The sequence below is a fragment of the Herpailurus yagouaroundi genome, unplaced genomic scaffold (genome assembly GCF_014898765.1).
Source record: "Herpailurus yagouaroundi ecotype Mexico unplaced genomic scaffold, PumYag 29, whole genome shotgun sequence".
Taxonomy (NCBI): domain Eukaryota; kingdom Metazoa; phylum Chordata; class Mammalia; order Carnivora; family Felidae; genus Herpailurus; species Herpailurus yagouaroundi.
The window spans coordinates 88,939,846-89,084,024 of record NW_024412377.1 but is presented as its reverse complement, the minus strand read 5'-3'; the positions used below and the strand labels follow the sequence as shown (position 1 = coordinate 89,084,024).

The 144,179-nt window shown below is 36.3% G+C and overlaps 1 protein-coding gene and 2 long non-coding RNA genes across 11 annotated transcripts; 2 read left to right on the top strand and 1 right to left on the bottom strand.

The window, feature by feature from the left end:
• Positions 1-42,840: 42,840 nt before the first annotated feature.
• Positions 42,841-115,868, bottom strand: TMEM161B (transmembrane protein 161B). Of its 4 annotated transcripts, none has more exons than XM_040449225.1 (12): positions 115,722-115,868; positions 93,128-93,231; positions 81,657-81,740; positions 79,416-79,513; positions 75,342-75,498; positions 55,899-56,050; positions 55,331-55,391; positions 54,702-54,842; positions 51,892-52,005; positions 49,667-49,760; positions 48,501-48,597; positions 42,841-46,840 (listed from the first exon to the last, which is right to left on the bottom strand). In XM_040449225.1, exons 1-12 carry the CDS (start codon positions 115,722-115,724, stop codon positions 46,563-46,565), a joined length of 1,383 nt encoding a protein of 460 aa, XP_040305159.1. In that variant the 5' UTR covers positions 115,725-115,868; the 3' UTR covers positions 42,841-46,562. The 4 variants fall into 4 exon arrangements, with proteins under 4 accessions (XP_040305159.1, XP_040305150.1, XP_040305176.1 ...); XM_040449216.1 differs by having other exon boundaries at positions 49,667-49,841; positions 115,722-115,865; XM_040449242.1 differs by lacking the exons at positions 93,128-93,231; positions 115,722-115,868 and adding an exon at positions 84,409-84,427 and having other exon boundaries at positions 49,667-49,841.
• Positions 115,869-115,940: 72 nt separating this feature from the next.
• On the top strand, positions 115,941-135,748 carry LOC121013487 (uncharacterized). 6 transcript variants are annotated; one of them, XR_005782751.1, is made up of 4 exons: positions 115,941-116,031; positions 116,269-117,513; positions 131,236-131,344; positions 135,647-135,748. It is a non-coding gene; the product is annotated as an uncharacterized LOC121013487 (long non-coding RNA). The 6 variants fall into 6 exon arrangements; XR_005782734.1 differs by having other exon boundaries at positions 131,236-131,396; XR_005782739.1 differs by having other exon boundaries at positions 131,233-131,396.
• Positions 135,749-140,408: 4,660 nt separating this feature from the next.
• LOC121013469 (uncharacterized) lies at positions 140,409-141,607 on the top strand. The gene is made up of 2 exons (XR_005782727.1): positions 140,409-140,491; positions 140,718-141,607. It is a non-coding gene; the product is annotated as an uncharacterized LOC121013469 (long non-coding RNA).
• The last annotated feature ends 2,572 nt before the right edge of the window (positions 141,608-144,179 follow it).

Genomic DNA, 144,179 nt, shown 5'->3' with positions numbered 1-144,179 from the left:
TCAGCAAGTTCATGTGACTCAGCCTAATATTTTCTTCTTAAAAACTTATTATATTTGTTTGACTAGTTTCCATTAGATGAATTTTTAACTGATCATTTATTTGGGGGTCAAACTCTACCTAAACATAAAACATGCAAGGGACTTACCAACCTTTCCCCAGAAGCCCTTATTATCTGGGGCAATTCTTGTAGACATTTCAGTATAACACTGCCTAGTGTGTTGATCCTACCAGTATGGAATAAGTGACTTAGTCTATTAGCTTACTTTGTTACATTGGTCCAGCAGATGAAGAGAATGAATGAATGAATGAATGAATGGGAGGGACGGAAGGAAGGAGGGAAGGAGAGAGAGAGGAAGGAAGAAGGAGAGAAAGAAAGAAAGAAAGAAAGAAAGAAAGAAAGAAAGAAAGAAAGAAACCCAAGTACCTGAATAAACTTCAGTTTTAATCTTGCTCCCAAATCATCTGACCCTCAGAAAGTGATTTTTTTTTAATATTTTCTAAATGAAAAGGATTTGGTACATTTCCATTCTCTGTGATAGCATCAGAGTAATTAATGCCATGACAACAAGAAAAAGGCTAAAAGGAATAAATAAAAAGAGAAGTTAATTTTTCTATTTGTTGCTGATATAAGATGCTTCAGTTTCTCTTAAAAATTAAATTATTTTCAATAATCTTTTAAATCTTCTATTTACTTCAGAAAGAAAACCTCAATTCAGTTCCAATCATCTCAAACAACTGATAATTTCCCATCAAGTTAACAGTTTTAAGGCTCTCTGGAGCAGAGAACAGGAGTCTTTCTGTCCAGTGAAGGAGTTAGAAATCAGAGGAAGGGGCTCCCTAATCACTCAGGCTGGGTGGCCCTTTGCTGGTGGTCTGCAAATGGACAGATTGGTACTCATTAAGATTCCAAGTGATATTCGTTCCAGTACCCTTTCGCCAAAATGATACAAACTAGACTCTAATGGATATTTTAGCATTCTTTTACCAAAGGCTCACGGGATGTCCAAAAGCATCACAGGATCCAAAACTTCAAGGTCATTAAAGTCTACACTTATGTACACTTTTTGCAGTACCTGAGGGGGCAAGTTCTCTCCATTTAGGCCTCTGGAGGAGGTTCCCAGTGGACACACTCTCCCTCCCTTTCTCTCACCTTCTCCCAAGGCTCTTTAGGTCCCTTCAACTGTCTTCGCTTCAGCCCCTCTCAAAACAGGACATATCACTCTTTCCCTTAGGCAACCTGAGTCCTGGGCCTGGTCTCATCTTCTGCTTTGCAAACTCTGCCATCTCAGACTTCGTTGGGAATTCGGAGAGGTCTGTCTCTGCTTAAGCTTCCTCCACGTCCAGGGTCTGTGGGAAAGGTGGGTATTTCAAGGTCAGTTAAGACACTCTTTACCAGTTATGTTGCAACTCACTTCTCCGCTAAATACTTGAAGGTTTGTTTACACCCCTGATCACAGAGCTGGTTCATTTTCTTCCAAAGGCTTGAGCAAGGCCCTGTCTAATCTTCGTGAGGAATGTGTACATCAACTATGAACATGACTTTGGCTCCTATTCCTTGTGAAATAATACCTCTAACCTTATGATATTAAAAGCTCATGGCTTTCCTGCCCTGCGTTTTATTACAAAGGGTCCCCACATTAATTGGAAATGCTTCTGCCTGAGTCGTTCAAGATGAAGCTTGCCAGGCTCAAAGAATGCCACTCTGACACTCTAGTTTCTGTCATGACAACAGATGTGACATTTACCTGATGCAGATCTAGCTGACCTCTAGAAATCAAGCCCAAGTAAATTCCATTTAGGAAAAAGCCCTTTTTTAAAAACCAGGACTTGGTTTATATGACCCAGTCATGCCTTCCACATCCATACCTCCTGCTATTGTTACTATGATATAACACTTGTTCATACTCAGTCAAAGTATCTGAAGAAAAACATACTTATTGATCCAGAAGATCATTAATCTAGATCGGAGATCAACAAGTTTTTTCCTATGACAATTCAGGTAGTAAACACAGTCTCTAACGCAACTACTCAACTCCACCTTCATAGCTTGAAAGCAGTCATAGACAATACATGACTGAATAGGTACAGCTGTATTCCAATAAAATTTTATTTACAAAAATAGGCATTGGATCAGATTCAGCCTGGGTGCAGTAATTTGCCAAGCTCTATTCTAGGTTATTTTTCCAAATTATAGATTTTAAAAGACACTTTAGGTTTACATTGATTCAGATTACTATCAAAAGTATCTGAAGGTATCTACGAGGATAGATCTATTTACATGCAAGATATGAATAAAGAAAATAGCTATAGAATTTCACATTTCAAGACATCAAGACAACTGAGGATTTGTAGTAATGTACCTTATTTTACAGATGATAAAAATGTGCAACAGATTTTAGTAAAGTACTAGGTCCCCTGACTCCCAATCCAAAATTATCACAATCCAAGAAATTGATCACAAAATTGAGAAAGCAAAACACAATGTGCACATGAGTAACTCTGGGAATTTAAACCTTTTTAATTATATCATAAAGGGTCTCTAGCCTACTAGTATCTACAGAGTTAGATGGAATTGAAACTACCTACCCAGTCCGTAGTTATTCCCCACCCTAACACACATGTAAACAGACACACACATCTGATACACTATTACTGTGGGTTTCCAACATTCAGCCCAGGCCAACATTGGCACAAAAATTCAACTGAAATATACCTTGACACTGACCAGCAAGAGTTATTTCCACAGTTAAAAAAGAAAAGTATGTCAAGAAGCCATAAATAAGAATACTTAGAACTAGGTCAATGGAAATTTAAAACACAACATAAAAATGTTAACAGTGGTAGGACTTTTAATAATGTATATTTTACCTTTTATAATTTTTTCTGTATTTTCTAATATTTTTCCAATTCACATGTACTGGTTTTATAACCTGGGGGAAAAAAAACTCAAAACTATTATTTGACACAGGTCTTATTATGTAACACAAAATAGCTCCTTGAAAGAATGACTTGTCAGATTCAACTCTATATCACTAGTTCCCAGCAAGATACAAATATTAGACATTCAATAGATGCAAATGTAACAGGTAACTTGAGCACATTCTCAGTTAAACAAGTAACATTAGTGAAGGTATTTAAACACTAAAAAATTCTAACAAAGTCATTCTCATCTTTATTTGTAATATCCATTATTAGCATGCAAAACTATTTGGCTTTATTATATTCTAAAGTTATGTTTCACAGCTGTGTTTTTGTAGCTGTGAAAATTTAGTCCTCCGATTACATCTTAGCTGTTTACATTTTAGCTGTGAAATAGGATTTTGTTTTTAGCTAGCTAGCAAAAGAACTTTTGTTACATCAGTTTCAAAAATTGTCAAATCAGAAATAACAACTTTAAATATATCAAAATGTACCTTGCATTTTCTCATGTGATAATATCTGCTATATAATAATTAATGAGGTTGAGGTTGAACAGTTAAATTACTTTATCACTTTTTTCCATAGAAATTTCTGTTACGTTCTGAATAAAGAAACTGTCCAATCTAAGGAAAATGGCACAGTGTCATTGCTGCTTCTTCACTGATAAACTACACAGCAAATTCTCTGTTCCGATGCAAAGTTCCTATATATGAACACAAAACTATTTTGCTAAGGAACAAAACAACTCATCAGTAGTTTAACATGGTTACCAATATCAAAGTGCAAACCAAGATTCAACTTGCTTAAGAGAGCTATTTAGAAAGTCTAGGGCACTGATACTCAAAGAGAGGTTCCGGGACCGTTACCTGGGAGCTGTTTAGAAGTAGAAATTCTGAATCCTAGGCCCACACCAGATCTCTTGAATCAGAATGTGCATTTTAACAACCTTAGAGGACTTGTGTTTACGTCAAATTTGAGAAGCCAGTCTACTGCTATTTTCAGCAAGAATTCTGGACATAACATGTACGTTGTACCTTCACAGACACCAATGAGACTAGTTGGTCACAAACATACCAGAATATTTGTATTCAGATTTGGGCCATTAGTTTAGTCACATTTGGAACCATTTTATACTTATTTCCCTGACACTCCATCCCTGACACTCTATTTGGAAATTCCCTTTTGTACTTGGTAAGACTCACAAAATCAGTGGCATTACCTTATAGTTTCACCTCCTTTTGGATCAAAAGCAGCTTTTCACACTGATTTTATTCACAAAACTAAGCCAAATAACATTGGGCTCTTTCCAAAATCAAATCCATTTTCAAATATAAATATTTGTTCTCTTTGGGAGTAATAAAAGAAAATTGGGCTACAGGCTCTGAAAACCAGAGGGTAGGTTCAAAAACCTGTTTAAATGACATTGGCAAATTACAATAATGTATATAGCAAGTGACTCCTTTAAAAAGGGCAACTCTAAAAAACATAAAAATAAAAAGGACAACTCTCACTTAGGTGTACCATTAAGTTTTGGAATTTTTGTGTTTTAAACTGGGGACCCTGCTAAGATTTAACTGCTTAAAAAAAAAATGACCCGGTGAAGATCTAAGGGATGCTTTTGTTACAGCCCCTTTAGCAAGAAGATACCATGAGGTCTTCCAATTTGTCCTTGGAGGAAGGAATTCTCATAAAGGAAGGGAAATGCTACCAGATTGTGGAAGTAAATAGACATTTGTGTCTTTGTGGTCCAGACCCTTCAATTAACAAACGAGCTCTATCGTCAGATAGAGCGGATACCATCTAGCATGGTATGTGGGTGGGTCCTTGGATGGTGTGCAAACCCAAAGGATGGGCCCTAAGATCTGTGTCCTGGGGAAATGTTCTTATTCAGAGGAGCATCCTGGCCTGGAGGTCCATGCAGCACTGTGTGGTAACAGGAAGCCAGAGCCACAATGGCCCCAGGCAATGAGAGCTCTCCTGGGGCCAGAGTAGCCAAGGGGCTTCTTTGGTACCTCTGTAAACCCCCAGAATTCTTAAATATTTCAGAATGGGGGAAGGAGGACTCTAAGGGTATGATACTGATGTTTATGTCAATCACAAAGATAAGAGTCAAGCCAGTTCTGATTCAAATCAAAAACATGAAACAAAAAAGACAGTGCCTACAGCCCAAGCATCATAGAGCAGATCACACCTTGCCCTTATTTTCCGGCCATACCATAAAGAAGGCAAATAAAGACTCTCACAGGCAATATTGTCAAGATGGTCAATTTTGTGGCTAGCCACTTTAGAAGCCAGTAACGTGGGAGAATTGAGTGAAGTAGCGAGATCTTAATGTGTAGTGTGGGATACAATGAGCCAGGTGAGGGAAATACAGCTCAGAGAATACGGAGCAAATGATATCCATTCAGTCTTTTAGCTATGTTCCTGGAGCTTCTTCTATAGCACAGACACTGTGCTAGGCAGAAAGGATGTGTAGCAAATGACTGGTTTTCTGGAATTCATATTATTGACGAGAAAGTGATACACAAACATGTAATCTAATATGTGGTATCAATGGAGGAGGCAAAACAAAGCAGTTAAGTTAATAGGTTTTGGGGTCAGACATATCTGTTGGAAAATTTACTACCCAACTGAAATTGGACAAGTTATGTAAAGCCTCTGAATCTCTGAATCTTCATCAATAATAGAATTATAGCACTTAAGCGTTCAGTAGACGTTAGCTGTCATTCTTAAATCGGAGTATATATTAGTAGAATGATGTATTAATTCTATCTGTAGGATCATGAAAAGCTTCATCAAGAAAAACGTTTGGGGGTACCTGGGTGGCTCAGTCGGTTAAGTGTCCCAACTCTTGATTTCGGCTCAGGTCATGATCACATACATGGTCCTGAGATGGAGTCCTGTGTCAAGCCTGGCATCAACCTCTACACTGGGCCTGGAGCTTCAGATTCTCTCTCTTCCTCACCCTCTGCCTGTCTCCTGTGCCTTCTCTCTCCTTCTCTCCCTCTCTCTCTCTTTCTCTCCCTCTCAAAAATAGAAAAAAAAAATGCATTTGAACTTCATCCTACAGGAGGAGTAAAATTCACCAGATAAAGAGTGGGGGAACAGCATTCCAGCAGAAAGGACAGTATGAATAAAGTCACAAAGAGGTTTAGAACAAATCTCCCCAAATGTTGCCACTTGGGCATGTGAACTATTTTGAGCTGAAAAGATAAACTTTTGCCCCTCTCTTAACTTCCTAGAAAAATTAAAAATGGGGGTCTTTTTCAAATGAAAGTTTCTCCTGGAGGTAAATTTTATCTGAATGACCTATCAGTATGCCAAAGCAAACATCTAATTTCCAATCACCTCTTCCTCTTCTTACTGCCCTGTGAACTGCCATCCTCCCTTTTGCATGTAGGTTGCCCAGCTGTACAAAATTAAATATGATTTTTCCCTGTTTATCTGTCTCATGTCAGTTTAATTCTCAGACAAACCGGGAGAACCTCTGAGAGGTAAAGAAAAATTTTTCTTTCCCAGCAGTCACAGGAGAGCAAAAGTACCTGGTCCATCCAGGGATTAAAAAGGGTTTAAATACAACTGTCATAAAAGGCCTGGGAAAGGAGGCTGAAATGATGACTAAAGAGTAAAACAGGGCTGTGATGTAGCTGGCTACATAACCTCTTAGCAATGAGGAACCAGCAAATGTTTTAATTCAAGTAGCAAAATCAGATATATATCTTAGAAAGGTAATTGTGGTACTATGCAGACACTAGACTAGAGGAGGAAAAGTCAGTAGTATAGGGCATCTAGAACAGAAAATATCTGATAAAAATCAAAAACTATGCCAGGAAAACCTTTGGGAATTGTTGGTGTGGGAGATGGGGAGATGGGCAACAATGTATATATGACTGTCTTTCTCCTTCTTTTATATACATACACACCCACAAACACATCTGTTTATGTGTTAGTCATATAACCTCTGTGCCTCATTCTCCCCCATTCACAAAAAGGAGGTAATAATAGAATGCTGTAAGAATCAAATGGTTGATACATAAAAAGTGTCTGGCACATAATAAGGATTATATAAACATTGTTATCACACTTTTTCTCATCATATAAACTCCTTCCCTTTATTCCCTGGTTTAATCACTGCCCCCTTCCCACTGTCAACCACTTCTATGTCACCAAAGCTCCAACTGCAAATTTTCAGGCCTAAAGTGGTCTAGGAGTTTCACAAGTTCAATTCAATTCAGAACATTTTAAGTGGCTCCCTCTTAGGTTAGAAGAATTTCCAGACATGGTAGGGGAGAGTCCATGTATAAAAGGAATCATCCCTTTTCTCTGCACTAAGGAAGCTCACATTCCATTAGGGGGAATATGAGAAGTACATAAATTTGTAAAATGTGATACACAATAAAGCAAAGACCAGGAGAGAAGCTACAACCAAATGGAAAAGCACTTCTCTGGGTATCACGTTCTAAGCTATGATTCCACACCTAGTGGCCAAATTTCCTGGGCAAGCTGCTGAACTCTGGTTAGAGAGTGTGAGGGGTAAGCACTTTGGTCTGGAACCAGACTGGATGGATTCTCATTTGACTCCACTATTGACTCACTCTGTAGCTTTTGGACAGGTTACTCTATTTCTCTGAAACTCTGTGGTTCAATCTATAAAAGGAAAATGAGAAGAAGAAGATTAAGTATTTCCTACAGCTGCGATCTAGATAGACCACATGAATTAAAACATGGAAAGTTCTTAGAACACTGCCTGGCACAAAGAAAGAAGTCCATTAAAAAGCGAGCTATTTTCAGTAATGTCTGAACCTCCGTATCCTTTACTATAAAATAAGGATAGTCACTGCTTTCACTAATCTATTCTAGAAGGTTATTGTGAGATAATTTACATGAAATGAGATCATTTATGTGAAAGTGTTTGGTCAATTGTTGAGTGTATAATATACAAAAGCATAATATCTATAATACAAAGTGAATAGTAATACCATTAGATAATAAATTATTTCTTCTCAGAGAATTATTTCTCCAACCTTGTATATGGTAACCCCACTTGAAGTCCTTCCTAAATGCATCAGAACTAGATCTCTCATCAGTGAGAATTCAGGACAATATGGAAAACAACAAACAGTGTTGTTGGATGCTTTTTAATAATCATTTGAATGGGTTGTTTTAACCAATGAACCTGTAGGCATTAATGACCATATTTTTGAAATGATAGTAGAGTAAATATAAGAAATTCAATCTTTTTTAAATGTTATCCACTTGGGATGTCTGTTGACATTTTGCAAAGCAAACCAGAAATGTACTTAAACCGATGAGTTAAAACATTAAAATTAAAAATCAGCCTATCTTTTCTCTGAGTACCTTTTTCAAATGGCACAGGGAACTTTACACAAGCTCCAAGCACCTCTATATTTAATTCCTAGGGGCAATGGTATTCATCACTGCATTAAACATACTGGTCAGGTACTGCTGAGTCAACCCCGTTCTGGGACTTTTCTTGATTGTGAATGCAGCATACAAGCCTTGAGATGTCATTATTCCAACGTTATGATAAGGCACTCACTTATGCTGCAAAGGGGAGCAGATTCTGCCACCCCAAAATACATTTCTTTGCCATAAGGATTATTTGGAGCTAAAGGCAATCAAAACCTAGTAGACTCAGGAAAAACTCTCTATCTCGACCTCCTCAACTGCCTAAATTTACATTGGAAAGAGGCTATTATCAGAGATACCCTTTTACCCGAAAAAGTTACCTGCATAACACGGCAACGTTTGTTTTCCAAACTTCTCTGCCTCCCTATAAATGGCCTTCCTTCCTTTTGTATCCCCAGATCCCAATCCCTTTCCTTCGCGCAGGATGTTATATAAGCCTCAATTACCTGGCTGCCTTTGAGCCTCATATTTTTGCGGGGCTCCCATCTTACATCAATTTAATTATTAGACCAGCCAAAGAACTTAGAAGAGAAGCAGGGCTCATAAAGTTCTCTTATGAAAGATCACGATTTTCTTGCTTTCTCAAAGCACTACACAACCAGCGATTTTCTCCAGTGACATTTGTCCCCTCAATGTGCCTCAAGGTCAGTTCAGAGCAGTATTCAAAGCTTGAATACCCTTCATGGGTTGCTGCAAAAGGCCAGAAACCAGAGTTTGGATGTAAGTAACAATAGCAACCAACTACCCCCAGGTCTTTCTTCTTCGAGGATTTGCTTCTCTTTCATGGGTCTGCGTATGTGCTCTAAGTCTGCTCACCTGTGCGGTTTAAGGCTTTGACATTAAAATGTGCGCCTTTTAGCAGGTCTTAAGCCACCACTTGCCCTTTACCCCCACGGCCCCACTCTCTCTCCTACTACTAAGTAGATCTAATGCTGTTTGATCTCATCTCCAATTCTTTGCAGTTTAAGAAGCTGTGTAGCCTTGATGTACAAGACAAATACACACTGTAGCTCTGGGCTTACAAAATCATCTATCATCATCCTGCCTTTGGACGTGACCAGTACATTGTGTGTTTCAGAGAAATTAATCTGGTGTTTAGGAGGAGAAAGGCATTTCAAAATCATTCTGCGTGCAGAACCTTCCCGCAGACCTGCAGAGGCATTTTCGACGCCTTTTCGCCCCTGCTCAGCAAGCCTCAAACTTGACCTTCGAGAGGATTTCAAGGATAGTACCTTCCTCCCTTTCCCTCTCCTGTTCCACTAGCGCGCGCAGGCCTCCTTCTGGGAAACAGCTGCCCGGGACCAGAGCTCGGAGGAGTACACGTCTAGGCGCGCGGACGCGGCTGGGAAACCTCAGGAGGCACAGGAGGCAGGCGGGGGGCGGGTGGGTCGGGGTTTGAGGCGGGGGAAGAGAGGGCGGGGGGTGTTGGAGAAACAGGAGGGAGGAGGAAGATTATCTGCATATGCATGAGGCACCCAGCACTGCCCTCTTCCCCGGCAGCTGCTCGGGCGGGAGCGAAGGGAGGGGGTGTGGAGGGGAGGAAGGAGACGCCGGCGAGGCGGCAAGAGCAACTGCTAAGGCGGACGAGGGTTTGGAGAACGGAAAAGGTGATTTGCATGGCGCCTGGTGATTGGATGACGGCCGGAGGCTGGGTCTGAGAGGAGGCTGCTGAATGGTTTAACGGAGGAAATTACAGGATTCATTTGGCTAAAGAAAGCCCGAGAGGGCCCGGTCTGCGCAATACGAAGCCTGGCCGCGAGGGGGCGCGATGTCCCATCTTTGTTCCTGTTAAAGGCGCCTTTTCTCTTCTCCCCACCCCCTCCGTCCCTGCCCCCACCCCCCACACACAGACACACGCAGAAAGTGCAGAGAAACCCTGTGATCCAGTCAACTGGCTCTGCCCCGTCTATTAAGAAAGATGAACACTCCTTTCTCTTCCATCTCCTTCATGGGAGACCACTTTTCATTTCAGATTATCACATCAATAAATATTCTTCCAGGAATAAAAAAAGGCACTTTGCCAAAAGATAAGAGAATATATATGAAATGTGTGGATTATAGAGAAAGACAATACATGTAGGCAGGGGAATAGGTACACATATGTAAATACGCACATAATCACCCTGAGGACACAAAACATGGGTGGGGGGGGAGCATAGCCAGACAGGACACCCGGAGAGAACACGCATCACTCACAAGGTGCTCACAGGCTGTACACACTCGCCCAAACGCTGAGGCACACACCCACTGACCAGCACACCACCACAACCACCACCGCTACAAACACATACACACACACACACACACACACACACCTCGGAGAAGCTATCCAAGTAAATTCACACGCAATGGAAACATTGCCGAGAAAATAAGAGAGAATAATTTAAGTGGTTCATCCCCTCCCCCTGCAAAAAATACTCAAGCAGAATGATTCTATTTGCATAATACTAATGTACGCAGGACGCCGACAGGGGCAAAAAAAATGGCTCTATTTGAGGCACACACAAGAGAATGCGGGTATGCACACACAGACACGCACACGCACGCACGACAGTGGGCGGGACACACCCACAGCCTGTGTCCTCCGCCCACGGGCACGAGCAGACGACAGATGCCATCAGCTGCCATCAGTACAGTTTTCCAGAAAATACTAACGTGAGAAAAACGTAAAGAAACCCACCCTGCTAAGCCACAGGAGAACCGTTAGCGGACCCAGGTTTTCTAAACACACACACACACACACACACACACACGCACGCGCACTTGTCAGACAGGAGAGTTAGGTTCAAAGAAATAATGGATGCACAATAGATAACTGAGAGCTAGACTATGTCATCAGCTTAAACAATACTTTGAAATTACTTCAGCCTGAAGATGGCTTTCTGGGATGCTCCTGAAAAATCATACCTAAGAAAAATAAAACATTTTCATTTATTCTGCTTTTCTCTTCTTTTTTTCCTTTTCCACCTTGTTTTTTAAGACAGGGTAGAGGGAGAATCCCCCTTTCCCAAAGGAGGGTAGCCCTGTTTTTGTTTTGCGAGCTCATGAGCTTTCCAGTTGATTTCCCTGGGAGGAAGGTGCTAGGGAGAAGTCTTTCCCCGCAGCCTCCCAGCCAGACGCATCACAAAAGGCATTATTACACATTCCAAATAACAAGGGCTGTCTATATATTTACAAATCTGTTCAAATATTTAACCTCTTAACTTGCTAAATATGCCCCTCTTCTCCCTTTCTTTCTCTCTTGCACTCTCCCCTCTCCCCATTTCGGCCCTCTCTCTTCCTTTTCCCTTCTCCTTCCAAAAGAGTTGGGGACAAGAAGTGCCCTTCTGGAGTCCAAAATGTGGCTAGGGGCTCTGGGCTTTACCTGACCCTATTTGAATGCCAATTTCGTTTCAGGCAATTGCTTCTTCGCCAGCCAAAGATCGGTTTTGAATTATCACGGCTACCCCTTTTAAAGGGGAAGCTTTGATGTTGCCTCTCAGTTTTTAAACTGCCACCGGAAGGCATCTCCTAAATGGGAGGGATTGTCCTGACCCTTTGGAGTTCCAGGTGCCCCCAATCAGCGGTGTTTTCCTGCGCGTTGCACCTTCTGCCCATCAAGGGACTAATAGAGGGGCAGCTGCATGAGTGAGGACCTTTTAAAGACAGCCAGGGAGTTTCGGCAGCATTTTGGCAACCCAACCAAGGCCAGAGGTGAGGTACAAGCCTACTGCAGTAACCAATTTGGAATGCCACCGTTGAAAATCTCTCACTGCCCAAATCTTTCTTCATCAGGGTAATAAATTCAATCTGAGGGCCAATGTAGAATGTAAAGATACATAGCAGTGGGCCTTTAATGCAGTAATAGCGCTACATTAATCCAAAATCAAGTTATACTCGCTCTGATGCATAAAGGGAAAAGAAAACTTGTGCTTGGGTTTTGCGGGAAAGGCAAACAGGCTAACCCCTAAGGACACTGCTCACTCCCTACTCTCCAGGCAGGTGACGTGGGTAGGACTTCACTTTGAAGGACCCATAAGCACCCTCACCCTGGTGTGTCCCAGCTTCACCCGGGACTGTGCTTGTGACACAACCTAAAGTGCCCTGAAGGAGCTTCCCACGCCATTCTGGGGTTTTTCTTTCCGGGAAGAATTACAAGGAAAATCCAGTGCCTCTACAGTTGACACAGAAAAGTGTACTTCCTCTCGTCCCGTTTCCTCTGGCCTCAGGTAATACCTTTGGCTATGTATTTGTGTCGGGGTAATGCAAACAGTGAAACTGCAGTTTGGCAAGATAGTGTGTCTGCATGTCATGTTTGTCCAGTTGACCATAACATTTCATCTTCCACCATCTTCAGATGTCTGTGCTTCTCTGAGGCGAACTACCCACCAATGGCCAGAGAGCACTTTAGGAAAACCAGCGCTCTCCTCAGACCCTAGCCCTTAGCACACTCAATTTGGTGTGCAAGAACCCCTCGCCCCCAGGTATCTGCCAGGCTCTGACTTTCCCCGAGGTGCTGAAACGCTCCTTTCTGGGCGATAATGGCATTTGCTCAGCTGTCGGGGCTGGCATGCCGCGCCACGAGTGCTTAGAGCCGCCCATACCTTGGGCAAGGGGAAGTAGGGAAGAGGGAGTAGCTAACATGTATGTTGAAAGAGGTTTCCTAAAAACTTTTACAGATGCCAAGTTAGAGAAGGAAGACGAAGTAAGTTAAAAAAATAATAATAATAAAAGTATGTTTACTCTTGGTGCTCACGCCAGACCCGGAGGAAAACGTTGGCACTGGATTGTTATGCGATGTATTCTGTAAAATGCCATCTATTTGCATGACTGCGTGATGGTCAGGACATTTCTCTTCTATTGCACAAACCCCTTAGGAAAACTGCGGGCAGTTTAAGAGTTTTCTAGTTTTTCCTGATCGGAAAAGATATTCATCCGGAGACATTATCTAAATTTGCGCAAGAATGAAGGCTGCTTGTCATGCGTCCTCCGTCTCCAGTAATACGTGCCACCCAATTAGAAGCAATTTAAGCAATCAAGGCCGTTATAAGGGAAGGGGGTGTTAAAAATAGGTTTTCTATAGCCTCAGAACTCTAATTCGGAAGAAAATCTAAAATTACACATGTATCATTTCTTTATATAAAATAAATATATAATCCAAGTGTCTCCTGTTTGCTCTTCTTTTTTCCTCCACGCTCCCTCCCCCATCGCCTGCCTTCCTTCTGGGAATTTATAACAGAAGTGAAATGTAAAGCTCTGATAAAGCAGAGACTAGAGTCCCTAAAAAGTCTTTGAGACCAACGCGAGGATGAGGGTGGGGCTTGGCCCAGCTCTTCCTGGGCTTCCCGCTCCTGTATTAAGAGCCCTTGACAGTGATTGCTATCTGATTTCCATCCGTGATAAACGGGAAAATCTCAGAAGTAATGCCCAGATATCGAAGGACCCCCATTCCTGGAATCTAGTTGTATGACCTCCCCGGGCCCCTAGCGGGGGAGGGAGGGAGAGGTCAAGGATGGCCGACTAAGGCGGTGGACTCTGGTCCCTCGAGGGAAGTCAGGATAGCTGCCGACATATACGTTCACCTTGGAGGTTAGGGGTACAGAAAAAGGGCAAAGAGACTATGTTGGAGGCGAAAGAGGTAAATAAAAGCAGGTGCATGTTTCCAAACAGAACGGGAAAAGAAGAAATCAAAAAAAAAAAAAAAACTAAAGCACAGCAAAAAATAGACCCCAAGCAATGTTCTCTAGCAAAAAACAAGAATGCAAAACTCGGGGGCGCCACTTCTCACCCATTTCCTACGTTCCCACTGGGCAAGCGGCAGCGGGGCAGGCCTGGAAAAGAGGCGGAGGGCCAAAACGACGGACTCCCCAGCTTCTTCCCTTACCCACCGAGCCTGCCCCTTCCAGCACAGCTATTTAAGAAAGAATTTTATCCTCCCCAGCTTTCCTCGGAAAGCAAAGCAAGCCGGTCCGGAAATGGACGGAAGTAAAGTTGGCAGAACTTTTAGGAAGCGAAAGGCCAGTCCCTCTGCTTCCTGCAGGCGCCAGATCCTGAGCCTTCAATGCGTTTGGCCACGAGGGCCAAAGTTCTCTGAAAGTGAGTTTGTGCTTAAAGCTCACCTGAACCCTGTAAGCCCTGGCAGACAGGGACAGGGGGGAGGAGTCTGCACTGACCCGAGCTCCGGGCCCAGAGTGGCAGAGCGCACATCGAGGGAGGCCAGGAAGTCGTCCCTGCGCTCCAGGAACAGACACCAGCTGACTCCAGGGGACTCACAGCCTCCAGAATGGGAATTAATCACCTGGCAGTAACCCCCTTCAGAACTCGGTCTTCTGGAAGGAGCTTAAGGTCAAAACAACATTCCTTTCCCAAAGCTTCTGAGGGTAGACCATGAGTGCATGAGTACGGAAGTGGGGACAGGTCTTGTCTCAGATGTACCACTGGGTTTAAAGACAATAGCATTTCCAGAGGAGACCGCAATGCCTCCACAGGGCAAGCTGACTATCAACATCTGGGTGTCTCAGAATGTGAGCCCCAGACCAACTGCCAGGCAAGGAGAGCAGACGCCAGGGCCCCTCTCCACCCTCCGGTGATTCTTTACAGAAGGTTCTCATACACAGCTACAGTAATATTCCCATGTTAAAATCCTTCCTAATAGCACCTAATTTATTTCCTATTTGTTCTGCTTGTTTGTGTCTGATTCGTGAACTGAAACCATTTGATTTTTAACAAATTGATCGATTTAACAATTCAAGAAGTATTTATTTTCAAATAATCTTCCCTGGAAAACAGTGTTCAATTTCTTCTTGATTTTAAAGCTTCATGAAAAGTAATTGCTTCCAGAATTCTTTGAAAAAATATACTGTATTTTTACACAACTGTGCTAAAAATAGATGACATTTAAAACACAAATAGATATTAAAAACATTTATCCTAATAAGGTTTTGATTTAATAAATACAGATGTAAGCATTTCTGAATTTAATTCTTCCTTTTGCTACATAATGCCCTAATATGTTGGAGTACAAATCAGAATAGATATTATTGACAAACAACAGTACACTTTTATTTTTGTTTTAATTTTTTTTAATGTTATTTATTTTTGAGAGAGAGAGAGAGAGCCTGAGCAGGGTAAGGGCAGAGGGAGAGGGAGAAAGAGGATCTGAAGCAGGCTCGGTGCTCGAGAGCAGAGGCCTGAAGAAGGGCTTGAACTCAAGAACCGTGAGAACATGACCTGAACTGAAGAAGGACGTCTAACCGGCTGAGCCACACAGGAGCCCCAACAATACACTTTTAAAAGTTAAATTTGTTCTTTAAATCTACTCTCCTCAGGGGCGCCTGGGTGGTGCAGTCGGTTAAGCGTCCGACTTCAGCCAGGTCACGATCTCGCGGTCCGTGAGTTCGAGCCCCGCTTCAGGCTCTGGGCTGATGGCTCGGAGCCTGGAGCCTGTTTCCGATTCTGTGTCTCCCTCTCTCTCTGCCCCTCCCCCGTTCATGCTCTGTCTCTCTCTGTCCCAAAAATAAGTAAATGTTGAAAAAAAAATTTAAAAAAAAATCTACTCTCTTCATATTGCAGTTTGAAAGTTTAGTACACACAGATAGTCTTTTCTCCTTCCTGGGTCTTTTCTCCTTCTTGGGTCTCAGCTTTGTTAATTTTGGGGATTGAACTAAATAATCTACAGTTCAAAAATTATAGTTTTATAAAATATTTGACTTCCATGTATTTTGCAGTTACATAAAGACAGTATTAATATAAAAATAAACATTTTCCTGGCTACTTTGTACAAGTAGTCTGTATTTTAACTGTCTATATAATACTCTGTTTTAACTCTCTGGGAGGATTCCTGATCTGATCTATTGCCCCATAACAATCCAAGGGAATGCAGGAAGGATTATAAAGAATTGTGTATCTTGATGCATAGATCCACTTTTCTGTAAATGGGGTCATATCTCACTAGATTCCCAAAGAGATTCATGATTCAAAAGAGTTTATGAACCAAAGATCTATCCTGGAAGCATTCATAGTCAAAAACACACAAACCCAGCAATCCTTGCATTGGCATTCCTTTGCATGGATGAAAGGTTTAGTTCTTAAAGTAATTTAAGGGCACTGAATGCTATGTGAACTTCTACAATAGCACTCCATCTAGTTGTAGAAAATGAAAATCTCAGGAATGGTGTTATCCATAAGAATTTTATGACCCTAAAAAGAGCTTAAATTTTTCCTCCAGCCATTATTGAAGTTGTTGAATTAATACCTTGGATAATTTTATAACTTTCTCTGGAAGACAGCTAGTTCATTTCAGTGATTATAAGAATCAAGAACTATGTGGAGAATATGCTCTCTGATAGTGTCCTTGAAGTTGTCTTTTTCTCCAGTAATAATCTTTTCTCAGTTCTCTTCTTCCTCTCCCCTCAGTTCCTCTTCTATTCCCAATACCCAGTCCCCACTTAGGCCCATTCTTCCAGGCTGACCTGAGTTTATTTAGGCTAAGCAACATTTTCAACAATCAGCAGCAGCAGATTACAATGAACATTTTTTTTTTTTCCAGTTTGGCCCAAGTCTATGAAATTAATTTCCATTTCAACAATCACAAGACTTCCCTTGGAAATATCAGTGACTGCACAAGCCATAGACAGATCAAGTGGAGGTGCTCAATCATCTGAATGGGGGTGGGTTATGTTTTCAATTGGAACAAGGTATTAAGTGATTAAATTGTGCCAGCAGTCATAGCACTTTTATCAAGCCCTTTTCTATCCAAGCAGGCACAAGGATAGTCAATCCCTGGTTCTGAAAGTCTCCAAGGAAAACTTGGAATGCTTTAAGAAACCATGTTTGCAATTAAAGCACTGGCATTTTTCTTCCCATCACAGAATAAAGGCTAAATACCATTTTGGAAACTTTACCTTTCTTTTTATTTCAATAAGCTGCTTAAGATCCTCTTGCATTCATTGACAGGATTTTTGGCCCCATTCTGCTGCAGTAGCCCACAACCATTTAATTATTAAATGTTAACAGATTACAAGTGACTTAACAGAGACACATTCAGAATTCCAGATATCATTATCTTAATTCCTACCGCAGCTAGCCCTCATACAATATAGAAGATCAAATACCAATATGGGCACCATATTTTGCCCGCCTGTTTGTAGACAGAGTTAGAACACTGGCATGTCTTTACCTTATTCCTATCAGCGTAACTGGCACAAAGATGGGAGAATGAGTTAATTAATAAATGAATGAACAAATATGCAGGCTGCTCAGTGTCTATTTGACTATTTGAATCACTGGAGAAGTGGCAGCTTTTTAGTGGTTCCTAGGATAGTTCCTAGAAGTGCTTTTAAATGAAAAATACAAAATGAACATAATAAAATACTAAATACATATCATAAATCTGAAATAAAATTAAGCAGTCCATTATCATAAAATTCTTTTTAAAACTCTTCCAACTGATGGAAATAGGAGAAGTAAAAATGAAACTTCCTCGGTAAGGCCAAGAGATTATTGTGTCAGGCATCGTTCCGAGTGTTTTGTGTGAATTCTCTCATTCAATCTCCCAGGAAAACTCTGAGACATGGACTAGTATGACCATTTTACAGGTGAGGAGACAGAGGCAAGAGATGCCGATAACTGAGTGTATATGGCGGAGCCAAAGTTCAAATAGAGACAGTCTGGTTCTAGACAGAGCTCTTAGCCACTTGGGTATTTCACACAAAACAGTGTTCAGTTGATGGTCACATAATTTGTTGAAAGAAGTGTAGGAACAAGGGAATTAAAGAAATATTCAGAAAAATAACAGGTGCTTCAGAGAATCCAAAGATCCCACTCCTATTTCTCATGGCAAATAAACAGGCAGCACAGCATGAACTGCAGAGTCAGCTGAGCTGGGTTAACATCTCCAAGTCCTCATTTTTGGGCTGGGAGACCTTGGGCCAGTTACCTAACCTCTCTGAGCCTCAGTTCTTCAACTGTAAATTGGCAATAAAAATACTAACCTCAGGGAATTGTAATGATTAAATATAATGGATACACAGTACTTCATATAAAATAAATATCAGTTATTATGTGTGACATAGATTACAGGATTGAATTGGATACTAATTGAAGCATTGCCTCTATTTTCAAGTGAAATGCCAATATTCAGTTGGGTTAGGCTATTCTAGCTACTTCCACAACATTCCTACCATTTTTCCCAATCTGATGTCTTCAGACATTGTATCTGCCACACTTAATATGAAATCAAAGTTATATTCTTTGTATTTCAGAGATAAACTTGCAAACAATCTCCCTGCACCCACTACAAGTACTGTCTCGGAAGCATTAAGACATCTTCATCTTCCTTCATCTGGACAAGGCCTGGAATATGAGGAAGGTGTGTACAAGGGCATAAGGGAGCTTGAAATGAGGAAACAAGACTTTTATTTATTTATTTGTTTGTTTTTCATTCATTCATTCATTCATTCATTCATTCATTTTGTGGGCTTCATGCCCAGCACAGAGCCCAATGTGGGGCTTGAACTCACAACCTTGAGGTCAAGACCTAAGCTGAGATCAAAAGCTGGACACTTAACTGACTGAACTACCCAGGTGCCTCAAGGACACAGTCTGTTTAATCCGGTCATTAATTTCCCTGTAAGAAGAGCTCTCTCTGCTCTTAATATATATATATATATATATATATATATATATATATATATATATATTGTTTTTCAACGTTTTTTAATTTATTTTTGGGACAGAGACAGAGCATGAACGGGGAAGGGGCAGAGAGAGAGGGAGACACAGAATCGGAAACAGGCTCCAGGCTCTGAGCCATCAGGCCAGAGCCCGACGCGGGGCTCGAACTCACGGACCGCGAGATCGTGACCTGGCTGAAGTCGGACACTTAACCGACTGCGCCACCCAGGCGCCCCACTTAATATATATTTTTAAATTATATATTAGTTATATATGTTTAATTATATGTTTAAAAAAATTTTTTTAATGTTTATTTATTTTTGAGACAATACAAGAGACAGAGTGCAAGCAGCAGAGGCGCAGAGAGAGGGAGACACAGAATCCGAAGCGGGCTTCAGGCTCTGAGATGTCAGCCCGGAACCCGACCCAGGGCTGGAACTCACGAACCATGAGATCATGACCTGAGCTGAAGTCAGACGCTTAACTGACTGAGCCACTCAGGCGCCCCAGTTATATAATTATTTTTAATTTTTATCAAGGTAAAGGATATATATGGTTTAAAAAAATAACAGAGGGGCCCCTGGGTGGCTCAGTCGGTTGAGCGTCCAACTTCAGCTCAGGTCATGATCTCACAGTTCGTGGGTTCGAGTCCCGCATTGGGCTCTGTGCTGACAGCTCAGAGCCTGGAGCCTGCTTCAGATTCTGTGTCTCCTTCTCTCTCTGCCCCTCCCCACTCACGCTTTGTCTCACTCTGTTTCTCAAAAATAAATAAATGTAAAAAAATAACATAGATTGACTTACAATGAAAAGGCACAGAGTCCTGTCCTTTCTTCACTTCCATTATAGCCCCTCATGAAGAATCATTTTAAATGTTTTCAATTGTTTCTAATTTTTTTCCGGTGATTACTATCATATTGCTAAATATTATATTTATACATCTACTTTTTTATTAATTTTGGCCACTGTCATTAATTTCCTTCCATTGGAAATGCAGATATAGGTTACCTGTACCACTTCCCATACATTTTCCCAATAGAGTTGCATCACCATTTTTTACTTTCTACATTGTCTTTTTAATTTTAAATAATATATTTCACATGTATTTCTTGATGAAACAACCTCAGATACTATCTTTTGATATCACATTTTAGCTCTCCTCTCATCTCTCACCACTGAAATTGTATTTTCTGTATTTTGTGTTTACCTTAGCAAATTTGATGACATTACATTTTCCTTTTAAAATTCATAAAATTAAGTTTATGTATTTTTATAAATATAAAATTGAAAATCAATAAAGTTTTACAATTATAACAATGTAAATATATATATACAGAGAGAGAGAGGGAGACACAGAATCCTAAGCAGGCTCCAGGCTCCAAGCTGTTACCAAAGAGCCTGACACAGGGCTCAAACTCACAACCCTGAGATCATGACCTGAGCTGAAGTCAGACACTTAACCAACTAAGCCACGCAGGTGCTCCATGACAATTTAAATATTATTTATTGAACAACCATAATATTTTCTCTTGTACAGCCTTTTGTTTTTCCTGGAGTTTCCTATTGCCTTCTTTCCTTGAATTCTCTGCCTTTGTTGCTTCCGTAAGTTTTGATGGTATCAACCATTGAAATCTATTTGTCTAAAACCTCCCCCCATGAGCTTTTTCCTTTTCTGCTTCAATCTTGACAGATTTCTCTTCAAGGTGTGTCTACAACTGATAGGCTGAGACATGCCTTCATTACTTTCCTGGGTTGTAGACAATATTTTCTGCATGGAACTCATATCATTCTTTTTTGTGTCACTTTCCCTACTTACCCCATTTGGCTCATGTAAACTTTTATACTGGTCACAGAGGAGACAATTTTTCTGAGTCCTTTCTTGTTTAAATAGTATTTATTCAATTGCACATATTATTGATAATTTGGCTGGGTAAAGAATTCTAGGTTTAAAATATTTTCCTTCAGAAAATTTAAGACATTGATCCACTATCTTTTGCTATGGCTGATGTAAAAACTGATTATATCTGATTCTTTTCCTGTTGTAAAAGTTCAAGTGCCCCTCCCCACCCAGGAAACATTTAGTCTTCTCTTTATTCTTACTGTTCTGTACATGTAAATGATGTATCGAAAGTGGGTCTGCATTTATTCATTGTTCTGAGCATTGAATGAATACTTTCAAGCAAATTACTCATGGCCTTCAACCCTAGTTGCTCTCTTTAGTTGTCTTTTTCTTTTTCTCTTCTTTTAGAGAGATTGTGTGTGTAGGTTGGCGGGGGGAGGTGCAGGGAGAAAGAGAGAGGGTGAGAGAGAGAGAGAGTGCTCAGTGCAGAGCCTGACACATGGCTCAACTGAACGAGCCTGGAGCCTACTTTGGATTCTGTATCTCCCTCTCTGCCCTCCCCTGCTCGCTCTCTCTCAAAAATAAATAAGCATTAAAAAAAATTTTTTTAAGACTAATTCTTTCTCTTTTACATGTCCATTATATTTTCCATTTATTTTTCCACTTGTTTTACTTCTTTAGAAATTTACTTAATTTGATTCTTCAATCATTCAATTGTATTTTTAGTATGATAATCATATTTTTAAATGCAAGGAGCACCTACTTCATACATAATCTTTTTTTTCCATAGCATTTCATCCTTTTTTTTTTTTTTTTTTTTTTTACTGATGTACTATGCTTTCTAATCTTTCTGTGGTATGGATTAGAACTTTTAAGGATTTTTTTCTGTTGTTGTTCCTCAACTATTTCCTTCAAGGTTCTGTCATCTCTATTTCTCTTTTTTTTATGACATTTTTGGGGCCTTTCTCATTCATAGTGCTGAATCTCCTCAAATGATTAAGATGCTTAGTATCTGTTTATAAATAGGAAATAGTAAAATGGCTGTTTGCTCTCTGAACATGGGTAGGGTTTTATTTACAGGCAGTTCAATTAATAAAATGTGACTAGGAAGCTGGTCATTTTATTGAAGGACACACACTTGCCATAATTCACAGGTCTTTGTTCTGGAATATCAATGCCTGCACAAACTTCCCTGGACCCACTTTGACAATTTCTCTAGAGAAGGCCTTTCATTATGTTGGAAAATGATACAATTGTCTATACTCTATACACTGGAGTGGGGCACTGAAAGTTTCACATATAATCAACTAAATGCCTGTTTTTAGTCACACATCTTACCCCCATCCTCTTTCACACCTACTTCTGAGTTTTCCAGGGTTCTACAGGGCAGTCTGGATCCCTCTCTGCTTGTAGTCACCTCTGCATATACTCTGGGTTGTGACTGCTTCCTACCTGGCTCATTAGTTGCCTCTCCTCCATCTATTTTTCAACTTCCAGAACTTTTACAAAATCTCTCTTTTGTAGTTAGATTCTCCTTATGTTCTTTTATGTTATTTAAAGATGGTTTTCTATAACTTATTAATGTTTTAGGGTCAGACTGTCATGTTGAATCAGAAGCTTATGTTTAAAAAAATTTAAAAACCTTTTTATATTGTTCATACTTTACTTATTTCATACATCTGATTTATTGCTTTTTATTGGCATTTTGTAATCAATCATGAACCTGAGTTTAATTGACAGTATAAATTAGATAGTTGGTAGGAAGGCACTATCTTTGATGATTTGAATGACCAAACATAACTCTTTCTTTTGCAAGTGTGTTTCAAATTGTGAAATGGATTTAAAATGTTTATTTCCAGGGGGTCCTATGTTAGCGTTAACAGCAATCTTGGATTTTTTTTAAGTTTATTTATTTATTTTGAGAGACAGAGACAGCATGAGTGGGGGAACAGCAGAGAGAGAGAGTATCCCAAGTAGGCTCTGTGCTGCCAGCACAGAGCCTGATGAGGGGCTCAAACTCACAAACCATAAAATCATGATCTCAGTTGATACCAAGAGTTGGACCTGAGCTACTGAGGTGCCCCAAGACAATCTTGGATTTTTTTATATTTATTTATACCACATATTTTTTAAAAAGCTACTTCAATAAAGTAGAAAATCCTATTTGTAGCAAAAGCATACACACCAACAGTTGGCATTCCATTAGTTGTAAGTTTGCTTACCAACACAGATCTTTCCTCAAAAGTACCTTCAGTATCATCACAGTGGTCACAGCGTTGAACTTAATACTGTAAATGATACACCTTCTTTGACCCTCATTTATCTATTCATCCTACAGTTCATCTCCAAAGGGTCTGTGGCCAGGTCTTTAACCACTGTACCTCCAGTGCCTAGCACAGCTCTTGCACCTTGTGGTCAGTTGATAAACATGCACTGAGTAAACACTGAATGAACTGTGTCCAAGCAAGGTTCTGAAACTGACAATCAGGTTTGAGAAATTAGATGTAGTAAGATGTATTAGGAATAAGAGTCTGCAGTGTGTGATAAATGTCGCAGGGGTCACCTGTGCAAGTGCTATAATAGATACTTAAAGGAGGGAAAGATTGCTTTAAGCCAGGATGATTATAATATCCAGCGGAAAATGAGGAATAGGATTTTGATAGGGAGAAATGAGAAGGGCAGAGCTTTCCAGGGCATTAAAGGGTTTAAGTCAAAATAATATCCAGCTTATAAAATGTTTGTACTCATTCAATGTATTTAACTTAAAAACAAAGCCTGACTTACAGAATGAAAAAGTAACAGTTTCATAAGCACTGAAGGCAAATCAGGCTTTGTTTCTTACACGAACTGTATACCGATAATGAATGGATATTTAGATATCATCATCTTGGTATACAAAACCACATTCTTTTTTTAAAATTTTTTTTAGTTTATTATTATTATGCTTAATTTAATTTTATTTTAATTTACATCCAAATTAGTCAGCATATAGTGAAACAATGATTTCAGGAGTAGATTCCTTAGTGCCTCTTACCCATTTAGCCCATCCCCCCACCCACAACCCCTCCAGCCACGATGTTTGTTCTCCGTATTTATGAGTCTCTTCTGTTTTGTCCCCCTCCCTGTTTTTATATTATTTTTGTTTCCCTTCCCTTATGTTCATCTGTTTTGTATCTTAAAGTTCTTATATGACTGAAGTCATGATTTTTGTCTTTCTCTAATTTCACTTAGCATAATACCCTCCAGTTCTATCCATGTAGTTGCAAATGGCAAGATTTCATTCTTTTGATTGCCGAGTAATACTCCATTGTGTGTGTGTGTGTGTGTGTATATATATATATATACATATATATATATATATATATATATATATATATATATATACCACATCTTCTTTATCCATTCATCCATCGATGGACATTTGGGCTCTTTCCATACTTTGGCTATTGTTAGTGCTGCTGTAAACATGGGGGTGCATGTGTCCCTTCAAAACAGCACACTTGTATCCCTTGGATAAATGCCTAGTAGTGCAATTGCTGGGTCTAGGGTAGTTCTATTTTTAGTTTTTTTTTGGAACTTCATACTGTTTTCCAGAGTGGCTGCACCAGCTTGCATTCCCATGTTTGTTTTTTAATGTTTATTTTTGAGAGAGAGAGAGACAGAGACAGAGACAGAGCATGAGTGGGCAAGGCATAGAGAGAGAGGGAGCCACAGAATCTGAAGCAGGCTTCAGGCTCTGAGTTGTCAGCACAGAGACTGATGTGGGGCTCAAAACCGGAAACTGAGAGATCATGACCTGAGCTGAAGTCAGACGCTTAACCAACTGAATCACCCAAGAGCCCTACAAAACCACATTCTTGAGCCAATGTTAAAGAGTTTCACACCAGGTGTCCGGGGTAGTTCAGTTGGTTAAGTGTTCCACTCTTGATTTAGTTCAGGTCATGATCTGTTTATGGGTTCGAGCCCCATGTCAGGCTCTGCCCTGTCAGCGTGGAGCCTGCTTGGGGTTCTCTCTCTCCTTCCCTCTCCCTGCCCTTCCCCTGCTTGTGCTCACTCTCTCAAAAATAAATTTAAAAAACAAGCAAAAGCCCAAAAAGCATGCATTACAAAAAAAAAAAAAGAGTTTCATGCCACATCTTCTTGGCTTTGGAGCTGAATTAAAATATAATACTAATTCACTATGCAAATGTCCCTTACTTGGGTTGATTGTCGCCTAGTTAATAAGAATAAATATCTTTCATTCTTGATTATGTTACTAAGTTTTGGCAATTTCCATCTGCAGTTCTTAGATCTTCTTGATGAAAACAGAATGTCTGAATATTTTAATGTTCTGTTTACAAATATCCAGGTGCTCACACTTTAATCAAAAAAACCACAAAGTGGATCAGGTAGACCTAAATGAATTTGGCTGAAATTCCCCAGCAGAGCACAACTAGGGACAGACAGGTTCTGACACTAAGGGTGGGCTGGGGCACATCCTTGGAAGAGTTTTATCTGGGGCACCCTCTAAACAGAGTTGGGAGTCGTCATCGATTCCAATTTTCCTGATAAGAGAAAACAATACCTCAAAAAAGACAATGATACACATGACTATTTAGAGAAAAAAATGTAATTGAGTAAAGAAAAGGAGGAAATAATGATAACAGATGATAAAATGGTAATAATAGTCAAACACTCTAAGTTCTTTACATGTATTAGGTCACTTAGGAGAAAAGAGAAGAAGGAAGGTGGGGGAATAAGTTTATTTTTCTAGAAAGTTCTGATCTAAAAATGACATACAATCTTTCCACTGTGGTCCTTGAGGAAGTATGATGAATTGGAACCTCTACCTTAACATACTGTGGCTCTAACATCTTGGATCTTGTCAGAAATCAGTTTTGCTTCATTATTTTAGTTGATAAAAGAGGGATTCACAGAGGTACTCACTGGAAATACCACCAAGACAGCCAGATGAAGAGAAATGCTTAGTGCCTTTAAATTTGGGGATGATGGGCACTCAAATGAACTATTTAAATCTCAATGCAAATTCTAGATTTCTCATGCATAAAAACTAGAGTATCATGTTGTTTTTAAAATTTATTTATAAGCTATATTCTAACAAGTCCTCTTCTAAAAGGACACATCATGCTTTTAAATAGGAATGATCTAAAGCACAGTGCTAAAAACACACTGGTTAGAAACGAGTCTTGCAAACGTGGCTTCTAACCTCATCTCTGGCAAGAATCATCTGTGTGTGAGGTAACAAAATAGACCATGGTTTTCTGGACACCTAATGTTGCCAGAAACTCACAAACTAGAGACCTGCTGAATGCCACCACCACCTACAGCCCACCAACGCAACTGGTTGTGTGTTTGAACTGACTTTTATGCATTTAGCTTTGTTCTGATTTAAGATTTCCTTCTCCTTAATGAACTAGCTAAGCTCTACAACTCTAGTTCTAAAGAACTGAAATGTGCCATTTACAGCCAACACATGGGGGAGGCATGTACTATTCAGGACATCTTAGGGGTGTAAATCAATTTTAAAAGGTAGAATTATACATGTGCTTTAGTGGAACCCCACATTACAAATCAATATTTAAAGCACATGGTCATTTTAAATTTCAATGACTGTGCCTTATTTTTCTTATTTTACACAAGCAGGACTTACTGGTGCTTTAAAACATGCAAATCAAAGTCCAACAAAATAATGCAAGCTAATGGCAAAGCAGAAAGAAATCTTTAAAACCCACTTTTACAAAGTTTTGGCCTCTCTTAAAAGCACCGACTTTTTAAACATTAGTCTCTGTGTGTCTCAAAGGGACTAAAAGGTCACTTTCTAATTTTGCACTCTCTAAGCCACCTTGCCTACACCTATGCCACTTATTTTCCACTCCCTGTAGGCCTACACCCATCCGGACACTAAATCAAGTGACCAAAAGTCTAGTAGTTTTTTAGACCTACAGTCTTTAAATTCTGGTAAAGCCAAATAACAACAGAAGGCTGCTTTGGAGTTAGCAGCATTGCTAAAACCACACCCACGTGTGAGCACTGCTTTTGTGGCACGCAGGTCTCCAGAACAGAAGGAGAGCTGTCTCTGGGCAGGAACACAGAGCCCCTGCGTGTAAAGGAGCAACACCTGGAAAGATTATGAGAGAGTCTGCAGACTGTGCACAGTACTAAAAGCTCGGCTGAATCCTTCCACTGCTGCTCTAGTCAGTAACAAATTGAAGCACTTTATAAAATTTGTAGCTCTTCAATAATTTTGAATCATTTTAAAGTGCTCATGCTCCAAACCATAACGTCTTTCTTAACCACTGCAAACGTATAAAAGGCGCATCATCAAAATGACGGTAATCAACTCCTTCAATTTGAGGTGTGAAATTGTTCTGTTTTTTCTCCTTGTTTCTGTTGTTCACCAAATACCAAAAAAAAAAAAAAAAAAAATGGTCATAAGGACACAGTGTGCAAAATCTTCATTTTTCAAAAGCATCAAGTGATCAAAATCCTAAAAAAATTCTCAGATGAAGAAATATTTGATTTTAGATAAGATACCCCAAGGTAGGTGTGTATGTTACATCTGTCCAGGATCCTAAATGAGCTGAAAGAAGCCACTCATAGGTATAAAAATTGCTGATGCAAGTCTTTGGAAATGCCCTTGAAATAATATGTACCAGGTTCCCAAGAAAAGGAAGGGAAGGGAAGGCAAAGGAGGAGAACTATGTACTTTACAGTGTGTGAGTTTCCTTTTGAGTTAACATAAATTTCCTATGGCTTAAACTATTAACTGAAGAGCAATGAAATATTGTCATGTTGACACAATTTTCTAATCTGCTTTTTTCTTTAAATTACTGAAGCAATCCCACTCAGATTAGGTCCTTTCAGGTAATGAATATCAACCCTGGTTCAAACTTGTTTACAACCAAACCAAATAAAACTACACATTAGGTTCTAAATGGAGGTATTCAATGATGTAATGATATCTCTCATTTCCTGGGATGGCTGGAAATTATCTCAGAAATCTCTGTCCAGTTTTAGTACAACTCAAATTTAGTTCACTTGAAAGCATTCATAAAAATGAATATATCCTTATAAATTTGAGGCTGGGTGACACACAACTCTTCTCACAGCCCTAGCTCACCTTAGTTGGTAGAACCAGTCAACACAGCCCCACCTAACTGCAAAAGAACTGAGTGTTATGAGGGAACATACACATATTTGGTAAGCAGTAAATATCTTTCTCATGGGTTCTACCCAAAACAGAGCAGTGCACCCCACTAAGTTTTAAAATCCTATCATGTATTCATACAAAGCTTACTCTCAAGTCTAAAGTAATTTTTCAAGCATAGCATGAGTTGAAACTTATTTATTTCCCCTTCCTATATTTGATGGTAGAACTAGGAGATTTTTTCTCCTCTAAACTCAGGGCAGAACAGGGCACAAGGAAACTCTTATGGAGTCCCATTGTGCAGTGGACTGAATGTTTGTCCCCATGAAATTCATATGTTGAAATCCCAAACTCCAACATGATAATATTAGAAGGTGGGGCCATTAGGAGATTAAGTCAGAGATGGGATGGAGCCCGCCTAAATGGATTTGTGCCCTTTTAAAAGAGACCCCAGAGATCTCCCCCCCGCCCCTCTTTCCATCACAAGAGGGCACAGTCAGAAGATAGCTATCGGCAACCGAAAAGAGGGCCCTCACTGAGGGCCATCATCAGAGCTCAACCAGGCTGGCACTCTGACCTTAAACTTTTAGCCTCTAGAAGGATGAGGAATAAATTTCTGTTGTTTATATATAAGTCACCTACTCATGATATTGTTATAGCAGCCTAAAAGGACTGAGACACAGAGGGAAAGAAACAACTCTAGCTGAAGACTGTGCTATCTTCCCAGTGCAGGTAGGCCGCTGTACAAACCACCAGTGAAGGAGGATGGACCTGTTCTTGTAGCCTGTTGGCCTGGAGAAAATGTGGCCCTTCCTTGTCCATCAGGGAGAGACAGCACTGAATCCCTCTGTTTACGAGCCTGCTGAGTATAGCCCTGACTGTTAGCTAGAAGCTAACTTGCCTAAGCCCAAACAATCTACCATTCCTATGAAAACATATAGCTAAAAAGCTAATAACACACATTTCATATATGGCATTGGGGCCTTAATTTAAATACTGAGAGTCCAATTGCTTCAGACAGCTTTGTATTTAAGGCTTACATACTTCAATTAATTCAAGGGACATTTCAATGACAGAAGAAAGTCTCCTTACAAAGCAGCATTTGGTTTTGGGTCTCAGTACCCAAAATAGGATCAACAGGGGACATTTACCAAGTCAAAAATTTGTGTAATTTTTCTTGATCAAAAAGAAAGCATTGATTTTACAAGGCTAACCCACTCGATGGAGAATAGAGTGAGGTAGTCAAACTGTTCTCTGTGAGTTTCCATGTGAATTAGCGTGAACCTAAGAATGTATCAGAAAACAACTATTTAACAAACTGCTAAGAGCTCCAGGGGTTCTCAACTAGGGGAAGGTGGCCTTCCTACAAGGCAGCTGGAAACGTGTAAAAGTGCTTTGTTTTTGCTTTTTAGTTATCCCATTTTTAAGTGGGGGGCCTCAGGTGGCAATAGTGAATGTAGAGTGAGGGATACAAAATACCTTGGTGTATGTGACAATCCCAAAATAAAGCATTTCTTTCCTGCCAAAAAGACCAAGTGAGAAATACTGAGCTAAACAAATACAAAAAAAACTTACGATAAAGGTAAAAAAGCTTTGACTCTTTATATTCCTCTTCCAATGAGGCAGAGCCCTCCCTATCGTACACCCAGAGAAATGCAGATTAGCCTTGGAAAGGAGATAAAACACATCAAGAGGCTGGATGAACTTGAAACACAGGTGAGTAACATGTCAAGTGCGTTTTTATTCAGACATTTAAAAGGTACTCTTTGATCCCCTCCCCTTCCTGAACAATGCTGAACTTAAAGGCTTTAGGTGGCCATCCATGGTGGGGAAGGTGGCACTGCTATGGTTATCAACAAACATAGATGGAATGTGAAATAAACATCACTGTCAATGAGTGTCTGCATGTTCACACAAGTGTGTGTGCGTGTGTACGTGCACTTACACTCCTCTATCCCATGGCTCTGTCCTCTGAGAAAGTCTGGGAACAAGAACGATCCAACAGCCATATACACCTGAATGCTAAATTCATGGTTTCTAAATACCATTCTTCACTACAAGAAACTCAAGTTTCTTAGAGAAATAATTGATTCCAGAAGAGGGAAAGTGCAAGATGAGTCTGGAATGCCTGGCTGTGCCAGAAAGTAAGGAAGATCTCAGAGAACAATGGAGACATGTTCAAAGGTCATAAAAGCCAGCTTGAAGGAACTTGCACTGGCAGTGGGACAATGTGAGCATCAAAATAAATGATGATAGTAACAGGGGCACCTGGGTGGCTCAGTCAGTTGAGTGTCAGACTCTTGACTTTGGCTCAGGTCATGATCTCACAGTTTGGTTGGTGGGTTCGAGCCCCACATCAGGCTTTGCACTGACAGTGCAGAACCTGCTTGAGATTCTCTCTCTCTGCCCCTCCCCAACGTGTGCACACACGATCTCTCTCTCTCTTTCAAAATAAATAAACTTTAAAAAATGATAGTAACAGATAATGACTCATTAATAAACAGTAGTCCATATGATTTAAATGAATTCTAAGTTTGGTGAGGACCAAGATACTTACATTTTTTCAAAGTACCTCTCCACAAAATACTTATTACAAAGGGATAAGAAGACATCTTTATAGTGGCAGACACCCCCTTAACCAAGGGGCTAAAGTGAACATCATCAACTGTGTGCCAGCCAATAGGCTACAATGAGAAAAGCAAGACATCACTTCTGTGATAATTCTAAAGTTGAATAACCTGAATTTACTCATAAAGGAGCATCAGAGAAATCCAAACTAAGGGTCATCCTATAAAATAACTGGCCTAAAATCTTCAAAATGGTTAAGGCCATGAAAACCAAGATAAGATTAAAAAACTACTTCAGACTGAAGGGCCTAACAACTAAATTCAGGGAGTCAAATTCTAGATTACATAAAGGATATTACTGAGAAAATTGGCAAAACCTGACTATGGTTTAAAAGTTAGATGGAAGTCGTATCAATATCAAATTTCTGGTTTTGCTGGTTGTACTGTGATTATACAGAAGAATGTCTTTGGCAAGAAAACACCATAGGATTTGGGATAGAAAAGGCATTTTGTGAGCAACTTACTATCAAATAGTTGAGCAAATTTAAAAAGTCCTTTGTATTATCCTTGAAACTTTGGTGTAAATTTAAGACAGTTTCAAAATAACTAAAGTAATAATAATCATCTTTTTTAAGGGCTTGTTATAGATCAGGCCGTTTGCTAAGTCCTAGAGACAAAGTAGTAGGAAAAACTCAACTCCTGCCACCTGGTGCTTATAGTCTGGCAGAGAAAACAAAGTTGAACAAGTTAAGTATTAAGGGCAAGTTAAGTATTAAGTTCTGTTCAACTGCAGAAATTGAAGAAAGCCCCCACCCTCCAGCCCTGCCAAGGTGATCTTTACGCTAAGTATATAACGATGCATACAGTTGTGTTGGGTGATGGGTGAATGAGGGTGTGTGAGTCTGTGTGCTGTGGGACATAGCGATTTTGGACTTTGGCAATAGGATATCACTGGTATGATTTAGCTGTGTAAAAACTACACATGCAAAGTAACTGATTATTTATGATATCCACTATCAATATGATAGGACTGTAAAGTGCAGATACCAAGTTAAAGCTCCTCGACAAATGATTACAATGAATTGGGATGTCATTATTGCTAAAATTTGTAAAGAGATTGAATTTTGAAAGAAAAATATGTTATAACATCTTGATTTTAAGTAGCTCGTTCCTCAAAAAAAAGTTAATATATTTTCATTTATTAGTCAATTTTTGAGACATAGTGTTAAAAAGAAATGGTTTCCCACTACTACTTTACACTTGGGGAAACTGAGGCAAATGACTTGCACAAAAATCGCATAATTTTTCAGGTGGTAGGGCCAGGACTACATTATTAATTTTTAAACTCTCACTCCAATGCTTTTGAAAATTACTGCATTGAAAATATATCAACCATGTTCTCATGGCAGAAAAAAGAGGAAAATGTTTTATATTCTTTTCATTATAGAAACAGAAATATACTTACAAAGACTAGTACTGAGTACAAATATAGAATTACTTTATCTAATCAGTGTCAACTTGATCATTTTCCTCACTATAACCTATTTCTCTTCTGTCCCAGCTGTTTTACTTTTTGGTGACTATTCTACTTCGGGAGAATTTCAAACCTTTTTCTTTGCAATTCATTCTCAAACATAAATGAGATCCTACTTCAATGACACTTAATCTTTTTAGTCACAAATCTCTTTGAGAATTTGATGAAAGTTATGAACCACTTTCTCCTCAAAGTGTTCACACAGAGAAATATTTGAATGAAATTTTGAGTTTGTGGAGCTGAAATTTTAAGATTTACTTTCCTTTTTCAAGGCCATTTGTATACCCCAGATTATGAACCCCTGGCCTATGTGTCAGTTACGGATTTATTTTTATTTTTATGACAACCCTGAATACCCTGGAGGGTTGCTGTTATCTTCAAAATACAGCAGAAGGAACTAGGCCATATCAAGTAGTATAAAGTAGGATTTGAATCCAGGTCTTTCCCTGCATCTTCCACTTACATATTCTTACCTACAAAATAGCGCTTAAAACTCACCCAACTAAATCTAGAGTCCTACATTCAGCCTTTATCTGCCCAATCAGCTTCCTCCACATGCCAAATCTTTTGACCATTCTCCCACTCACCTGAGAAAAATCAAGTCTACCAAAGCTGCCAAACCTCTCAGGAGGTTTAAAGAATTATTATTTTAATAGTTATCCTCTTGCTAAGTGGTCTCTGGAGGCAGCTTCCTAAAAAACAGTCCAGCTTTTAGGGTCACTGAAAACTTTTTAAAAGTTCCCCAGTGAGGAATGGTTCCTTTGTCCAAAGCTTCTGTTTGTAACTCTACCAGGATAAATAGGGATGTGGCTGGTCTTGGCTTTCTAAATTCTCAGCCTCCTTCCTCTGCCCTGTTTACCTCTCTGTTGATAATGTATCCTCATCTCTAGAATCAACCGTGTGCCTTCATTTTCTCGCAGTTAAAAGAAGTAGGAACTATATGGGAGTCAGAGTTTTGGACTAACCGATTACACATAACCGAAACTCAACCAGGTGAAATACTACCTCAAATAGGCACGTCCTTTTTAAAGATTTGTATATCTAAATGGGAAATAAAATTTTACCTTCTCGTACTTACATGCATCAGCAGGCAGATGGACAAATTATTGTTGTCACTTGTTTGTTTGATTGATTGGTTATTGGAGCAGAAGGGAGAATGAGCTGAGGTCCTATTAGATGAGTTAAACATGGGCAGATTCAGGTTTTGTGGGTTTTGAAGCATAAACAATTTGGGGAACTCTCTTGAAGAAAAATATATAATTATGTATATAGAATTAGGTTAAAAAGTGAATAGCTACTTACAATGAAAAAAATCACATCACAATTATTCTAACATTGAAAATAACAACTATGTCACAAAATACAGTGAAACAACATATTCGTTGTGTTTTTTTGTTTTTTTTTTTTTTTAAGTTTATTTATTTTGAGAAAGACAGAATCCTGTGCAGGTTCTGTGCTGTCAGCGTAGAGCCCGCCATGAGGCTCAAACTCACAAACCATGAGATCATGACCCAAGACAAAACCAAGAGTCAGATGCTTAACCAACTTAGCCAACAATAACCACACATGGAAGTGACAGAAAACCACATAAATATACCCCACTAAATTTGAATAACATATATCGGCAATTCAACTTCCCCTTAGCTCGATGTACTTTACACTTCAACACCATCCAACATCAGGAGCAGCACAACCAGGGATTCGTGTGAGTTTGAGTCAGTCACCTTAAACTGTAAATTTTTCAGAGAAGGTCAAAATTGAAGAGATCCAGGAAAACAGCTGATAGAACTTTCTTCATTTTGCCTAGTAGCATATAATGATCTTCATTTGAGATAACATGGTCTTTGCCTTGGCACTGAATGTGGAAGGATTCCACATTCCAGCCATTAGACCACCTCTCCCCTCTCTGCAGTACAAAACTCATTCCTTCTTCCACTGTCCCTAATCTTTAAAAAAAATTTTTTTTTAATTTTTTTTTTTTATTTTAGAGAAAGAGAGAGACACTGCACTCAAGGAGAGAGGGGTAGGGGGAGAGTGAGGGAATCTCAAGCAGGCTCCACACTGTGTGGAGCCCAATGCAGGGCTCGATCCCAAGACCCCAGAATCATGACCTGGGCTGAAATCAAGAGTCAGACACTGAACTGAGCTACCTAGGTGTCCCATCACTGTCTCTAATCTAAATTCCACCTCTCTTTGTCTCAGTCTCTGGACAAATGTCTGCTTTATACATTTAATGTTTTCTACTTTGTGTCCCATTAGTAACTACAAGGAGTTGTAGACTCTGACACAGACCATCTCTTTTTTTCCTTGACAGACTATCTTTTTTCTTCATCGTAATTACAAATACGGAATCCTACTAAGAGCAAGTTTATAATTCAATTCCCAGACTTCTTAAACAGTGGCTTAAATAAGGTTTCAGACAGCTGCCACCATATCAGTGATTGGTGAATATATCTTTTATTTCAATATTATTCCAACTATTAAGTTTGAAATTTCTGCCTTGATTACTCTTAACATTAAGAGTATTGATAACTCTTAACATCTTGATTTTCTTAACATTCAGCCAATTCAACTACATAAACTCCAACTTTCAATGCAGCCTTTGTCTTTCATAAAGTTTCCCCTAAAAATCAAATTTACACTAATCTCTAACAAAGTACTTACCATACTGTATGGCAATCATGTCTCTCAACTAGATTAGGAGCCACTTCAAGGCAAAGACTGTCTTGTTCACATTTATATGCATAGCACACATTATAGTGGCTGAGAGGAACCATTAAACGTGTGCTGGGCAAACTAACGCACATTTGAATGGAGGATATACTCACTACAACATACACTTAGGGTACAGAGGTATGGCTATCAATGAGAACACCTGAAATTTCACTGTGCTTTTTAACTGCAAATGTCTACCCAGGGGCACCTAGGTGGCTCAGTGGGTTCAGCGGTCCAACTTCAGCTGAAGTCATAATCTCATGTCATGGTTTGAGAGTTCGAGCCCCACACTGGGTTTGGGCTCTCTGCTGTCAGTGCAGTCTGCACAGGATCCTCAGTCTCTCTTTTGCTCTACCACTCCCCCATTTGCACTCTCTCCCTCTCAAAAACAAACTTTAAAATACATAGATGTATTTAAGTTAAAAAGGGGAGGGCACCTGGGTGGGTTGGTTGGTTAAGCATCCAACTCTTGATTTCAGCTCAGGTTGTGTGTGATCTCATGGTTCGTGAGATGGAGCCCCACCTCAGGTTCTGTGCTGACAGTGCGTAACCTGCTTAGAATTCTCTCTCCCTCCCTCTCTCTCTGTTCCTCCGCCCCCCCGACTCCGCCTTGTGCTCTCTCAAAATAAATACAAATAAAAATCAAAAAAATAAAATAAAATAAAAAATAAATGCATTACCACACAAGGTAATAGCAGTTGTAGAAGGTGAAGGTTTAAATTATTTTCAGGTAGCTTCAAAAGATCAGTGGAGCTTACAAATCTTGTAACAAGAAAAAAACTTACCTCACTCCACCCTAAAACACAAAACCCATGATTAACCTTTTGGGGTTCCATTATAGGCAGATTTCTACCACTTTCTGAATCCATTGACCTGGGCTGCCCTATTTTCCAGGGCCTTCATTTTCTACCTAATGAGTTGATAATCTGACTTTGGAAGATCCTGGCATTTCCTTTCTCCACTGCATGGATGTGAGATGAGATTGTGGGAACTCTTTCATTGGTTCTTCTGCTTTTATTTCCTCTGCTCAAGGGTGCCAGAAAGTATCAGATATGTATCTAGACTCTTCAAATATGTAAAGGTAGATGTAAGAGAAATACTATAAAGCAACAGTATTTGGCTCTACACAGCAGGGAAATTTTCTGAAAGATTTCAGAAAATGAACTGAAAAGGGCGGTGGCTCAGATTTTTTTAATTTCAGGGTCTAATAATGAACTCTTACTGAGATTGTATAGGAGTAGACCAAATTTGCTATTAGCATCAATTCAAAGCAAAAGATACTGTAACATCACAAACTCTAGAAACAAACTTAGGATAAAGAACAAATCTTTAAATTATATCAACTTAGCTTCATGAAGAATATATTATATTGTCCTATTCTCCTTATCTTGCTGCATTAAGAATAAGCACTCCATTGCATTTAGAAACCTATGACCTCTATTCTTCCTCAGTATTCCTGGAGTCTAATATTTATGTAACTTTAATAAAACTGTAGGTAAACTTCACATATATTTTAAAATAAACTTTTTATTGTAGAACAACTTCGGATTTACAGAAAAACTGCAAAGGTAGTACAGAGAGCTCTATACACTTCATACCTGGTTGCTCCTATTATTAACATCTTGATATTATTATGGTACATTTATCACAACTAATGAACCAATATCAATATACTGTTATTATCTAACGTCCATACTTGGCTCAGATTTCCTTAGTTTTTACCTAATGCCCTTTTTCTCTTTCAGGATCCTATCTAGGATACATTAGATTTAGTCATTATGTCTCCTTAATCTCCTCTTGGCTCTAAGAGTTTCTCAGAATTTCCTTCTCTTTGACATTCTTGAAAAGTTCTGAGAAGTACTGGTCAGGTATTTTATAATATGTCCTTCAATTGGGACCTCTTTCTGGTGCTTTTCTCATGATTATACTGGTGTTATGGGTTTGGGGGAGGGAAACCATAGCAGTAAATCATCATTCTCATTATATCACATTATTAAGGGTACATACTACTAACATAATTTACTGATGTTAACAACTTGATCACTTTGTTAAGGTGAGGTTTATTAGGTTTCTCCACTGTAAAATTAGCTTTTCCCCCCCCTTTCCATACCGTACCCTTTGTAAGGAAGTCACTAGGCAGGTATTACTATGCACTACTATGCTGAGTATTCCACTGAACACATGTACCAATATGTTTGTTTATTCTACTATTGATGAACATGTTATCTGTTTCAGTCTGGGGCTCTTATGAATAAAGTTGCTATGCGTATCTTATATCTTTTTGTGGATTTATTTTTACTTATCTTAGGTAAACATTTAAGGGTAGAATTGTGGGGTTGTTGGGCAGCTGTATTCTTAGCTTTATTAAAAGAAAAAAAAAAACTACCAGAAATACACCTGGCTGGCTCAGTTGGTAGAGCATGTGACTCTTGATCGTGATGTCGTGAGTTCGAACCCCATGTTGGGCACGGAGCCTAACTAAAAACAAAAATACTAGAGCTTTTAATAAAGCGATTGTATCATTTCCAATGTAGTTATAGCACAGAGTATGAGAGTTCCAGTTGCTTCATATCCTTGTCATCATTTAGCAGTGTCAGTTTTTAAATTTTAGCCATTCCAGCGAGTATATATCACTATCTCATTGTGATTTAAATATGTATTTCCCTGATGACAAACAATGTTAAGTGACAAATCTTTGAAAATATATGTGAATGGAAGGCTGTCTCTGAACAGACTCTTCATGGAGAATAAAAAATCTCCAGTAAAAAATTAAAACTCGGAAGCTGGGCCTTCTACTTCTGGCCATGGTGAAGTTAATAGGGATCAGATGTATTCTTTCATCTTAGAGAACTAAAAAACGGAACGAAATACATGAAACAACAGTTTTTCAGATATTGAAAGGGCAGCAGAGGACCATGATCCCTGAAAGAAGAAAATCAGGAGGTGAACTCTGCTCTAGCTTACTGACTAAAGCATTGAAGCCACAGCACAGGGAAGAAGAACCTAAACTGAGCCCAGTGGTCTCCCAGGGATGACAGTTTTGTGAGGAAAAGGCAACTAAAAATCAGGGAAGAGGAGCGCCTGGGTGGCTCAGTTGGTTAAGCATCCAACTTCGCTCAGGTCATGATCTTGTGGCCCATGAGTTCGAACCCCGGGTTGGGCTCTGTGTTGATGACAGCCCAGAACCTGGAGCCTGCTTTGGATTCTGTGTCTCCCTCTCTCTGTCCCCTCCCCTGCTCATGTTCTCTCTCTCTCTCTCTCAGAAACAAATAAACATTAAAAAAAAAAAAATCAGGGAAGAGTATCAGAAATGAGAGCTGCAGAGGGAAAGCTCTGAGATTGGCAAAGTCCCTTCATGTCTTCAGCTGAGTGTTGATCAATGGATTCATCTGAGGAAATCACCCAATGCTAAGGAAAGAACCCCCAGAAAGGAACAGGCAGAACAATCCTTGGGACTCAAATGGGCTGGGATAGTTCCTGCTCCCACAAGTCAAAGTGGGCACCGGTGGAGTACTCACAAGGGTATTTCCTCACTAGTGGGTAAAAATTAGCACCAACTTAAAGATTACCCTTGTCTTAATGACAGGCCTCAAAAGAATCAAAATTGTCTCCTAGTAATGTAGCTGCATTCCAGAACAAGGCTCAGAAAAATTTAAAGAAATACAAAAATATCCAGTACCTAACAAGGCAAAATTCAGTGTTTGCCATCCAGAGATTTCCAGGCAGGCAAACAAATGAAAAAATATTGACCCACAAAGAGAAGAAAAATCAATCAACAGACACAAGTTCCAAAGTGACACAAGTGATAAAATTACTAGACCCAGACATTGAATCAACTATTATAAACTTATACCCTATATGTTCAAGAAAGTGAAGTATAAACGTGTTAAGGAGAGACATGTATGAAATATAAAAGACCCAAATTTAACTTCTAGAGATTAAAAAAAGGTCTGAGACGAAAAACACACTGGATGAGTTAAACATCAGACTAGACACTGCCCAAAAAAAAAAAAAAAAAAAAAAAAAATTCAACATATAGCCATAAAAACTATCCAAAATAAACAGAGAGGAAAAATCATCTAAAGAAAACAGTGTCAATGAGTTGTGGAACAAATTTACTTTTTTAAAAGTAACAGACAAAAAGGTTTTTTTTTTTTTAATTGCTTTACAACCAGCAACAAATATAGCTTAATAACTACAAACATGGTACTTCTAAGAGGTACTCAAATGAAGTGACAAGACCAGAAAGTGCTCGCTCACTTAAAATGTGAAATTAAAATCCACTCCTTCTGCCAAGAACTTTTAATACCCTCAAGCAGAATCAGAACTTAAAGAGGCAAAGAAAACTATTATCAAATTTATTGCTTATGTCTTATCATGTAATTGAAAAACCTTTTATGCTTGATAGTGCTAGTACTTAACATTTTATGTAACCATCCTAACTTTTAAGAATCAAACACTCTTTTCTTTCAACACATTTGTCTGCAAGAGACAACTTGCAGTCAAAAAAACTGTAAAATGCAACAATGCATTGCAATTGTATTTGAACTTACTTCCTTAAGATGGAAAAAATGTTCAGTCTTTTAACTTGACCTGAGATAAAAACCTGGTGATCTAAGAACCTCAACAAATTCAGTAAAAGAAATATAACAAAATTATAATAAGGATCATCATATTAAAAGTGCTAGCGTTTGGGGCACCTGGGTGACTCAGCCAGGTAAGTATCCAACTCTTGATTTTGGCTCAGGTCATGATCTCACAGTTTGAGACTGAGCTGAGCCCCATGTCAAGCCCTGTGCTGATAGCACAAAGCTTGCCTGGGATTCTCTCTCTCAAAATAAATAAACTTAAAAAACAACAACAACAACTCCTAGAGGCTGAGTACTTTTTCATGTGTTTTTTGGTCAACTGTGAAGGATCTACTTAAATTTCTGGCCCACTCCTTCATCTTTTTTTTTTTCTTTTTTGGTAGTTGTTTATATGTCTTAAACACCAGTACTTTGCCTCATGTTTGCAAATATTTTACCTCATTTTACCTCATGTTGTGACATGTCTATTTTCTTAAGTTTTTTGATGAAAAGTTTTAAATCTCTATGAAATTTCTTTTATCATAAACAAATTTCGGGCAACTGGGTGGCTCAGTCAGTTAAGCATCCAACTTTGGCTCAGGTCACGATCTCATGGTTCATGAGTTCAAGCCCAGTGTTAGGCTCTGTTTCTCCCTCTCTCTGCCCCTCCCCGGCTGGAGCACTGTCTCTCTTTCTCTCCTTCTCTCTCTCTCAGAAATACACATTAAAAAAATTTTTAAACAAATTTTGATTATTGCTTGCATACTAACAAACCTTTGTCCACCCTTAAAATTACCAAGCTATTCTGACTTCCTCTAAAAACTTCATGGTTTAATTTTTCTTTTTAATTTTTTTAAAGTTTACTTATTTATTTTGAGAAACAGAGACAGTGTGAGTGGGGAAGAGGTAGAGAGAGGGGGAGATAGAGAATCCCAAGCAGGCTCCGGACTGTGAATGTGGAGCCTGACATGGGGCTTGAACCTACGAAACTGGGAGATCACGACCCAAGCCGAAACCAATAGCCGAACGCTTAACAGATGCTTAACCGACTGAGCCACCCAGGCACCCTGTATGGTGTTAGTTTTTACAATGAGGTATATGGTCCCTCTTGAATTAAATTTTGTGTGTAGTGTGAAGTACTACATACTACAAATGAAGGATTGAGGTTCATTTTCTGAACCGTGACTATTTTAGTGACAACAGTTGAAATGACTCCGCTTTCTCGATTGTTGCAATGCTACTCCTTAAAAAAAAAAATTTGGGGGCGCCTGGGTGGCTCAGTCGGTTGGGCATCCGACTTCAGCTCAGCTCACGATCTCGCGGTCCATGAGTTCGAGCCCCGCGTCGGGCTCTGGGCTGATGGCTCAGAGCCTGGAGCCTGCTTCTGATTCTGTGTCTCCCTCTCTCTCTGCCCCTCCCCCATTCATGCTCTGTCTCTCTCTGTCTCAAAAATAAATAAAAAAACGTTAAAAAAAATTAAAAAAAAAAAAGAAAAAAAAATTTATGTTTTTATTTTATTTTTGAGAGAGAGACAGAATGCGAGTAGGGGAGGGGCAGAGAGAGAGGGAGACAGAATCTGAAGCAGGTTCTAGGCTCTGAGCTTTCAGCACAGAGCCCAACATGGGGCTCGAACTCACGAACTATGAGATCATGACCTGAGCCGAAGTCGGATGCTTAACCGACTGAGCCACCCAGGCGCTAGCAATGCTACTCCTTTAAAATGTCACTACTTACATAACAAAAACTTTTTAAGGTTAAAATCTGTTAAATAAAATTTGTTTATTCCTATAGTTCTGTTTTTTTTCTCTGATGCTGATATTCAGTTTCAACAGACTATTCAGTTGACAGAATCTCAACTTTAGACATCAGGCACTTATCCAAAACTGGTACATGGACTATCTACTATAATGATAGAGATTTAAATACATGGAAAAAGTTGCATTTCATGCTCTAAGGAAATGATGGAAACGGAACAAGTATATATACACATAAACGCAGTCACAGTAATTCCTACAAGTTAACCACTGCTACTTATTTAAAGTAATTCTACCAACATAGTTTCATTTGTTTAGTCTTCTGGAATTTTCTATTCATAAATAAAATTGTTTTCAAGAATTACAGAAAGAAAAATGCATTCCAAATAAAACAGATGTTAAAGCTAACTTCTATAGAGCACTATTTTAAAAAATACATCTCCTTCATTTTTAGTACTTTAGCAGTAGGTACACTTGATTTACTCAAATTGTGGTATCTATTTAAAATTTTGATAAGATGTTATTAATTCAAATTTTTCCTCAGTCATGTTACCCGTTGTGTAAATTACATTTGTGTAACAGATTATCTGACAGATTAAAGAACTGGTGGATAAAATCTGACTTCCAAATGGACACATCATATTGCTCTAGGGTCCTGCAACTCATTTGAAATCCTGTGAGTCTTTAAAAGTTCTACTGAAATAAAATGTAAACATGTTTGAATTAAGTTAAAAAGCACCTGACAGAAAAACTATAACAAGTGGACTCAGGAGATTACATTTGTTACATGCTTTACTGTTCATTAGCAAACAAGCAGCATTTAAATTCCATGCCTATAATCCTTCCTGTACAATATACCAACCTGAAAAGGGGACTATACAATATTGTCCATCTCTTCTAAAATTTCATTAGGGAGCTCACAAATAGCAAAGTACAAGCAATCAGGGTGTTTTGTCAACCAAAGAACTACAGGAATAATAAGAAAAAAACACTATGGTGGCTCTTATCTCCTGCAGGTCATTACTCAGAAATTACCTTTTCAGTGAGGTTTTCTTTCAATCCCTACCCTCCAACCTCATATTCTCCCTTCTTGGATTCCTTCCCATTCATTAGAACATATCACTATCTAAGGGAGTCTGGGTGGTTCATTTGGTTAAGTGTCCCACTTTTGTTTATGGCTCATGTCATGATCTCACAGTTCATGAGTTTGAGCCCCACACCAGGCTCTGTGCTGACAGCATGGAGACTGCTTGGAATTCTCTCTCTCTCTCTCTCTCTCTCTCTCTCTCTCTCTGTGCCCCTCCCCAGCTCATGTGCATTCTCTCTCTCTCAAAATAAACATCACACACACACAAAAAAGAACTTATCACTATCTAATATGTCCTACATTTGACTCATATTCATTTTGCTACATTCCTACATCAAACTCTATGTTCCTTGGGGGGGAGGGATTTTGATGTTTTGTTCACTGCTGTATGTAGAGCAGTTTAGGGAATATAAAATGTACTCAATAAATATTTTCTGAATGAATAATTAAAAGAGCACAAAGCAAAATGTTCCTGGAGAAAACACTCTTTGTGAAGTAGTTTTTAACAAACAGTAAGTCAAAGTCCTCTAACACGATCTGTAACCATTCCTAAAGCCAAAAATTGCTCTTTATCTTTCTCACGCTAACACGAAGAGAAAATGCTATCAGATTTAGAAAAACACAGCCATACATTTAATGTAAATTCTTTATTTTATGATAAAATTGAGGTCAACAGTGACGATAATTCAATTCTATTTAATTAGTATAGGTTGAATGCGTAAGAAATGCAAAAAATAGCTAATTGAAGGCAGAAACAGGATGTTTCCTGGTGGTTAAATTAATATTCTTTTCACAAAATTATGCTGCTTCTCCTTATTTAAGACAATGAACAGTCTTTGGCCAAGTAGGAGAAAGGAGAGGAGTAACCACATAAAGGGATTCTGAGGGGGGAAAAAAGGAAAGAACAATGAAATAGAAAAAGACACGCCGTCTGAATCATTAAAGATAGGCCCATCCAACATTAACAGTTCGTAGCTAAAAAGAAAGAAGTTCAACTAACAAAAGACAAGCATAAGGACAGGCTCACTCTGGTTTTTGTTTTTCTTAGGAAGAAATAAAATAAGTAAAATGTTTACCACTTTAAAGCGAGAGGTTGACATTAGCTTTGTGATCATCCTTAGTGTCCAGGTCAGAGTTTTCATGGCATATAGCCAGCTGAGTTAGAAACCCAGAATACAGATAATGAGAGGGGTAGGAGTTAAAAGATGATACTGTAGAAATATCTGAGATACTGGGTTCATGGTCTAGGATCATAAATGTGTTTAAATCTGATTCTTTAAGCCACCTAAAGCTCTGTGAAGATGCAGGATGATCCACATTCAAAAATCACTTAGTTTTATTTTGCTGAATAGAGCCATATACCATGATAGACCATTTTCAATTATGAGATGGCTCAGAAAGTGTGTTTGAATTCAGAGAATGTTGAGACCCTATGCTTTTCAGTACTGAGAATTTAATCTTTCATTTGAAAGAATAAAATCTATCCAGTGAAGTTCCAATTATAGATTTCATAATGAATTCTACTTATTGCTTCCTGGACCTATCAATTCCATTAATGGATGAATATCTCTTCTGAATCATAACTCAAGAAGAAATGTCACTATTTTACCAATGATATTTATATCAGAAACAATAAGACAATGAGCCCATTCTGCTTGGATGCGTTGGTCATTTATGCATAGCAATTGGAATTCTGGGGAAAATGCCAAAGATAATCAAACTGCATACGGATATTAAGATAAAATTATATGCTTTTCATTTCAGACATTTCAATGGGGGTAGGAGAGAGAATAGAGCTCTGATTTTTATAGTGTAATGGGCAGGGAATAGGGGGGCAGGAGTCAACAAATTATCAAATACAATTCCACAAATTATATGAAGCAAGATTATAAGGATTCCTAGTTACTTTAACAGAAATGTAAAGTAAATGACCTCTGAAGCATTTATATTGACCAGAATCCAACATAAAAAATAAAAGAATTCTACTGGCCTAATTAACAATATTAAAATATTATTTGGAATCATACATATATATATAAATAATTATGTTGCACACCTAAAACAAATAAAATGCTGTATGTCAATTATATCTCAATTAAAAATTTTGTTTGTTTTACATAAAGTACAAACCCTTTACACTTAGGAACAGAATTTGTGTACAAAGACAAGATGCTTAAATAAACCAGTTAGTAGTTGTAACAATCATTCTCTTTAAATTTGTTTGGAAAGAATAAAAAAAAAAACGAAACCAAACCCATTACTTAAATTAATGTGCAGTTTGCACACGTTCACAGTATACTTAGGGAGAATTCAAGTTTAAAAAGAGTGAATCAATAGTATTTCAGAAGTGCATGTTATTTCATCCAATAATAAATTCTATGCCTTTTTCCCTCCATATTACTCTACCACAGTACAATCTTTGAAACTCAAAACAGTAACTTTAATTCTAATTTTTAAGATGTAGCTCTTTAATAAAAATGGTTATAAATATCAGGTGAGGTTCTTTTCAAGTCCAACATATCAGAACTTTCACATACAAAATAAATGTCATAATCTTGTTATAAATGCTGTCATCCTGTCAGAAGATCCTTATTTTCATGGATTCTGTTATCTTAAGATGTATTTGGAATGTTTCTTTTGGAAATACGCATGAACTATCATTAGGCTATATTAACAATTCATTTCAACCAAAGAATCTTATCCAATTTAAGCACTTATTACTCAGTCATATTTAAAGTATCAGCTAATTACAAAATATTTAGTCTGTAACAAAAGATAGGAATTTGCTGTATTCCATTATTTGAATGAATGTGAACCACAAGCCTTGGAAGGAATTCCAAAAGAGCTTCAAAAGTGCTTTCAACAGTGATAATAGCACTGAAACAATAACACTAATATGTAATCTCAAGACCTTAACATGGAAGAACATTTACCTATAAATTCTGTTAAAAAACAAAACAAAACAAAAACAACACACACACAAACCTTATTTATCTCTTACGTTCATTCCCTTTAAAACTGAAACCCTTAATTTTAGGTTTTACATGTAAAAAGCATCAAAAAAATTTACTTTTTCTTTTCATTTCATATGAATTTATCATTCAAATTACCTGAATTTCATCCTATCAAATAAAATATTAACATTTCTAATTCTAAACACTATGAACTTAAAACAAATCCTACTTAACAATGTTTAAATGATTCCTGTAGATTTGGTTAGTGGGAAGTTTCTGAGTTTTGAAAAGTGATAAAAAAAAAGATTTTTATTTGGGAGAAATCACCTAAGTACTTATATAATTTTAAGCAGTCTCACACATAGGCAACGCAAATAAATTGCTTAATCTGATGAACTTTCAAAATGTATTTTAATCTCATTCCAAAAAGAAAGAAAATTTCTAGATACAAAGACATCTCATTCAGTCACATTTAATATACATTCAGCAACTTAAAATATTTAAGGATTCAATATTTTCATCTTTTATAATTTCAATATATTATATATTTAATATATAATATATATACAATACATACAGGTAGTCAGCAGGATTAAAGTAATTTTTTAAAAGTCAGATCAATATTGATAAATATTTTTAGACTATTAAAAGGACTATATTTAGGATCAAAGAATAAAATAAAATATGGGAGTTCCAAGCCTAACAGCAAATGTTCATATAGCCGATCATTTTAAAAGATCCCTCAAGTTGGATAAAATACATTTTAAAACAATACTCTTGCTACTCTCAAGCAGCAATACTTGTAGATATTAACCATGTACATCTCCATTAAATTTAAAATTACTATGCAGCTTTCTTTACTGTAATATACAGTAGCTATTTCTTCCTTTCTGTTGGATTTTGCTATTGTTGTTATTTGAAGAGTGACTAATATATTACCAACAGAGGTGACTTTAGCTCCTTTCCCTCCTCCAAAGCATGGCTCAGTTTGAAGATTGTTCTATAGGCAGCCACTATGAATATTAACAGTACCGTTATACCATTAAGAGCAATCGATCAAGAACTAGAGTCATATGAGAAGTTTCAAAGACTGCTGGAGGTTTCTGTAAACCAAGGTAATCATAAGTATTACCTCTGTAGATAGCCCTCTCACCATCAGTTAATACAAGGAGTTAAAATTCCAATGCCACAGTATAGTAGTTAATAATCTACTCTGTAATTTTAAATATTATACCATTGATTCACCCTGAGAATACAGAGGAAGCATTTAAAACAAGATATGCTGATATGTCTTTTTCCTTTGTATTTGCTTTCTTCTAGTTTCCGATAGCCCTTCAAGGGCACAGATATTTCAATTCAAAGTGTGGCTTGGATATCCTTTTCTGTTAACGGAGATTCATGCCACAGTCAGATACTGGTGATAGAAAAGCCCAAAAAGGCTTGTAGAAAAGAGACAAGCAGCAATCCACCAGGTCAGAAAAGACAAAAGTCCCCGAAAAAGCAGAGGAGTGAAAATGTTTTTTAAGCTGCTCAGTGCCACTGTTATTTGTGTAACAGTTACCTTCATCTTCCCATCAGTAGATGGCAATTCAGAGTAAACAGAATTGGAGGGTAGACTATTATCCACTGACAAGGTAGAGATAGATTCTGGATAAATCCCCCAGGAATGATTACCTAGAAAATTCAAGACACAAGTAAAACTTGAACAATGACTAATTTCAAAGCTTCTAATTAAAAAAATAAAATAATTTTTTCAACTTATACTTGAAATTGAGAACAAGTTTAGTGGTACAACAAATTATTTCACGTTGAAAATAAAGTAAAATAACCTTTCTACATACCTGGTAAAAATTCATTTAACTTGACTAGACTACAGTCTGGCCTTATCAGTAAAAGTACACATAAAAAGTCTAATTTACTTTTAATTAACTGCAGTAAAATCTGGTAAAATAACAAAAACATTTTTTTCCTTGTATAATACATTAATCAACTACCTCTACTGCAGTGACAGGGACAGACTCAGTAACTTCTTAGAAATCTTTTCTACCTCTACAATATCAGAATAAATTTCTTTCTCAGAAACTATCTACGATTTCAATGTGAGACACTATTAATAGCTAGCTTCCAGAAACTTTTTCATCATATATTTTACTATGTTGGATAGGATATGAGTCATATAATTTATAATTGAGCTACTTCTTTAGGTTCCATAGATTCCTAAAGGCCATTTACATCTGTCATCAGCTCTATAGTATCTACTAAGCACACCCAACTAATACTGCTAGTTCCTTTGGGCTTCTTAAACCCCCACACTGGCTGATTGCCTGATCTAAGCAAAGGGAAATGGTCAATACAATAATGGATAGCTCTCAAATAACACCACACAGGAACTTGATAGTTTAGTGAACAGACTTATGGGAGAACTTTGTTCTTCCACTGAGAAATCTTTATCCTGTCAATATCTAAAGTAGACCTTGGGGCGCCTGGGTGGCGCAGTCGGTTAAGCGTCCGACTTCAGCCAGGTCACGATCTCGCGGTCCGTGAGTTTGAGCCCCGCATCAGGCTATGGGCTGATGGCTCAGAGCCTGGAGCCTGTTTCCGATTCTGTGTCTCCCTCTCTCTCTGCCCCTCTCCCGTTCATGCTCTGTCTCTCTCTGTCCCAAAAATAAATAAACGTTGAAAAAAAAAAAATTTAAAGTAGACCTCACTACAGGATCTTGCAATTCATATAAATATACAAGGACCTTACAATAATTTAAACGTTAGGCACTAACAAAAATCTTATATCATCCTCTTACAACACAAAATAACTAAGACCAAGAGTGCTCATTCGAGTTTCTCAGTAAATTTTGGAATTAACCTTCAGCAAACAATTCTTACAAACAAATAGAGCATAATACTATAAAACTATATGGACTTGAGTTTTCAAATCCAAGATGATGAATCAACTTCTACAGCTCAAAGTTTTCCATGTTTCTTCTTAAAACTTTTACAGAAAACAATTTTTTTTTAAATTTTTTTTCAACGTTTATTTATTTTTGGGACAGAGAGAGACAGAGCATGAACGGGCGAGGGGCAGAGAGAGAGGGAGACACAGAACCAGAAACAGGCTCCAGGCTCCGAGCCATCAGCCCAGAGCCCGACGCGGGGCTCGAACTCACGGACCGCGAGATCGTGACCTGGCTGAAGTCGGACGCTTAACCGACTGCGCCACCCAGGCGCCCCAGCAGAAAACAATTTTAAGAGGCCTATTTCTTTGTAGGTAACAAAAAGCATTATTAATTATAGGCAGAAAGGAAACCGACACCCTTTCTCGTCACCAGGGCATGCCTACCTAGTGTTTTCAAAAGCAGAGTCGTGTGAAGCAGCATTACCAGAGGGGCCACGTACTGCAGTGCAATGACACAAAGGTAATAGAAGACTCGAGCCACCTGCAAACAACAACATCCTTAAGTGTCTAATACGGTGAATGTGTTATGGGTGAATTTAACTTTCATGTAATTATCAAAATGAATTGCTTAAGAGATAAGTAATTCCATCTTGGGAAGGAAGCTAAATGCTAATAAGTCTACACTTCATTATAAATGCCCCCAAATGGACTTCAGAAAGGCTTAGTTTGAAAATGAGTTTTTTAAAAAATGTGAAAATATTAAAATAAATTCCTTAAAAATAGTTCTTCTTAAGCGATTAATATAAATTGGAGAAAATAATCACTTAAATTCAAATGGCATATTCAGTTACATTTCAAATATAAAATAAAATGCTAAAATCTCTAGACAGACACCAAAAACATCAAATAAAAATAACATGCCGAGTCATTAACCCCTCATAAATAAAAACATTAAATCCCCATTCTATATGAACATATTCAACTAAAATTTGAGGTAAAACTATAGAGAGTGTGAAAATTTGTACAGTAAAACAAAAGAAAAGTGTTTGAATCTTGATAAATGTCCCTGACTATGAAAGAAGAGTGAAAAATAGGGGACCCAACATCAAAATTCTAAAAAAGACAAGATCAGGTTATATAGATCCAGCTAACTGTAATGGTGCATGGATTCCTAGCACTTTCCTTCTCTGGAATTCACATTAAGTTAAATGTTTACATTTCATGTTCAAATACTTGGAAGAATGTTAAATGGAATTAATTTAGTCACTAAAACTAGTGTTTCCTACCTCACAAGTCTTAAAGGCTAGACATAATATATTGTAGTATTTTCCAAATCAATTGGGGTCCCATTTAGCAGTAGTAGACATACTATAGCTTTGCAACCCAAACTGTATGATACTTAAAGTACTAAGGCAGGAAGAGGACTTGAGATTCTTTCTTCACTTCGCCCCACAATCAGATTGAGGTCTCTTAATATGTATCAACTTAGGATTATACCATTTATTTTCGTTAAGAGTATGATGGGATGAAATTACTATTAAAGGAAATCAAAGGCTTTGTTTTCTTACAGTGTTTGTTATTTTTCATTGTGACTAGAGTATGAAACTTACCATTTTCTGTAGCTCGACTGTACTTATTCGCCCTGCTTCTTTCTTCATCTGATCCACACATTTCTGGGCTAAATTTAAGTAAGCTTGCAGGTGACTGCGCATCATGGCCAACCGCAAAGCACACAGCAGGATTATTAGCCAGAGTCGCAAAGTATCAAATGTAGCTTCTGTCATTCTACAGGTCAAAAAGTTGATATGGTGCTCTCAAAAACCAAAATATGTTAGCATCTAGTTAAATATGTCAATTTTCACCATATAAAACACAGGATATCTATACGTAGCTACAGTTGGAGATATAAAACAAAAGTATCCCACTATACTACAGCCTTACTATAGAATACTTTGACTTGCACAATAGAAGTAGACAGATAAATGGATCATGAAAGTAAAGTAGTAACATATATCTACAAGAAAAAAGCAGAAAGTACATGGGATCCTCTTCTCTGTCTACCCTTGTCTGTGAAAAACAATTGGTTGTGAAATGAAGAGAAGGAGTGCTCTTAAACTGGAGAGTTTAAGAAAAAAGGAAACTATAGGGGACTACATGTGGAACTACCAAGTCAACAACCCATGCCTAGAGTTTTGTCTGATTATACAGATATTTCAATATGACCTCTCTGCTGAGCTCCTGACTGGGATCATTGGAAAACCAGTAATTCTGATATATTATGAAGAAATCAGATGGCTCAGAATCCTCTCTATCAAGTCATTTAACCTATGTGCTCAAGCTGGCTCAGCTGTGAGCAATTCCTCAAGACTAAGATGAGGGTTCCAGGTGAGAAGATGTACCCTTATGATGCTTTTTCAGAGGATTTTAGAAAGAAGAGATAACTTCTGATGTCCTTTTGTGGTTTAATGTTTTTAAAAGACCATGGTTTCTGCTTTGATAAAAGGTAACACTGTGAGTAATTGGAAAGTAACACCTAGACCATGCTCAGCATCTCTTTTAATCTCTAGCACATATCAGGTGCTTAATATAGGACAGTGAACTATGTGAAATTACTTTTTAAAAACTTTGAGAATCTTTCAAGTTAAAACTGCCATTAAGACTTACTTGTATGGGGGGAAAACATTACAACTTCAAAAGATACTTCCCTAGTTCATTAAGATTAACTCTTAAAAAAAAAAAACCATCATGGTCATCACTGATTGAGTACTCCAAGACAGATATGTACCAGGATATAAAAGAAATACATTAATATAAAATGTATACTGTGTAGTCAATGACTAGTCAAGGTTTTCCACTTTAATTCTGGTGAGGCAGAGCAGTAAAGGAAACATTTATTAAGCACTTACTTCCAGCTGGTTGCATTACATGTATTCTTTCATTTAATTCCAATGACAACTTTGTGAGGTAGATACTATTATCTTCATTTTCCAGATGGGGAAACAGAGGCTCAGTGAAGTTAAATAATCTCCCTCAAGTGACAGTTTCAGTGAAGATCACAACTGGGGTTTGAACCAGCTTTGTCTGATTCTTTCTATTACTCTAACATGGTTCCACAAGGTTAATGAGTTAATATATCAAATGCAGTTATTAGCACCTTTTAATAAATTGTTTCTATGTTTCCTTACTGTCTAGTTTTGTTAAAAGGGGAAATATAACCTAATATTAGTTAATAATGTTAAGGCATTATTTTTAAAATTTGATAGGTATAATGATAATATTATGTCGGAAAATGCCCTTATTTCTTAGAGGTGCATACTAAAGCTCTTAGGGATAAAAATATTAGACTTCTAATTCACTTGAAAAACTACTGCATCAAAAAACAAACCAAAAAAGGGGGAAGCAAATATGGAAAATATCAACAACTCTTATAATGGCTGAACATGAGTTTCCATTTGTACTACTCATTATTTCCTCCAAAATGTTCACAATTAAGGGGGAAAAAAAAAAAAGAACTGCAGAAAGTATCTTAAAAACAGGCCCCAAACCAGAAAAATGTCAGGTAACAACTAGACATGATGTGAGGAAGCAGAAAAACTTACAAGTGTGCAAGACAATATTGGTGTGGATTAATAATTGTTCACATTCATAAAAAGGTTAAATGATGATTTGCCAGTAGCTTCAGTTTTAGAACACATCTTTTAGCATTTCTATTTATGTTTTAAAAGTACAGTGTCCTAATATTATCATTAAAAAACTTAAATACAGGAAATACCATTTTGAAAAAGTTATGATTCAATAAGGAAACAAAAAATAGCCACCAAATACCCATACTTACAAAGGGACACTTTCTTTACCCAGTGGTGGGTTCATAATGTAGTCTTTGGTGATTGGTTTAACCCAGAGCAGAACCATAAATAAAGGAGCCAAGAAGTTGATATGAAGTAATGTTCTGAAAGTATGTAAGAAAAAAACATAAAAATCCAGGAATAAAATACACTAATAAACTACAGGAACTTGGAACTTAAAAAATGAGGTAGAAACTTATTTTCAGTATTCTGTAATAAGGTATTACTGACATCACTATTTTTTTTTATCCTTATTACAGGACACTGATCTGAGCCCCTGCAAAACTACCTCATTATCTGAATTTTTCAGATGAGAACATTTGGATTCAGGAAAGCTAAGTGACTTGCTCATGGGAGTATCACAGGTTAAAGGCAGACCTAGCACTAAAATCAAAATCTGTTCAGTTCTGTTCTAGTGTTCTTTAACAATCTCCCACGATATCCCTGATTTAATACACAGCTACTTAAATGATTCCCTAACTTTCCACAGTCAACGAATCCAATGGATTTTCAGTATACAGGCATCATCTTTTGATACTTTTTCAGTGCAGCTAAAACAAAGTGCCTCCTTACTATGTATAAGAAAGAAACAGTGTTAGCAAGGTCCAAATACTAGCAGGCATAGGGCACATGGAACCTACTGCAACAACTTACACATAAGGAAACTTTCAAAATGCAATGATCATGCATAATGTTTGAATAAGACTATTAAAATCATGATTCAAATATTTTTATTTCCTCATGACATATTATGAACATGCCTGAAATTAATTTCCCTATCCTGTATGTACCAAGGAAATTTACATTACTCCAGAAAACCAAAATACCTGATACACTAAAAGGTTTTAGGTCTGAATTATAATTCATTGTTAATTAATGTTCTAAGTTTGTATCCCACAAAGGCAGATGACTACTAAAGACAGTTCTTATTTTAGAAAAAGACAAATCCTTCTGCTTTATTACCATACATTGCTTCATAATTAACCACAGTGAAGGGCTTAACTAGACAGTTTTAAATACATACATGCAACATTTTAAAATCATCACTACAATGCAAATGACAGTGACCTGTGTGAGGAAACAGGCCTGGGTCAGAAACCCATGAAAACCTGACCGAAAAAGGTGGAACTCTGGTTCTAAGCTCTGGCATGAAAACACATACTAGTGCCTGGTGGTGGGGGTGAGGAGAATGCCGCGCTTTGTGCCAGTCCTGCTATTCTCACAACAGAACAAGCTTGCCCACACTCCTGTATCATGGCAGAGTGCTAAAACACGATTGGGGGCTGCAATGAACTGAAAATAAAGCTCCCAACCCCAAAGGGAAAATTTTTTTAAAAAGAAGCTACATTTTACTGAAAAGGAAACGAAGATAGGCTCCCTCCCAAACCTAAACTACCACCAAATGCTTTAAATGTTTTTATAAAGTGATTCTTTCATCCCCCAGCCTGGGTAAACCACCGGGTGCGGGGGAAGAAAGCAGCAGTATTAGGTATGCAGTGTTGCTAGGGAACACTCTAGTATCAAGGAGCAGCCCACAGCGGTTTCAGTAGCTGGTGAAGGGCTCCCCTCCACCCACCCTTTCAGCTTATTTAAATCCTAACACTGGGGTTAGTGGACTGAAGTGTGTGTGCAGAGAGGAGGGGGAGAACCAGGTTTTGTTTTAAAAGAAGCCATTAGAGAGATGGATGGATGTTGGGAGAAAAGCAGGATGTAGCCAAGAGCATGCTGAGTAAAAAGGAAGGGAAAAAAGAGGGAGGAAGAAGTGGTTACTGGGAAGTGAGAATAAGTAAACACACACATAGAGCATATGCCGAAAAATAGAGGTAAGGAGAAAACCAAAAAGACTGCAAAATTAAAATAAAGGAAAATGACACAGGTAAGAGAGATAATGTGAAAAGACTAGAGAAACAATTTCATTAAATACAGGGTTTTAAAGAACAGAAATGTTGGGAAAAATGATCACTCAGAGAAACTCAAAGATTATATACACAAATATCAAAATGGAATATTCTCAACTTGGGCTTCTACTGCAAAACATGAAGACAAGACAGAAATTTGGTCTGGATATGAATTCAGAGAGATATAAACCTGTCGTTCTGCCAAGGTGTCTAACAGTCAACAAAAAACATCTGTAACAACCACAAAGAATATGGTAAACGGGTTTTGAACTATATGTGGAGATTCAAATATTATTTCTCCATTTGAGAACTAAAATAGGATTTGGCAGTTAAAAGCAATCTATGATATTTAACACTGTACAGTATCAGCAATCTCCAAATAAAATAATGTATTATTTTAACAAGGGTCTCAAAAACAGATCAATAATTAAAAAAGAAAAAACAAAACTTATTTCTTATGTACAAAGTTCTAACTTTCAAAACAATAAAAACATTTTAAGTAAAAAATTATTTGCATAAAATTATTTACATAAAATTTAAATAAAATATTTTAATTAAAATGTTCTGATTAAAGAAAATTTCCACAGATCCTTAGTTCAATTATAGGGAGTATTTCATAAACACTGACTTCTGACTTAAAAAGAACTAACAGAAGTACTGACATTTCCATTTTAACAAGTGAAAAGGAAATTGAGTAAATGATACATGTTTTTAAACATAGGACTTAAAATTTAGAAGTGAATAAAAGAAACCTGCTTCTAGAAGAGGAAGTAGTATGACATCAAACGGTTATTTATTAATTTTTAATACAATAATTTATTATTTCATTACAATAATATACCTTCATTAAGATGGAAAACATATTATTTATCTGCATGTGCTTATGTACATTTTCCGCTTACTGTGTAATTTTTTCTGTTGCCAAATTCAGGGCATCCAGATGCATTTGAGCCAGTCGTAATCCAGGAAATGTCAAAAAAGCCCCAATGAGTGAACAGAAAATAGCCAGGAAAAATTTGAAGGTAAGTTTTGAAACAGGACCCCTATAAATAAAAAAATAAAAATAAATAAAAAAAGTAAGAAGTTCTCTAAGTTAACTTTCTAGGAATTGCCTTTCTTCTAATCCATTACTTTACAAACCACAATAACTAATAAAAACTAAGTAAACTTTTACAAAAAGAGTTCTCTTACTCAATTATAATGAGCCATATTTGGGTGAACTATAAACTAAATCAGGCCTCTCTAGCCACATTGGTAACAACCCAACCAATAAATTCAACATAGAATTTGATATACAACTCAGTATAAAGTTATTTAAGGAATTAAACCAAATAAGAATACAAATAAGAATTCTATGAAACATACTAACTTTATACACATGTAAAAATTACGAGCAAGGATATTTCTAAAAGGGACAATCTACTTAAAAAGAAATCCTCACAGATTAAAAACAAAAAGCCACAAAATGCTGTTGTACAAAAAAATGGAAAAATTAAAATTTAAGTGATACTTAGTATTTTTAAAAACTTACTGAGATTCTAAACCTTGCTTTTCAAGAAACTGCATCGCACTATCTGAAAAATTTGTAAACCCTGCAGGGAGAGAAAAAAAAATTTCTTAATACAGAATCTTTCTTTGGAAATAAAATGTTAGAAAACAGAACATCTTAAATGTTGAAGCGACTAGCTTAGCTCTTTCATGTGCTAATTAGTATGCCATAATGCAATAAAATTTGGTTATTAGCAGGAACAGTCTTTGAAAACATCCCTTTGATATTTGTACATTCCATAAGTGTGCATAAAATTTGCATTAAAATTTGCATCTTTATCTATGTGAGTAAACTTTAGCACTGTAGAAACTTACTTAACTGTAAGGAAAAAAGGGGGAAGGGGTGCATTTTTGAAAAAAGGTAACAAAAAATTCAGCTAAAACAACTACAAAAAAGGAAGACCTTATTTAAGAATAATAAAAGTTAATTATTTAGGACACCTCAACCCTAATTTTAAAAATGTATCAGATATAAAAATTAAATAATGAAGTAAAAAATATTAACATTTGATAAAGCAAAATTGATTTTTAAAGTAATTTGAAATGATTACCTGTTTCGAGTCCAAATTCCAGATAGTTTTCTGTTACAATCAAGACTGCCATTGCTTTCACAAAGAAAAAAAATCCAAAAGTAACACAGACTGATCTTTCACCACCATCTTCGACTTTAAAATAGTGTGTAGTTAATGAAAATAGGACTTTGCTGCAGAAGGAAAAGTTCAGGAAAAACCACAAGTAACTTTGTGGGGAGTTAAATACAACCATCTTTACAGGATTTGAACTCCAGTAAAATCTGACTACAACATTTATTTTAATTCCACAACATCATTATCTACAAGGTACCCTTTGGAAGGAAGTGACAAAGTAATGAAAATCTGATTAGTCTTCCAGGAAATAGGACATAAAAACAAGCAAATTTTAGCAAAGCTTATAACATTTTTAAATTAATGAAAAGTGCATACACACATTAAACTGTGTAACTAGGGAAAAAATCTATTTCTATTTTATCTGACTCAAATTTTACTGGGAGAGTATTACAACAGTTTTATGAAATAGGTTCCCAGTGACATGAAACACCAAGGTAGAGGTTATTTTAGGGAGCTATCTTTTATTGGGCATGTTTTTCAAGTAATTTAGAATTAAACACACAAACACACATCAAAGAAATCTGCAAACCATCCAATAATTCAAAATTTGAGAATTACTAATAGCCACTGGTAAACTGTGTTATCTGGGATCATCATTTCACAGTACCATTAAACAAAAAACTCCAGAGAAAATAAATTCTAGTTGAGCATTCGAAAACAGCCAAAGGTTCAACATGCTCACCTATCAAAAAAAATTAAAATGGTTTAATCTTATACAAAAATATTAAAGAGATTATTTTATCTGAGCCCTTCCCACAACCAACTGACCAAACCAGTGGATGATCCAAAGCTAGAACCCAGGTTTCCATTATATCAAATTGTTCTCCTTGAAAGCATAAACCTGCCAAACAAAATAATAAAGTGCTTGGCAAAAAAAAAAAAAAAATCTAGAAAAGCAACTTTTACATCAACTATGTGTCAAGCATGACAAACAGTAACAGCTGTAACCTAGTATTTATAAGTGCTAGGCCTTACCAATTAACTCATTTCACTCTCACCTTAACCAACTATTACCATTACTTTATATATTTAAAATTTTACTGGCACAAAAGGGTTAAGTAACTTGCCCAAGATCACACAGCTAAATTAGAGGAAGCAGGGATTTAAATCTAGGTGATCTGAATCCAGGGAGTATTCACTTAACTTATTACACTGCCTCTTCTAAACTGTAAATAGCACCTAAGTTATATGGTAGTTGAGTAGTACCACTTGAAACCTTCTAAAAATAGAGGTGCCATGCATGATAGATGTGAATAGTTCAAAACATTCTCATAATCAGAAGAATCCTTCTTCATGAAAAGTTAAGAAAGGGTAAGAACTCTCTTCCATGTTTCTTAAAAAGGTATTCCTTTCTGCCCTATTTAAAAATGGTTAATATACTTATTACCCATTCTCTATTTCTTTTGGATATTCCCTAGGATACTGGGTATAAATGGAGCATCACAGCTACACTAGTTAAGGTCACTTATCATAAAGTAAGACAAGTTAAAGTAATAAAGATAGATGACTCTTTGGCATTTTTCAAAAGGATTCTTATCCCTTGTTCATTTCTGTAGTTAGAATGCCAAGAAAAATGTCTGGCATATAGTAGGTACTCAAACAATTAGTGAATGAATTTTGCCATAGAAATAATGTTTTTACAAGGTAGTTTAGGTAAGCTGAAATAGTAATGAGTCTATGCTTTCAGGGTAAAATAGATTTTTTGAAGAATGGTATCAAAAACAACACTGTTTCCCCGGAATAATATACTCAAAGTAAAAAACAACGCAGAAAAAGTTTTAGTCTGGGGCACTTGGGTGACTCAGTCAGTTCATCCGACTTCATCCGACTTCAACTCAGGTCAAGATCTTGCAGTTCATGAATTCGAGCCCCATGTTGGGTTCTGTGCTGATAGCTCATAGCCTGGAGCCTGCTTCTCCCTCTGCCCCTCCCCCACTCTCTCTTCCTCTCTCTAAAATAAACATTAAAAACTTAAGTTTTAATCTAACAATCTGTTTTTTTCATTGGTAATAACAACAATATAAATTATTTACCACCCATGGTTACGAATTTAAAGGATTGCCTGGGTTTTATAAAGACTACGACTTTGTTTTCCTAAGGCTTATTTAGCTTATAGTTCCCCCTTTAAAATGTCAAAAAAAAAAAAAAAAAGTACAGGGGCTCAGCCAGTCCCCCAGAACAGTGTGTGGGTATTTTGTTAACACCCTTTACTAAGCTCATTTTTTCAGTATCATCCCGTTCCTGCCTTTCACTGCTCTCATCTTGGTTATTTGCACCATAGCTCATCTCTCTTTCACACAAATCTGTCTTTTTCTTAAATGCCATGATGCCAGATAAATACTTCTGTGATCTATTTTCCTAATCACGTATTAGTATTAGTGTTATTTTCTTTGAAAAAAATATAGTTTTGTATGCTACTTTATAGATCAAATGAATGTTCATGGGCTAATATTACAGGTGGAGATGCCACTTATAGCATTATTTCTCTAGAAAAATATTTTATTTCTAAGCATTTTTTTAATAAATTTTTAAAAATGCTTATTTTGAAAGGAGAGAGAGGGAGGGGGTGGGGAGGACAGAGAATTCAAAGTGGGCTCTGCACTGACAGCAGAGAGCCAGATGCGGGGCTCAAACCCAAGAACCGTGAGATCATGATCTCAGCTGAAGTCAGATGGTCAACAGACTGAGCCACCCAGGCGCCTAAACATTTAAGAATACAATCTACATGTTAAGTTGGGTACTGACTACCTACAAAGTGCTGTACTAGAAATTAATTTCAACTCTTTAACCTATTTCTTCATAGACTATATTATTTACAATGCTACATTCTATAAATAAAGCACCTGATTTGCTTCTAAAGACCAGACAAAACCAGGTAATGGAAAGCTCGATGATAATCTCTAAACTTTTTTATTAAAAACACCTCTGCATGTTTTCATGTTTGCTATAATGAATACTTGCTTTAGGGTACATATAACCAGAATACAATTATAGAACTTTAGCATACACCTTCTGAAGACATTTATCAGGCATTCTAAATGTCTTCTGATATCCACTATAACTCAGGTTAAACATACACTTGGTTAGGTATTTGAACAAATTACTTCTTTAGTGTAAAAAAATAAGACTAATAAACAAGCAAATGCCATTAGTTTATAATTATTACCCACAGCAAATATTCAGCACCCTAACAGAAAATTATCTTGCTCAATTTAAGTTTGTAGTACTCTGGTTATAGAAATATAGAGAAATCTGGGGGCGCCTGGGTGGCGCAGTTGGTTAAGCGTCCGACTTCAGCCAGGTCACGATCTCGCGGTTCGTGAGTTCGAGCCCCGCATCGGGCTCTGGGCTGATGGCTCAGAGCCTGGAGCCTGTTTCCGATTCTGTGTCTCCCTTTCTCTCTCTCTCTGCCCCTCCCCTGTTCATGCTCTGTCTCTCTCTGTCCCAAAAATAAATAAACGTTGAAAAAAAAAATTAAAAAAAAAAAAAAAAGAAATATAGAGAAATCTGAAACTCTACTGAAGAAAAAAGCTAACCCATGCAAGAATAGGTATCAGTTTTCTATGATATTGAGCATAAGGGAGAAAGCTAAATTATTTTTATAAACCTTCAAGTCTTATAAATCTGCAAAACCAATAATCTCTGCAAATTAGAGTAAGAATTTCAAAAGTGGTATTTACTTTGCACTTGTTATTCTGCAATGCAGTATTTTGTGATATTCCATGTGCTATTCCTTCATAAGTCTTTCTAAAATCATCTAACATTACTGTACAAATTTTCCCTAAACATATTTGTCAATCCTCTTTCTATATTGGCTACTAAAAGCTACTAAATCATTTATAAACAATAAGAGTATACTGCATCCTTGCAGAAGTTGGCACGACTTTGTAATAATAGTCAGCTTAAGTAGAACTGTCAAATTGATAGGATGTCAATTTCAATTAAAATGACTAACGAGGGTTTAACAAAGCACATTTAGGTTCCACATCATTTTAAGATGTAATGTGAATTATTTTTAACTTTTCTACAACTTAATCACTACATATATCTTACCACTATTTTTTTCTCCATTTCTATAATGCTCTCACATCAAAGACAAACACTGGTAGTCCATAGTTGCTTAAAATAAAAGTCTTTCCAAGGGGAAAAAAAATAGTAAGATTATATACCCAAGACAGGACCCTGACAGTAATCAAGAGTCTCCAGTGAGCAGAAATAAAGGCAAGGTCTGCAACGCCATCAGTGCAAACTTCTTCCATTAACCTGGGTGAAAACACATTGTTTGCAATGAAAGATGCTTCTGAGAGGAGCCAGCTGTGTGTGCATGCAGAAAAAAAGTTACAAAGCATTAATCTAAACTACCTTGTGGGATAGTTTTCTAATTAACCAAAGTAAACACACTGTAATTTAAATTTACATTATGATTTATTTTTTAGTGGTTCAATTACTAAAAAATACAAAGTTAAGACTTCTCTGCTTAAAACTTCCTAACTTCTCAGAGAAGAAAACAAAGTATTATACATGTAACATTCTATTATACCATTATTTTTTTAAATTATGCAATTTTAAAGGTATAACCTCATTATATCTATGATTAAGTGATATTCATCACTTCGGTAAGAGCTGAAGCCAGGTTAAGTGTGAAATTTATGAAAGCAAATAACAACAACAAAAATCTGATTTTTCAAATAAATAGGACTACTGAAGCTTGTCGCCATGTAAATGGTAGTGTGTCTTATAATGAAGTAGAGAATCTATCTCTGAGCACCAAGAAAGCAAGTTAGGAACAACTTTACAAGTCTTTTAAACTTCCCCTTAACTTTCAGCTTTTAAGGAGTGAAACACAAAACACTCTTTAAGAGTGATGGTGAAATTCTAGAACACAGATGCTCAAATTTTTCCCTCTAGGATATTCTGAATCTGTGTTCCTTACTCATTTAACTCTTCTCCATTACTTAAAAATAAAACAAAGCTGGTGGTTCATTTTACTAGTATCAAACACTACAGGTCTACCTCTTCCTTGGCATAATAATAAGAGCTTACACATTGGGGGAGAAAAAGGAAAGAGGAGTAAGATTAAAAAAGAAAATACACCCCCACCCCCTGCAATCACAACTGAACTGCTTTTGAGAACTAGCTATGATCTCTCCCATTGCCTGAGGGACCTAAGCCCAGACTGGAAAAACACTGCTTCATTTTTACTGAAAATGGATACAAGAATCTGGAGATAATTTCCAACTCCTTTTACAATGAAGAAGAAAACATTTTAGCCAATTGGTATCAAATGACCAAAATGAAATTTCTCATAGATTTATACCCACCGCAAAACTCTGTTACCAAGGAATAATTAAATTACAAAATATGTCAACACTAAAGGAAAGAAAAAAAAAATTAGAGGCAATCTAATCCAGGCATGAGGCATAATCTTTCTTATATCACTACTACTTTAATCCATTTAACCACAAGCACCTAAAATGTTATAATTTCTGCATCCTCAATTCAAATTGAATACTAGGATGAATCTTAAAACCATGTATCCATTGAGTCCCAGATTAGAAATGTTCCCATAACCCACAGTGTAAAATATCCAGAGTATTCTGAAATGTATTATGATCTGGCTATACCCGTATGTTCAAGCTTCCACTTAGAATGCTGTATTTACCATCTCCTAAATTTCACAGCTATACTGTCGTAAATCATAACCCACTACCTGAACTACCTTATTCCCCTCCCTCTACCTAGTCAAAGACTCAACTCAAGCTCCATACGCTTTATGAAGCTTACCATTAATTCTCCAGCCGAGACCATTCTCATCATCTTCTGAACTCAAAGCGCTCACTACTGTAATTCATTTGCTATGTATATCATGTGCTATCTTGAACTACAGTGTAACACAAATGGAAAGAAAGCATTCTCTAGATCTAGACTGCCTGGATGAATCTTGGTTCTACTGCTATTATGTGATCATCCATGTATAATTTCTCTGTGCCTCCAATGTCTTCACTTGTGAAATGCAACTAATACCTTTACCACCTCAGAGGGCTTTTTTGAATATTACAGATTTCTTTGTAGTTCTTGGCAATAACTTGTTTTCTATATAATGAAATAAAATACTAAACTTCCAATACCAAAAAAGTAGTATGGGAATGTATACTAGGACAAATAGATTATATAATAAAAAATTAAGTTATTTTTACTTCAGATACAATTCCCAATTACGTTTAAATCTTTTAAGCTTTTCCATGAAAAGCTAATCTAGAAGGTACAATTCTCTATAAAACACAACAGTGTTGTGTCAGGCTGAAAACATAGGTATGAGTTGACCTCTGTATAAGTAGAAAATGGATGCCCAACTCTCCACCCCCTGCGCAGCCAAGTAATAAACTTCACTCTGACTCCAGCAGAAAATGAAGATTTAGCCTCTGAAGAAAGTGAATCTGAAGTACAAAATTTATGGGCACCTGGGTGGTTTAGTCAGTTAAGCGTCCGACTCTTGATTTTGGCTCTCAGGTCATGATCCCATGGTTCCCGGGATGGAGTCCCACTCTGGGCTCTGTACTATCAGAGATTCTCTCTGGTAGCTATTCGGATTCTCTCTCTCCCACTCTCTCTGCCCCTCCCCTGGTCACACTGGTGTTCTCTCCCACTCTCTCAAAATACATTAAAAAATTAAATTAAGTTAAAAAATTAAAATTGAAGTACAGAATTTAGATTAAGGCAACTGTATTGAAATTAGAATAAATGAAAACCTACTCAAAGGTTTTCTCACCTTCAAAACATGTGCAACAGGCTCATATACTCAGGCAAGGAGATTAGACTCTCCTAGAGAAATCAAAAGGTCCAAAAGACCAGTAGAAAATGACCTTATGATCTACCTGTAACAAAACTAGCTTCAGAATTACCAAGCTATAATCTCCAGTGAAGCTAACCAAGCCCTACTTACATATAGTTTCCAATTTGCTTAAAGTGCCTGACTCTCGAACATAAAAGGAAAGCCAGGAATCTCCAGACATTAGAGCAGGGATCAGAAAACTTTTTCTGTTAAGGAACAGACAGTAAATATTTTAGGCTTTGTGGGCCATCAACAGTCTCTGTACCATATTCTTCTGTATGCTTCTTAATTTTTTTTTATTTAAAAAAAAAATTTTTTTTTCAACGTTTATTTATTTTTTGGGGGACAGAGAGAGACAGAGCATGAACGGGCGAGGGGCAGAGAGAGAGGGAGACACAGAACCGGAAACAGGCTCCAGGGTCTGAGCCATCAGCCCAGACAGAGCCTGACGCGGGGCTCGAACTCACGGACCGCGAGATCGTGACCCGGCTGAAGTCGGACGCTTAACCGACTGCGCCACCCAGGCGCCCCTCTTAATTTTTTTTTAAACAACCTTTTAAAAATGTTGAAACCCACACTCAAGAGCTATACAAAAACCGGACGCAAGTCAGTTTATCAATCCTTGCATTAGAGCATAGCATCTTACATAAAAGAGAAAAAATGAGCAAAGGGGAAAATAACTTGTTGGAGAAAAGAAAGAGGATACCGGCAGAATAAAAAAAATTATATATATACAAATAGATACACACATGTTTTTATACAAAGATATCTATACATGAGATATACCTGTATTTCATAAGGCTAAACAAAGATCAATACATCTTGGGAACAAGAGCAGGATGCTATGAAGGCATGGTTAGATATCAAAAATAAGCTCAGAAAAAATTCGAATAGGACAGGCAAAATCCATTTTAAAAATAGGTTTAAAAGATAAAGTTGAAGAACAGTTCCGTCAAGCAGTAAAGGGTAACAAAATAAGAGAATCAATCTAGGGGGTACAATATCTTACTAACAAAAGAGACAGAAAAAGAACAGGGGGTGGGGGGATTACAAAAAGGAAGAAGTTATCAAAGGCATCATAAAATAAATTTCCAAACTCAAAGTTTCAAAATTAAAGTAGCCCACCAAAAGCCCAGCACAAAGAATAAAATAAAGATTTCCAACATGGTACTACAAGATCACAAATCTTCAAAAACAAGACAAAGGAAAACTGTAAAACTTCCTGAAAAGAAAAATAAAGAAAAACAAATCATATGAAAGAGATTACACATCATGACACTGTACTCCTTAACAGCAAAGTCTGACATTGGTTGTGATGTCTTCGGAATTATGAAGGAAAATACTGATGACCTGGAATTCTATATCCAGGTTAATGAGAGTACAGATAAGACAGCAGTCTAAAACTAGTTACTCTGCATGCACACTTTGGCAGAAAGCTCCAGCAAAATATATGAACAAACCAAAAAAGAGAAAAATAGTGAATTCTGGAAATGGGAAATGAAACTTGGGAAAAAGGCAAAGAGAATTCCTAGATAACAACAAAAGGATGGTTATCTAGCAAGCCTGAAAGGCAACCCTTCCAGATAAAAGCTAGAGAATGGAGGGTCTCCAGGAAGAGCATCTCCACAGGGACCAGTGGGGAAGGGGAGTCAGGGGGACATGGGGACAGGACACAACTAAAAAAGTTATAAGCAACCTTGTGGAAAGGTAATGGAATTAATAATAAATACAAGGAAAAAATATATAAATTTTTTAAAATGAAAAAATTACAGAAGCTATAATACCTTATAATGCTCACATATGAATAATATTTATATAGGTTTAATTATCACTGAATATTGACAATTTTCACTAAAATTATAAAATAATTAAACTAAGAACATAAAAGAGAGGAAGAAGCACAGAGGATGGCATAATTTAAGAAAAAAAATCCTCACCTATCAGAAGTGAATTAATAGTGTAAGCATTATATTTAGAAATACAAAGATTTTTAAAAACCAAAATAATCAGCTAAAAACATGAGAAGTGGCAAGGAGGGTCAAGAAGGGGATTCTTGGTTTTTAACGCATTAAGAACTTTTGTCTATATAACCTATGTGTACATATTATTTGATAAAAGTTAACATTTTAAGAAATTCAATCTAGATTTTAATAAAGTCTACAACATACCCCTCAACTCCAGAAAAAAGTACATTGTGTCCTGGAGTTTAACAGAACCAAAACTACTTATGAATTCACAGTGTAAAGCACATGTATGTTTTACTACCTTTTAAATCACATGCACTGAAATTTTTTCCACATCCTATTAAAATATACCGAAATGTTAATGGTAATTAATACTAACCAACTGTTAGAAATGTTTCAATGCTGTGGAACAGTATTATCATAAATCCTTATGATTTCAAAACAATCTAATCATCCATCCACTGACAAAGACCTGATGTATAAACAACCCAGAACAGAACAAATATTTAACCTATTTTATAAAGAACTACACAGGCATTTTTCCAAGAGCTCTATTCTTTCTCCAAAATAAAAAAATCTGTGTATTTTCCAGCAATAACCCCTGTGCCTAACGGTTTATTCCTGGCCAGTTTATTGCTGAACCAACTGACATCTATCCTGGGATTATATTTTGTCGAATCTTCACCATGTTTCAACTCAAAACTCAACTGCTTGTTTTACCAAACTTTTAGAGCAATGTGTATTTTATTCAGTTAATATATAACAAGACCAAACAGTAGTATATGATAATAGACTAAAAAACTTCCTGAGAAGGAGAGAGACTTTTGTTAGCATTTGATGTAAGAGAATATAAATCAGATTTCCTCACTGACAACTTTGGTAACTTTGAGATCACTTACAGAAACTTTCTGTACTAGCTGAGATAGTAACAAAGTTTCTTATTGAGCTACTTATCAAATTTCTCTAATACCTATGTAACAAATTATTTTGAAATATGGAAAAATCCTTTTATGCTCCAATCTCATGAATATGCTTATTAAACATAAATTACTCATATAAAAAAACAAATAATAAACCACACCTGAAATACTTTCAGGTATCTAAAAGACTTTCAAAATAAAATTTCTTATATGTAAAATAACTTAAATTTAAATAATTTAAAAATGAAATTTCTCTAAAACAGACTTTAAGTCTGTTCTTTCTTCCACAATTTCCAAATAAGATATACTTACTCTTGTCCTTTCATAAATAAATACAACCTGATAATGTAAATAACATTAGACCAAAAAAATTAAGCTTCTGTATTTATAGACATGCATAACAAAAAACACTATGTAAAAGACAAGACAGTTCCTGATTTACGATTTAATGAAAATAATGGTCAAATGCTTTCTCTATAAGTTCTTCCTGCTACCTTTATTCTTTTCATAGATAACTGTTAATTAGACTTTCATAGTGAATATTAGTAAATATTCAAAATTGTATATGCAAAACTACTGATGCAAATGGTCATTTTCAAAATTTTTCTTTTAATAATTTTTTTTCTTTTCCCTATTAACCCTCAGTTCTTAGCTGAATGGATCACATACTTTAAGGGCTAATTTATTTTAGATCATAAAATTTCAACCTTTGAGCTAAAGAAAAACATTAGGGGTGAGATAAATTTTTTTCTGCCACATGGCTGACATTTTTAAAGTTCTAATTCAATATCAACATTTTTTGCAACCGGAATTAGGCCATTATAGATGCAAATATAAAAGTTACAACAGGAAAGAAAAATCAAGGACAAGTGGAAAGATTCAATCAGTAGGAAACATTTTAAATATATTTATCTTTGAGCCAGAGAAAAGAGCTTTTAAATAATGAGAAAGCTTAATTTTTAGATCTAAAATGGCAAATTTCTCTCAGATCTCGGATAACAACTTAAAGAACATATACTTATGGAAACACTGTTTCAGTTTAGTTTGTACTTACATTGTTTTAAAGACCCAATTCTCCTATTAAGAAAATGTCTTCTACATCCTGACATCTTGAAATTATTCAAAGATATTTATCAATGTTTTTTTTTTTGAGAAGGAAATAGAAGGAGATCATATTCTGAGAATAAGTATTTTGTTGCCAATAAACAAACATAATGGATACTATCCTAATAACAGAGGATTCTCAAAAAATTTTTCCCAAAATTTATGGTTATCTTTTTAAAATCATGTTTCCACTCAAGTCAGTCATTTTCATCTAAAGTGAAAGTTCTCTACTCTGTGAAAGATTATGGTCTTGTTTTGGTGACCACTAACAATAAAGTTGTTTTCTATTCAAATGGCTAAATCTCTTAACACCTATTTTTATATAAAAAGCAACCAAAATACTCAAAACACATTATATTTTGCATTCTCACTGCAAAGAAACCTAAAAACTATACCAAGATTCTGCTACAGTGTGTACAATGAAAACTAACAAGTACATTAATCCTTAATGACCTATCCAGTAAAATCCTTTTAAAAAGAATTGATCCTGTCTTCCAACTTAAAAAACAAAACAACCAACTTGGATAATTTAAAGTTTTTCCTATTTTCTAGGAGAAGAAGGTTCAATTACTTTATTTTAAAGAGAAAAGAAACAGAACCTAAATTTCTCTCAGATTTAAGCAAAAACTTTTGCATGTTTAAAATCTGTCCCACAAAAGCTTACAGACACAGCCTCAACCTAGCCCAATTGTGGAAGGAAATAATGGTCATGGATTTCTGAAAGCATAAAACACAGGTTTTATTTCAAAACAAAAGCAAGCAAAAAAATATAGCAGAACAATGAAGACTATCCTTAAATTTTTAGGTGTAGGAGAAAAATTCTCACTTCCTAGCTAAAAGGGGAAAAAAATCTCAATTATAAATTAATAAATGAGAAATACTGATTTTATCTCTCAAAGTAAGTTCTCTATATAGCTCTAAGTTTCCAACCTGAAAGGTAAAAAATTTGGCAACATTGGTATCACAGAAGACCTTTAAAAGTTTATAAAACAATCTTTGACACACCATGCTATGTACAAATTTTCAAACAAGTACTTTGGCTTAGATTCAAAAGCTTTTACTCTGTCCCTTTCTCACTAGGAGACGTGATAGCTTATGCAGTTCACTTTAGGGTTTAGTGCTTCATTTCTCTTGTTAATATAAAACAGAACATTTTGTAAAGTAAGAATACAGCAATTTAGAATCCTTAAGGAATTTAGAAAAGGTGACAAGTTGTGATAATTTGCTATAGCTGTCTATTTCCTATAGCAAACAAGTGCAGCATTCAATTTACAAACATTTAATTTACAAATCTACACAAAAAAACCTGAAATATTTAACACAGAAAACCTTAGAATTTATTTCAATTTAAACCATTCCCAACTTTTGTCGTTGTGTAAAATTTGCATGGCTGGCAACCAAGGCAAATTAAAAATTTAAAACATAGCCTTAAAAACATACATAATAGGGTTTTGTACCTTAAACCATCCACATTGTAAAATACAAGCAGTGTGGAAATGTGACTAATGATCCAGTCCTTTAACCAAATATAATAGGACTACTGAGAAGCTTTATCATTCTTTGTAGAATAGCTTTCTTCTCACTCAAATTCACGTAATTGACTCAATATTACTCCGTGATACAGCTTATTCATAAGGAAAGATTCTTTGAAAAAAAAAAAATCCATAGATAGTAGAGTTTTAATTTTTAAAAGTTTTACTTCCACCCAAGGACTACTGGATTTTTTGAAAGCATCATTTTTACCTTTCTGTCTTCCTTTACTCATAAATAAAAATGATATACTTCATATTATAAAATCAGTAGACATTTCTCCAGTGACTCTAAGCCTTCATGGACCATCATGCAGGAAAGACAATTAACACAACTGTTCCATCCTCACTGTAAGGCTTTCTTTACCTTTTACCTTCCCCATACCATGTAACTCAGCATAAATGGAATTGGAACACACACACTTGACCAAATAAGGTGGTTACAATTACAAATGGGCAAGGGAGAAAAGCTGAGAGTTAGTTTGGGTTTAGAAGTGAGACTGGAAGGTGTCACAGCTGAGATACATGTACAACTCTGCTGAAACATAGCAAGTAGAGCTGATGATAAAAGACAGCCTAGTTTTAGGGAGCAGGTTCAAGATTTTAGTGTCACAAGTTTAAAAAACTCATTCCTATGCTTTTAGAACTTCCAAGATTCTGAAGAAGTTCTAATTGTTGCCCTACAAGTATGTAAAACAAAACTCATGGGGAGACAAAAACAAAATGACCGCAGAAATAAAAGTTTTCTTCCTTGCTTTTAAATGAACCAATTATTTAAGTTATTATTCGTGTCTAAATTGGGGACCACTTTAACAAAGGACATTTTATCAGTAACAACTGCAGAGAATTTCTGAATTAACTGATGTGTGTGTGACTCTGGAATTAAGTGGAGCTATTGTCCTATGTAATCAATGGAGACATGTGTTTGACTAATAAGTAGGCACATACAATAAGAAAATAAAGAGAAGCCAAACAGAGGTCACAGCAGTTATACTCTGTTCATACGATGTGAAAGGCATACCAGACATGTTATAACTAAGATAAAAGATAGGCTATAAACAGACTCCTCCCTAGTGCTAATCTGGATATGACATTCAAATTCTGGTTTCCTGCATACTACTGAAGGCAGTCGATCATTTTCTCACACGATGCAAGTTTGAAGGAAAATCACATACCTCAACATATACACAATTCTACTTTCCTTCTTCCCTATCCCTTTTGTGAAGGGTCAAAGTTGGCAGAAAATAGCTTGGATTCTAAAGCCCTTCAGCACTTCCTGTCTTCTCTAGGATGGTGGAGACAGCCAGCTACTAGATTCCCGCAGAGATGCTATTGTTTGGTGCATTTCACGAGTGCACTACTCAAAACTAAGCAGAGCCAGTTCAGTGCTGAAGACTATGTGGGACCTTTGCTCTCACATTATTAGGCATTACTGAGTGAAATGAAAGATGAAATTTATTCACATAAACAATAGTCTGAGTAGCTCTTAAGAGGTACATTTTTCTAATTTCTCTGGTAAATAGGTACTAAGGGTTGTATCACATTAAATCAAACTGGTTATCAATGCACTATTTATGCATTTCAACATAAATATCACAAACGTTATTTGACATCATGCTATCAACCATGAAGAAAATGAAGACAAGCATACTCCAAAAGAAGCGATGTTTCAGAGAACATGAGAACTCAAGTATGAAAAAAGTAACATGGGAGCTAGTGCTAATTTCCAAGTTAAGATATTTTTGGTGTTTATATAACCTGATGTCTAGAGATGGGTCTTTATTCTGACTGCATAGTACTTTCACATATTTAATACTATAGAATTAAATAGTAATATTCTAAATGCTTCAACTTAATCTCCTGTTGAAATGAGTATAGCACTAGACATCTGGGGATGTTTCTCAACTGACACACATGATCAGTATTTCTATCCAACAGAATATATACCTGGTAAAGATGTCAACTCTTAAGATTTTGTTCTGGCTCTTCTGGTCTACGTTATACCTAACTCAATCCAGAAGAGTCAACAAAGAACATACTGGTGTTGAATGCCAAGTCATACCATATATTTAAAATAGTATCCACTTACAGTATTAAAAGATAGTTCAGCAGTATCTAGCTGAATATAGAAGATGTAGGACATGCACTTATTCTTACTTCCAAAATTTGACTAAACCATATAGGAAAGAAACTAAAAGCCATGAGAAACAAAAAATAGGAAGAGATAACAGTTTCTAGAAAAGAAATATCAACAAAAGTTGGAAGACCATCTAAGTAGATGGGACAAGCAAAAACTGATTTAGGTTTCAGCTTTCTCTGTTACACTGGGTCTACAGAGGGGAAAAAATCCAGTGAAAAGAAAGCCAACTCATTCATAAAAAGCTTCTGGAAAAGTCAGGAATTAGAGGTAAGTGGGCACCTTTGAAGACAGGGTTACAGAATTAATGAAAACAGGACAGGCTGTATGTCTGTGTTAGCAATAATTAGACTTCTTACAACTTCTCTTGCCTAATCATACAGATTAGGTGATGGTCATCCCTTAACTCTGGCAGAACCTTAGAAGAAATACTATGAGAAAATGTTAAACCAGAAAAGACTGGGCTTGGGAATATTTATGCAAAACTTAGGGTGGCAATGAAGACCTGAAAACAAGGGGCACAAGGGGGACACAGACATGCATTTAAATTAATGCCTACACACTGAATGCTGAGTCTCTGAGTTTTCTTCCCCAATCAGTATCTGTAACACTGGCTGTTACACTTATACCCCAAAGATTAGAAAATGGACAACTCTTGTTGGAGAAAATGACAGACCCAAACAATCTGCAGACACTGATATTAAGAGGTCTCCCCAGGATAATATAAAGTCCCCACTTAATCGTGCACAAAAAAGGCCACCAATCAACAAGTTGCAACCACTTGCACAAAACTTCTAATTTTTAAATTCTTCCTTATTAAATATAAACAGAAAATCAAAGGACATGAGACATTTAAGAACAATCTCGAACATGACAATGATTAAAGCAAAAGGGGAGGGATACTCAGAAAATAAACAATACAAGGTGCAAATTAAAAATTAAAAGATAGTAATATCCTTAGAAATATAAAGATATTATGTATCCATGACACATGAATGCTATGAGAACATTCCAAGTTTTTAAAATTAAAAAAAAAAAAAAAAAAAACAAGGGAGTGCCCAGGTGGCTCAGTCAGTTAAGTGGCTGACTCTTGGTTTCAGCTCAGGTCATCATCTCAGGGTTCATGGGATGGAGCCATGAGTTGGGCTATGCACTGACAGCGTGGGGCCTGCTTGGGATTCTCTGTCTCCCTCTCTCCCCATCTCTCCCAAAAATAAATAAATGTTTTTAAAAAGTTGATATAAAAAATTCAACAAAAGGGTTAAAAGAGAAAATTAAGAGAAAAATTAAGAAAATAGTATAGAATAAGTGGAAAAAGGGAGATATATTAAAGAACCATTCAAAGGAAGAATATGCCATTACCAAGAGTCCCTGAAAAAGAAGACAAAAAACAGAATCTTATTAAACAGTCAATATAAAACTTGCGGATAAAAATAACAGATTGAGCACTTCCACTGACTTTTGGTCTCTCCCTAACCTCCACCAAAATGACAGTATAAAGAAAACTTGTTTTAGGGTACATAAATACAATGAATGAGAATAATAAAAGCAGTAAAACTCCACAAGCCAGAAAGCAGGCAGGTAAATGGTAACTGACTAAACAGCATGAGGAAACTCAAATGGAAAGCTAAGATAAAACCTGATGTTACTGCAGAGCTCCCAGGTAGGATAAGAAGTGGTCAGATGCCATGTAATTCTCTACAATGGGCTAAAGTGCAAATGTGCTTATTAGGGGTGGCAGGAGATATTAAAAAGAAGGACTAGTAAAAAGAAGCACCACTAAAAAGCAGCACTTTAAAACTGCCCCCACCTCAAAGAGGTCTGGAGATTTATGCTTTGGAGAAGGTAAAAAAGATGATCCCTGGCCCATCTAGATGTTTCAACAACTTGCCTCACCATCTGCTTAAAACTTTCATTCAGCTTTTTAGTGGCTTAGACTTCACACAGGCAAAAACAATCACCAGAACTAAGAAAAGTCCTTAACATGAAAGACTGCAACCAAACCAAGCAAACAAAAGCAACCTACAATAAAAATCATACTTGGCAGAAAGACAACTCTGAACAAAATCAACATCTCAAATAGACACAAGAAGATAACCTAATCTAAAGCAAGCAGATTTCCTTACGGTGGGACGGGAAAAGAAAAGAAGAGCTCTTGAAAATAATTAAAAATTACAGCAGTGGGGCGCCTGGGTGGCTCAGTCAGTAAAAAGCATCCTACTTTGGCTCAGGTCACGATCTCACGGTTTTTGAGTTCGAGCCCTGCATCGGGCTCTGTGCTGACAGCTCGGAGCCTGGAGCCTGCTTCAGATTCTGTGTCTCCCCATCTCTCTGCCCCTCCCATGCTCATGCTCTGTCTCTCTTTCAAAAATGAATAAACATTAAAAAAAAAAATTAAAAATTGTAGCAGAAATTAGAAACAGAGACTCAAAGGTTTGGGAATATTGAGAAAAACCTCCCACAAAATTAAAAACTATCAAAATATGAACACATAGGAGAGAAAAGAGAGAATCTTAGCCAGTCTAAGAGATCCAGTATCTGAACAATAAACATTCCAGAAACAATGAAAATGGAGAAAAGAAAATCACAAATAAAATAATTCAAAAAAATATTCTAGAAGTTAAGAACATGTATTTCCAGAGAGTAAAGTCTCAGCAAAATGGGTGAAAACAGATCCACAAAAGGGTACATCACCATAAAATTTCAACACCTTACGTAGCCAAAGAAAAGATGGTAAAAATTCCAGAGAACAAAAGAGAATATATAAAAAATCAGAAACTGGAATGGCAACTAGAATTCATTAAAAGAATGAAAAGGAAGACAATAAAACAATGCCTTCAAAATTACCAAAAGAATAACTTTAAACCCGGAATTCTGTTCTCAATCAACAGATCAAGTAATTTTCAGCCAGAATAAAAATATTTTCAGGAATGCAAGATCACAAAAAATGCACTTCTCATGCAACCTTTCTTAATACTAGAGCATATGCTCCACCCAAATGAGAAAGTAAACCAAGGAAGAGACATGGAATATAGGAAAAATAGCTCCAAGTCAAGAGAAATAAAGACAATCCCTAAGATAGTGAAAACTGGTGATCCCAATGGGATAGCTGTGCATCAAGTGGAAAGATTAACCAATTGAAACTGGGTCCAAGGACTCCACAAGAACTTTCTCAAAGATGAAACTAACATACTACCTCATATATCTGATATATTGAGAGATTTATACAACCAGAAGAGTTTTAGGTTGAATTAAGATCATGTATTAAAAAAAAAAAAAAAAAACAAACAATGCAAATGAAAAATTAGGGCAAATATTTATCTGTCAATAGTATTTATATAATTACAACATAAACATTAAATATTCCTCTAAAAAATGACATTACTATCTCTAGAAGATGAGGTGAATGGGAAATGTTCAGTAATAGATGACAAATGTGCCAAGTCCCCATTTCCAGAATGAAATGGTAATAGTAACAGTTATAGCCTAAAACTAAAAACAAGCAGTAGCTTTGTATGCACATGGAAATATGGAAGGAAACCTCAAACAGAAAGGAGCTGGAAGAAATTATCTCTGGAGAGGTAGAAATGGAGGAGAAAATGTTTAATTTTAATAAAAGGGGAAAAAATTGCCCAATAATAAAGGATGACTTCCCAGATATAAAAGCTAACCCAAGAACTTAACCCAATCAGCGATGAAAACTTCATAATACCAAAAGAGAAAAAGCATCTGGAGGGTGTATGCAATGGGAAAGGAAGGCATATTCCAAGAGCAAGAAGACATCCAGTTTCCCAACAATTAGAATTTGTACAGAGTCAAACCATCAACTGAGTATGAGGAAAAAATAATTTCAGGCATGCAAGATTATATCAATAAAAAAATGTAGCACCCCTTTCAAGGACATTATAGGAGGCAAAAGGACATTATAATCAAGGACATTATACTGGCAAAACAGTAAGCCAAGGAAGGGCAGATGATGTGATCCAAAAACAGGCACAGGAAATTCTTAGAAAGTCAATGAAGAAAATCCCAGGTTAACAGCTATGCAGTCAGTTTACAGAATTGAGAGCTCCAGAAAGATACTTACATGGGAAAACAAAATAGAAATGACTTACTTGAACTACCAAATTTTAGAATTTTGTAAAAAAAACTTAGCTTCTATGTAATGAGAATAAAAAAATTGTCCAAGGAAGGTAATGAGACACTATAATGCTTTGCTGTAACAGTATTTAAAAAAAAAAAAAAACTTATTTGTTTTTGAAAGAGAGAGAACACATGCACGTGAGGGCAGGGAGACAAAGAATCCCAAGTAGGCTCTATGCCATCAGCACGGGGCCCGATGTGGGGCTCAAACCCATAAACTAACTGTGAGATCATGACCTGAGCTGAAATTAAGAGAGGCTTAACCAACTGAGCCACCCAGGCACCCCTATAAATAATATTTTCAGGGGCATCACTAAAACTGACTACTGATTTGATAGAACAGTTATTTCCTTACTGTTTTGGGAGAAGGAAGGGGGAGAATGATACAATAATCTAAAATTAGAAAAACACCATTATCCCATAATATTTAAACATATGGAAGAAAATATCAGAATATCTAAAACAGGGTAAAGTGGCTCCTCTGTGCCATAAGATTCACATGAGAAAGCAAAGGAAAGGTACTGGCATCTTTTCTTATATTTCACTTTTTAAACTGCCTCTACTTTGGAAAATTTTTTCTATTAAATATAGAGGATTTCAACAAAGAAAAATTCTCTAATAATCTAAAAGTTTTTTCAAATTAGAGATGAGGTCTAATTGTGTTAGCTGCACAAGACGAACAAATATATGTTAATATTAGTGATGTTTTGAAGGATACATTGCAAAAGATAAAACAAGCAGGCACCAGACTAAGCTGATATTCATTTCCTGTGTGGGCTTCATAAAGTTGTAGTAGACTTCAGTTACTAGATACACAAGTGTAGCAGCCACTGTGAAGTCCACCAGCCACTGGTATTCTGGAAAGTAATGCAATGCTGAAAAATAAAAGTTAAAAAAAAGGTTTACTTAAACTTTCATAAGTAGCTCAGGAGGATTTATCTATAATAACTTTAATCATGCTAAACTTTATTCAATCTGTTGATACGCAATGTTAAGGTTTGCAAATAGGAGAATCTAAAAATGCAGAAAACAGATCAAGAATGCTGACATCCAAAATTAAATTTTAATACCTCATAAATTAAATAATTTTTAAAACCTAAAATGATTATCAAAAATGATTTAAACTGTTAAAAACATGATTGCAAAATGAGCTGCTATTTTCTTAGCTGAGTAGCTGTTTTTTACAGAAATTAAAAAGCTTTTTTTTTTTTTTAAAGAATCTCAAGGATGATACTTTAACTTCAGGATTTAACTTGGTATACAGTCCTACAGACTTACGTACATTTTTCATTTCTATGAAGGAAGAGGTAAACTTTGTTACAGTTATTAACTGTACTAAAGGAGGATTAATAATTTTGTGAGTTACTACAGATTGAAATAATATACTTTTTATTCCCTCTTGTGCTCCTGCAAGAAAAGCTGATGAAATGCCTGTCAATTTTCCATAACACCATACCCCTTCAACAAAGGGTTTACATTAAAATTAGCATTCTCTGATAATAAATGATTTTATCTTTTTCATCTCAGATATTCTTGTTTACTTCTGCCAGAGTAGAGTCCAAAATATCAACATCATTTTGTAGAAGACCTCCTGAAAATGTGCAAATAAATCATATACAAAAACCAATTCCTATGTTCCCACTGGCACATAATAAAATGATCTACGCTGCTTTAGAAAAATTTAGTTATAAACTGTAATATCTGAGGATATTTTAAAATCACGCACTCAGAGAAAAAGTATTCTGAAAATAAAATACCAGACTCAAAGTAAGACTTATTTACAATATCAAAACAAACCAACCAGACTTACATCTCTGTGAGATAGCAAAAATTCCAAATCCTTCTACGACTGGGTCAATTTTTTTATTTGCTTCAAGTTATTATGGGTGTGTTAGCTTTTTTGTGTGTGAAAGATGTAATAGCCTAGGAACAACAGTCTGATTTACCCTCAAGCAGTTGAGGGATTCTTACCCTCTAGCCACCTCTCTTCCCCACTACAATCATCCTTTTGAATAACCTTCCAGAAGGAGGACAGGGAAATGGGTAGAACAGATAGACAAATACCCATTTATTTAAAGGCTTTCAATTTTTATTAATAACAGGTGAAGTAAGTGTTCCACATCTTCATGCCCGCTCACATTCACAGAAGCTTCCTCCAGAGAACTCTCACAGCAAACAGCCAAGTGACTTTTCAAATACTCTTACACGCTTTAAGAGGTTCTTGTAATAGAGCTAATACAAATTGAGACAGACATCCAGGATACTTATTGGGATACCAATAATATATACATTCAAAAAAAAGTACAAATTATACACATGTTTGGCTACATATTTAACCCAAGTATTATATTTGTTTTGTATTCAATAATATACATATGTGTCTTTTAATAGGCTATTAGAATCAAAAGAAAATTTATAGTTCATCAAGCCTAGTGGTTTGTGTTAAGCTTGTGAATATACCTTAAATACAGGCAGAAAATTCTCTACTTTTACCTAAACACACATACACAGCATGCATTCACAAATGATTACGTAAATATAAACATAAGTAAAATCTCTCTCCATTATTTTGCTCTTGAAATTATGTGACCACTTGTTAAACTAATATCATTTGCAGTTAGTTTCAAAACTGTACAAATGAAACAAAATATTGAATAAGCTATATTCTAAAGACATAATTTAAATCTTTGTAAGTTCGTTAAAATAGCCTAGTTCTCACTGACTGTCTCTACCACATTTGGTGTGTAACCCAGGCCAAATTATTTAACTGAGTTCGAGTCCTTGCCCCTCCCCCCAAAAAAAGGTCGATAATCATTACATACCCTATAGAATTACAAGAATGTTAATACAAGGAAAGCACTTACAACAATGCCTGACAAGTACTCAGTTGAAGCTATTATTAAAGTTAGTAAGTTGATAATTATTCATTTAATATTAGTTATTAGTAAAAATTACAAAAATATGTACTAGAAATCAGGGAGAATGTATAAATAAATATATATATATTCTTGTATTTACACATCTGTGAACATTTTATACAAGCACACATATAAAATTAGTAAAAGAAATGTGACAACCAATCAAAAAGTCAAAGTGCTTTTAAAGGTTTTAAATTTTGCATGAAAAATAATTAAAAAGAAAAAAAGTGGATGACATAACCAGTCGAAAACCAGTATGACAACTGATATATACCGTTCCTCACGGACATTTTTTGGGTTCTAGGACACTCTTCCCAGATTATATATATATATATACACATACACACACACACACACACACACATATATATATACACACACACACGTATGTATGTAAAATATTTGTAAATATAGAATCAACTTTCAAATATCTTGAAGTCATTCTGTATGAATAAATAATTCTATATGAGATGCTACATGAATCTCTTAAGGCTTTTCTGGGGTGGTTATGATTTATACATTACCAAAATTATTCCTTTTAATATGTTATTTTTATCCCTCACTTATCATGTAAACCATTAGTTCTCAAAACTGGTCAAAAATAAGAGTCACTAAGAGCATTTTAACAAATACAAATTCAATTCCCAGAACTCACTCTAGATTTACTGGATCTCCGGAGGTAGATATGAAGAATCTTTATTTTATTTTTTTTTTATTTATTTTTTTTAATGTTTATTTATTTTTGAGACAGAGAGAGACAGAGTACGAACGGGGGAGGGTCAGAGAGAGAGGGAGACACAGAGTCTGAAGCAGGCTCCAGGCTCTGAGCTTTCAGCACAGAGCCCGATGCGGGGCTCAAACCCACAGACCGTGAGATCATGACCTGAGCCGAAGTCGGACGCTCAACCGACTGAGCCACCCAGGCACCCCAAGAATCTTTATTTTTAAGAGCTGTTCAAATGATTCTGATGTACAGCCCCATTTGAAAATCAGTGTTTAATACAGTTTCACCTTAGATATCATTCTCTTATACGATTCAAATAATTTCACATAAATTTCACTTTAAATTTAAAATCATCATAGTTATTATGCAATTATAAACACTGATAAACAGGAAAAAAAAACCAAATGACTTATTAGAGATACACAATGGGTAAAAGCAAATATTGAATTCAAGTTTTTTGATTCCTAATCCAGTCCTAATCCAATGTTGTAACATTACTTATTTTTGAGAAACAGAGCACAAGCAGGGGAGGGGCACAGAGAGAAAGGGAGGCACAGAATCTGAAGCAGGTTCCAAGCTCTGAGCTGTCAGCACAGAGCCTGACGCAGGGCTCAAATCCAACCGATGAGATCATTCATGACCTAAGCCAAAGTCGGATGCTTAACCAACTGAGCCACCCAGGTGCTCCCCACTTTGTTATTCTAAAACCACTTTCCTTTCTACTAAACATGAGCATAAAGCTGAATCATTCTAGTACAGGTAATTAAATACAAACACACAAATGCATTTCTGTAAGCCATATCATAAAAGGAGCAGAATGGCACATATGGTAAGAAGTCTAGAATTCAAAATAATGAAAACTGACTGTGATCTCGACATAAAACAGAAACTGCATAACAAACATGTAAGTCAGCCTCTTCTGAAAAATGGGAAAAATAATTCTTAGTACAAGTTAGGTGAATAGACAAAGGAATTTAAATGAAGTCATTTTGAGCTTCTAAGTTCTGAAAAAGATTTCGTATTCTGTAAAATGGACTTAATGATTAAAAACTAACCAAAAAAATCTAGCCACAATAGATAAAATGGAAGCACTTTCACTAGCATTGTATAAAATGAGATTTACAAAACACTTTACCAAGATTCCCCTTACCTAAAGTATCCACTTCTGTAACTGACTTTGTTTCTAGATGGAGGTCAATATCCTTTGGAATGGTTAATGGCTTACTTTCAATGTGACCATTATATTTCCTATAAAAATCAGACAAGTGACACAAAAAACAAGTTACCTACACTGTTATCCAAGTGCTTGTATCAACTAATCACAAAAGAGGTTTTAAATTTCACAGTATAAAAAAAAAGCAGAATTTCTAATATTTCATCAAAAAAGGAGGTAGAATACCCAAAAGTAGTTTTTAAAGGGGTAGGGGACTACGAAACGTAGATGTAAATTATTACGTCAATCATACAGATTACCAGGGTAAGAGGTACTAAATTAGTGACAAAATCTTGATTGCTAGCTTAGCATTTCACTCTATTTCTCTTATTCTCTCTTCTATACATTTAAAGACAATATAACATCTCTTTCTTTAGGTATAAGAGTAAAAGCAAATCTAAAATTACAGAAATACCATTATCACATAATATTTAAACAAATGGAAGAAAATCTCAGGAAACCTAAAATAAGGTTAAGTGGCTCTTTTTCTTTTTCTGTTTTAAACATTTGTTATTTATTTTCGAGAGAGAGACAGAGCACGAGCAGGAGAGAGGCAGAGAGAGGGAGACACAGAATCTGAAGCAGGCTCCAGGTTCTGAGCTGTCAGCACAGAGCCCGATGCGGGGTTTGAACTCATGAACCAGGAGATCATGACCTCAGCTGAAGTCGGAAGCACTGACTGAGCCACCCAGGTGCCCCAAAAGTAGCTCTACTATGACATGACACATAAAAACTGGAATCTTTTCTTGTATTTCACTTTGAAACTATTCAACTATTTCTTTAGGTATAAGAGTAAAAACAAATGAAGACAAAACGCATTTCTCTTTGAAATTATACATGTCTACACATAAAGAAACCTGTAGCTATAAACAAGTCAGAGTTGAAGAAATATACTAAGATTTATGTGCATGAGAAATTCAATAATGTGAACACCTAATCTGGAGTTGCTCTGAGAATCACAAATAGGAGAAATAAAAGAATTCTTCAGGTACACATGTGATCATTCCTAAATTTAATTTTTAAAGACAATCACATGTATATAGAAAATAATAAATTTTCAATAGCATTAATTACAATACCAAGACACATTTTTCAATTATTGTGGGAAAACTTCATTAAAAATATTAATTATGTCAATAAATCAAGCCTTTTCAGAATAATAATAAAGAGAAGGAGGGCTTACACTTAAATATTCAATGATCTTCAAGGTGTATTTGTAATAAGCACAAAAGAGAATGGCAGTAAGATCAAAAAAAAGGTCCTTTTTAAAATTTTCAATTTCATGCCAAATAATCATTAATGCTTTAAAAAACTCTAGCACCTACAAATGCATTAGCCCAGGTTAATATAATTTTTATGATACACATGAGAAATTTGGTGACAAGTTGTTGTCAATGACATTCTGTAATATATTAGAATCATAGTTTCAGGTCCTAAAATCCTCCTCAGTTGAGGACACTAAGGTACATATAGAGAGGATAATTATCATGTACTTTTCTTGAGAATTCAATTTAAATAGAGATATAAAATTTTAAAGCTGGAGAGATCCTAGAAAATTACTAAGTTTGGTCCTTCCATTTCACAGATAAGTTTGGTCGTCCATTCAGTGAGGTTTATTAGCAGGCAGTTTTCTTCATAAACTTTAAATGTCAATATAATATGCAGCAACTGAATGGGACCTAAGGAGTTGTACTGTCTACCCCTTTTATTTAAAAAATACTGAATAAAAGCAAAACCTGGGGGAAAAAACAAACCAACAGGTATCTGTAAATGAGTTACAGGGTAAAGACACGGGCTATGGTTTTCTCCCCAGTCAACCCCCACCAAGTTTTAATATGATGGCTGTACTGTTTTCATAATTTAAACACAAAGAAGAATAAAGTTAACCATTCTTGAGTAAAATATTCGCTTCTGTGCTTATATATTAAATTACTACATATTGGGTTTTTTTAAAGGGTAATTTAAAATTATGTTAGATCAAAAAAAAAAAAAACAAAAACAAAAACAAAAAAAAAATAAAAAAAAAAATAAAATTATGTTAGATCATGGATTTTGATCTCAAATGTATTAACTGCACATGGCATAAGCAGTAAATGTTCATTTAACCAAAGTAAAAAAATATATTTACATCAAATGTGTCAAATATTAACACTTTACAAACTCAACAATATAACTTACCTATCTTTTCTGCTTTTCCCTTTTTGCTGCTTCCCTGCAAGAATTCTTAATTCTTCTTCTGTAGGATGTTGATACCATCTCAAACTAAGAAAAAAAGAATCCTTTTAAATAAAGAAATTAAAATCACCAGAATTATTCATTTATGGTACAAATACTTATTGAGTTTCCTACGTGTGAAGACACTGAAGGGAATTATCAGGTGAAAAACTCTCATCTGAATTAAATACTACTGCTTAAGCCTTAAAAGGGTTTTGATTCAAACCCAGCACTTACCAAGCACTTACTAGATGCCAGACCCTGCAATGCTGTTTGTAGATATATTTCTTAAAACTGACATTGTATTAATATATATTAAGGCTATACGGGCTTACTATTAAAAGTAAACGGAGTGAACTTTGCAGGTAAGAGCACATTAGAATTTCCACCCACCCCTCATTTACACAGAAGTAATTGACAGTTGTCTTAAAAAGAATCCTTTGTCCTCAAAACTACAAGTAGTCTTTACTTTCTTATCCTCCCCTCCTTTACCTGGAGAATTCTGAAACTTTATGTGTTGAAGAATTAGAGTAAAAAGTTGTATTTACAAAACCCTTTAAGTTAGGGTTTAACTAACCAACAACAGGGTGTATTCACCTCCACCATGTAGTTAGAACACCCAAACAAATCACTTACTCCCTCCCAAGCACCCACCTGTTCATTCTCAATTTCCTATCTCACCTGAATTTCCCACCCACTACTTAAATTTGATATTCTAGTTTCATCTTCAATGTGTCCTCACCACATATTATCATTAATTCTGTTCTTTAACTCTTAAAATTTTAACTTCTCTGCTCCCTGTAAGAACTTTAAGTTCAGCACATGTCCCTCTCTAGCTCTATTGGCAACACTCTCTAACTGGTCTCTTTGTCTTGCCAGGACACTCTCCTCAGTGCATTTTGATCCCAACTTTAGTTATCTTTCCATAATGCAAATCTTATTAAGGTAAATGACTGTTTAAATCCTTTATAAGCGTCTTCTCAAGGTAAAACAGTAAGTGGCAGCTAGGCAAAGACTTTGATCAAGGCCCTGTTTTTATAAAGGAGAAACATACACCTAGTAGTGCTAAACCTTCCAATTTTTCACTTACAAAAAAATCTACATTTTTAAAGTAAAGTGTCTCAATTTAAAAAGTTAGCAAGTGATTTGCTGTTTTTAAAAACACTGCAAAACTGGCAATTTGAATAATGACTGGATAGTTGATGATATTAAGAAATTACTGTTAAATTTTTTTAGCTGTAAAGATAGGATTAAAGTTATTTTAAAAGCTTATATACTTTAAAGATATACACAGAAATATCTATGAATGAAATAATATTTGCTACAAAGTAATATGTTAGGGGGAGGAGAGATGAAGGGGAAAACAGATGAAACATGTTAACCACCAGCTGTTAATTGTGATATGTACATAGGAGATCATAAAAATCATTATTCACTGTATTAGTCTGTCTACTCTTTGTATATGTTTGAAATTTTCCATTAAAGTTAGAATACACACTGTAAGGCTCATATGCGCATAGGATTTGTGACCTCCTATTTCCACAGACTTTGATGATCTACTTTACCAGACTCATCTTCAACAACTCCCCCTTGGAACATGACATTCTAGCTAGACTAAGTGACATTTTACTCTGCAAATTCTTTCATCCCTTGATGTTTCTGCATATATTCTTGTATCTGCTTATAAATATCAATGCCCCTATCTGGCAAACTTCTAGTTTACCTTTTACTATTTATAAGGCAAGTTGCCCTATGGTGTAAAAAAAGAATGTATCTGGTCATTGTCCCCCATTCTTGGCAAAGAGCTTCAAAAGTCTTTGGAACTTCCTTAGTGATAGGGAGTATCTTTGGTATGTTAATTAGAGGACTCTAGGTGGACCTCCGGATATCCTCAGGATGGTAACTGGTCACCAGAAATACCAACTATATGATTAGAGTGGGGTTCCTCAGCCATCTGATCTACAAGAAGGGGAAGGGGGCTAGAGATTAAGTTCAATCCTGTGGCCAATTATTTAAAGTCATACCTATGTAAAATGGAATTCCAAAACACCTCTGGACACTGGAGCTGAGAGGAGCATCCTGGTTGGTCAACACAATGATGTGCCTGGAGGGTGACATGCCCTGACTCCACAGGGAGGGAATGCAAACTGCACTTCTTCCGAAATCTCCTCCTATATCATCTCTATAATAAAACTGTAATCATAAGTATAGCACTTTCCTGAGTTCTAACTGTTCTAGCAAATTAATGAACCTGAGAGGGGTCATAACAATGCCCCAATCTGTAGCCAGTAGCCAGTATACAGAAATACGGGTGGCCTGAGGATTCCAAGGACGTGCAGCTGGCATCTGGAAACCTAGGCATTCTTACAGAGAAATTGGTCTTTAACCCATGGAGTCTGTATTAACTCCAGGTAGTGTCAAAATTAAACTGCAGTTGGTAACAGACCAGTTGGATTAAAATGAAATACTCCCCTAACTGAAAGATCCTTAGAGTAAAGATTTTAAGACTTACTTGTTATTGTATACTTCAAAACTAGTACAGTTACTGGCATATAGTAAGTGCTCAAAAAGGATCACTGAACCAAAATTAATTCAGTTCTCCCCTTAAAGGTTTTAAAATAAAATATATCCCAACCAAAAAGTCACTAAACTCTAATTAACATGGGTGAGGAGGCACTTCCTGAAATTTCGATTTAAGTCCAGAATTTTAACTTACAGTCGATTCTCGTTATTCGCGGTAGTTATGTTCTATAAAGTCGCCGCGAACACTGAACATTGCTCCTAGGGGAAATACAGGGTTAGGTTCCTGCGAGCCTCTGGTCACAACATTTTCATCAACCAATAAATACAAAACCTTGTTTTATGTGTGTTTAAGTTTAAAGACACCTTATTTAATATATACTGTTGATTCATTAACATTAAATTCACAGCCAATAGCACTGTAATTCACACCTGAACAAAGCTTATTTAACAACTATAATCATAAGTATAGTATTTTCCTGAGTTCTGTGAATATTTCTAATGCATTTTCTCCATAAGGCCCATCTTATGCCTCGAAACACTAGACAACCCCTCAACACCATGCTTGGAGGCCATTTTAAATAGTGAAATCAACAAAATGCTAAAGCTAAAATGTGAACAACATGGTACTAAACAGACCACAAAAAGCACACTTGTTTATAATATGAAAAGTGAAACAAGGCCTCAGCTGGGAACGTGGGCATTGGGCCACTCAAATATTTTGCCAATCTGGATACATCTATGAATGATCTTGAAAGCACCACCTGTATGTATTTGGGGGGGTTACAAATGAACTTCAGCAAGTAAGCAAATAACAAATACACAATCCATGAATGATAAAGATTGAGTGCATAACATTGAGAAGATCACTTATGCAATAACTCATTTATAAAGAATGAAATTAGTTGTTTGGCACTGAGGAATAATTGCTAATTATTACTAATCTGTAAAAGAACTCTTAGTATAGGAAAACTTAAATTACTTTTAGAATGCTATAATAATGAAATATTTTAAGATCCTTAACATTTTCTAGGACTCATTTTCTTTTTAAATATACTCGAGCTTGTTTAATCTCATTTTGTGAACCCATTTTTCTAGAATAGATTGCATTTATTACACTTCTTACTGGACAAATGGGTCATCTTCATCAGTAAAAATTATTGTTCAAAGCTGGAACCTTAGGCTGCTGGGTGCTCTTAGGGCCACTTCTAGTCTGTTACTCATGTATGTATCCATCCATCCATCCATCCATTCATCAGACTTTTATGGAGTCCCCTATGGTCAAGTACTCCGCTGAACAATGGAGATGTAATCACATACAATAAAGTCCCTGCTTTCTTGGTGCTTGTATTCTAGTTGGGGCAGAATTTAACCAAGTAAAAAATGACCAAAAAAAACCGGCCACAAGTTGGATACTATATAAAAGAACCTAACAAATGGTGAGAATGAGAGAGAAAAGCCTAGGTTGTAGGTTACAAAGATCTCTCTGAGATGACATTTACCCAGCAACCGAAAGGATGAGAAGAATGGAGGGGAACAGCATTGAGGAAGAGAAGAGCATGTCCAAAAGCACAAAGGCATGAAAGAACACAGAAGGCTGCAGTAACCAAAAGGCCAAAGAGACGGCTACACCACATGCAAGGAGAAACATATGAGGGAGGCGGAAGAGATAAAAAGGGATCAGATCATGCACATCCTCCTGGGCCACAGTATGGAGTTTAGATTTTATGCTAAAATAATAGTCTCAAAACAGGATAGAAAATAACTTCATTTACATTTTAAGACCTTTTTTGCTGCTCTGTGAATTATATGGAGGCAAGGAGAGAAGGAAATATATTTTGGACACTGAATCAACAGTGATAGACTAAAAGTAGGAAGTGGAAAAAAAACAATGAAGGATATCTACCTTTCTGATTTAAGGAAGATGGTGGTACATTTTCTCAGATGGAGTAGAACAGGAAAAATTATGAATCTGAACATGCTTGAGTTTTTAAGTACCTATGAAATATCAAGTGAAAACATCAAGAGGAAAACTGTATTTTCGAATCTAGAGCTCAGAGATAACCTGGGGTCATTACACAATTGTGGTATTTATGGAATCAATAATATCACCTAAGGGGAAGATAACACATGGCAGAAAACTAAACAGTTATTAAGGAAGTGAGAAGTAGAGTTCATGAAGACAATGCATGTAACAAATTTGGCTATAACAGAAAACAGGGAAATAGGCCAAAACTAAGAAATGGACACGGGAAAGGCTTTGTTTTTTAAGACAGAAGAGAGAGGCAGGGCTGTAACTCTTCTTTATTTGTAGTTGCTGTTACTTTTAATAAGAGATCTTTAAAAAAAAAAAAAAAAAAAAAAAAGAAGCACGTGTATGGGTGTGTGTGCTAACAGGAATAATTCCCAATGGAAGTGAAGCAATTTACGACAGGGAAGAAAGGAAATGGCCAAAGGAGCAGTCTAGGTAAAAGAGGGAAAGGGGTACAGAGCACAAATGTAGGAATTGGGGCCTGACAGACAGGACACCTCTTCCATGGGCCAAAATTAAAATATACAAACATTCTTTACAAATATAGAGGGGCTGCACAGGTAACTAGGGTTGTGGGTTTGGTGGTGAGAAAATGAGTGCAGAGCTCTGGCTTCAAGAGCTGAAGCTGAGGCAGGCATGCATACTATTTGAGGAGAAAGGGTTTGGGTTGAAAAGCTGTCAGAGAAGTGGAGCATACAAAGACAGCCAGGCAGCATGAAGTAGCCACCTAAGATCTGAAAATTCCAAGTAAAATCTAGAAGTACAGCTGCACAGTTTTCCTCAACAGTCAGTGCTTCGTACACAGTTGGATTCCATACCATATGGTTCCCTTGTACTACACTTTAGCTCTGGTCTCAGTTTTTAGTCTTGTCTTTTGCTATTAGTTGGTATGTCTATCTCAGCAAAATGACTCGCAATCTGCTTGTAACTGCTGCACCATGCCTTTCTTATATGGGCTTGGAAGACAGATATAAAAGCTAATTAGCTTTAGATTCTATGTAGCAGTTAATAAGAATGGTTACAAAAATACAATTAGAGAAAAATGCTTTGCATTAATGTTCTAAAATTGCACATACAATATAATCACAACCATGAGAGGAAAATATGAATAGAAAAGATTAGAAGGAAATACAACAAAATGTACACAGTGATTGTCTTTAGCTGATGAGAATACAGTCCATTACCTCTTATTTTCCCTTTTTATCAATTTATTACCTTTTTCTATATCACACGCATTACTGTGTTTGAAAGACGGGGAAAAACTTTAAAAAATAAAAGGTATTAAGAGGATCTCACTAAAAACTGAACTTCTTGCATTTAAGTTAAATGTATTAATCTCACTGTATTTTATGACATTTACCTTGGCTACTGAGTGGCTTTTTTTTCCACTTACGTTCACTTCACAAATTTGCGTGTCATTCAAATCGTCAGTAGTGTCTCAGAAATTAAAGCCAACCTAGGATTACACTCCACTCAATCACTGAAATATTTTTTAATAATTTTCTTGTAAATCTCTTACATAACATACTAACAGGCCATTATCTTTCTTACTGAAGTTCAATAGCACTGAAAAAATATGTATCAGAAAATGTATGTATATATACATTTATAAATGTATAAAATATATTGATGTAGACCCCTTTAAAATTTTAAACAGCAATGTAATTTAAAGCAAACCACTTCAAAATTTTTCAGAAGTAAAAATTTCAGAAATTTGAAATGAAAATCTAAACAAGAATACAGAAAAAGTACTGAGAGCAAGCTAAAAAAGTTTTAATACATAATCAATACAAAACTCTATTTCAAAACACAGGTCATATAGACACTTTCAGTCTTCATTTTAAATCCCAATAATTTCGACAAGTGAGAAAAAACACTTAAGAGAAAACAAATACTGCTTAAAACTTAGAAGACCTTTCAGCACAAGTAGCTAAAATATCGTTTGTCATACACACACACACACACACACACATACACACGCACACACACACATTATCTTGTTATTTACTGGAAATTTTAATAGGACAGCATGGCATTCTGGAACTGGAAGCTAAGATGACTAAGGCAAGGAGAGAGCAAGGGCTCAGGCATTCCACAAGGGTAGTAGCTGACTGTTTACACCTTTCCCTTAGGTCATAGGTCCCACCTACTGTGCATTTGAATAGTAGGTTTCTCTCACCAAAGGGAACTTGTAGATTCTTGGATCAGGCAACATGCAAAAGAGAACAGGCAAAAAGAATTAGAGCAACTGAATATGAAGGTGTTGGTACACTGTGCTCTTTACCCAATACAGGATCAGACAAAATCAGAGTAAATCCAACCAAAATGTATTTTCAATGAGGGACACATGACAGGAAGTAGCAAACCAAAGTGAGAGCCTCCGGAGATAAAGGGGTAGAAGAATGCATAAGGTTTGAGCTAAACAATCAGGGAAATGGAAAGCAGATTCAGCAAGGAAGCTATTGCAGGAAAAAAAAAAAAAAAAAAAAAGCAAAATCCTACTTCCTCATGCAAAACCCACTATTCAAATGTACAAAGAATGTAACCTATCACTTACCTCTCCAAGAAAAGAGGGGCCAAGCAAACTTCAAAACAGAAAGGAACTTTAATTACAATAGAAAGTAGAGAATACTATGGCTACAATACAGTGGTTTGCTGGACACGATAAAGAACATCTTCAAATGATCTGAATGACGGTTAAAAGTGTTCCTTATGTTAGGGAAAAGCAGCTCAGACAAACCAACTTCCGATGATTTTTCCTCCCTTTGTGAAGAGAGGGGGTAATAGAGCAGTCTGAGAGCACTAGACTGTTCACCGTCGGGTTTTCAAAGTTAATAATACATGCTCACAGGTTACAGGCAGAAGAGATTTTATTACTTAAGTTCTTGTTAAAGCAGAATTCCTTCAACAAAATCTGATAGTCATATAAAAAGGCATGTAAAAAAAAAAAGGAGAAAAACATTTCTCAGAAGAAAAATATTTTTTCTATTAAAAAGCCCTGGAAGAATGGAATACAAAATATTTATAATTTAGTAATGTGGGACAAATTTAATTTCAAATAATGAGGTAAGAAGTATAATTTGAATAGATGATATTTCTTAAACTCTACTTTATACTTAGCATGTCTGTGGTAATCAAAATCAATGGTGAGATACCTTTTAATTTAGAATAAAAGGTGGCTACGCAGTCACAGAAAAGCCAGAAGAATACAGTAAGTGAAGAGAAACCATACACTAACTATATATAACCTGTAGGATTAGCTTATAAAAGGCTAAGTATCACTAGGAACAAAAGGTAGAAAACAAATCTTAAAAAATTACTCTGTAAACTGCCAAAAGAAGTCACAACAATTGTAGAAAAGTTCACCTCCACCAAATTCCAACTCTGTTCAAGTATGTCAGTTCCAGGACAAGGTCTGGAGTTGATGAGCGCCATAAATCAAATAAAGACTATACTGTGAACTGAACTTCAGGATAAGAAGCTTAGATCTGTTTCATTTTTCAGTATGTGACTGTGAGTAGTTAAATGAGTTTTCTCATTCGTAAACACATTATCACCTACTGCAGAGAAGGACTAGACCCTCACCAATCTTGCTTTTACTTCCTAGGTACATTGAAAACTACATTCCCAGACACACTTGCCCTTTGGCCTTAATTAGTCACAGGGCCCAGCCTATGGAATGTGGACAGAAATGATATATCGACTTCTGAGTGTGACCCCTTGCATCTCCTGAAAGATCCATAGCCTATTCCCTTTATTTGCCAACAGATACAACATCTAACAGAAGATTCCAAGGTATCAGGAGGAATACAAGGGCCACAAGACAGAAGAAGCCTAGAGTCCCTAAGTCACCACTGGAAAGACAGCTGAATCTTTAAATACCATTTTGTCAAGAATCTACCTTAAGAGCTGCCCAACAAACCCTTTCTAACTCTCCCATAAGACCCTGATTCCTGCCTGAGGAAACAGAATCAGAAACTTTCATTAGGTTCAGACATTGAGATTCTGAGGTCATAACATACCCCAGTGCATCTCCTCTCCTAACTAATTCACAGTGTACAGATCCAAACAGCATAAGAGAAATAAAACTTTTGATCAGTATTAAGTTTTATAACATTGTAAAGGTAATTTAATGGCATTAAACAAGGCTAAAGACTATGCAGTTATTTTTTAAAAAACTAGAGATCTACAATACTAACAGCAATATATGTTATTTAACAAGAGCTAGAAAATTAGTGTTTTTCTAATATTAAAAATCAACAGGCCAGTAATTTATAAAGTAAAAATTGTTTATTGCTTCAATTGTTTATTTACTTCTTTAAGTAAATGGCAGGCTTACTCTTTAAATCAACATAATAAAATCCAATGGCACTTTAGACCCTCCATTCCAAAAAGACACAGATTGATGAGAGATGGACATAAATTAAGTTATATGATACAAAAAGACAGGCCATAACTTTTAAGGCAAATATGAATATTTATTTACAATATGAAGATACAATACTAGTGGGACAAATATTAGAACAATATATACAGAACCTAAAAACAACTCTCTTCTGTCAGACTCACGATTAACCTTTCATGGTATCTACACAGCTATTCATTTGAATAGTTCTATTCAGTTGTTCCACTCAGTACAGTCACTCCCAAGCCTTCCTACACTATTCATAATTTTAAAAGTCTTCATGAGCCTTTCCCCTCAAATTCTTTTAAGCATGTTACAGATGATAAAGAATGCCCTCAGATCTTTCTCTTTAACTCAACAGCATCATATGGTTTAAAATGCAAACTGTCATTTCTGATCAATATTTCTACATAAGCAATTCACAAGGGATTTTACATTTTACCAATATTAAAACAGCATAATTTCATATCATTAAAGGTTGGTGAAACACTAATTATCCCAAAAGGATAAAATCAATGATCTTATTGAACACAGTTAGGCAACAACATTAAGCGATTTAACTTCATGACCTAAAAATTCCAGGATTAACATTAAAAAAAGATAAATCTTAAACACACACACATTAAAAAAAAAAAAAAAAAAAACGGAGGAAATGAAACAAGGAGTAAGTAACTATTTCTAGAAAATTCTGATTGCTATAGTTGGAACCTGATTTAGAATTAGAGACAGTGTTAATTAACACTACAGTTAATCGGTTTACAAAAGCAAATCAAGATTACAAAAAATTATCAACTTCATATTTATTTTTAAATGCTGAACTCTCCCTCAAATCTGTAGTATGTGTATTTACAAAACATGTAGTATGTATATTTACATCCATGCTAATATTTGTCGAAAAAAACCCATTTTAATTATAATACATAATTCCAATATTAAGAGAAAAGAATTTGGTTTTCAATCTCTGAAGTTTTAGTTTTTACTAGTAAATGTAAGTTTCACAGAAACAAATGGAAAGCAGATTATGTAAGAACAGGAAATTGCCTATACCCTAAAATGAGACAAGACTGCGAAGATCTTTGGAGCCAAAAAGAGATCTGGAGTCTCACTGGAGATTCATCATAAACAGAATCTATAAATATGAATTCTCAGTAGAAACGAGCTACCTTAACATACTTTTATCTAGTTCATTAAATCAGATTCCATTTATTTAGAATGAATGGTAATTTGCCCAGCTGATGTTTATCCTTTCATGATCTATGGAAAAGGGTTTTGATAAGCAAAAAAGTAAACAAGACTACACATTTAAAAACTAGCTACAGATGACTAACTTTTCTCTTATAAATAACGCTGACAGAGGTTTTAAAGTTTACTAAAACTTTAGTTATTATTTACTTTGCTAATAAAACATATGTTTTTAAATAGCCGTTCTCTCACACATTCTGTGTGGGTGTGCACACGTGCATGCGCCAGCGGTCAAAAAAAATTTTAAGCAGTCTGAATAATATTTTTCTGTATTTACATGGTATGAAAAGAAGCATAGAAAATAAATTCAATAAAGGAGATTTAAGCTTTGTGGATAGAATGACCTTGATCTAATCATAAAAGCTTATTATTTGTCTTGCAGTGTATGAAATCATTAGGAGGATAGGATCTATCCATTGTTTTCTAACTCCAAAAGGTCTAAACAAAAGAAACTAGACCTACAAATTAAGAGAATGTAGTTATTTACTGGAGATGAACAGTTAATATAAAACTATAGTTGTGGTACCATATCTATAACTTACCTTTCATAATTACAAAGGATTTTGGCATGTATTTCTATAGGTCATTTTCCTGCAATTGTCTCATATCCCCTATATTCAACTTCCTTATTTGTGACATTATTTTATTGTACACATATCAGCAAGGCAACTGAGCTCTTTTGTGGAAGGATTGGGAATAGTAGTAAGCTTACAGCACAGTAGACAAAATTAAAACCAGCAAAATAACTTTGACCTCTCCTTGTTAAGTTAAAGTTTAAAATTCTTTGCAGTAGAACAAAGAATCCCTAATTCTCATAATAAACTCTCAAATGAGTCATCAATAATCAAATATATGCTCTCAGTCATTTTCCCAACAATGGTAAAAATATTTAATCACTTCAATTTATAGTCTCCTCCCTGTGTTGACCAACTGTTTAAGGAGGTAACTATGGGAAAAGTGATGTGGTATTTTCAATGGCAATGGACAAAAAGGGACATGAAAGGGGGAGGACTGAATTGTTCACTACGATCCCATTACCTCTGTACTAAAAAAAAATAAACTACTAATGTCTAAAGTAAGAAAAATAAGGAAGCTAGACTTTTCTCATAACTTCCCTTTGTCATGTTTTTAGAAAACAGGAATTCACGCTTAACTTCTGGTAAGTCCATCAGTCTGAGACTTGAACTAAAGAGAGATTTCAAAGTACCAGACACAGTCAGCCTAACCTTGCCTTACCTGCCATTACAGAGTAGCCATCGAGCAAGAGAATAGTGAGGTATAATCTTCTGCATGACACTGGCCATCACCATGGTAACGACCAGCTGTATACCTATCACACCCTGTATAAAAAAACAAACAAACAAACAAACAAACAAACAAACAAGTTTAACAATGAATAAATTTAGATTTGAGGACAGTGGTGGAAAACTTTGTATACATTCCAAAAATTAGACTTTAAAAAAGATGAGTTTACAATTAAAATACATTATTATTCTGGCATTTAAGCATTCAAGACCACATGTTTAAACTTAAAACATTTAATCTCATCTCATAATCCTCTACAAAATTCCCCAAGGGTAACATCCATGTTAATAAAAGTTAAATGGGTTAGCATGCACATTTAAAATCAATTCCCAGGAAACGTTCTCCATTATTTAAGGGTATCCAAATGAAGTAAAAAGTAGTCGTTTTTTCCATCTTTCTCCAAACTTACTCTATTCAATACACTTAAAACACGAGCTTGGCAAGCTTTAAAAGGAGTATGACTACCTTTTACTTCTAAGGTGATAGTGAACAATTAAATTATTAAGTGAATGATTAAAGAGCATTAACCATATTAAGTGTGATGACAGAACTGACCTAAAAGTCACTACTAGAAAAAAAATTAACTCGTGCTGTCATCACCAACTTCCAGTGGGTGGGCCTTCAATAATGTCCAAAAGCCTCCTTAGTTTACTCTCATCAGTCCCTCCCTATTCTCTACTATAACGAAGTCAAAACCTTCCCCATCTCCACACTTCCAACCTCCCTCATCTTGTACTCACAAAGAAAATAAACACCATTAAATGAAAACCCTCCCTTTTCACCAAGAAGCTCATAATCATTTGTATCTGCACCCATCTTTTCCTCTACCCTCTGGAAATAAAGAGCATCTTCTACGCAAATCCCTTCAAATGTGCTTAAGAGCCCATCCTCCTTTTGATTTTCAGGAACGTCAACCTCTGAATAGTTTACTTACTATATCTTCTAAAATCTCTTCTGTATCTGAATCCTTCCTACCCGCATTGTAACATCTGTAAGTCTCTTTCATCTTTCTGAAACATAACAATGATTTTCCCTCATTACACAGCCCTCCTCCCTAATATTCATAGCTACTTGACAAAAGACTTATTTCCAGTTGCTTCTATGTTCTTACATCCCCACACAGTTCCCATTTGACGTTCTGCTTCAGCCCATTCCATTGAAAGATCTACCATCAAGATCACCGCATCTTAACAAATTATCTTTCCTTATTTTAAATCTCAGCAGGATCCCACAAGGCCTACCACAGGCCTTCCTTTACTCACACCATGACAATCAATTCTTCATACTCCTCTTTGCTAGCTCCTCCCTCTATCCAAGCAGTCCAAAAATAAGGCTGAATTCCCACCTCAAACATAATACACCAAATAAGAACATAAAAATATAAAAATGTTTAAAAGAAGCAGTATAGTGTACAGGTTTAAGAGCATGGATTCTAGACCTAACCTGCCTGGGATAAAATCAGCCAACTAACTACTAGTTGCATGACTTTGCAAAGGTCATTTAAACATTATGTACCTTTATTAGCTCTCCTATAAAATAAACCTATTCACTTAACCTACCTAATCAAGCTGTGGTTATAAATTATGCCTGATACAGAGAAAGTTTCATATGTATGAATACTATTTGTTGTTATTGTCATTGTTATTACCTCTATTATAACTCTTTTGAAGTTTTTATTTTAATTCTGTAAGAAAACTTTTTAAATTTCAAGGAGAGAAGGCTTTCAAGAAATGACAAGTCTCGGGGCCCCTGGGTGGCTCAGTTGGTTAAGCCTCTGACTTTGGCTCAGGTCATGATCTTGCACTCCATGAGTTTGAGCCCCACATCAGGCTCTGTACTGACAGTTCAGAGCCTGGAGCCTGCTTCAAATTCTGTGTCTCCTTCTCTCTCTGCCCCTCTGCCTCTCATGATCTCTGTCTCTCTCAAAAACAAATAAACATTAAAAAAAATTTTTTTTAAACTGACAAGTCTCCTGATTGAAAAAAAAACCCTAAAAACTAAGTTGAAAAAAATCAAATTTCATTTATTATGACAAACTGTGCCACCAACAGTTCATCACTGTAAGAAATGTAGTACTGTGGGGTGGAACGGTGATAGAGGGGGAGGGTGAACATGTGCAAGCAAAGGGTACACAGGAACTCTACACATTTCCATTAATTTTGCTGTGAACCTAAAACTACTCTAAAAAGTAAACTTTATGAATTAAGAAAAATCAAATTTCTGCAATAGAGAATGATATAAACAATGTCAAATGACTGGGAAAAGACATCTGTAATTCACATGACAGAGGGATCATTTCCTTATTAGATATTATAAACGGAATTCTTACAAATCAACTACAGTAGTCCCTCCACCAAATCAGTGGGAGGTATGTTCCAAGACCCCTGTAAATGCCCAAAACCTTGGATAGTATCAAATCCTATATCCACAATGTTTTTTCTGTACGTACATACCTACAATAAAGTTTAATTTATAAATTAGGCACAGTAAGAGATTAACAATAGTTAATAACAAAACAGAACAATTACAACAATATACTGTAATAAAAGGTACCTGAATGTGGTCTCTCTCTCTCAAAATATCTTACTGTACTACAGTCACCCTCCTTCCTGTAATGATGTGAAATGATAAAATGCCTACGTGATTAGATGAAGTGAGGCGAATGTCGCAGGCACTGTGTCATAGCATTTGGTTCCTACTGACCTGACCCTATCTCAGAAGGAGGATCATCTGCTTCAAGACCATAATTGACCTTGGGTAACTGAAATCATGGGAAGTGAAACAGTGGATGGTGGGGATGAGGAGGAATAACTAGTGTACTAACAGACCAAATGCCTAATTAAAAAAAAAAAAAAAGAGGAAAAATATGTACAGACAGTTCTCCAAAAAAAGGAAGTAAAAGTGGTTCTTAAACAGGACGGCTTTTAAAATGCTTTTTAAACCTGCCTCAACTCTCGTTTTACTGTGGATATTTTACTGCCTTAAATTTTACCAACTGGGTTCAGGTTCAGACCACTTTTATATTCACCTAACATCAAAGGTTACATTTTTACCTTTCTACTTTCACATTTCCTATCACTTGAATTTACTACCCTATTTTCTGTGTAGTTTGTGATAGAAGTTCTGCAATCTCCATACAATGAATGCCATTACAAAGAATTCTTTCAGGCAGAACAAGGCCAAGAAATATATTAGCAAGTATGTCAGAAGGTTGGTCTATTTGAGATTATAGACTTAAAAGCAGAAGATAAGTTTTTAGTCAGGGAAAGTTTTGTGGACCAAGTGAACCTCAATCTAGTCTTCAAAGAAATAAGTGATAGTATCACAGAATCTTCAAGGTCATCTAGTACAATCTCTCACAAATATACATATACCAATTTATTAGAGTGTAAACTCCTTAATAGCGGAAATCATATTTTAGTCATATCTAGTAAGTGTTACAGGTATTAAATGGCATTTCAGAAAGACTGATACGGAAAATATATATGATGGAATGTGATGAACAGTGAAAGAGAGGTATTTTGCTCAACTCTCTCCTTTTGCTTCAAATCACTAAGCATGATATTGCTGATAGATGCAGAAGTGAAGATGTAAACCATGCAAAGGCAAAAACAAGTATCAGCAAACTGGATTGAGGATAATTAGAAATATGAACTGGGTTTCTACAATGGCCCAGACCAGAAATAATGAAGCTTTAAATTACAGTGGTATCTCTGGTAGCGAGACGAGAAATGCATTCTGATATCTTTGTGCAGAACTCAAAAGTTTATCAAATATAGAGGCAAAGGAAGAATTAAAGAGAACCCCAAGAAAGGCAAACACCACTCTCAATGTAGTAGCTAATGTTTGACTAAAAAATGTTCAAGGCAAAAATGTAACCTGAACACTATTCATTATGCCACGTCCACTTTTTCTTTCAAATAGATTTCTTTTTTAAATTTACTTATTTATTTTGGGACAGAGAGAGTGCACACATGGGAGGGGGGCAGAGAGAGAGAGAACCTCAAGCAGGCTCCCCACGGTCAAGTGCAGAGCCCAATGTGGGGTTCGATCTCATGAACCGTGAGTTCATGACCTGAGCTGAAATCAAGAGTCGGGACACTTAACAGTGTCCAGTGGCTCAGGGAGCCACCAAAGCACCCTGCCACTTGTACCTTTTTAAACGAAGCTAGAAATATTTTCCCAAAAGCTCATCTATATACTGTCCTAAATGTATTATTATATAAGTCAGTCTTCTTCTGACTTTCTAATAGAAGTCAATGAACCTTTCCTAGAATGTTATCTAATTTTTAGGGAGGTAAGATTATGTGGAAATGATTTCACCAAAATTATTATATTGTATGTTACCAGTTATATATTATCAATTTAATAGATTAATACTAAAATAAACTTTTGAGACATTACTATGAAATTAGCAATTATAGTGTACATTCTAGGGATTAATGTGTTAAAGTATAAAAAATATTCAACTCATTAACTAAGGGACACAACAATTTGAAATTTAGAAACAAACCATTCTAAAAATAAATAAATAAAAATCATTCTAATAACCTGCCTTCACTGCCCAACTTAGTATCTATGTATGCCTAAGTTTTTTCTTTTAATGTTTGTTTATTTTTGAAAGAGAGCCAGACAGAGCACAAGCGGGGAAGGGGCAGAGAGAGAGAGAGAGAGAGAGGGAGAGAGAGAAAGAGGGAGACAGAATCCAAAGTAGGCTCCAGGCTCCAACTCATGAACCATGAGATCCTGACCTGAGCCAAAGTTGGACGCTCAAGTGACTAAGCCACTCAGGTGTTCCTATGTACACCTAAGTTTATACAAAAGCATGATTACTGAACTGTTTAACTTAAAAATAAAAATCCCTGAATATTTCTCATTTTTAATTAAAGACAATGATTAAATACATTTAGCCATAAACAATCAAATATTTCACAACAGAAAACTGTTAAACTGGGGAGAGATACAGTGAGGCTACAAAGTCCATCATGGCTCAAGTCTCAAACACAACCACTGGGATCAATGACTCAAGTAGCCCTAATGCTTTTATTAAGGCATCAAAATTTAACCAAAGTGATGGTTTCTGTCTAGATTCATTGCCAGTAGGCCCTGATTCTCTTGATAACTAAAAGTGGGAAAAGTTGTTCGTGAAATAACTCATATGACCCAAGATGGGTGAAATACTACGGCAACTTAGGTTTCAACTTAAGATAACTTTCTATTATCTATTAACCTGAAGCCATGAAGAGCAAGACAAAGTTATTTGCCTTTAGTCTCTAGAAGAATAATCATTTCAAGTTTTGTCAGTTATCATTTCTGCGTAGGTTTAAAAAGTTCTTACCAAGGAAAATTAAACAACTCTCCAAGAAATAAAATATATCAAATATCAACATTTTATCTTGCTTGTCAATACAGAAAATAAAACTCAGAATACTGCGTCAGACTTAGTAGAGTTGACATTTTGTTTTGTTTCATTAAACTAGATCTCCTGCTAACCAACTGAAACAAAGCACATGCTGTTTAACATTAGAAGGCATATTTGCATATATACTTGGGACTCAGACACCCCCAAACGATTTCAAGTATAATCTCCCTGAATAAATTAGAAGGGAGAAAAAGGAAAGAGGATATTACCTATAGAAGCTGTTTTTAGGCAATAGGCTTGAGCAAAGCTAACCTGAGTAAAGCAAAAGGGCCCACAGCAACCAGACAGACCACCCAGCTGATTGCAAACAAGCTCATTAAGCAACCCACCTCAAAATAAGTATAGGCCCTAACTGACCAATTACAACCAGGCACAATTTCTAAGATTACCAAAAAAGGGGAAATTCCAAAGTCCCCACATTCCCTCACTCCACCCTATAAATGTGGCCCCTCACCAATGCCTGTGGCAGCCTCTGCTCTATTGTCCTGCCAGCCACTCCCTTGAGTGTATTCAGTAAACTTCTATCTCCTTATGCCTTGGATGAATTCTTCACTGCCTTGCCACCGGTCCCCATCCAATTGGGACACCCCACATTTGGTGGCCCCTCATCTGATCACAGCACCCAACGTTACCCAATAACCTTCCTAATTTTTGTCTCTTGACTGTTTACATCTTTTACTGACAGCTAGACATGTTGAGATAGACTTAAGAGATGCTCAAATAATTTAAAGGTATACATTTTGTTATTTCAACCTAGATTTACATAAAACTTCAAATTCACACTTTGAGCACTTAAACTATCTCTGAGCAATTTACAAATGAGGAAATCAGGGTTCAAACAACAAAGATCAAAGTTAGACTTATCCAAAACCCAGACCCTTAATTTCCAACCTAAAGTTTTTTCCACTAAATCAATTCAGCCCATTCGATGAACATTTAATGAGCAACAAAGTACATGTGCTGAGCATTAGATCACTCAAATGCAATAGGGAGAAATAGCAGAGTCCCAGTCACCAATGAGCAGCCAGGGAACTAGGAGAGTAAAGGGACCATTACGATACAAAGTGATGAGAGGATAGGCAGAAGGTTCTGAGAACACAGTAAAATGAGAGAGAGAAAGAAATTATTAAGGGTAAAAACCTATGAAAGGGCATTTTGGATGTTAAAGCATGAGTCAAAATCCAATGAACTCAGCTTGAGTGAACGAGCCACCAGTGGTATCTACTTCAAAACTAAAGGGTTTAGAATGTAACCTAAAGGCAACAGGAAACCCATGAGAAGTAGTATGATCAGATCAGTATTCAACAAAAATTGCTAACCCCGCAGCACTAAGATAGCTAAGCTCAGGTATGACAGGAAGAACTGGGCTAAAGTCAGTAGCAGTACTGCAGGTATAATCTCTCTCACTTTGGTGATAAGAACTGTATATCACCATATATTATGTGACAAATTGGTTAGGGTCTCGGTCAAACAATGTGAAAAATGATACAAATCCAAATTATATCACTGTAGAAATTATTTATATCTATAAACAGGAAAAGCAAATAAAAATTTAATTTACAAGTACAGGCTATCTGCCTAACACATATCCAATATCTTGCTGGCTGTTATCAAGAAGTTGGCAAAGGAACTTTGTGTTTCACAGACTTAAATCCCAAATACTTAGCACAATGACATTTAGAATAGTTCAAGGCATATAATAGGGCATTTGATATTTGTTGAACAACTAAATGAATGGCAACACTGCAAAAGAATATGTCTAACAGAACTTAAAATCCAAGATTATCATACTAGGTACCAAAAAATTAAGACAGTATTGCAGGACAAAATTGGACAGTACTATGAACAAAAGCTAGAGAAACTGAACAAACTGCATATGAAAGTTTCATAGGTGGGGTACCTGGGTGGCTCAGTCGGTTAAGCCCCCGACTTCAGCTCAGGTCATGATCTCATGGTTTGTGGATTTGAGCCCCACAATGAACTCCGTGCTGAGAGCTCAGAGCCTGGAGCCTACTTCAGATTCTGTGTCTCCCTCTCTCTGGCCCTCCCCCCACTCACACTCTGTCTCTCTCAAAAATAATAAAACAGCAACAAAAAAAAAAAAAAAAAAAAAAAGAAGAAAGAAAAGTTTCATAGAGTGAAACCTAACATGGAAACTAATATCACAGAGATGAAGAGTAAAAGGGAATTCGAGGCTAAACGAAAATGTGAACAGAGAGTAACCATGCAACAGTGAAAATCTTAGCTCAACCAAAGCAGGCTTTTTGTTATAGGGCAAAGAACTGGAGGAAATAAAATGAAGACAGAATCTAACATTGTTGAGTCTTCAAAACCAAGAGGACACATAAGATCACCTTGGAAGACTTTTTTTAAGCAAACAGGATAGGAAGATGAAATAATGCCAGTAACATATAAGAAAAATGAGACATAGAAATATATTAATTAAAAAGAAAACCTAAGACTAAGGTAGAAGCAGTTCAAACTAAGAAAAAAAAAAAAAAGATAAAGTATGTCACAAGAAAACCAATCAAACTTTGTGAATGAACATGAAGGAAAACAACTGTAGAATAAAAATGAAGACGATCTCAAAGATATTTTCAGGACATTTTGGTTTGGGTGATTGTAGAATCCTAGAGACAATGTGCATGAAAACTGCAGGAACATCAAGCCTCAGGCAGGCCTCCCAAGGACAGCAACTTAGCTACATTCTCAGCTTTTCAGAACACATACAAAAAATGCTTCACTGGTACAACCAATCTACATGAAACAGACTGGCAATAATCAGGTTGTAAGAATTTTATCAACTAATTTACAGTGAAACATAAACTATCAAGCAGATCAGATGTTAAAGTACACTAAGTGTTCCATTCAATCACTGTCTTAATGATCCTATGGAGGTCAAATAATAAGTAGGCTGCTTGGTGAGTAGTGATTGAGACCAAAAGGCAGCACTGAGGGATAGCTCATTCATTCAGTGCTGAATTTTGAATATACAGAATAGCTAGGGGGTAAAATACTCTCAACCCTAAATAGATATGGATAAATATGTTTAAATCTGGCTAAACTTCTAGACTTTCAACTGATAAAACTGCATTCCAATTGATATACTCTTTCCAAAGACAAAAACCTAGATAAAAACTATTCTATCTTTCAATATGTAAATACCACTGCTTTGGCTACAATCTAGTCTATTTTAGGTCTTGGAACCAATCCATATCTAAGTTCAAGGTTAGAGAATAACTCGTATCTTGCATCAGGTGTTTGTATCAAACTCTTACAGTGTTAACCACTCCTGACTTCCACCTACAAATAATATGTGATAAGTGGTATGGTAGAGGTCAGTGCCAGTGTTATGGGAGCACCCCAAGAAAGGCAGTGATTAAATCCAAGTGAGAGAGCTGGGAAAGACTGGTTCACTGAGGTGACATGTGAATTAGTGTTAAAAGGTTAAAAAAGTATCCCACTCTCACACAGAAAAAGAAAAAAGTTTAGACAGATACACCCACCTGTACAGACAGTAAATGGCAAGATCCAAAACAATGAGCAATTCCACATGCTTTAGACTTTGATAGGGGTTGCACATAATGGACTTTTCTTCAGGTACTCAGAAATAAGTTCAGGATCTTAAGACTGGAATGAACCAAATCCATTATATATATTTTGGAAAGATATATATATTTTGGAAAGATAACTATGCCACTAAGTAGAAAATTAAAGTGAAAAGTAATTGGAAGCAAAGAGGTAAAATAGAAGCCATCTGAAATAATCCAATGAACACCAAAAAGCCTGAACTAAGACAGCTTCAAAAACAAAAGCAAAACCAGGAGCACCTGGCTGGCTCAGTCAGTGGAGTGTACAACTCCAGATCTCAGAGTTGTGAGTTCAGTCTCCCATTGGGCACAGAGCTTACAAGAAAGATAGACGAAAGAAAGAAAAGAAAAGAAAGAAAAGAAAAGAAAAGAAAAGAAAAGAAAAGAAAAGAAAAGAAAAGAAAAGAAAAGAAAGAGAAAGGAAAGGAAGGAAGGAAGGAAGGAAGGAAGGAAGGAAGGAAGGAAGGAAAAAAAAAGGAAGAGAAAAACCAAAAAATTAAAATTTTTAGAGAAAAAAGGGAATTAGGCATAAAATTATTAATTATCTCTGTAAGGGAAGTATCAGCAGATAAGAATAAAACTTAAGCAATTATGTAAAGATTAGATGGAAATAATGGACAAAATTATTCTTTGAAGAAACTGAGCAATAACAGGATGCTCAGTTTAGTATCTGATGGATACTAGAATGGTTGACAAAGAAAATATATTTAAAATATACCCTCATAAGGAGGAAAATAAAACATGCTTAAGGCAAAAGGGAAGGAACCAATGTTGGATGGGTGCTGAATGTTCTAGAGACGTGTTTGTGGGAATTTAATCACTTAAGATTCAGAAATAGATGAGACCAAAGGTGCAAGCTGAAAAAAAACTTTATGAGACGTGTCCTACTGAAGAGAAGTACAAGTAGTGTAGAGATGTATTAAATTTAAAACCTGAATGGACAAAGTTTGAGAGACTTTGAAGAATAAACAAACCTAGCTCAGGATCTTGGCAATGTGACTGAGAAGAGGTCTAGAAACTCAGGAAGAAAGGTGTGATATACATGTGGATGACTAACAGACTCAAGCTGGTTAAAAAAATAATAATAATAAAGATTACTTCTAATAGGTTTAAGGGCTGTATAGATTTAATCAAGATGAGAAACTCTTCCATATAATGCCAAAGCAGGTAAAAGCAGCCTTAAACAATCATTAACAAGCAAGGAGAATTCTTGCCAATAGACTATTTCTAGAATCTTAGGGTTCATTATGTGAGCTACGCTGGTCCTTACTTAGCCTCAGCCCTTACAGATGGTTAAACAGGTCTGAAAATAAGAAAAGGAAAACTGTGCTGAATAAACAAAATGAAAATAATCAAAGGGTTTGATAGAAAACCAGCTAAAGAATAAGGTCACCTACTGATTTAATATAGATTTATTAAACGAATCTAATGAGGGGCGCCTGGGTGGCGCAGTCGGTTAAGCGTCCGACTTCAACCAGGTCACGATCTCGTGGTCCGTGAGTTCGAGCCCCGAGTCAGGCTCTGGGCTGATGGCTCAGAGCCTGGAGCCTGTTTCCGATTCTGAGTCTCCCTCTCTCTCTGCCCCTCCCCCGTTCATGCTCTGTCTCTCTCTTTCCCAAAAATAAATAAACGTTGAAAAAAAAAAAAATTTAAACGAATCTAATGAAATCACAGATACTTAACTGTTCTGACCTACCAAACAGCAACTTCATACATCTCAAAATAATACTACCAATAGAATTATATAAATAAGAAGGTAAAATCAGAGAAAGAAAACTGTAAAACATAATTACCAACTGCTCTGATTTAAATTTAAGCACATAGGTTTTCGAATTTAATTGCTTACAGAATTTGTTTGATTTGCCACCATCGTGCTTCACAGCACAAAATGTGCTTTTAATTCTTTAAAGTAAAAAGTATGAGCAGAAATTTTTGCTATTTTCCAACCGAGAGTAAGAAATTTAATGTACTTTAAAGCCAAAAATCAAAAATTCTCAATAAAACACCTTGGTACATCCTTAATATCTTAATAACATATACAACATAGGAGCATGCATGAATTTGATATAACTATATTCAAAAACAACTCCAGACTCATTGCTTAAGATGACGATATAAAACCATTCCTTGGAATTTCATTAAATTTATAAATAAACTTGAGAAGACATGTTTCTTCACATAAATTGGTAAGGCAAAGTCGTTAAAAAGTTGATGAAGAGGGGTGCCTGGGTGGCTCAGTTGGTTGAGGTTGAGTGTCCAACTCTTGATTTCAGCTCAGGTCATGATCCAAGGGTCGTGGGATTGAGCCTGGTGTCGGGCTCCACACTGAGCATGGAGCCTGATTAAGATTCTCTCTCTCCCTCAGTCCCTCTCCCCCACTTGTGTGCACTCTCTCTCTCTCTCTCTCTCTCTCAAATAAATAAAAATAAAATAAATAAAAATAAATAAATAAAAGATAAGTAAATAAAAATAAAAAATTCTCTTTAGGGATGCCTGGGTGACTCAGTGTCTGACTTTTGCTCAGGTCATCCATCATCTCATGGTTTGTGAGTTCCAACCCCACATTGGGCTCGCTACTATCAGTGCAGAGCCAGCCTCGGATCGTCTGGCCCCCTCTCTCTCTGCCCCTACCCCTCTCATGCTCATGCTCTCTCAAAAATGAATAAACATTTATTTAATTTTCTAAAGTATAATTTATTGTCAAATTGGCTAACATACAGTGTGGAATAAACACTTATTTTTTAAAAATCTTTAAAAAAATGTTGGTGAAGAATGCAATATTTTTAAAGATGGTAACAAGCCAGTTCACCTTTTTCTAAGACATTCATAAATGTTCCATTATAGTACTAATAAGTAACAAATAAAAGGTTCAATGGAAGACGGCATTCTTAAATGTAGTACTCTTCCTTAACTGTATTTTCTGACATTACAGAAAATACCCCTATAGATCTATATCCAAAGAAGCTATTAATTACAACTAATAAATTTGTATTTAGCATTTATAGATCATCAACTTCAAACCAATTCCTACCCATCCCTCAATATTCACTTCCCTTATAAAACCTTCCTTGTTTAAAAAAAAAAAAAAAAAACAAAAACATATACATCACTCCAAAACAGACTTTATCATGCTCAACTGTGACCAACAATTTATGGATCTCTTCTCCAAATGAAACTACTCATCTCATTTCTTGAGCCCTAACCCAACTCCCCGGAAAGTGCCTAACACGGCAGGTTTTCAATATATATTGAATACTACCTTTTAGATGAAATAAAAGGATAAAGCATAAATTTGCCTACTGTCCTTCACTACATTCAATTCCTATGTGCCAAGCACTAAACTTTAGCATAAAAAAGAAAATTATTCACTTTAAGATCAAAAGACAATACACTGTATCTCACAGAAAGTAGTCTGTTTCTATAGATAATACTCTCAATTTAATGCAATTTAAGTCTGTGTTACAAATACTTTCTTTTAAACAAACTAAGAACGACAACTTTGGTAAGTACACTAATAAAACGTCATCAAAACAAATTTAAAATAAAAATTTTAGCTTAACTCTAAATTTTAAGCCACACACAAAAGCCAAGAAAATTTAAGGTGTCCTCCTAATGGTAACTGTTGGAAAGATGCACTTACTGTAAATATTTTAATGTACTGAATAATTAACCATACTAGAATCAAAGAACTTTGCTGTCACTAATAACAGATGAGCTAGCTCTCTCTGGGACTCACTCTTATCTACAAAAGATAGGAGTTGGCAAATGATCTCCAAGTTCTTAAAAGATCTTACTGTTGATGATTGCAGTTATTTTAAATAAACACAATGGATTACTGGCATTCACACACCTACCATTTCTAAACCATCCTCAAAGCCTGTGAAGTGTAGTTACTGCTGATAGGAACAATTATCCCTTCTTCATAAGGATTAAATGAGCTAACATTTATAGGAGACCTGAAAGTAAATCAGAGCTCCAAGCTCTGATGTAAAGGAGTATACCTAGCCCACTGCCCAGCATTCTCCCCTCTGTTAGTGGTTTGCAGGAATTTCTCTCAGGAGACTTGTGAATACCAAGAGTTTTACAATATTATTTTGTTTTGTTTTTTAAGTTTATCTCAGATACTTGGCCAATTCTACCTATTAAAGGATTCCTTTTCTTGATGATCTGAAATGTTCTTTTTCAGTGACTATCAAGAGAAAGAACTATGATGACCTTCAATACTTCTAATATGATTGAGAAGCTCTCTATCAAAATCAAAAGTACTCAATAAATAACAATCAAGTTAGAAAACAGTTGTTTAAAGTTTATTTATTTACTTAATTTATTTACAGAGAGAGAGAGAGAGAGAGAGAGAGAGAGAGAGAATCCCAAGCAGGCTCCATGCTGCCAGTTCAGGGCCCAATGAAGGACTCGATCTCACAAGCCATTAGATCACGACCTGAGCTGAAATCAAGAGTCAGATACTTAACCAACTGAGCCACTGAGGTGCCCCAAAAATAGTGTTAGTCTTAACCAACTAATGTTTCAGTTAGTTATGATTTAACATTATAATGAATGTTACCAAAGCTTTCTTATCTGTCCCTCCTGATTAGAAAACAGACTTAGTTTACAATTAATTCTAATTCTAGTTAGCATCTGACCCACCCAACCAACAAAGCTGTCTGGTAATAAATGATAAAGTGAAGCTTCACTGTCCTAATATTAATTAACCTAATACAGGGAAGGGAAAAGACAATAAGCAAGAATTTAAACTTAAGAAAATTCTACTAATAAATGTAACTATTAATAATGTAAAACTTTTCAGGAAAAAAAGTCATGGCTTCTCTTCTGAGCAAGACTATATTCAGAAACAAAAGACATAAACATTCATATTTGAATACATATGCCCATAAATCACAAAGAATTGGAAACATTTTTAATCAATCTTTTTTTTTTTAATTTTTTTTTTCAACGTTTATTTATTTTTGGGACAGAGAGAGACAGAGCATGAACGGGGGAGGGGCAGAGAGAGAGGGAGACACAGAATCGGAAACAGGCTCCAGGCTCCGAGCCATCAGCCCAGAGCCCTACGCGGGGCTCGAACTCATGGACCGCGAGATCGTGACCTGGCTGAAGTCGGACGCTTAACCGACTGCGCCACCCAGGCGCCCCTTTAATCAATCATTTATACTGATCATAAAAATGACTAAAATCTTCTGAAATGATAAAAATACTTAACAAACATAATGAACTTAATGAAGTCATGACGGAGCAGAATCCTCCAATATGACTTTTTCTTTTAGGAAAAAAAAAGCAGGAAAGTGTGGCATTGCTTTGCTAGGTAAATCATTGTATTTGGGCAAACAGTGGCAATCAAATGGTGAAAGATAACAAAAATCAGCTAAGCACTGTGTAAAGGGCAGACACAGATAACTACATAAAAAAAATAAGCAATCAGATTAGTATTTCAAAAGGCGTCTACTACTTATCAAAAAGATAAAAGTATCATGTTTATTTAAAAAAAAAAAAGCCATAGCCTACCATAGCCTTATAGTGCCTTATTTGTGACATCATATGATGGCAATCTATACTCATATATTTATAATACAGAAAAGAACAGCTTGTTGAAGTTCTTTCTTCATAATTAATTTCTGGAGGAGAAAGGTCTCCCTTTCTCTCTCTAGTGTCCCTTATTATTTTCCATCTCATCTGTTCTTCACAATCCATACCTCTCTACTTCCAAGAATGTATTGCAAAGACTCATCAATATCATCCAGAGCTTCAACTTCTTTCCCTAAAAGACCTTTATGATAAGTAAACAGTTATAATCAGCTGGAAGTAAGTAACATGGCAAGGTGACTTTTAAAAAAATCTACTGGTAGTAATAACCTTTATCATGTGCATTGACCATATGGTAGGGAATGCAAGGTACCCTATGATACTATGTTATTTGCAACTCAGGGAGAAAACTAAGTTCTAGCTATAAGCAACAGGTAGTCCAAGTGAAAGGATATGAGCAAGCCAATCCTTAGAAGGCCTCAGGAAAAGAAATGGGCTGAGACAGGCTTTTAGCACACTAGATACTTAACAATGACAAGAAATTCCAATTCATCTCCAGTTCTCTAATTGCTCCTCACCTCATCAATGTTACTACAAGTCTATACTAGAGGCGCAATGGAAATTAATACTGTACAGAAGGAGTGCCTTAACTGGATGCAATTAAGGTGGAGAGAATATGAAGGACTGAATTCTTATTTTGAGTGAATGCAGCAATGTCAGACCTGTTTGGCACTTGAATTAGGCTAATCATTAGTGCTATGCATGACAGTAATGATTGATTTCTTTAACAGTATATGAGATATAATAGAAGTTATTAACTAGATTGGGAAAGACTTCCTAGAAATATAACACCCTAATGTTGTTTCTATAGGAAAATGTTCTGGAAATGACTCCTCTCATAAGTTGAAACCTATCAAATGTCAACAGTAAAACTGGCACAACAATACAATGGCCAAACTGCCTGCGTTCAAGTCAAATTCCACCACCAATAACTGTTTAATTTTGGAAGAGTTACTCTAATCTTGCTGTGTTCTCCATTTCTACATCTGTGGAATAGAGGTTAAAAAAAAAAAAAAAAGCAGGTAAAAAAGTGGAGGTGGAAAAAAAAAATCCAAGATTAAATACTTTATGAAGATTTAAATGAGTTAATGTAAGTAGGATACATAAATACTTTTACTCAAATAAAATGAGGAAAAGTAAAATTCAATTTCTAACCCACCTAACATACTTCTACTTACCCTTAAAAGATCTAGTCCAATCAATCCTCTGTGAAACTCTTCTTGAAAGACAAATTGAATATTCCCTCCACTGTCAGTCACTTCAATATACATTCAACTAAATGTGCATCAGTGAATATCAGTGATACTCAGTTTCACACATTCAGAATCACAAAAACTTGAGTCAAACCCCAGAGGTCATCTAGTTCTAGTTCAAGCATACTTTCCATGCCATATATTTATTGTACTTTCCCCAAAATCATCCTTATGAGCACGTATGAGCAGATTGGCTTTTCATACTACCTAAAGATTTTTTAAAAATAAATACAACTTAAGACCCTGAGTCTCAAGATCAAAGAATCAAAAGCTGAAATGATACCAGGTTTTTCTAAATCTTTTGATTATGGGCAAATCACAAAGATATTTTAGTCTACTTTAACAATGGAATAACTAAGTCTGTTTTATGTAAGTGAAAGATATGAATGTAAAATCAGTATATTGTGAGTTAATGAGTTGTATTCTCACAAAAAATATACTAAAAGACTAAAAATATGTGGCACAAACCAATCTATTAAATAAAACATCACTTACTATTTTAGAGGTTTCTTTAAGGAAAAAAACACAAAATATACTTAAGGGGCGCCTGGGTGGTTCAGTAGTTTGGATGTCTGAACCTTGGTTTTGACTCTAGTCATGATCTCCTGGTTTGTGAGTTCACACCCCACGTTGGGCTCCATGCTGCTGGTGTGGAGCCCTGCTTAGGAATTTCTCTCCCTCTTTCTCCCTCTCTCTCTGCCCCTTCCCTCATTCTCTTTCTCTTTCAAAATAAATAAATAAACTTGAAAAATATAAAAAACTAAAAAAAAAAAAAATACTTAAATTATTTACCTGTTCACTGTTTGGAAAAATGATAATGTTTAACGTTATTGAAAGAATTATATAGCTACAGACAATATGAGCTTTGTGCCTGACATTATAGTAATTGTTTAGAGTATAGCTCCCAAATATGTACTCACAGATAACACGCATACATGTTGAAGATATCATATGTATATTAAATCATACTTGTTCCACTGTCACCTCATTTAGGTTTTCTCTGAATAACTTAACTAATAAAACAACCACCCTAATCATTTTCTATCCCTCACCCTGCTTTTATCTTTCTTAGTTGCATTTATCACAACCAACACATATTATGTCTCATTTCATTATCATCAGAATCTCCCAGTAAAACATAAGCTCCACAAAGGCAGTATTATCCCTGTTTAATAAAGTTATATCCCTATGGCCAAGAATACAGATATACCTGACATACAGATGGTGCTTAATAAATAGTGAATAATCGATTAAACAGTACTTGTGAGAAGAGACCATGATTTTTAAATGTTTGGGGAAGGAAAAGGTATAATCATTTCAATCAAAACCAAGCGAATGTTCATTCTACCAGACCTTCAAAGATTTTTTTTTTTGTAGGTGGTAGATAAAGAGTAAAGAGACACTTTACAGACAAGTTTCTTCAAAGTTTCTTTGGGGCAAGTTGTGTTCGCTCGACTTAGTAACATGGGCAAAACCACAGTACAACATTAAGAAAATAAGTTCTCTCTTAGAAACGAACACTTTCAATTATCTTCTGATTTTCTAAAATCAACCAAATTTGCTTTACGCTTTTACTCCAGAGAAAACAAAAGAACTAAATTTAAAAAGTGGACCAAAACCAGAGTATAAGCTAGTCTTAAGAATCAATCTTAAATAAACCTAATTCTACCCATGAGAACAGTCTCTACTATTATTTGAACTAAGCCTCTTTAGGAAAGTAGTGAAGGAGAGAAGTCACAGGAAAAATCAGAGATGTGGGAAGAAACCCAAATCTCTGCCACTATATAGCTAATTGATAAAATCTGAGAATTCATCCGTGAAGCTACACATGTCCATTCACCAAGAAAGACCACATTCTGGGTCATAAAACACACCTTAAACTTAAAAAAAAACCCAGAAATCATACAATGTCTTCCCTCAGACTGCAATGGAATTAAACTAGAAATCAGTAAACAGAAAGAAAAGTGGAAAATCCCAAAATATGTCAAGACTAAACAAAACATTTTTAAATAACACATGGGTCAAAAAGGAAAAACCAAGACAAATTCAAGATATTTTTAATTAAATTAAAACATAACTTATCACAATTTATGGTATGTAGCAAAAGCAGTGCTTAAACAGAAATCTATAGCATTGAATGTAAATACTAGAAAAGATCTAAAATCAAACACCTAAAATTCCACCTTAGGAAACTAAAAAAAGAGCAGATTAAATCCAAACTAAGCAGAAGGAAAATAAATAATAATAATTAGAGCAGAAATCAGTAAAACTGGAAAGAAGAAATCAATAGAGAAAAATCAATGAAAACAAAAACTGGTTCTCTGAAAAGATCAATAAAATCAATAAGCCTAGTCAGGCTAAGAAAAAGGAGGACACAAATTACTAGAACACAAAATACCAGAAACCAAACAGGTGACATCACTACAGACTCCACGGACATTAAAATAATAAAGAAGCACTACGAACAACTCCATGCCCACAGATTTTATAACCTAGATGAAATGGACTGATTCCTTGAAAGATACAATTTGCCAAAACTGACATAAGAAATAGACAATCTGAACAGGCCTGTATCTATTAAAGAAACTGAATCAATAATTAATAACCTTCCTTAACAGAAAGCACTCAGCCCAGAAAACTACAGATCATCTTTACCTCTTATAAATATAAATGCAAAAAATCCTAAACTTTTAGCAAATCAAACCCAGCAACATATGAAAAGCATTATATATCCCAGCCAAACGGAATTTATTCCAGGGATGCAAGGCTAGTGCAATATTCAAAAATCAATTAAAAGAATCCACCATATCAATAAACTGCAGATGTTTGATCACCACCCAACACAAATCTCTCCAATATCTCAACTAAAGTCCGTAAGGTCTGCATTAGAGTTCTCTCAAAGTATGGTTTAAGGACTGCCAATTTCAGATTTAACTGTAAAACTCTTCATTAAAAGTAAGATTCTGAAACTCTACCTCCCATTAATGGGGCCCAGATAAGCATTTTTATCAAATATCACAGGTGAATTCTACACAAACTCAAATTTAAGAACTAGTGTCCTCAGTTAAGTCACCTACTACATGACACCTACTGTTAGAATTTCTTACTTCTATTCTTTGAGCACGTTAAACATACCTCTTATAACATTTACCATTCTCTTCTCAATACCCCTTTCGGCCCCCTAATCTTTCTCATTAACTCTAAATGAGTAAGGCAGAAGTTGACAGCCCTTTTTTTTGCCAACAGACAACATAGCTCAATCCCAGCAATAAAAATTACCACAGAATGCTACATAAATAAAACAAGCCATGAGATACCTCCAATTCCAGGAACTAGCTCTATTCTACATACTTTGTCCTGCAAATAAGCTTAAATGGTAAAAAGATCTATTTGATTACAGCTGATTTGTAATTTTCAAAAAGAAAAGTATAAGAGAAGAAATAGTTTCATCATTCCTTTAGTAAACTGTCTATAGACTAACAATTTTTACAACATGAAAGAAAAACTTAAGAGTGAATACTAAGTATTTTTAGTCTGGACCATAATCCTACTCTCATCTGCTCACAACAGAAGAACCTTATTACATGCACAGGCATTAACTGAGTTTGGGTCTACTTAATGTACCAGGGAATAAAAGAACAGAGTGTATTTTTATCAATTAAAACAAGTAAAATCAAGGTGTCCCAACACTTTGCTTTCCATTCTGTAATAGTATTTAGGACAATAGTGAAATACCTGGCCAAACATATGTACAAAGATTCCAAGTATTACCTACATGATGTATAAAAAAAAAACACACAAGGAGAATGAAAAAAAAAATCAAATTTGAAAAATCAAAAGGGTAAGGAAAAAAGTGGGTAAGGAAAAAAGTGGAAGTCAGACTAAATTTTTTTTTTCTGCATTTATTTATTTTTGAGAGACAGAGACAGCATGAGCAGAGGAGGGGATGAGAGAGAGGGAGACACAGAATCTGAAGCAGGCTCCAGGCTCCGAGCTGTCAGCACAGAGCACGACGAGGGGCTCGAACCCACTCGAACTCACGAACCATGAGATCATGACCTGAGCTGAAGTGGGACGCTCAACCGACTGAGCCACTCAGGGGCCCCAAGACTAAAATTTTTTGAATGAGAAACATGTACCTCTTTTGAAAAAAGTCCTGAAAGTTAAAGAATCAGAAATGTGAGAATTAGAAAAAGTATTTTAATCTTGGGGTGCCAGGGTGGCTCAGTCAGTTAAGAACTCTTGGTTTAGGCTGAGGTCAAGATATCACAGTTCGTGAGTTCGAGCCACACATCAGGCTCTGCAAGGGTGCAGATTCTTGGGATTCTCTCTCTCTCCACCCCTCCTTAGCTTGCTCATTCTCTCTCTCTCTCTCAAAATAAGTAAACTTAAAAAAAAAAAGATGTTTTAATCTTCATCAAGCCCCACTTCTCTTATCTAGGAGGAAACTGGAACCCTTACCTAAGTTGACTCCTTTTTCCAAATTCATGGAACTAATAATGGGCAGAATCTGGGTCTTCTGAGTTCAAGTACAGCCTGTTTTGCATAGCATTAGGCCCAAGCTGTGAAAAAGTTCTCAATTTAACCAAGCTGTATTCAAAATAAATTCAACCCCTCACTTCATTTAATGTCTAAACCTTTTCTTTTGAGGGATTCCATACATTGCCTAAACTTTCATATACAGACGTTATCAACTTCATGACTGGGAACACTTAAGTGGAGTTAAGTAAGTTAACACAAAAATATAAGCAATACCAGAATGGAGAGTCAATTAGTTGGCCCCTGGTGACCTTCTCCAGGTGACATTCTCTTACGTGACATTTTGAGAAACAGCATGAGTTTACCTCAACCTAAAATAAAACTATATTTTTTGAGATGGCAGGAGGAGGAGTTCTTCTAGTATTACAGAATACTGGGCGTAAGTTCACATTCAGCTTCTTTGTGACTATTGTAAATTTAAGGATTTTTATTGTATTTTCATCCTCTGCTTTTCAGACCAATAAGCAAAAACTGAGCTTAAATTTAGAAGTGGAGATTTTTAACTGAGTTTTTAAGTCAGTAGTAGTCTGACTATGCCAAACTAGTGTTATCTTAGGGAAACCAGTGCTTGTTTCCAGACCTCAGACTCTTCCTTATGTCAAATTAGGGAGAGAGTGGAGTGAAGGTGGTTAGGCTAATTATTGTCTTTGGCTCCTTCTCATTCTACTATACCCTATCTTTGTCTTAATTTCACTGATATAAAAGAGAAGAAAAGAAAAAAAACTCTTAATGAACAAAAGCTGTATTATTCACTGAAGTTAAAAACACACAGAGTGCCAAAAAGAATCATATGTTACATTAGCTGGTAGAGTACACCAGAAACCACATTACTTTGAAGTTCTTTTCTTTCACATTCATTGAAGTTTCTAAGTCATTCGAAAGTCCAACATCGTACACAACAGCTGAACAAGGTCGACATTTGGTCCTGGATAAACACGGTACACTGAAACTAAATGCCAAGACACACTCCTTTCCAGATGAGAATTTGAAATCTTTTATATAGTCAAATAATTGACAATGTTGAACTTTAGCAGATCCCTGTGATCTTGGAAAAGAGCAAAGGTTCAGAAATACCCCCTACACCCTTTTGTGTTTTGTAAAGAGCTTACTGCAATGAACCACTGGTACCCACATGACTTAGGTAAGACTCACAGATGCCCCACGTGTTTACCTATGACAAGCTCAGAGACAGAGCCCACAAATTCCCATTCGTTGTTTCACAAGTGATTGGCTGAACTGCATGTGCCCACAGATCAACTGAAACAAAACATTTGTTACTGAAATTCTGGTTAAGATCCTCTTTCCCCCGGTTCAGTCTGAAGCAGCATACAACTCCTTTTTGACAGCTCTTCCTCAGAACAGACTGGCCTGAGAGTAAAACAATCTGATTAACTGTTCAATGTACTATGCTTTCATCTCACCTCCCCACATATGGTTCTTCCTACCATTATTTTACTCCTCCCTATAAAAGAAAAACCTTTTTGCTTAACCTTTGAGACTCTTGCCGATCTTATGGTTAGAGCATTCTCCCTATGTAATAGTCCCATTCCCCAGACCTTTGCAATATTCCTTTCGAATAAAATCCCTCCTTACCGAGTCTGAATTTTTTATGACACCCTTCCCAATTTCAAATGGGCTGAGTCTGAAAGATAAGCTGACTTTGCCCTTTATCTTAGGTGACAAGTGTTGATCCTCTACAAGAAAGGGTTCCTTTGTGTCAACTTGGAAAAGCTAAAGGAATTTCTAAGATCTTAAGTTCTTGGCCACTGCCAAGCAGCAGAGGAGGAGGGAGGGGCGGAAATGATCAACCCGGCAAGGTCAGCTCTAGGGACCACCTGGCGCCACACGCCATACACAGTGAATGGACCACGAACATTCTGGCTACCTACTAGGTACTCCTGGACAAACCTCGCCTTTGGGCAGGGCGGATGCCGCTTCCTCAGGGGCCCAGGAGCTTCAGCACTCCGGGGACAGGTGCGGGGTCCTGCCCCCACGAATCATCCCACTGCTCTCGCCTGCTCCATCCTCAGCCGGGAATCCGACTGGCTACCTTCACAGGACTGACCTCATGGCCCCTTCCTTCCCCCTGTTGTTACTCCAGTCTTCAAACGAGGACTCACCATGGCGCCAAGGACAGGTCGTAGACCGGACGCCCTGGAATCCCCGGGACCGTCCTGGACCTTCCCTCCCCACCCTGCAGACGGGAGCCTCTTAAACAACGCGAGGGAGAGAGTTTTCCGGCTCTGGCGGAAGTTCTGCCCGCGCGGGACAGGAAGTCCCTCCCTTCCTTGAACGCCTGCGACCCCACGCTACGCAGAGGTGAGCATACGCAGGACGTCCTCTAATGCCACTTCCGTGGGTGCTAGGTTAGAGGCTGGGGGCGGTGCTGACCTTGAGAGTGCGCGGGGGGGAGGCGCAGGCGCAGCACAGGTAGGTGGGCGGGCGGGGGGTGTTGCTGCTACCGTGAGCTTCGGAGGTACGTTGGGTGGTTTGGGCCGGAGCGCATCCTCGCCCGGGGAGGCGATGGAGGCGCAGGTTGATGAACCGGGTGGGGACTGACCCCAGAGGATTTAGTGAGAGAGAAAAATCACAGGCCGTGGTCGTGCTGAGACAACAGTAATTGCCTGAACTCGGCCACGCGCTTTCTTTTACCTTCTCCTTTTCCAGGCTGCCCCTTCCTGGAGACTTTCCGGATCTCCACAGACCTGTTTGTCCCTCCGTCATCTCTTCTACCTGCTTTAGTGCGTCCTGCAGCGCTCCTCTTCCGCGGGGCAGTGGAATTTGATCCTCAGATGTTTCTTCACTATTCATATATACCAGTTGAAGCCAGAAGAACATCTACCAAGAGCAGAGAAACCAGGAGGAGAATTCTGCCTATTTAATACATTCCAATGTGGACGGTTTCCTTTTATTTTAAAAAATATATATCATCAGCTGGGGAAAAAGTGAAACTCCCGTGTACCTCTTAATTTGTGGTTTTTTTTTTTCCAAAATCTGTACCCAGCAACTCTGTGCTTTTTTTTTTATTTGGCTGTAAGCCACGGTACTGGAGGCAGGCTTGAAGTGGATATACAGAGCACCTTTAACCCAGAAATTAATCTCACAACTTGGGATCCTTGTTTAAGACGTGACTGTATCTACAATTTCACTTACAGGATCTCTTTTTGCCAGTATCTAGTTTTGTTATAAAGCTGGTCTTGGGAGGTAAACTAGGAAAAATTTAAGAAGGTTGGGCAGGCAGGAGTGGCTATACATGTACCTGGAGAGCATGATACCCAAGCTATAAATGGTCGAAAGACCATGGGAACCACTTCTGAGCCACCCCAAAGAAGCATGCTTTATATGAAAAAGGGGCCTAGAGACACTAGAGACAGAGTGTATGAGTTGTTTTCACTTTAAATTTTCTTTTTTTGGTGGGGGTGGAAGGGGGATGAATAATGTGATAAAGATACAGGAATTGTAAGCACCAACATTGGAAGTAGCTGGAGGTGGGGTGGGGCTGAGAAATAGTTTGTGAAACAGACCGGCTGCTAACGGATCCAGAACTTCCCTGAGGGTTCCACCTCTGCTCTATAGGGACAAGGTTGTAAATAGACAAGCCCCAGGGCATCTGCAGATGATAAGTGTGGTAGAGAAGGATTGGAGTCGTTCTGCTTGTGTATCTGTGGGAAGCAGCTGCTATCCTTGAGGAAGAAAAGGTGGAGAAGGAAACTGGCTATCAGTCTGTCAGTAACAACACATCCTGTGAAGTCTTACTCTTTCATTTCTGACACTTTGGTTCTTACATCCGTCCTAAACCTGGCAGCCTCATTGAGGTTCACAGAGCATCTCCTCCTATGTGACAGTAAGACTGGAATTATTATCAGGATGGAATCTATTCCTGCCAGAGTAAAACCACGAGAGGAAATCACAGTCAGTATTCGTTATCTGCTTATCATTTTTAATAGATCATGGAGTTCTATGTTCCTTATTTGGTATTTGACAATTTGATAAATAACCCTTGATTAATATCCTTTAATATTCTAATTTCTTTTACAGTGTGAAAAATCTGTTATACGTAATGTTTTCTAAAGATTAAAATGCATACCATATATGTTTAAAGGCAGCATCTCCCTGTCTTTTTTATCCCACAAATACTTACAGTGTTTTGTATTGGTTACATGTGTTGAAGTAGAGGGATTTACCTATTTCCATTCTTTAAAATAGATGAGAGTCTTTGACAGATAAAAAGAAAGGGGAAAATTATGAAAGGAAATAAAAGACGTGGATAAGGGAGATTAGGAAGAAATTCAGTACTCTTGGCAAGGGAATTAGTCTAATCTTTGATCCAAGTCTTGGTTGCTTATTGTTAAGGCTTATTTGTTTGTTTGTTTTATTAAAAGTTGCAATGTCCTGAGTGAGAACTGTTCTCAAATAACTTAAGAACAGCAGAAAAGTTACTTCCTCCTTCAACACCCACAATGACCTGGAACATTTTCAACCATTAAGACCTACCACTGTTTCAAAGACCAGCTCCATATTGTTCACAAAATGTTTTTCTGATTAGCTCCTCTTCTGAGAAATTAAAATTGCTTTTTCTTTGCTTTAATAAATAGGATTATTATGTCCTTTATTACAAGGTGCCTTTGTAATTTCCCCCCAAATTACTATAGTATATTGTTTTCCTAATTAGACATAAATACCTAGAAAGCTGAGACCTTTTTGTGTTGACCACCTCCTTCCCCTTAAGAAATACCATTTAAATGAATGTTGTGGACAAAAATCACTTTAGTTACATTACTCTTAAAATGTTTTATGAACAAAAGTATTCGTGGTAGCAATACTTATAATGATAAAAAATTAGAAACAGTAGTTAGCAATTAGAGATGAGTCAAATGCTATCATGTATGCTTAGTGAAATATAGCTATTTTTTAAAAGTAGATTAGTCTTTCTAATGTTTATTTCATCTTTTTTTTTTTTTTTTTTTTTTTTTTAGAGAAAGAGAGTGTGTGTGGGGGAGGGGCAGAGCCAGACACAGAATCTGAAGCAGGCGCCAGGCACTGAGCTGTCAGCATAGAGCCCAACGCAGGGCTCTACCTCACAAACTGGGAGATCATGATGTGAGCCAAAGTCAGAGGCTTAACCAACTGAGCCACCCAGGGTCCCCTAGACTAGTCTTTCTAATGGGAAGTGTTTCTTTTCCAAGTTAAAAGCAGGCTGCAAAATTATGACCAGTAAGATTGCTTTGATGTGAAAAAGAAAATCCTAAACATAGAACAAGAGTAAAAAAGTAACCAAAGTATATCAATCACCATTCCTGGAATTACCCTTAAAACCTTTCTGTAAGGGGGTAATTTTTAAAATTTTATTTTCTTTTATTTAAGAATGGATGAAAGGGGCTTATTTCTTTCTCAAAAGTATGCTTTGTAACCTCCATATAATTCTCATCTTCCTCATTTGGGAAAAACAAAACAACATGCTCTTCAGAAGTATACTGCAGGGCACCTGGGTGGCTCAGTCAGTTAAGCATCTGACTTCGGCTTAGGTCGTGATCTCGTGTTTCATGAGTTCGAGCCCTGAGTTGGGCTGTGTGCTGACAGTTCAGAGCCTGGAGTCTGCTTCAGATTTTGTGTCTCCCTCTCTCTCTGCCCTTGCCCCACTCATACTCTCTTTCTCTCTCTCATAGTCCCTACTATGAAAGAATTTACATTTTAGTGATAATTGACCATAAATAAGAATATAAGATAGTTAACAGTGGTAGTCAGGAAATTAAAATAGATGACTATTTCAGATCACGTGAGGAAGGAAAGCTTCTAAGAAAATGCCACTTAAGCTCCTATTTGACGGGAATATCCACTTTTGCAAAAATTGAGGAAACCATGCTTGCAGCTAGGGCAATAATGGCAAACCTTAAGGCAGGAACTAATTTGGAATGTTTCAGGAATCAAAGAAGCCTACCTTTTTGGAGTATAGTGACTAAGAAAAGAATAAGTTTGGGGGTATAAAAGGGTTAAATTGTATTAGCATTGAAAGCCAGGAAAGGGTTTGGATTTTATTCTGAGTATGATGGGAAAGGCATTTTACTCTGAGGAGTGGTATGAAAGAATAGATTTTTTAAATCTATTTTGATAATATTTTGTTAATTGAAGTGTTTAATCCATTTATGTGTAACATAGTTACTAATATGCTTGATTTAAATCTATTATGATATTATTTGTTCTTTATTTGTCCTATGTTGGTTTTGCCTTTTTTTGCATTCTTTATGATTATTTTTTAATTATTCTGTTTCTCCTGCCCCATGAACTTGAGAGCTATATATTCTTTTATTAGGTTGTATTATACCTCTTCCTGGATGATACAAGGACCTGAGAACACATCAGCTTTACTTACCACCCCACTTCATGTTATATACATTGTGTATACTTAATGTCCTAAATTCCTCAAGACAACATTTTTATACAGTTACTGTGCATTTATATTTACTCAAACATTTACTTTGTCTATGTGCTTTATGACTCCTTGAATTTCTGAGCTTCTGTCTGGGATCATATTTCTTATTCCTGAAGAACATGCTTTAGTATTTCCTTTTGTAAATGTCTGCTGGTGATAAATTCAATTTTTGTATCCTTAAACCATTTACTTCACCTTCATTTTCAAAAAATATTTTCACTGAATTAACAGCTATTTTATCATTTTGAAGATATATTCCATTGCTTTTGGCTCCCATAATTTTTTTTGAAAAATAATGTCAGTTTTATTTTTGTCCCTTTAAAAGTAATCTTTTTTCTCTGGCTGCTTTTAAGATGTTTGTCTTAAATTTGAAGCAGTTTGATTACGATGTAACTAAATGTTTTGGGTTTTGTTGGTTTTCTTTTTGAAGTTTGTAATGCTTCTCGAATCTGGGATATGATGTTCTTATTCTCTTTCAGAAAATTCTCAGCTTTTATCAGATACTGCTTCTCCCCCATCCTGTCCCCCTTCTCTCCTTCTGGCACACAAATGTATAATAGATCATTTTATATTATCCTTTATGTATCCATTCATTTGTCTCTGATGGTTCATTCTAGATAATTCTTACCTTTCTTTGAGTTCATGGTTTTCTTTTGAAGTCTCTAATCTCCTGTCAAACATACCTGTTGAAGCATTTATTTCAGTTGTTACTTTTTTGGTTGTCATTTTGGTCATTTCTGTTTCTTTCTGTTTTATGGTTTCTAGTTATCTGTCTAGTTATCTACCTCAATCGGATCTTTTATTTTCTCAAACACATTAAGCATAAATCATTTTAAAACCTGTGTCTAGTAATTTTGGGGTCTGCTATTATCTGAAGCTCCTTTGTTTTTTCTTGTGGTTTTTTTACCAAATTTATCTAATTTACCTATAGGTCTCTTACATTTTTTTTTTAAGTTTAACTATTTATTTACTTAAGTAATCTGTACATCTAACCTGGGGCTTGAACTCATAACCCAAGAACAAGAGTCTCATGCTCTTCCAATTGAGCCAGCCAGGCGCCCATCTCTTACATTTTTTTTTATTTTATATTACTTATGCTATTTTTTTATTTGTGCTTATTTTTATTTATAATATTTTGTTAAGTTATGTTGTTACTTTTGGATTGAATACCAGAACTACTGTGTGAAGAAATTATACTTTTAGCCCTGAAATGATATTTTTTGCAGAAAGGATTTATGTCTCCTGGCAGGGGTTTTGAGCACTAGTAAGCTAAAATCACTTGAGTCAGTGATTGAGATGATTGGACTCTGAGCATATCTCCTTCTAGTTCATACTTTTCCCCAGGGTATAGACCTTTGATGTCTCAACTTGAAGCCTGTAGAGTTTACCAGAGCAGGCCATGAACTCCAATTTTTGTCTTCTTAACTCCATAATTTAGTCAGAAGTTCTGTTCGAGCTTCTTAGCCATCTTCTCTGGGATCAGCAGATATCCCAGGGGAAAAGCTGTCATTAATGCTTGATTCAACAACTCTTTTTTTCTTCTGAATTTTCCACTGGATTTTTCCATTAGTTCTCTAATGACTTCAGGTGTTTGTTTTCTATTTTGTCCAGCTTTTCTAGTTATTTTCACAAGAAGGGCTATTCTAAATTACCAAGTCCATCATTGCAGAAAAATAGAAATAAAAAATACTTTAAGTACACATGAACAATTTACAAAATGTAATCATAAAAAGTCTTTTAAATTTTCAAAGAATTGGTATTATTAGATAACAGTTTCTAATCAGTATAATTAATTTTATAGAAATTAATAGAAATTTAGGAAACATATTTGGAAAATAAATTCATTTCCATGTAAGATGAATCATTCAAATAAAGAACAAACAATAGAAAATGAAATGTAAAATAGAAAATACATATTCAGAACTGAACAATGACAGGAATACTGCATAATCAACACTTAAAGAATGCAGCTAAAACAGTACTTACAAGGAAATTGGTAATTTTATTTTTTTTATTTATATATGAAATTTATTGTCAAATTGGTTTCCATACAACACCCAGTCCTCATCCCAAAAGGTGCCCTCCTCAATACCCATCACCCACCCTCTCCTCCCTCCCACCCCCCCATCAACCCTTAGTTTGTTCTCAGTTCTCAACAGTCTCTTATGCTTTGGCTCTCTCCCACTCTAACCTCTTTTTTTTTTTTCTTCCCCTCCCCCATGGGTTCCTGTTAAGTTTCTCAGGATCCACATAAGAGTGAAACCATATGGTATCTGTCTTTCTCTGTATGGCTTATTTCACTTAGCATCACACTCTCCAGTTCCATCCACGTTGCTACAAAAGGCCATATTTCATTTTTTCTCATTGCCACGTAGTATTCCATTGTGTATATAAACCACAATTTCTTTATCCATTCATCAGTTGATGGACATTTAGGCTCTTTCCATCATTTGGCTATTGTTGAGAGTGCTGCTATGAACATTGGGGTACAAGTGCCCCTATGCATCAGTACTCCTGTGTCCCTTGGATAAATTCCTAGCAGTGCTATTGCTGGGTCATAGGGTAGGTCTATTTTTAATTTTCTGAGGAACCTCCACACTGCTTTCCAGAGCGGCTGCACCAATTTGCATTCCCACCAACAGTGCAAGAGGGTTCCCGTTTCTCCACATCCTCTCCAGCATCTATAGTCTCCTGATTTGTTCATTTTGGCCACTCGGACTGGCATGAGGTGATACCTGAGTGTGGTTTTGATTTGTATTTCCCTGATAAGGAGCGACGCTGAACATCTTTTCATGTGCCTGTTGGCCATCCGGATGTCTTCTTTAGAGAAGTGTCTATTCATGTTTTCTGCCCATTTCTTCACTGGGTTATTTGCTTTTCGGGTGTGGAGTTTGGTGAGCTCTTTATAGATTTTGGATACTAGCCCTTTGTCCGATATGTCATTTGCAAATATCTTTTCCCATTCCGTTGGTTGCCTTTTAGTTTTGTTGGTTGTTTCCTTTGCTGGAAAATTGGTAATTTTAAATATTAAAGTAAAACTGAAAATTAGAGATCTAATAATCTGTCCTAAACCTGAGAGATTAGGGAAAGAATAATGGAAATAAAATTAATGAATTAAACAAAAAGCAAATAATATAGAGAGGCAACAAAGTCAGAAGTTTCACCTTTTAATAATAATATTGACAAATCTTTGACAAGATTACCTAAGAAAGAAAGCAGACACAAAGAATATTAGAAACAAAAATGAGGACATTATGCTATAGAGATTGAGGAGATATCATGAACAATTTTATTATAACAAGTGGGAAAATATAAGTGAAGTAGACATTTTCTAGAAAAATGTAACTTCTCAAAAGTTATTCAAGAAGAAATAGAAAATATGAATGCTCTGATTACTATGTAAGAGATTGAATCAGTAGAAATTTTTCAAAAAAGAAAACATGTTGCCCAGAAAAAGCCTTTGAAAAAATTAACACAGACATGGATAAAACCTTTTGCCAAATTGGAGTTTTGCAGAATTTTTTAATTTTTTAGAATCCAAAGAAGACTTCAGGCTCTGAGCTGTCAGCACAGAGCCTAGAGCCCAATGTGGGGCTCGAACTCATGAGCCATGAGATCATGACCTGAGATGAAGTCAGACACTTAACCAACTGAGCCACTCAGGCACCCCAGAACTTCCTTAAGTCAATAAAACCTACAACATATATAGTTAACAGTGAAAATTTTTAAACAGTCCCTTAGAGTCAGGAATAAGTACCATATTAGAGATCCCAGCTAGCATTGTATGACAGTTAAAACAAATAAAAAATAAAAGATTGAAGAAACAATTTACAGATAAATTTTAAGAGTTTTACAATGATTCTGTATATAATATTAATATACAAAAGTGAACTGCATTCCTATCTAGCAGATATAAACTGTTAGAAATTATTTTTAAAAATACCATTTACCATATCATTTTGAAAATACAAGTTATATAGGAGTAAATTAAGATTATTTTTCCTTTAAGAGAAAAAAATCACAAAAGATTACTGAAAGACATTAAAGAATGTCTGATAAGAAAAAAATTACATTCAAGTATTTAGAGCCTAGAGTTAAGATGGCAAATCTCCCCTGCAAAGAAAGCAATTGCAATAAAAATCCCAGCTTAGTTTTTCCAGAAACTTGACAAGCTAATTCTGAAGTTTCTGTGAAAGAGCAAGGGATCATGAATTTCAAGATACTCCAGGAGCGAAAGATTTAAGATGGAGAGAGTTAACTTGTCGGACAGAAAGAATTGTAAGATTATACCAATTAGGTGTTCATAAAAGCCAAAAGGTAGAAACAACACAAATGTCTATCAGCTGACCAAAGGATAAACAAAATGTGGTATATCCACACAGCGGAATATTATTTGGCTATAAAGAAGAAATGAAGTAGTGATACCTGCTATAACAAGGATGAACATTGCAAATATGTTAAGTGAAAGAAGCCAGTCACAAGAGACCACATTATATGATTCTATTCATATTACATTCTGCAATAGGAAATCTATAGAGACAGTAGATTAGTAGTTGCTTAGGCATGGTGAGGTTTAGGGAGATGGGAGCACAAGGTAGTAAGAGCTAAAGGAAATGGGGTTTCTTTTTGAGGTAATGAAAATGTTCTAAAATTGACTATGGTGATAGTTGCACACATCTGTGAATATCCTAAAAAGCATCCCATCTTCTACTTTAAATGTGTGAATTGTATGGTATGTGAATTATATCTCAATAAATCTGTTAAAGTTATAGTAATAGGACAGTGTGATACTTTCTTAGGGATGGAAATAATGATTTATATTGGAACACAAGTCTAGAAATACATGCACTCTTATAAGGAATCTGGATTTAAGATAGATGGCATTGTGGGCCAGCAGGAAAAGCAAGATCAATTCATTGAATGGTGCTGGATATCTATATGGAGGAAAATGAAATTGGAACTCCTTATTTAACACCAAACAGAAAAATCAGTTCAAGGTGAATTAAAATTTAAATGTGAAAGGTAAACCATTAAACCTTCAGAAGATAAGATAGCAAGATTATCTTTATGATCTTATGGTAGGGAAATGCATACTCAATAAAGAAAAAAGTTATATTCAAATGCATTAAAAAAAAAAAACACCTCTGTTTAAAAGACACTATAAGCTCTTGGAGTAGCAGGTGATTTTAGTTAGGCACAGGAAATGTAGAAGATGAGCCTGGAATATTTTGTTTTGCAAGATAGCAAGTAAGCTCTCCTAGAATCATGTCAAATGGATTCAGGAGATACTAAAAAGCATCCCACTGGCCAAAGATGGACAATTTGACTGTCAATAAGGACACATAGGATTACAGAAATTCTGAAATGCCCCTGAGCACAGGTTGGAACATATCAAATGCAATCGATTGGAACAGCAAATTATCAAATGTCTTTAAATTCACAAGTTCATGATGATAGCTAAACTAACAAAAACATTCACTTCGTCAACATTGGAGGATGCTCTCAAATCAATTCATTGTTCTGAAAACCAGTTAAAAAAAAAAGAAAAAGCGTGTGTATAAAATTAATCAAGGATCTGTCCTGCCTTTTCTATGTGGATTGTACCACAGGTAACCAAATAGTAAGTGAGGTAAAGTTTCTCTATATACATATATTAATGAATGAAAAATGATAGAATTAGAAAATTGCCATTTTGAGGTTCCTTTTATTTAAAGTTTTTATTTATTCATTGTGTAAGAGAGAGGGAGAGAGAGCACAAGAAGGGGAGGGGCAGAGAGAGAGGGAGAGACCGAGAATCCCAAACAGGCTCCAAACTGTCAGTGTGGAGCTCATTGTGGGACTTGCATGACCTGAGCTGAAGTTGGATGGTTAACTGACTGAGCCCCCCAGACACCCACGAACTGTCATCTTCTGAAGACTTGACTGGTGATAGAAGACTCACTTCCAAGATGGCTCACTCACAGGGCTGCCTGAGTGTCCTCACAACATGGCACCTGGCTTTTCCCAGAGCATGTGATCCAAATCCAAATGATATATCGTTATTTCTCCTGTATTCTATAGGTGATGATCCCTGCTGCAGTGTTGGAGGGAACTAACATAATTTGGGCTCCAAAGATTCATTCTTCCAATATTCAAAATACACTCATCCTCTCCCAAAACTCCTGAAAACTTTCATCCTTTTACAGCATTCGCTCAAATCTTAGAAATATAAATCAAGTTCAGGTGTGGATGAGGCTTTTCAGGTATACTTCCTCAAGCACAACTCCTTAAATGGAGTTCCTCTTGATCTGAGGACCTGTAAACTAGAGACACATACAGTGTCTGCCTCCACAACCTAATGTAAAATAGATAGGATAACCATTATAGATGTGTGTATTTAAAAGGGGGGGAAATGAGCATACAGGTTGACAGAAATCCTAAAATCCACCTGGGAACAGGTTGGCAGTTTCTTGATTAAGATTCACAGCCTGAGAGTAATTTTTCTGTGGATCTTCACTCTGCCTTCTGATCTCTTGGATCCACTTGCAAAGTTATCCTTCCTTTCCCATGTTTCTAGCTCTATAGTAGTTGTCTGCTTGCTTTCTGCCTGTAAAAAGTTGGATGTCCAAAAACCTCTTTTCATTTGGTATTCTCTTCCTTTCAGTCCAGGCTGGCAAATAGCCTGGTAATATAATTCCCCCTGAAAAGTCTCTTGTAGGGATGCCTGGGGAGCTCAGTTGGTTAAGCCTCTGACTCTTGATTTAGGTTCAGGTCATGATCTTTCGGCTTATGAGTTCAAGCCCTGCATTCAGGTCCCTGGCTGACAGCATGGAGCCTGCTTAGGACTCTCTGTCTCTGTCTCTGTCTCTCTCTCTCTGCCCCTCCCCGCTCAAAATAAATAGATATTTTTTTAAGTCTCTTTATAAAAGTATATTTTGCTAATAATTCTCCTATAAACTCTGTGGGCATCCTGTGAATTTTAGTTGAGTTCATGCCATTAGACAAAGTGACACCCATAACTCTATATAAACCCTTCTCTACCTTGGCTTTTTGATATACCACACCCTTAAACTTAGAAGCCCTGTAATTTGATTTGAGAAGTTCTGTGAGGCACATCCTTTGGGTCTGTATGAAATTACTCTGAGGTACCACATTAATATCTTTCTGACATCTAAAGGGCTCTACCCTCTACACCCTCAACTTCATATTTTCCTGTTAGTCCCTGGAATTGTTCTTTGTTCACAGCCATTTTCTACTTTTAACATCACTCATCACCTGGAGAGGCTGAGAATCCTCAAATCTGTAAGTTCTGTCCTTCCTCTAACTTACCTCCCCTGTCTCTCATTTTACAGTAAACAAAAGGAAACCAGGTGACATCTTTAACATTCTGGCTGGAAATCTCCAGTTCATTAGGCATATTTTTTACTTTGCATATAACTGTAGCTGGCAAACTTGCTAAACTTTCTGCCACTCTACTCCAATTTTAATAAGACTTTTCTAATCTGTTAAGACCTCATCTGCCACCTCCTCAAAGTTACCAAGCATCTGTAAATAAATTTCTTCGAGACTTTTCAAACTTTCACTAACACTCTCCTCCAAGTTCTTCCACGTCCTGCCCACCACCGCTTCCAACGTCACTCTCCTGTTTTAGGTATTTGTTATGTCAGTACCTCATTTCCAGGTACAAAAATCTTTATTAATTTTCATTCCTTCATAAAAAAAACTACCTCAAAACATAATAATTAAAGCAACAAATATTTCTTATCTCATGCAGCATCTGAGGGTCAGAAATCCAGAAGCAACTTAGCAGAATGGTTCTAGCTCAGGGTGTCTTGTGAAGCAGCAATCAAGCTGTCAGCAGGGGCTACAATCATCTGATGGTTTACCTGGTGCTAGAGAATTCACTTCCAAGATGGCTTACTCTTGTGGCTTTTGACAAATTGCCTCAGTTCTTTTGCTTATTGCTTGTGCCTCACTACACCAAAGAGCTGTCTGGTTTCCCCTAAAGCAAGTAATTCAAGACAGAGAGGCAGAGACTACCATGGCTTTTATGTCTCTTTTGAGCCAGCCTCAAAAGTGACATACCATCATACAGATATGTGACCAACAGGTTGTTCCCACATAAAACCAAGATACAGTGTGAGAGGGAATTATGCAAGGGTGTGCACACCAGGGAATGGGAGTCATTGCATGTTATTTTGGAGTCTACCTACCACAGAACTTTGCCTGGATCATGATTCAAACAAACTTAAAAAAATTTTTGTGGTAATTAGAAATTTGAATGCTTACTGAATATTTTATGATATTATGGAATTAAAAAGAATTTGGTATGTTCTAGTAGTATTTTTAAATACATTTTATCTTTTAGAGATACATATTTAGAGATACAATATTTAGAGATATAATGATATAATGTGTGGGATATGCTTCAAAATAATGAGAAATGGGGAAAGTGGACAGTGGTATGAATGAAGCAAGATTGGCTATGAGTTGATAGTAGTTGAAGGTGGATAACAGGTAAAAGGAAGCTTATTATCCTATTCTGCATACTCCTATATGTTTTAACATTTTCTATAATAAGCCAAAAAACAAAAAACAAATAACCAGACATCAGAAGGAGAGCAGAAGACAAGCCATAAACTGGGAGAAAATCTGTACAATCCATATTACTAACAAAAGGATTACTATTCAGATTGTATAAAGAACCAACACAACTTAGTTAAAAAATAATACTGTACACCACACCCCACCGCCCCAAATAGGCAATTCATAGAACAGGAAACCTGAAGAGATGCTCAGACACAAGGAAATACAATTTCACACCTGCCACATAAGCAAAAATTTTTAAGTCTGACAATATCCCAGAACACTTATACATTGCTGGCTGGAGTATAAGTTGACATAATCAATTTGGAAAACAATTTGGCATTAACTAGTAAACTTGAAGATGTGTATCTTTTGTGGTCCAGGAGAGGTGTTCTAGGATATATGAGCAAGAAAATTCTTAACAGTATTATTTATAAAGTAAAAACTGGAAACAGTCCACCTGTCCATCAACAATAGAATGGTTAAATACATTGTGTAGATTCATTCAGTAGAATATAGCAGTGGGAAAAAATGCATTACAAATCCATAGACATGGAAGAATCTCTAACAATGTTGAGCAAAAAAGCAATTCACAAAACAATATTAAAGTAGGATTCCATTTCTATAAATTAAAGAACCAATAAAAGTAAACAATATATTGTTTAAGAGTACAAACACATGACATAAATCTATAAATAAAGTGAATGATAACCACAAAATCAAAATAGTGATTTTTTTTCTAGCTGCAGAAGGAGGGATTGGGATAAGGAAGGGGCATACAAGAATAGTTTGATTTTACATTTTGGTTTAGCCAGAACAGACCTGGTTTACCTATTATCTTGGTGTTATAATTAATGGCACTCTTACTCTCAAATGTGTTCTGGTTTAGATCATAAATTATATATTCATCCTTTCTAAAGCAACTTTTTCCCCTTTAATCTGGATGGAGGGCATATGGATCCTCATTATATCCTTCTTCCTAATGTCATACATGTATTTTATAAATATTCATTTGAAACTTGTCAATATTTAATAATATAATTTTAAATTTTAGCCAGTGACAACACAGTAAAAAAAAAAAAAAAACCAATACCTGTATACAGGATAAATATAAATAGGATTTGAATGAAACCTTATTATCTGGATGGATATGGAGATAAAGAACATACTGTGTGCCTGGCATCATGTTAAGGGCTTTGTAGATATTACTTCATTTTTATAACAAGACTTTTAGGTAAGTATTACCTCTATCTTACACATGAAGAGTCTGAGGCAAAAAAAAAAAAGTATATCTAACTTAGCCAAAATTTATACTGTAAGTCACAGCAAAATTTGAACCCAAGCAATTTGATACCAAACTACATGCTCTTAACCACAATGCCAGAGTCCATAACAGATATTCTTAACCTTTTTTGTGCCATGGATCCCTTTGGCAGTCTGGTGAAGCCTATAAAGCCTTTTTAGAATCATGTTTTTAAACATATCATATATGGGGTGCCTGGGTGGCTCGGTCAGTTAAGCGTCTGACTTTGGCTCAGGTCATGATCTCACGGTCTGTGAGTTCGAGCCCCGTGTCAGGCTCTGTGCTGACAGCTTGGAGCCTGGATCCTGTTTCAGATTCTGTGTCTCCCTCTCTCTCTGCCCCTCCCCTGTTCATGCTCTGTCTCTCTCTGTCACAAAAATAAATAAATGTTAAAAAAAATTAAAAAAAAACATAATATATGCATACAATCATTAATGAAATAAATTATACAAAAATACACTAATCAAGATATTCAACAAAAGTGTACTGTACATGTACTTCTTTATTAATGCACCTAAGAACAAATCCTAGCAGAGGGTCTAATAATGTCTGTAATTTAAAAGAAGTGAACACCAAAAATAATAATAATAATAGTAATAATAAAAATAGGAAACACCAATAGTATCTTGAGATTTCTACTACAGTATGCAACTATAACTATCCTATCTGACTATAGTAACATGATAGGAAAATATCTGTGATTTTATTGGTGAAAAAGCCACCATTGCTTCTAATAACACTATGGTTTATTGCCTATGTTACAATTGGAAGAAATTCTAAGTTTCACTTAAAGGTTAGCAAAACTTAAGGTATACTATTTTTTCATTGAAATTCACAGCCCTCTGTGTTATGACTTTAGTTCATAGACTTCCTGACATATATTTTACTGCAGAAAGTTCATATTCTTCACCCCACCTCCCACTTTCTGGTTTGGGATTACATGAAAAATAAGATACACAAAGCATTAGTTTATTAGAAATAAAAATATATATGTGTACATTTCTCCATGTGGTGAACTTGAGCAGGGGATTAGAAACAGGAATGTGTTAGAATAATCAGGTGTATATGGGGAGCTTGGAACTGCTTTAGAATGTTTTATTTCAGAGGTTTAAAACTGGTTCCAAATATGTACTGCCACATGTAATTATTTATAAAAGAATTCATTATTGATACCTCAGTGCCCTACAGTATACTAATTTGTCAATACCTGTAGCAGTGCACCAATCAAAAAAGAAAGTTTAAATAACTGGATACCTTTTAAAAGTTTCATTGAGCTAAAAGCAAAACATCTGACAAGTTTTTGATTTGCCTTTCTCATGATTTGATGTCCCAGCAGAGCAACTGGGGAACCTAATTCTGACCAACAAGGAGGAATTGCCTGGCTAATTGGAAGTGACAGAAACCTTGGGAGAAAGCAACCACATACCAAGGATAATTATAAGAAGGTAACATGGGCCCAAAAGAATAGTGTCAAGGAAACTGAAGCCCCCAAATGAGGTGAGACTTGCAAAAAAATGCTAAGAAAGGACAAAGAATGGGCTTTTTAAAATTCTATCCAGAGCCAAAAGATGATCAAGGAAGGGAAAAGCCCACTTGCAGCTTCTGGTGTAAGGTTACAGCTGACAGAAAGCAGAACTCCCTAATATTTTGCTTCATTCTCTACAAAGGAAACATGAGAAATAGGTGGACACAGTAGAAACAATTATGTGTGTTTGTGGGGTCAGACAAATCTGAGTTTAATTCTCTGTTTCAACACTTTGTAGTTATGTGACCCTGGGTCTCCTTTTCCCCCTTTTCCCCTCCATTTTCTGTAAAATGGAGAAAACCATATCTTTTTCATAGCATTATTCTGAATAATGGAAGTAACACATTCAAAACACAACTAAGCTAGGCTTAGAGCAGTGACAATAAATAGCAACTTATTAATATTATTCACCTATTCGAAACATGGACAAATATCTGCCTTCAGGGTAAGAAGTAGAAATCTAAAACCTGAATGATTTGCTTTTTGACTTGGTGATACTCCCTCCCATTAGTGCCCAGGGAAGGGGGAATCCCAAAAGAAAGCAACTGAAACAAAGGAATAGATTGAATTTTCCAAAGAAGTGCTTAAAGTGAAGACATAAGTCTTAAAAGCTAAGGTGATAAAAAAAAAAAAAAAAAAGAACAGGCCTCTTGAATTTCTTCATAGCTTCAAGAGGTACAGCTTGAAACACAAAGGGGAAAAAAATGTATCCTTAAGCAAGATATAGTAGGTTGAATGGTGGCACCCAAAAAGATGTCCACGTCGTACATCTGTGGAAGCTGTGAATGTTACCTTCTTTGGGAAAAGGGACTTTTGCAGACATAGCTAAGTTAAAGATCTTGAGATGAGGAGGTAAATCACCCTGGATTATCTGCCCGGCCATAAGTTCAATGACAAGTATCCTTATGTGACAGACAGAGGAGAAGACACAGAGAAGAGGTGGCCATGTGACCACGGAGGCTAAGGTTGGAGTAGTGTGGCCACAAGTGAAGGAATGGTGACAGCCAGCAGAAGCTAGAAGAAGCAAAAACCAGGTTTTATCCTAGACCTTCAGTAGAAGTACAGCCCTGCTAACATCTTGACTTCAGACTTCTGGCCTTGGAACTATAAAATAATAAATTTCGGTTGTTTTAAGTCACCAGTCTGTGGCAGTTTCTTATGGCAGCCCTACAAAGCTACTGCACAGAGTTTAAACAGAATCTAGTAATGTCCCTAGTAGATTAGGTTTTGCTGGGGTGGAAGGAATGGGTGGGGCTGGGGAGGTGGTTGTGAAATGGATAGTGGAGGGTGGAGAAAGTCTGAGGGACTCTGTGGAGGTAATATGTGAACCACACTGGAGTTAGCAAAATACTAACCATACAGTCTCTGCTTGGACAGAGATTGTCAGAAATTCAGAGACCTGACAGGGTTACCCCATGCATTGACAGAACCAGGAAGCCAAGCCAATATTCAGCGTTTCCCCAAAGAGTATTTCATGTCATCTGAGAGAGCTTCTGTTTGATTGACAAATGTTTTTTTTACTACCCCACCTCTTGCAGTAGTAATCACTGTAGTAATAGCTGTCCTTATGCCAATATTTTACTCAATCCTGTCTAAACTTCCCTAGGAAAAAGTATTTTTTTGATATTATCTGGAAGTCACAAACTTTCATAAATAGAAAGGATTATGGACAAGTAAAGAGGTTCCAGTGATAAATAATGGAGATCCAATCACTTGGAAACATTACCTTCAATCTTGTCTTGACCCGGACTTTATTCATTCAACTTAGAGTTCCTCACATCTCTAATTATCTGCCAGGACCACACTGACCTAGGGAAGAATCTAAAAGGTTTTGCTACAAAAACGCTCTGTAAATATCTGTAAAAGAAAGCAGTAATCAACCAAATATAGTGTGGGTTTACAAATCAGAATTCATTTGTCTAATTGTATTTTTTTCCGAGGGTTACTAGACTAGTACACCAATAAAATATACAGTAGACAATATTTATCTGTGCCCAACAGGCATTACTGACATTTTTTGTCTATACTTATGAGTAACTGGGGCCAGGGGTAGGGGGGTGGGAGGAGCTACATGATAGTACCTTCAGGGAATGACTTAACACCCGAAGGGTACTGAATTCTAGATGGCAGTCAGCATCTCCAGAGGTTTTTTAGTATAGAATCGCAAACCCTATCTGGGTCAACACTGCATTTCATTGACCTGAGAGAGGATACAGAACACATATTTATCAGGTTTTTACCCAGTTTAAAGTTGGAAAGGGTAGAATATTTTGCAAGCCTTTGAACAGCTTAATGTTGACTCTGGGCTAGATTCTAGATAGTCATGATTAGAATTTATAAAATTTGGGAAGTCTGTAACCATGCATGCAGAATCTAACAAACTAGTAGGGATTTTTAAGTTTATTCCCTCATTTAGATGTCACAAATTTATGGAACATTTACTTTGTACAAAACTCTATATTAGGCTTTCGAAAAATGATTAAAGTATTGCCCTTGGATTGCAGCAGTTTAAAATCTGTTGACTGAAACAGACTTATAAAGAGATAAATTGTATTACAACATAAGTGTTCATTGTAAAGCCTCATATTTGGTAAAAATTCTTTAAAAATTAACTACATATAGTAGCGGGATGGACAGACCCTAGTGTGTGTGTAAAACACCTTTAGGAGTTTAATAAACTGGAAAGAAAATAGTTTTCAAGAATATGATCATGGGCTGATATTCTAGCTCGCACAAATTGATGTTCTAAAACGTAACAAGGTCTTAAACACCCTAAGGGGGGAATACAAATCGCCAATAAAGATATAAAAACATATTTTAAAAATGCATTCAGGGGCGCCTGGGTGGCGCAGTCGGTTAAGCGTCCGACTTCAGCCAGGTCACGATCTCGCGGTCCGTGAGTTCGAGCCCCGCGTCGGGCTCTGGGCTGATGGCTCGGAGCCTGGAGCCTGTTTCCGATTCTGTGTCTCCCTCTCTCTCTGCCCCTCCCCCGTTCATGCTCTGTCTCTCTCCATCCCAAAAATAAACAAACGTTGAAAAAAAAATTTTAGAAAAAAAAATGCATTCATTCTCAATTACAAGCAAATCAAGACAACAAATTTAAAGAAAATCAATAAATAATAGTATTCCATGTATGCAGAGATGTGGTGAAATGGAATACCACTGGAATAAACATGAAATGGTAATTTTTTGAAAGTTATTTTTTTAATTAATTTTTTTTTTACATTTATTTATTTTTGAGAGACAGAGAAAGACAGAGCACAAGTGGGGGAGGGGCAGAGAGAGAATGAGACACAGAATCTGAAGCAGGCTCCAGGCTCTGAGCTGTTAGCACAGAACCCGATACAGAGCTCCAACCTATGAACTGTGAGATCATGACCTGAGCTGAAGTTGGATGCCCAACCGACTGAGCCACCCAGGTACCCCTGGAAAGTTATTATATATAAGTCACGCTATACTATGTAGCTATTTTTTTCTAGGAACCTGCTTTAAGAAATAATCTAAAATATATCCATAAAGTACACATAAGGAAGTCCATAACAGATTATTTATATCAGCAAAAAATTTAAGATTAAATGATTTAAAAGATATGTACAGCCTATATGATGGGATGTCATAATCATAATCAGTATTATGTGTCTTAAAAATAGGATGTGTGCAATATATTTATTATATTATATTATTTTTTATTATATTAGAAGGATAATATAACTAGAAGGCTAACGATCATGACTTCTCACTGTAAACCATCTTGGATGTTTTGAATTTGTGCCATGTGCATATAACACATCCCCAAAAAATGCAATTTTAAAAATAAAGTATTCAGCTTAAATTTTTAAAATAGTCACACTAACTGAAAGGCAAGGAAATTTCATTATCTCTTACAGTGAATATGTATAATTGGAAAATGCATACACTCTGGCTGTGTTACTAGAAATATTTTGTACAATATTTTGCCCTGTAAGAAATCTAGAACCCGTTTTAATACAAGCAAGAAGAATGATAAAGGAGCTCATCTAAGACATGGTTAGAGGAAAATGTAAATGTTTAGCCTAGAGAGCATGATGGCTGTCTTCAAATATGTGAAGTACTGTCATGTGGAAAGGGACCACATTTCCTCAGGAAAGTCTCAGAGGATGAAACCAGATCCATTGGCAGGAGCTGTAGTAAGCCATTTTAGCTCAATGTCAAAACACTTACAGACTTGTTCACTTGTTTATAGGCCATTTCAGCCCAATGTCAAGAAACACTTCGTAACAGAACTGGGTAAAAAAAAAAAAAAAGAGTGAATTCCCAGTCACTTGAAGGATTCAAGCATAAATTGTCACCTACTTGACTGGACATTATAGAAGAGATGCAAGCAACAGAAGTGTGGTTTTTGTATGATTCCTGCCGTGTGAGAAATCATTTAACCTCTCTGAGACTCTATTCTCTGTAAAATGAAGAAGTTTGACTAAATTACCTCCAGTTCCTTTTGAGTTTTAAATTGTTTTGATTCTGCATTGGTGTAATTACATTTATCTGTCTGTCTTTTCCAGATTTACATAATATCAGCCTTTTGTCACTTGAAATACATAGCTATACTTGTGAGAATTAATTGAATATTTGTAAAAATGCAAAACACTATGTAAGTGTAAAGCATTACAGTCCAACATCATTGGCCATTAGGAAAATGCAAATTAACTCCACAATGACATACCACTACACACTTGTTAGAATGGCTAACTAACATTAAAAATATTTATGATACCAAGTACTGCCAAGATATGGAGCAACTGTATCTCTCATTCTTTGTTGGTGGGAATGTTAAATGATATAGCTACTCTAGAAAACAGTTTGGCAGTTTCTTCTGAAGTTAAACATAAACTTACCATAATACCCAGCAATCCACCTACTGGATATTTCCTCTAGAGAAATGAACATTTAAATTCATACAAAAATCTGTGTCCAGATTTTTTTACAGTTTATTTTTTTATTTTGAGAGAGAGGAAGAGAATGCAAGCTGGAGAGGGGCAGAGAGAGAGGGAGAGAATCCTAAGCAGGCCCCATGCTGTTAGCATAGAGCCCCACCTGGGGCTCGATATCATGAACTGTGAGACCATGAACTGAGCTGAGATCAAGAGTTGGAGGTCTGAATGAGCCACCTTGGTGCCACTGTGTATAGATTTTCATTAAATCTTTATGGCAGCCAACTGGAGACCACCCAATGGGTGAATGAGTAAACTGTGGTACATCCATATCATGGAATACTACTCAGCAATAAAAAAGGAACAAACTATTACCATATATACAAAAACTTATATGGGTCTCAAGGCCATTATACTGATTGAAAAAAAGCCAGTATCAAAAGGTTACATATGATACAATTCCATTTCTACAACAGCCTCAAAATAGCAAAATTAGAGTGATGGAGAACACATCAGTTGGGCCAGTGGTTAGAGTTAGAGGGAAGGTATGACTATAAAGGGGTAGCAGGAGGGAGTTACTTTGGAGTAATGGAATAGTTTTATATCCTAATTGTGATGAACACTACATTAATCTCTGATATGTGATAAATTTTATAGAACTAGACAAACACACAGAAATTTATGTGTTTTTTTTGAGTTTCTGGAAAGCAAGGAAATTTGTATCTATATTCAATTTTTGTTTTCATTGACTTTTTTATGTTTAGCTCTGAACTGTCTTGTAATCAATAATGTGAAATGTTTCTCATATGAAACATTTTTTCTTGTTGAAGAATGGCATAGAAAGAAGGGTGTGAGGTATACTTACTTGATGGTAATTTTACTCCTTTTCTTTAGAGGTGTAAATGGTCAAATGTGAAATAAATTCAGGCACATCGCATTTTTATTTATATTTTGTTCTTGTTTTTAAATTTTACATCACATTTTCAAGGAAGCCTCTGGAAGAGATTTTTACACAAATTTTCACAGCTCACTCAATTGTGATCTGTTTTTTACTATTTATCTTATGACTGAAGAGACTATCCATGTCTTGTCAGGTTCTACTTTAGCTGTTGATTGTCTTTGTTTAGAGTTAACTAAACTTACTATTGTTCAAATTTCATGATAAACACAAGAGCTTAAAATTAATTCCAGTGCTAGCATAAGATCTATACTGAGAGTTTGTTTCAAGAGTGAAATGTCTTATAAGATGACCCTTATGGACACTAAAATATTAGCCTCTCTTAGTGTCTAAGACTGTCCTTGTGACTGACATTACCAATGTTTACCAATATTTTCAATTCTCTTCCTTTTCCTGGATATGTAAATGGTTATATGCATTTCTTAGTTCTCCAAATTAGATGGGGTCCTGTTACTAGGTCTAAAGATAGACAACGGCCAGAGGCATTGTGTCACTTCTAGTGCACTATTCACCATGCTGTCCTTCCTGGAACAAAGAATCCTGAAGCAGCACGATGAGATGGAGATACCAAAAAAAACAAAGTGGGTCTTGAGTGTTGAGCCACCACATGAAGGGCTGCCCTGGAGAAGTTCCTGGACTTTTAGTAGATTTGCCTGAATAAGAACTTTTATGTGTAAGACTCTAAGATTTTGTTACAGCTTATTACTGCATCATCACCTAACCTGTCATGACAAATAGAATCTGTATACTAACTTTGCCTGTGTTCAAGGTTTTCAAAAAACAGGGGCGCCTGGCTGGCTCAGTTGGTTAAGCACAGTTGGTGGGATTGAGTTCCGCACCAGGCTCTGTGCTGACAGCTCAGAGCTGCTTGGGATTCTCTCTCTCCCTCTCTCTGACCCTCCGGTGCATGCTCTCTCTCTCTCAAAATACATATAGAAACTTTTTAAAAAGTATTGAAAAAAAATTTTTAAATAAAAGTTTTCAAAAAGCAAAACAAAAACTTTACATGGCCTTTCATGCTTTCTATACCTCAGATAAATAGCTGAATATGTTGCCAGCTTTTCCAATAAGAATATATTTAGGCAGCACCTGGTTAAGCATCCAACTTTTGGTTTCAGTTCAGGTCATGATCTCAGGGTTGGTGGGATCGAGCACCTCTCCCCCACCAACTTGGGATTCTCTCTCTCCCTCTTTCTCTGCCTCTCCCCCGATCATGCTCTCTCATGCTCTCTCTCTCAAAATAAATAAACTTAAAAATGGATATATTTAATAGGATAAACATTTCATTTAACAATTTATTCTGTTAGTCTCTGCCACCAACTTATCAAATGTCTAATCTTTTAATTATACATATATACATATCAAAGTTGAACCTTGTGTTAATAATTACCAGTGAATAAAAAAGGATACATTTGTTAATGGAGTCTTTTAATCCACTAAGTAACAATTGATGTTTCTAGTTATGTGCCCTGGAAAGCAGAACCTGAGACAGAGATGTGCATTTCAGGAAAACTTATTAGGGAATTTTAATGCAGGTAAAATGCCGGATTGGGTAGAGAGAGAATTTGGGCTGTGATCGAGTTATAACAAAGCCTAAGCCAACCTTCTGGATGGCTCTGAAGCCAGGGTGGCCCTTCAGAGGTATTCCAAGTTGAGGTAGGGAGCCAGGCGTACTTATACTCATCAATAACCAGTCATTAGATAAAGACTGCCCCCAGCGAGTGCATGTGACCTTGGATAGGCAGTTCCTGCATAAAGCTCACATCTTGAGAGCTGTGAGCCAACAGCATTCCCAGCAGTTGGAGAAACAAGACCTTTAGCTCTGAAGAGGAATCTGGTATCAGTGGAATCTGCCTCAGTGTCCAGGACAAATGATAATCATAGAAGAATGAATCTATCTGAAATTTTTAGATGATGATGATATTCATCATCATCATCAACACCATGACATTTACTGACAGCTTTACCATGTGCCAGGCACTTGTCCTAAGTGTTTGAAATTATTAACTCACATAATTGTCAAAATAACTCTATAATATAGATTTAAATGATTAATCTTTGAAAATAAAAATCAACATAAGTGCTTTTTACTATATACCCCACTGCAGAAATGCTTTGCTAATGAGCATTTAGTAATTCCCACCATAAGTTAGTGTATCCCGTATGAGGAGCCCCATTAGTGACTGCTTCGGATTCTGTGTCTCCCTCTCCTCTGCCCTCCCCTGCTCGCACTCTGTCTCTCTCTCTCTCTCTCTCTCTCTTTCTCAAAAATAAATAAATGTTAAAAACAATTAAAAAAAAAAAGAATGAAAGTGACACCAAGACATAGGACACCTGAAAATAGGACAGTCATTCCCCTGTCATGCCAAGACTATGAGAGCAACTTCACTTCCATAATATCTTGGTCATTTTTTTCTGACCATAATCATGTTAAATTTATTACTTCCTTATAGAGTGATTAGTATATACAGAGCCCCTGAAGGGTAATACAAAATGTTAAGTTTTCTGTCTTTAAGGAGCTATCCAAATGATGTCTCTGCTAGTAACATCAATGCAAAACCATTTACCTGTTAAGCTGAATATGATAGGTTGAGAATCCCTTCATTAATAAGTGAGGAAACACAGGCCCCTTTGATTTATAATAAGGAACTAAGGAGCATACAGAAAGTAAAGGTAGGACGAATAAATAAGAAAGGAGGGAATACAGATTTATACACTTAACTATTATTATGTGCTCGATATTGGTAGTTGAACTACAAAGGAAAAGTTATCACCTTATGATGAGTAAAGGGATTCTGTGGCATGATAAGAACTTGCTAGTGAGAGTAGGGGAAATAGAAATGATAGGAGCAGAGGAGTCGCATGGATTTACACCTTACCAGCAATGTACAAGAGTTGTGGTATCTGATTTTTAAAATCTGATTTTGAAAGCTTTCGTATATACTGGTAACTGATTATGGTTTTAATTTGTATTTCCCTCATAAAGAATGATATTGAATCCTTCTTCATCTGCTTGTTGACCATTTAGATATCTACATTTTTGAAGTGGGTATTCAAGTCTTACCCATTTTTTAAAACATTGAGTTGTCTTTTTTTTTTTAATTTATAATAGTGATTTATACATTTTGGATGTCAGTCCTTTGTCAATAGTTGTTTTAGGTTTTTCTTCCACTCAGTGGTTTGTTTTCTGATACTATTAAAGGTGTTTTTTGAGGGGCGCCTGGGTGGCGCAGTTGGTTAAGCGTCCAACTTCAGCCAGGTCACAATCTCGCGGTCCGTGAGTTCGAGCCCCGTGTCAGGCTCTGGGCTGATGGCTCAGAGCCTGGAGCCTGTTTCCGATTCTGTGTCTCCCTCTCTCTCTGCCCCTCCCCTGTTCATGCTCTGTCTCTCTCTGTCCCCAAAATAAATAAACGTTGAAAAAAAAAAAGGTGTTTTTTGATAAACAAAAGATCTTAATTTTTTCCCTTCTTTTACTGAAGTTCCTATTTTCAATCACAGAATAATAAAGAAAAGTGAGCACCCACATGCCATTGTCTACATTGGACAAATTTCACATTTTGCCATATTTGCTTTATCTTATGTTTGCTGAAACATTTTAAAATTAATTAGATATAGTCCACTCCTTAAAGCTTCAGCATGTATCCCTAAAACTAAGTACATTCTTTAATAGCTCATCTATACTCAAACACCCATAATTGTCCCAATTGTCTTTTAAAGAGATTTTTTTCCCCCAAAGCCATGTCCTTTCCAAAAGGACCACAAATTACACTTAGTGGTTCTTATAGGTAGGGCCTCTGCAAATGCCAGAACTACGGACCTTCCAGAGCAACAATCTCCCTACCCTTTTATTAAGATAGGTTTCTTTACCAAAAGATCTTAATTTTAATGAAGTCTATTTTATCAGTCTCTTCCTCCATAGTTAGTGTTTTTGCGTTTAAGAAAACATTGGCTACCTTAAAGGTATGAAGCTATTCTCTTACGTTTTCTTTTAGAAGTTTCTTGGTTTTACTCTTCACATTAGATCTTTATCCATTTTAAGTTAATCTTATATATAGTGTGAGGAAGGGGTCAGGGTTCTTTTTTTCATATAGAACTCCATTTGACCCAGAATCATTTAATTAAAAAATCACCCTCTCCTCCCCTGACTTGAACCTTTGTCATAAATCACATAATTGCATATGGGTGATGACCTCTCCCAAATATTCTATTAAACCTATTAATTATTTGAGTAAACATTACAATTATTCAATTGGTGAACAATTTTTCAACTGGTAAAAAAAAAAACAAATTAAAAAAAAGATGAGACTGAGTTCAAAAGGGCCCCAAAAAGCATATGGTGAAGAGTGGAAGTAAATGGACCTTCTACCCTGTTCATCAGTACCCCATTTCGTTCTCCAGAAGCAGTCATAGTGTCAGTGCCAGATATACCAAACATATCTACTTAATTTCTACAGTCCTGAAAAAGGAAATCCTTTTATCCCAAAGTCTACCCCCTGATTCTAATGTAATGACTTTCCTATGTGATTCTAGTATTAAGTTCCTAGGTGATTCTGATAGAAGTGTATTCCAATGTAATTCAAAAGCCCATTTTCCTTTACTCTTTTCAAAAGTATATAGCTAGATTGTTGAAAGCCCAAGAGACATGGGTTTTATTTAATAAGGAGGATTTAACTTATTTATATTTATTGTGATTATATTTCTTCCTGCCATTTTATATTATTTACTTTTTTTTTCTTTCTTACCTTCTGTGGAATTAGTCAAGCTTGCGTTCTTGTTTTAGTGGCTTAGAAATTATGTATCTTACTGTATTCTGCTTTTAGACATTTAAATTTTAACTTCCACTATAAATATGTATGTATATGTGTGTGTGTGTGTATATATATATATATATATATATATATTTCTTCTTTTTCGCTTAAAGTATAGAATTAAGGGGCATCTGTATCCTGCCCTTGATCAATTTCACGTCTTTCTTCCCTAGTTTCTCCTACAACTTAAACAGGGAAGATCTAATTTTTGTACAGTCTGAAGCTTATACAACTTTGGGGTTTCTCTTTAAAACAATTTGAAATTCAAAAATTAAAAGTTGGATAAAAAGTGAATATTTAGAATGAGAAAAAGAAATCAGAACAAACTGTAAAATTTTACAAATTTATACGTCTTTAAAATTTTTTTTTAAAGGAGATCTCTATACTCAATGTGGGGCTCAAACTCACAACCCTGAGATCAAAAGTCACCTGCTCTACAGACTTAGACAGCCAGGCACCCCACAAGTTTATAAATCTTAAATAAAGATAGGTTTACAAATGTAAAATAATTCAGAAAAAATAATATATTATTTTTATTAATTGTTTGGAATTTCTCTTTTTTTAAATGTTTATTTATTTACTTTTGAGACAGAGAGAGAAAGAGAGAGTGTGCACAAGTGGAGGAGGGGCAGAGAGAGAGGGAGGCAGAGAAGCCAAAGCTGGCTCCAGGCTCTGAGCTGGCAGCACAGAGCCTGACACCGAGTCAGGCTGAACCCATGAACCCTGAGATCATGATGTGAGTGGAAGCTGGATGCTTAACCAACTGAACCACCCAGGTGCCCCATTTGCCTGGAATTTCTATAGTACTTTTTACTCTTCATTTACTTTCCTTAAAATTTTACATTTTTTTTTATTATTATTATTTTGATTTTGAGCGAGAGATAGAGAGCAAGCAAGCGGGGGAAGGGCCGAGAGGGAGACAGAATCCCAAACAGGCTTCAAACTGTAAGTGCAGAGCCCCATGCAAAGCTCTATCTAACCCATGAACCTTGAGACCATGACCTGAGCCGAAATCAAGAGTTGGATGCTTAACCGACGGAGCCACCCAAGCATCCCTATAATTTTGCATTTCTGATTATTGGAAGACTAATCTACAAACTGTCTTCTAGCTGTGTATATATCAACCTTATTCATCTTCCACCACCTCACGCCATCTATATAACCTCTAGCGCTAGGTAGATGAGACACATCACAACTCCAGGCTCCACAGTTTTCCTGGATGAGTCAACACAGTGAGAATTCCTAAGGCTTTTCCTACATGAGGGAGTGTTGGTAAGAAAAGTTAACTTCACAAATTGACTATGAACCACCCAAATATATTCCCCTAAATACAAATTAAATGATTTCCTTAATTCAATTGCCCCCTCACCAGTTCCCAAAAGTACCCATGACTATCCAATTCCCCCTGTCTTGGGAAGTATAACAGAGAATACAGAGAGAAAATAAAGTGGTCAAATGATTACTTAAATAAAATTATTTTAAAATGTTCCACTATTTTATATTTTTTTATTTAATTTTTTTTAACGTTTATTTATTTTTGAGACAGAGAGAGATAGAGCATGAACGGGAAAAGGTCAGAGAGAGAGGGAGACACAGAATCTGAAACAGGCTCCAGGTTCTGAGGTGTCAGCACAGCACCGGACGCGGGGACTCAAACCCACCAACTGCGAGATCGTGACCTGAGCTGAAGTCGGACGCTTAGCCGACGGAGCCACCCAGGCGCCCCTCCACTATTTTATATTTTAAGGAAGTCTCTTAAAAATGATAGACATATATATAAATTAATACATACATATATACTTATGCATGCAGAGGATATCAACATAAAAACTAAAAAGAAATTAAAAACTGGTTGCCTCTGAGGAAAGGAAATGGAGACTAGAGGATGGCAAGTGAAAGAGAAGATTTTCCCTTTCATTGTCTACATTCTTGTAACTGTTAAAGCTTGTATTATTATTTTGTTTTCTTTACTCTGTATATTTATAACTTATTCAACTTATGAGCAAAGAAACAATAATAAAGCTACCTTTTATTTTTTTAAATTTTTTTAATGTTTATTTATTTTTGAGACAGAGAAAGACA

Bases quoted from the DNA above. Each gene is read 5' to 3' on its own strand.
- TMEM161B (XM_040449216.1), bottom strand. The intron at 55,392-55,898 runs GTAATCATTTCA...CTCTCCCTGCAG, and splicing joins GGAATTTGGACTCGAAACAG to GGTTTACAAATTTTTCAGAT. The intron at 54,843-55,330 runs GTAAGTTTTTAA...TTTTATTTATAG, and splicing joins AAGCAAGGTTTAGAATCTCA to GGGTCCTGTTTCAAAACTTA.